The sequence below is a fragment of the Cupressus sempervirens genome, chromosome 2 (assembly GCF_028749045.1).
Source record: "Cupressus sempervirens isolate cs-2001-9-10 chromosome 2, ASM2874904v1, whole genome shotgun sequence".
In the NCBI taxonomy this organism is placed as follows: Eukaryota; Viridiplantae; Streptophyta; class Pinopsida; order Cupressales; family Cupressaceae; genus Cupressus; species Cupressus sempervirens.
Genome location: NC_143119.1, coordinates 261391432 through 261535610, shown reverse-complemented (window position 1 = coordinate 261535610; position 144179 = coordinate 261391432). Strand labels below are relative to the sequence as shown.

General features: G+C 34.2%; 1 pseudogene; it reads left to right on the top strand.

The window, feature by feature from the left end:
* Nucleotides 1–41029: 41029 nt before the first annotated feature.
* On the top strand, nucleotides 41030–104191 carry LOC149572053 (clathrin heavy chain 2-like; annotated as a pseudogene).
* The last annotated feature ends 39988 nt before the right edge of the window (nucleotides 104192–144179 follow it).

The window sequence follows — 144179 nt, the reverse complement described above, 5'->3', positions numbered from 1 at the left end:
TCTCCTTGATATATTTTGATTGGGTCACAAATATGCCATGCTTCAGTTGATGTACTTGCAATGCAACAAAGAATTTGATATCTCCAAAAGTTGATATCTCAAACTCATGTTTCATTTGATCAGCAAAATCTTTGCAAAGGGCATCTTTTCCTCCAAATATTATGTCATCAACAATGATTTCAAATATTAGAATATCTTTAACTTTTTCTACCTTGATATATAGGTTGTTGTTGTCATATGTTCTCTCAAATCCAATCTTCACAAGATATGTGTGTAGTTTCTCATACCATGTTCTGGGTGTTTTCTTCAAACCATAGAGTGCTTTATGTAGTTTGCAAACCATATCCTTGTTGTTTTCATCAAAAAATCCCTCTGGTTGTTCTATGTAGACTTCTTCTTCTAGTATATCATTCAGAAAGGCAAATTTTACATTCATTTGGTAGAATTTGAAACCTTTGTAGGCAACATATGCAAGTAGTGTGCTCACTTCTTCCATCCTTGCAACAAGGGAAAATGTTTCCCCATAATCCAATCCTTCTTCTTGTGCATAACCTTTGCAAACTATTTTGGTCTTATTTCTTGTAATCTCACCATTCTCATCTAGCTTGTTCCTAAATACCCATTTGGTACCAATCACATTCTTATTAGTTTGTCTTGGGACTAAGGTCTAGGTTTTGTTCTTCTCTATCTGATCTATTTCTTCTTTCATAGCTTTATGCCAATTATCATCTTCCAGTGCATCTTTCACTATTTTGGGTTCAATCTTGCTCAACAAACATGATTCATTTCTTAGTCTATTCCTTGTCATTGGTCTAGCTTCTTTGTCACCAATGATTTTTTCTATAGGGCGATGCCTTCTCACATACTTGGATAACCTTGGTTCTATCCTTTTCTCCATGTTTGATCTTTCAGCTTCAAAGTCACTGTGCACATCTCTTTCTACTATTTCATCATCTCTTTCATGTGTATTGATTTCAAAATCAGAATCTGCATTATCTTCATTCTAAAACTTAGCTTTTGAATATAGCTTGACATTCACTGGCTATGATTCAGTTGATATTGAAATTTGTTGTTGATTCCCAACTTGATTGACAACTTCATCTTCATTAGTCATTCCTTCATAGAAATATACAAAGGATATGTACTCTTTTGGTTTCTTGATTTCATCAACCTAAGCTTCTACATACTCATCAAAATTTACATTTTCACTTTGCACAATCTTGTTAGTTTTAGCATTCAAAAATTTATATCCCTTACTTCTAGTGGAGTATCCAAGGAATATGCTTTCATCACTTTTTGCATCAAACTTGCGATTTCTAAAATATTTAAGAATATAGCATTTACAACCAAATACTTTGAAATGTTTTAAATTAGTTGAGTGACCATATCATAATCAAAAGGTGTTCGATTTGTACCTTTCTTTACTTAAACTCAATTCAAGGTGTAGACAACTATACTTACAACTTCTCTCTAGTACTTTAGAGAAACATTTTTCTCCATCATTAATATTCTGGGATAGTCTATCACTAATCTATTCCTTCTTTTTGCAATGCCATTCTATGGGGGAGTTCTAGGTGCTAATGTTTGTATTTTAATTCCTTTTTCATTGCAAAATGTCTCAAACTCTTTTGATGTGAATTCTCCTCCTCTATCTGAACTTAGGTACTTTAGACTCTTTCCTATTTCATTCTCAACCCTAGCCAAATACGACTTAAACATTTAAAATGCATTAGATTTTTGCTTTAAGAACATGGCAGTCATCATCCTAGAGTATTTATCCACAAAAAACATTATGTATATGCTTCCATGGTAGCTTTGCACTTGTATTGGGCTACATAAATTAGTATGCATTGACTCTAGTACTTCTTTGGAAGTGTAGGTTTTGCTTTTGAAAATTGACTTGGTCATCTTTCCTAGTTGACATTGTTTGTACATTATATTTTCAGGCTTTTTCAATTTTGACAAACCTCTAACTTTCTTCATTTTGCTGATGCTAATCAGATTATCAAAGTTGACATGACATAGCCTTTTGTGCCATAGCCACACATCATCAAATTTAACAACAAAACAGTATGCATCTTCCATATCTAAGTAAAACAAATTACTCCTAGTTTGTTCTCCTTTCCTTATCAGATTTCCATTAGTGTCATAGATTTTGACAGGTTTGTTTGTCATGTCCCCATATTTATAAGATTTAATGATAAATTAATTATTAATAATAATGATATAATTTTTCATTAAGTTAACATATTAATATGTCCTTATCTCCAAGAGATAGGATATCTATCACATCATTTGTAGATTATTATTCATTGACCTCCATTCTAATATTAAATGAGTTGATATTCAAAATCAATCAAGTCAACATTTCATTGATTAGAATGATTCTTCAATATTACATAATTATATCAAACATATTAATATCATGCCATTGTATATATGTACCTTAATACATATATATTGCCCTATTCTTATATCATACTTTAAGAGTGAATCCTATAATTGGATAAAATATAATAATAGTTCATACATTGTTATTGATTGTTCACAAAAGAAATAATATTGATAAATACTTATGATCTATTTATTTTACTTAATCATTTGTATTATTCATAGTAATAATATAAATTATTATTATTCATAATAATAAGATTAAGATATAAGAATAAATAAATGTTACAATTACATTATAAACAATGAAATAATAACATATCTAGATATTATCACATTTGAATATATATAATATTAATTGATTAATAAAATAATCAATATAATATTATATAAATGATACAAGAGTTAATATAAATGATAATACAATCAAATATGTTATAATAACATATAATATAAGTAAATATATATGATAACCATCATATTTAAATAACATATAAATGTATATATTTTAACATAAGTATGAATTAGTTAACACCTAAGGATGTAATCGTTGGCCAATACCGACCAACACGTATAAAGAAATCCAATCAAATGTTATAGGTGGATGGTGAATAAGGAAGAGAGGGAATTGATTACATCTTCGACAAATTACTGAAGCAATAACAATGAAGATGCATGGACCAAATATGGAGGAAAAAGAACATAATAGAAACTAATGGGACACCAATCAGCAATGGAGAAAGAACAGACTTAACAATGGCAAAATCTTGTCAATTGTGAAGATTACGTGGATGTTTCCACCACTACCAATAAAATCCACAAACACATACATACTCAAATAAAGAAATCAAAGCAAACAAGAGAGTTAAATAAATTGAATCATTACAAAAAGACTCTGGCAAGGAGTTGCATCAGTACCCAAACCATTTGACAATGTGGATAAGATAAAATAAGATTGGAGAAGTCCAAGGATGGGCATATCGCATAAATGAACAGTTGATTGATCGTGTACATATATGGATGCCAACATACTCAACGCTGAGATGTGAAAGAAACCCACCCATGCCGAGAAAGGAAATCTACATGCAAGGAGATGAGGCACCGAATAACAGAGGATTCATAGTGAAAGAGAAAGCCAAAAGAAATGAATGAACTAAAAAGGGTCATTACAAATGGTATCAGAGTGTTGGAATCCTGCCATCCTGTGAATCATTGGATTGAAGAGGAAAATGATTATTGCTAACATACTATAGGACAATTCAATTTTAGCTTTCTGTCACCAAATGCATTTGCCAAGAATTGTTCCCAATAATATCAAGCTTCAAACATATGATGAAAATGATCTAGATATAGTGAAGCTTCCATCAAACAAGAAATACAGCAAGTATTGAATCACAGTCAAAAGAATTAGTAAACATATTTTGTAGAAATAGAATGTATCTTATGATGTTGAGAGAATTGAAAGTAATTCATGAATACATATTGAAGGATATATTTTGGATAGTAGTTGTAAGTATCATGGTACAATAGATAAGTATGGCAATCTTTAGTCACAAGGCTCAATACTATTGATTAATCTATGCATAGGTAAAATGATTGACAAGTTTTGTTGTCATAAAAATGGAAAGTGTTCTAAACTAGTGATGGTATATAACTATTAAGTGAAATTCGCTAATTATGAGGAGATAATATGCTAATTTATATCCCACCAAATTTCCATGCCAAAGGACTATCGGTACTTATATTCATTGTGATCATAGTTTCAATATACTACTATATGAAGAACAAGTCTTAGTTCAAAAAAAAAAATGAAACAGCATGAATTACAACACTTAGAGATCAAAATGAAGTGAAAAAGCCAATTACATCTTGGACACAACTTCCATGAATATTTTAATTTTCAAGAGATGAATTTTAGTACTTTGTATAATCGATTGCGTTAGATTTTAGTTAGAGAGGAAAGGCAATTAAACAAAAAAACCTTACTAAGTACAGGGCATGGAATGCATCAAAAGGTGATTCATTCAAACACATAATGTTGGGTCAAAGCATGGGTGGACGCCTGGCTCCACCTCTCACCTCCCTTTGACACCATCTCTATCTAATCAGTCTACCTGGTCTTCTTTCTTCTCTCAGTTGTGCACTCCTGTCACTAGGAATAATTATATCTAGGAGAAACCTTTTCCTCGTAAAAAGAACCAAATATATTCTAAGGAAATAGATCTAATGTGCAGTAAGATATAAGTCTCAAAAAGTGTATTTTAGTTAATAGTCACACAGCATATTAAGTGGTAAACAAGCCAACCCTAATGCTTGTAAAGCATGTGAGTAGTTCAAGTTAAATCAAAAAACACACCATTCGATAAGGAAATGAGTCCACAAATTTAATATCAAGATATGGCTTGGGGGAAAGGGCAGACACACTAATGGGAAAAGGCCAAAGTAGATATGTTAAAAGAAACATTTAATGGGAATAGAAATTTATGAGGTAATGCCTCTTTATTACCATGACCCCACCATATTATGCAAGATGATGTAAGTCACCAATGAAGAAGGGTGATAATGACATAGGTCACATAACCAGTCACACTATGGAGTTGTTATAAATTGGAAATATGAAGTTACCCATCTACTTTTAAGGACATTCTATATATTTAAATATATATTTTATTCATCTTTAAAAGATAACATGGTATTTAAAATATTAACAATATCTCATATAATTTAAAATACCTTGATCAATGGTCATGTGTAAAAATTCACTAAATATTCTTAGGGAAGAATCATTAAGGATTCAACAATATTGCAAGTACTTCTATTTCTATGGGTTGGAGAAGGTGATGTTAGTCTTTCAATTAAGAGATATAAACCCAAATGATAAATTTGAAGAGGCTACCACATATTTAATATTTCCATCAACATAAGTTCATCTTTTATTTATTTTTAATTTTTAATTTTAAGATGAAATTATTGACATTCTTTTATTTTGGGATTCTCATCTGAGAATCAAATTCTTTTCAGGATTAAACTAGAGGAAGACCTTAAGTGGATATGAAGATTACTTCATACTCCTAAATCACCACTTCAACACATAAAGGTAATGAGGTAATGTATATATTTTTTGTATATTTTGTTATGAAATAATTGATAGTTTCTTTCTTATCACTGACACATTCATTATTATGAAGAATATTGAATAGTCTATCAATGATTCTAGTTACAATGAAATGAAACCAGAATATATGAAAAAATGAAATATAAATAAATACTTAATATGAAAAATGAAATGAAAAAAATATATGAAAAAAATGAAGAAGTAGTTGATTTTACACAAAAAAGACCATCCTAGTATTCTAATTACAATAGACAATGGAAAAAGAGAATAATATCAATAGATTGCTAAACCAAGGGAAATCAAATAGGTTTGAGAAAAAAAAAAAAGGTGTGGCATGAGCCATGAAAAATGTTGTCCCACCACTCAAGTGAAGTATTAAACACCATAGAAATATATGAAATGAGGTGCAACGACCTATCATAGTTTAGTGACTATTGGTTTTACACCTAACATTACAAAGAGTAAATACATGTCCATAGAGTAGTGTATATTCCAAAAAAGGAAGAATTTAACCAATTATGATAGAAGGGAAAGACATGTGATTAGATAGTATGTAGTGGTCTATTTCTCATCCACATTATGATCTCTTGAGATAGGGAGTTGGTGGAGGGAGAGGCGGAGTAAATTTGAGCACCTGAAAGATATCCTCTAGGGAACCGCTTGTAGCTTATTTCATGCGCCCTTTGCACCGTCAATCTACCATCTCAAGATGATCATAATAAGGAGAGAGAAATATTCCTATTCATTAGATTAACATTCATTTTCTCATCCACATTATGATCTCTTAAGATAGGGAGCTGGTGGAGGGAGAGGCAGAGTAAATTCGAGCACCTGACAAATATCCTCCAGGGAACCACTTGTAGCTTTTTTCACGTGCCCTCAATCTACCATCAATCCATCAATCTACCATCTCAAGATGATTAGGAGAGAGAAATATTCATGTGCCAAAAAACTATGTTCATTAGATTAATCTTCTCATCCACATTATGATATCCTAAGGCAGGGAGTGGGTGGAGGGAGAGGTACAGTAAATTCAAGCACATGATGGATATCCTCTAGGGAACTGCTTGTAGTTTGTTTCATGCACCCTTTACACCGTAAATCTACCATCTTATGATGATCGTAATAAGGAGAGAGAGAGAAATATTCTTTCTAAAGGATTATGTAAATAAGAAAATGGAACCCTACCACTTTCCTATGGAGTCTACAATCAAGAGAAAACACCCTATTGTAGTGCTAGTTAAGGGAGAGATAGTAATGGCTCCTTTTCACAAGAACCTTTCTAGCCAAACAAGCAATCCACTAAGTAGACCACCTCATGTGGATGCCTAACACCCAACACCAGGGCCAAGGGGGCCAAAGTTTCGCTCTTGGGCTTAGTATGGAACCAACTTGGATTAACTTATTATTATTATTTGAATTTGTTTGAAGCTTATATATATTTACATATATGTACTGATGCTTATTTTGTGGTTGTAGGGTTCATAAGCCTAATGAAGAAGTATACCCATTGCACATTATTAATTTTAGGATCCAATCAAGGTTATGTATGATGTGTCTACATCGTGTCTACTTCGTGTCTTCATCCATTAATGTGTATGCTTCGTGTTTTCTTTGTGTCTTCATACATTCATATGTATACTTTGCATTCAAATGCATACTACATGTGTGACTCTTTTATTGAATAGAATGAAGCACTCTTACAAGTAAAAATTTGAATGGGATCTAGTATTCAATTCCATTATATAAGGTGAAACAAATATGAAAATGTATATTGCTTGAGGACAAGCAAATTCGAGAGGGGTGGACTATCATGTCCCCATATTTATAAGATTTAATGATAAATTAATTATTAATAATAATGATATAATTTGTCATTAAGTTAACATATTAATATGTCCTTGTCTCCAAGAGAAAGGATATCTATCACATCATTTGTAGCTTATTATTCATCGACCTCCATTCTAATATTAAATGAGTTGATATTCAAAATCAAACAAGTCGACATTTCATTGATTATAATGATTCTTCAATATTATGTAATTATATCAAACATATTAATATCATGCCTTTGTATATATGTACCTTAATACATATGTATTACCCTATTCATATATCATACTTTAAGAGGGAATCCTATAATTGGATAAAATATAATAATAGTTCATACGTTGTTATCGATTATTCACAAAAGAAATAATATTGATAAATACTTATGATTTGTTTATTTTACTTAATCATTTGTATTATTCATAGTAATAATATAAATTATTATTATTCATAATAATAAGATTAAGATATAAGAATAAATAAATGTTACAATTACATTATAAAAAATGAAATAATAACATATCTAGATATTATCACATTTGAATATATATAATATTAATTGATTAATAAAATAATCAATATAATATTATATAAATGATACAAGAGTTAATATAAATGATAATACAATCAAATATGTTATAATAACATATAATATAAGTAAATATATATGATAACCATCATATTTAAATAACATATAAATATATAAATATATATATATATATATATATATATATTAGCATAACTATGAATTAGTTAACACCTAAGGATGTGACTGTTGGCCAATACCAACCAACACGTATAAAGAAATCCAATCAAATGTTATAGGTGGATGGCAAATAAGGAAGAGAGGGAATTGATTACATCTCTGACAAATTACTGAAGCAATAATAATGAAGATGCATGGACCAAATATGAAGGACAAAGAACATAATAGAAACTAACGGGACACCAATCAGTAATGGAGAAAGAACAGACTTAACAATGGAAAATCTTGTCTGTTGTGAAGATTGCGTGGATGTTTCCACCACTGCCAATCAAATCCAAAAAAAAAAAATTATCCTCTGGCAAGGAGTTGCGTCAGTACCCAAACCACCTTACAATGTGGATAAGATAAAATAAGATTGGAGAAGTCCAAGGATGGGCATATCACATAAATGAACAGTTGATTGATCATGTACATATATGGATGCCAACATACTCAATGCAGAGATGTGAAAGAAACCCACACACGCCAAGAAAGGAAGCCTACGTGCAAGGAGAGGAAGCACCAAATAATAGAGTAGTCATAGTCAAAGAGAAAACCAAAAAAATGAATGACCTAAAAAGGGTCATTACATTGTTTCTAAGTTCTACTTTGCAGCCTACATTGCCTAGCTATGAATTCAATCCTTTAACATAGTATGCATTGTCACATGAAATTTTCTCTATAAGTTTAATTGAACCTTTTCCTTTGATTAGATATGGAGCATCATTTCCCAGTCTAACACTATTTTCATCATATTGATTAAAGGTAATAAACTTAATTTGTCTCCTATCATGTGATGTGAGCATCCACTGTTTATGATCCATTTGTCATTCTTTTTCACACAGGTTACTAGTGTTGTTTCTTCATCTTCATCTAATTCATCCTTCATAGCTACATAGAATACCTCATCATCATTTTCATTAGAATCTTCTTCTTCAATAATGTAGCACTTTTTGCTTTTCTCTTTGTAATCTCTGCTATCATCTTCTCTTTTGTTCTTGTTCTTGTTGCCTTCTTTGTAGTTCTTTTTCTATGTGCATCTTGCAGCAATATGTCCTAACTCGTTGCAATTAAAACAAATGATAGGCAGCTTACCTTTGAATTTACTTTTGCCTCTATGAAATCTTCTAGCCAGTAGTGCTTCTAATTGTTTCAGATCTTCTTCATCTATGCTGTTGTCACTGGATGCATATTTTACCTCTTTCTTCTTCTTCTTCTTTGTTTTCACCTCCTCAATATCTTTCAATGATATCTTGGCCTTGAAAGTAGATTCAAGATTCTCAGGTCTATAGTTATCAAAGTTAGACAACTCAAATGTTGTGAGTCTTCCCACTATTCCTTCAAAAGTTAGATAGTTTCTTGGCACACACCTTAACTCTTGGATGGCTGAAACTCTAATAGCATAGATGGGGAGTAAAATCCTTAAGAATTTGTTATTGATAGTATCATCTTCTAAATGACCACCCAAAATTCTTATTGCACCTAGTACTTCTTTCATTCTAGAGTCATATTGAGTAGCATTCTCACCTTCCTCCATTTTCATGTCATCAAAATTTCCTCTATGGGTTTCTTTTTTTTCTTTTTGAACATTTTGATCTCCTCCATAGATATTAGCTAAGGCTTTCCACATCTTGAATGCTGAGTTACATCCCTTGATGTCATCAAATTCAACATAGTTGATGGCAGAGGCAATCTCTAGCATTGTCTAATTGTGCTCCTTCTTTTTCTTCTTATCTTTTGTAGTGGGTATAGCTGGATCAACATGTTCTACTTCAATTGAGGTTTGTGCATATCACTTATTGATCTAAGGTGTAGCTTAATTAAATTTTTCCATGCCGTGAAGTTATCTCTGTTGAGCTTGGGAACTTCTCTCTTGGACATCTTTGATCTTCCTACTTCTAGTACCTTTAAACTAAATCAGCAAGTGGCTCTGATACTAATTGTTAGAAACGCTTTAGAATAATTGAGAGGGGGTGTGAATCAATTATTTAAGGTCCAAATGTTCTAATAAAACTTTTTCACCAAGTAAAGTAAGCCCATTATACTATTCATGCATCCAAGCTTAAACTTTTTCACTTAGCAAGTTACTAAAAAATCAACATGTAGGAATAAGACATGAAAGATCAACACATAACACAGTGATTTACATGGAAACCCAATGTATGAAAAACCACCTGTAATATGCTACTCAATTCTCACTCTTTTGAAGTGATGCCCCGTGAAAGGCATGCCCTGTTAAAGGCTACAACACACTATTAAATGTAACTTGGTTAAAGGATTTAACCACCCTATTAGAAGTGGGCTTTGTTGTAGGACTTTAGAACATTCACTTGGAATGCCACCCTATTAGAGGATTTACAAATAGTTGTTAAACCACACTAAGTCCACAAGATTTTACCCTAACTGATACAATTGTTAAAGAGTAACAACAATGGCTTTAGACCTGATACAACTGACAACTTAACTTGCAGATTTTAGATCTCTGTTCAGCTCACAACATTGCTTGCCTTTCAGTCTCTGCTGCTCTAATAGCTTGTCATCCTTTCAAGCTTCATCTCCTTGAGTCTTCATGCTTGATGTACTAGTGCAATCTCTTATATGGCCACTTATTGAAGCAGAGTCTTGCTCTATTCTTCCTTCTCAATGCCTTCCCCTTGACACCCTTCAACAACTTGACAACTTGGCATCCCATCAACTCTAGCTTCTTGGCTTGTGACTCCTTACATAGAAGTCTACAAATATTTTTCCCTCTTGAATCTTCCTACTCATTCTTTTAGTTCGAATGGATTAGGTAGGATTCAATGAATCTAGCACTTTTCTTATTCCTTCTAAAATCATTATGAAGAATCCTTCTGAATTCACCCAAAATTAGTTTACCCAAAATTCTATGCCTTCAGCTCATCATCCTTATCCTCCATCTAGTTCACAAAATTCAAGGTAACAAACTTGTCAGCTTAGATCTAGTGAATCTTTGACTTTTCAAATAATGCAACAACTCGACACTATTGAAATTCTAGTGCTTGACACATATTGTGTTACTCGGCACCAACTACATTTTACTGATCCTTGGCACCTACTATGGACTCACTGAGCATCCACTAAGTTTTTTTGATGTTTGACACCTATTATTTACTTGGCTTCTTCTGTATAACTTGGCACACACTAGATTTTGCATTTTCTTGGCAGTGACTAAAAATTTTCTTTGCATCCACTATTGAACTTAGTCAAGCTTTGCAGACAACCTTGTTATAGCTTATTCTTCCAAGGTTTCCAACTATGGCCAACCTCTGTATTTTTAAATGCATTATCAATACACCATTTTACCATTGTCTTAATTGATCCTTGCACTTCATTAAAAAACCATAACTCAACCTTTCCCTTAGGTACTTTTGTTACATCTTGTTGATTAAAGCCTCTTCATCAATCAACTAAGTGATAGCACTTGGATCTTATAAGCAATTGTCATTCCAACAAATAGTAAGTTTAACATCAGTGACAAAACAATGATTGAAAAAATTCTTTATCAATAATCTCCCTCTTTTCAAACAATCTACCTTCTTCAATAGTGCTATTTTCAATCAGATTTCAAGTAGTTTCTTCTATAAGATCAAATAATTTTAGAACATCTTCTTATTTCAAATTCAACACCCAATTTGTGGTATTCATTTTCCTTATGGAAAATTATATTATTAGTTTCTTTATTTTTAAACTTAAACATAATTGAAGTTCCTCTAGAAGGGCTTCTAGTTCTACTAAATTATTTGTGATGATGCCCATAGGCTTAGCTCTTTTAGTGACCCATTTTCAAGAGTCCATATTAATTTTACATCCTATTCCTACTTTTTCAAGATTTCCCCTAGATGCTCCATCAAAATTCAATTTTGACTATCCTCTTAGCAAAGGTTCCCATTCCTGATTGTTCTTATTATATACTAGTGGTGGATTGAAAATTTTCTTCTAATTTCTTTTCATTTTTTCATCCCATTCTGTAAAGTATCATTCCTCTTTTTACTATTTTCCTTAAATGAGTATTCATGAATTCTTTAATGCATGCTTCTATTTTTTTTAGTAATGATGTTATATTCATTTCTAAATCACAAAAAATCCACCTATTCCTTTCTTTCCAGATGTCCCACATAAGTATGGATGGACTAATGTTCCAAAGTTTTTCATAAATTTTAGAAGAGCGTCCTTTAGGCCAACCAATCAAGTGACTCTCAAGGTTCCTAGGTAGAGGTGATATCCAACAAAGCTTTTTTTGGAGTCATTCTGAACATTCTTTTTCATATGAACATTGTAATAATAGGTGTTATATTGACTCACTTTCTTTTTTGCATAGGTAGCATCTCAAGGGTCCCTCAATTCTTGTTTTTCTAAGTCTATCTACTATTAAAATCATCTTTTGAAGTGTTTCCCAAAGGAAAATTCCTTCTTTTGATAGGCAAGCTAGGTCTTAGAAGAGTTTGAGGGGCATGTTAATAGCTTCCCATCTTTGTGACTATATTATTAGGCTGTATCAGTTTTTAGCACTATACCTTCCATCTTTGGAGACTCCCCAGATGAGTCTATCTCTCCTTTCCTTATGATTAACTTTTTATTGTCAAAGTATTTCGTCAAAAGTCTTCTTTTCTTTGGGATCCAATTCTATATTTTCCAATGATTTCCATACCCATATATCTCTCCCATTTTCCTTCCTGTCCTATTTATAATTGCTTACTTTAGTACCCCATAAATTTACTAATAAGTTGTTAACATTGTTTGGGATGCCTAAGCTATCTAGAGAGGGAAGACCATCCCATGAATCTTCCTAGAATAGCGCTTCTTCTCCTTTACCTATATCCCAAGTGATATATTTACTAATAAGATATTGACATTTTATTATGAAATTCCAACTTTCTGATCCTTTTGGTAAATCGTGCATTCTAAAAAGGGAAGTTGGATCTCCTTCATTTAAGTACTTTTTGTATAGAATTTTTTCCCACTTTTGTTCCTATTCTTGATATATTCACCATACCGGTTTTTCTCCTAGTGCTCCATTTTTCCAATTGAGGTTTTTTATACCTAAGTCCCTCTAACTCCTTGCATTTGCAAATGTTATCCCATTTTATTAGTGTCATTTTCTTATGCTCATCTGTATCATTCTAGAAAAAACATATAATTTTCCTTCTAGACTTTTATTAAATTTTTTTGAAAGCGAGAGGCATGACAATTGATATGTGGGAAGTGTTGAAAATACAACTTTAATTTTTGTAACTTTGTCTACTTTTGTTAGCCACTTTCATTTCCAATTTCCAGTTTTCTTGTCCATTATTTCTAGAATATTATTCCATCCTTTGTTGTGTCCTATACCTTTTTCTAATTCTATACCTAGATATTTGCATGGAAATGATCCTTTCTTATACCACATAAGGTTGCATATCTAGTTCTCTAGATCAGGCTTGGTATTAATAAATAAGATTTTAGACTTGTCTACATTTACCTTTTATCCAAATGCTTCCATATATTGATGAATGATTGTTTTAAAGTTTTGGGCTTCTTCCATGGAGCTATCTCTAGGGAGAATTGTATCATCAACAAATTGTTGGTGAGTTATATCCAGATTACCTTTAGTAATAGTAATGCTTTTAATTTTATCTTCTACCTGAGCACTTTTTATTGACCTCCCAAAAGCTTCTACCATAATAATGAATAGGAATGGTGACAAAGGATCTCCTTGTCTAATACCTCTTGAGATATCAAAATATCCTTCTGGGGTTCCATTTATGAGAAGTAAAATTTTGCGAGTTGATATACATTTGAAAATGATGTTGATCCAAAGGTGAGAAAACTTGAAGGCTTCTAATGTTTTACATAAGAATCTCCAATCCACCATATCATATGCTTTGTATATGTCCAATTTCATAAACATACTTGCCTCTTTATTCTTGGTTGTGGAATGTATTATTTCTTGAATTATGATTATACCATCTATAATGGATCTTTCAAGTATGAAGCCTATTTATTGCTCTAATTTAAGTTCGGGAAGTATCAATTTTAGGTATCAAGCTAAAGCTTTAGAGAGGATTTTATATATCATATTACAAAGAGCTATTGGTCTAAAATCCCCAAGAACTTTTGAATTAGCTTTTTTTTGTATTAGAGTTGTTGCATTGTCATTTTTCATGATGCTTAATGGCAAAAATCTTTTCAAACTCCTCTCTTGAAAAGTCAATCTTGGGTATCAACTCCAAGGTTCTGGGAAATCTTTTGACCTACTAGAATATGCTTAGTTGAAGATTAAAAAAATGTGTTCACAAGGAGGCCTTTGATAGTTCATTTGATTTCAGATGAGATGTAGAATCTGTTCACTACTTCAAAATTAAACATGCAAGAAAGAACTATGTTTTTGTATTTTTTATATTTTCCAATGCATACAATCTAACAATGCAACTAATATGAATTCCTCATTTAAAAAGGGGTTATTAAAGAAAATAACAAGTCTTTAAAGAAAATAACATGAAGGTAAAATCCTAATGGACATAAATTACAAAAACAACATGTTTGTGAGTTAAGCTTTCGAAGAAATCGATAGGTATACAATGAAAATAGGAACAGTGATTCCTTGATTCCATTGATGCAATCATCAATGGGAAACTTAATAATCATATCATGTTTCACTCTTCATCAAATCACAAGGCCATAAACTACACTCATACGAGATGAAGAGTTATGCAGGAACAATTTGGCGATTTCTTCTCAAGCTAGATACATCAACTGGAACTAAAAGATCGCACAACCATAAATAGAGAAAAAAATATTTTGGCTCAAATCAAAATTCCATGAACATAAATTCACAAAACAATGACACATTGAGGCAAGAATCACTACACTCCAAATGCTAGCACCAAAGGCATATATTATTGCAAAATAACGATGCCCCTGATTACATATTATGATGTTGTATTTATAAGATATCATCTCCTCAATTTGTGTTGAGAGTGACAAATATCTTCATGCAATAATATGATTTTAAATTAATAAAACAAAGAAATTATATACAAACTAACCATCTAACTAGTGCTTAGTAGGACTCCATCCATTTTATATTCATTAATTGGATGCATAAGGCTTTACATGTCATGAACAAAGAATTTATGACAGAAAAAGAATAAGAAAGTCTTCAGTCGATGTGGAAGTGTATGGAAGTGCCAAAAATATAAGTTGATCCTTCACTAGGCATCTATCAGAATTAAACTACTACCAAAATGCATTTTCAATTCATGGAAAGCTCTATTTTTTGCACTAGTAATTAATTGTCGGTGCACCTCGAAACAAGAACACTAGCACATCTACTCACCTCTAACTTCTTAAAAATCCTTTCAACACTTTGTAGCCAAAAAGTGTACCAATACACTAGTGCACCAGCTCACTAGGTGCCCACCAATGCACCTCGAATGTCAAAAATGAATTTTTTTTGCCAAGTGTCAAAACTAAAATTTTGGCTTATGAGTTTTTTTCCCCTTCATACCATAGGTATGTCTGGATGCTTTCCCTTGAATTTCTCAATAATCTCATTGATTTTTGTTGTATCTATTAAATCTAAGGAATCATACTTATCCTTGACCTTTTGTCTATAGTTTTCTACTTCAATATAGGTCTCAGCAAAATCCCCGAGTTTGGTATCCAACTCTAGCAAGGCTTCTTCTGTTCTAAACACTTGTCATATATCCTCATCACTAGAAGCTTCTTCAAAAATCTTCTTGAACTTATCTACCACTACCTCTACTAGCATTAATTTCTCTCATTCATCATCCTCAAAAATGTCGAGACATGCATCACTATAATGTTTCACTACCTGCAAAATCTGCTCTTGGGCTTGGTCCTTGAGTCGATGGATCTCTGCATGTAATGTTTCCATTACTTTATTACTATTTGCTATCTTTTCAGTCCAATCATCAATTAAATCTAATTCCTCTATTATATATACATCTATAAGCATTCTATAGCTCTACCCCTTTATGGCTTGTAGTACCTCTAAATCCTTACCCCATGTATGTACTTCATCCATGATATTGAAATCTTGCTTCAAAATTACTACCATTTTGTCTACACTTTCCTGCATGGTATGTAGTACCTTTAGATTTCCTTGGATGATAAGCACACCCTTTTCCTCAAAACTTTCCCACCACTGCTGACAAGCATTCAAAAATGGATCCAAATGCAATCCTCCCTTATCTCTTTTTTTGAGTGTTGTAGTTAAAGAATCTTTGGGGTGCTCAGGATCCAAGGGACCAACAAATTCAGCTAAATATCCTTTCAAGATTTCATTTTTCCTACAAAGTGTCATTAGTTCTACCCCTTCTTGCTCTAAAATTCTAAACATCTCCTTCATCTCCATCATAACCATTAGCTTGGTTGTATCCAATGTGGACTTCCCAAGCATAACCTCTCTGATCTGATAATCTTGTGGATCCAAATCTTCTACATCTACATTAGGAGGAGAAATAGCCACTTGTTCAAATAAATCTTAATTTTGGTCATTGTTGATGAATGTCAATCTCTAGCCTCTTTTGATGGGGACTCTGGTTTCCTCAGAACCTCAATCAACTCAATCGTTTCCTCTTCATTGATGTTGAATTGTGGCCTTTTACTTCTTGTCATTTCTTTGCACAACCACCTTGTGACTCATTCCATCAAAAGCCTACCTCTTAAGGATGATGGAGTTTGTTCTATCACTCTTTTTCCCTTATCATTCCTTTGCAGGGTTCTTTCCCTCTATGATGGATCTCCCTTTGTAGTTTTTGTTTCAGTGGAGCTCATTGTTCTTACCTTGATGTCTTGGGGAGGTTTTTGAGGATATTGAACCATTTTCCCTTCCCCAAACACTTCATCGATTGATATTTGTTATGGTTCTTCCTCCTACTCCTTTTGATTTTTTTCTTCTTTGGTACTTGGAGGCAATGGTGTAATAGAGCCTTTGTCTATAGTAGTGACTTGCAATGGGGATAGAGGAGGAATTTTAGGACCTTGTGATTCTGGGGGCATTTGAGTCCAATCTTCTTGTTAAGGCTCATTGGTTACCATATCCCTAATCTGGCCTCCCACTAATTCTGTCCCTATGGGCATGAAATCAAAATCTGTCATCTTAAATATGTCAATGCCCTCTACATCCTACTCATCAATATACTACTATATTTCATCCTTGGATGTAGTTGTCTGCAAAGGTTCTTTTGGGATTGGTGGTAGTGTAATAGTGGAACATCTTCTTCTTCCTTGTTTTGTGGCTCTAGATAGCTAGGTTCTTCTATTCAAAGGTATGTCATCCTCATCCCCCTCCTCTTCTTTCTCTTTAGGAATGGGTTATGGGATAGATGGGAAAGGCACTACCCTCATGATCACCCTTTGCCTTTTCTTGATAGGAATCTTAATCTTTTTTTCCCTTTTTAGGCATAAAAGGAGATACTTGTTCTGCTTGCCGAGGAGGGGAAAATTCTCAAATTTCAACCTCTATTTATACTTTTTTGGGTGCAACTGGTGGCACTTAAGGGTCTACCTAGACTTGCGAAGCTCTAGTATCTTCTGGCCCTTGCACATTTTCTTCTTGTTGATGTGGAGGTGCTAGGATTTCACCCTCTTTTGGTTCAACTCTTTCATGAGAACTCCTCTTTCTTTTTCCCTTTCCTTTTCTCTCCTAAGGATGATAGTATCCAACTCCTCTATCAAGTTGCTATACCATTTTGAGCCTAATGGGTGACTTTCATCCCTCTACCTTTGGCTAGGCATACTTGTGCATGGAAAATTATCATCTCAGGTATTGGATCAAGTTTAAATGGTTTCTTGATTCAATTCTATGTCATTTTGATGACATGGCTTTCTTGACAGATAATATCATCATTCTATTCCTTGTTAACCTCAACATTCATAATGGACTGTTCCCTAATTTTATCTTCATTGAACAAAGGTTCAAACAGCTCTCATGAGTCTTGGTACAATATTTGCAATGGAATCTTCATCTTTATCGCCTTTTCTACCAAATACAAAGTCATCCTACAATAATCCCTAATACAGGCATTTTAGTCATTTGTTGCATTCATCAAATGGTCTTCAATAGATTCCTCATGTGTGAATTCTTTTCCTACTAGATACTATACTCTCTTGATATTATCAAAGCAAGGTCATGGAGAATTGTACTCTTCTAAGGGATACTAGTCTCATTCACACTCAAAAGAAGGAATGTCCTATGACCAGATGCCATGTCCAACATAGTTTATGTTGTTTCCTAACTCTTTCATATGCACACTCAAGTTGTTGAGCAATCTCCAAAAGAAAAAGTTTGTCACTAAGATACCTTGGAAGCTTCTTTAGGTTGACCATGGTACTAGCTACCCTTAGATATGTGAATGTTCTGAAATGAATGTAATATGCCTTAAGTGCCATTATCTATGCCATTGCATCATCAGATAATCTGTTCAGATAATCTCCCCCTATGAATTAGATGATGTCAAATATGAAGGCATCATTAACAATTCAGTATTCCTTTCTCTACCCTAGGAGTCTCTTCTTCACCAATTGTGGATAGACAATATATCACCAAGCATTAGGATCTTGCATGCTACATCTTTTATATAGCCCTAGGTAGTCTTTAGCCCTTGCGGCTAATAAGTACACCAGGTAGGACATCATGAAGAAATTCATTTTTTCCTTTACCACCTCCAACTATTCACAAAAAGTTTCACTCAAAGTAGTGGCCCAGTGAACTGGCATCTTCCCCATCTTAATAGTCTTGATAAAATATACCATTAAGATATTTAGGTGTCTAGTTGCCGATAGACCCATTACTCTACTCAAAAGTATGATTGAGTATGCAATATCTTCCTTCATATATACCCTTGTGATGTCCACTTTACCAGTTGTCTTCCCTAAAGGAGTCTTCTCTATAAGATAAGAGGATTGGATGATCTTAGATGTCTCTTCTAACTATTATCTATACCATCTATTTGTTACCTAATAGGTTAACCTAATAAATTGATCCACCCTCAGGAGATGAAACACTTTCTCAATGTTGTTGGGTCATAGATAAAAAATGATCTCTCCTATAACACTCTTGACAAACCTCTCTTTAGGGAAAAAGTGTTGTGCAAGTGTCATAATGAGCTCTAAAGATTGCATTGACACTGGGTGTGATGCTAAGTTTACTAAACTCAAACAAATCAAAGCAGAAACCATTGCAGATCTCTTAGTGGTTTTGTTAAAAATCTTTAGGAATTCCCCCAAATTTGTGTGTCCTAACTCTGTATCTCTAAGTTTAGAGTAATCATCATGAAACCTTGATTTCACTAGAAGAACACCTTGGATCTTTAAGATGATGGGTTTTGGTGCCATTTTCTCACCCATGGATGCTGAAGAGGATGCCATTATATCTACAGAAAAAGACATCCATTAGTTTGAAGTTGGAGAAATATGAATTAATTAAGACCTAAAACTAACATGAAAAAAGTTCAAACAATTGCATGCTATGAAAATACCTAAAACCTATTTAACCCCTAGAATACCACAATTAGCACACCTGATAGGTGTGCCAGATGTGTATATTTCCAAAACAAAGTTCTAATTCTAAGGCCTACACTAGCACACACTAATACATTTGGCATCGATTTGCGATGGCTATGTGTCACAATTATGATAGAAATGTGTTGCCACTACGACAATAATAGACGTTGTTGTCTTCTACTTGCAAATTATGATGTCTATCCTCTACCATTGCAATTATGACACATATCCATCATTATGCAACCACTTTATTGTGACATCAACACCATCACAATTCTGGTGGCTGACATCGCAATTGCAATAGAAACCTTAGAAATTGTGATGGTAGTTGACCACTTTATTGTGACATCAACACCATCACAATTCTTGTGGCCAACGTCACAATTGAGATGTCTACTACTAGAATTGCGATAGCAGTTGCCATTAGCTACAGCAACCCCGTCACAATTCTTGTGGCAGATGTTGCAATTGCAATGGACACCCAAGAAATTGCGATGGTAGATTGCATCGTTGCTACAGAAACCCCATTGCAATTCTAGTGGTAGACGTTGCAATTGCGATGGATACAAAGTAAAACAAAAAAAAAATTCCTCGATTATATTCAATTGTCAATATCTATCCATATTGATCACCCCTGTCAATCAGTTGTCAATACAATTATTTTTCCATATGGGCAAGGATTGCTAGGCTAGATTGAATTGAGAAAGAAGGCACTAAAAAAAAATTACAAGAAGAGTTGGAGTGCAATATTGATAACATAAGACAAAAGGTGGAGTTATTTGTATGAGGAGAAATTGACCCAAGATAAGTGTATGAGGAGACAATCTTAATTTGTTGACCCAGAAAGTTGAAGTGAAGATGCAAGTTCTTCAAAAAAATGAAGATCATAACCTGAGTCTTGCTCAAGTTAATCACCAACTGGCATTGATCACAAAATGATGCTAGTTCATCAATAAGCCTCTAGAGCCCCTCCCGAGAAGAGGCCAGAAGGACCACATCATCTACAAATAGGAGAATGGAGATCATAACCCAATGCAAGTAGAAGCCATCCTTGGGGAGCGAAGCCTCATAGAGGGAGACCTTGAGCTCATCAATATAGATGCCCAATAATGTAGGGGAGAGAGTGCAGTCCTACTTTACCCTGATGGTGTTGTCAATCAGATCAAAAAATCCCTCCAGAGTCCTAAATCTACCAAACATTGTCTCATAGAGTCTCATAATCACTATCACTGGTATATCTAGAGTACCAATGTTTCTAAGTCTCTGAAAGAGAGCCCCCTAAGGATTTGAGTCAAAGCCCTTGCAAAAGTCTACAAAACAATAGTAGACTTTTGCAGTACAATGTTGAGCCTCCTCAATAGCTCGCAAGGTTAAAATGTGATCTATATTCTAATAATTTGCATGGAATCATGTATGTCCTCTAGCATGGTACTATCACTTGTCAAGTTGTTGAGTAAGAATAATGTTCATAACTTTGGCATAAAGCTTGGAAAAAGTATGCCCGATCATGATGGTCCTATAGCTATCGGGGTTTAATGCCAGCCCAAATTTGTGAATCAGGTAAATCATGTGCCTCGACCAAGAAGCATGGAAACCAATACACACCACCCTATTGAAGAGCACTGGGAGGATGGGACACATAATCAAAATACCAATCTTTAAAAACAATTCCTAAAAACTATCCTTGTCGATAGCTCTGCTACATCTCATAACTTTGACGACCTCATAAACTATAGATGGAGTGAAAAGATGGCAATGGGTGGAGGAGGTAAGATGAGTGGGTCGTTGACCATGGATATCATAGAGAGTAGAGGCATGGGAAACCTAGGAGTGCCAATCAAGGGTGGGAGGTAGGGGAGGATGGCAAAAGAAAAAAGTGTGCCAGAAGGATTTTGGGTTGTGGACAAGCATGTTGCAGATGGATCTGCACTGTTAAGCCACAAATAATCACTTCTTGTGATGAATAAGGTGATGATATCAAGAGCCCATCTGAGTGCACAAGGGGGAATGGGTAGAAAAAGATGCAAGGAGCGATGGAAAGACTTACACCCAATGTCAAACCAAAGATTAATAGGACATGATTTTTGACTAGCATAGCCAAGGGTGGAGGAGGTGTGGTGGGGTATGGAGAGGAGGGTGGACTCCCAGATACCATCAGTAACTAGTTCAATTAAGAATGAGGCCTAGGAGGGATTAGTAAAGCAATTTGAGGGGACTAGTACAAATAAAATTATACCACTTGTAAAGTTTAAACAAACAAACATATTAAGAAAAATAATTCTAAGTAGGACATGCTCTATTAAGATGCATCTAGTTTAGAAGCTTATTGATAGTGTAGGAATATGTACTATGTTTACCTTCTCCCTATAGGTTGAGAACTCCTTATAAAGGTCTAGGAAATCTCTCTAGTTCTTGGGACATGTTGAATTGTAGCTATGAAACTCATATTAACATCCTTAAATGAAGATATTTTTTCCTCAAAACAATGGCTTGTTCCGAACACATCCATACATGATTCATCTATTGTTCTTGGTAAGGTTCTTCTTACTTGAGTTTCTTGCTTCACTTTCACCTCAAGTTTAATCCTCTTTATTCCTACATGTGCTTCATTTTCTCCATCAACAATTGGATGTCACTAAAGCTTTTTATTTTCTCCATATTACTTGAGTTTCTTTCTTGAGCCTTTGATATCACTAATATATCCCAACTCAATCTCCACAAAGAAAACAATAACTTGTAAAGAAAAATTGAACAAAATATAAATGGGAAAATTGATTCTCTTTTGGACAAAGGTATGCTGCTATAATAGGAGTACAAGGCCACAAAGGACATAGAGTATAGTTCATCAAAATAGTGGACTTTGAAACTCTAAGACAATGAAGAATAGCTCATCACTTTTACAACTCTAAAACAATGAAGAATAATTGATCATTATGGTAATAATACATCAACATTACAACTCATAACAAAGAGAGTACAATTATGACTGTCAATGAAAATATGAAAAATATGTAGTGACCATGGAACCATCAACAAATAGTGGCATTGAACATCAAACTAAAATACATATGCAGTCATGTGCTATAGAAAAAATAATCTAACCATCGACACTGACGACATAGTAGAGATAAGGTCTGAAAATAATGGTCATGGCAAGCAAGTAGGCATGTTGTTTTACAAAGGCATAGGGGTACGAGTATGTGGTGATAAACCCAAACCAATGTTACTTGAGTCACAATGATCAATCTAAATATAAGTGTGATAAATATGTTAAGGAAATACTATAGCAGTAAGGTTATGAAATACAATGAAGTCATTGATGCATCAGTGATGATAGCACTAGGGCAGCATGCTATTGTAGTGGTAACATGCAGCTATAGGAGTTAATGCACTCATTGAGCACCCCCAAATCAAAATAAGTCATCAGCAATAAAAGAAACATTAATTTAATGAATATTATTGATATCTCATGAAAGGAAACTATGTTGTATAAAGCAACATGATAGTACAATGGAGGTGTTAGCACTAATTAATAATACCATTGGCAATTGCAAGAGATTATTGTTTGATGAACTATGTAAGTGCAATGCCTTGAATGACAGTCAACCATGTTTATAGTTAATATTGATGGTGATCAACAAAATCATATATTATGACAATGTCACCAAATATGCCATTAAAATAGAGATGACATAAAACCCCAAGATTTACTCACTAAAGAATTGTGCTAAGAATATATGAGCATTTACAAAAATGATTAACTCATTAATGTATCATGCTAAAAAAAAATGAGCCTTTACAGTACAAAAATAAACAAATAGAAATCCCAAAGCATTTTTTGTAGATTTCTTCAAAATGGAGATGCATAATGGTTTACTAAGTAATAGCACACAAATCAATTATGTCTTGGGGTAGATAACGTCTTCCAGAAGACAATCAATGATAAGAAGCAAGTAAGGTATTGTTATTAAAATGTGCAGGGATAGAAGGTGTTGATCAAACATTCTAAGATTAAAATGAACTTGCCTTGTGTTGATGACTAATGGCTAACATCTCCACTCAATCTAGCTTGTGTTGTCTAAGGCCTTGGGAAACTTGAAACAAAAGAATTTTTAGGTCCTTCACTGAAGCTTCATTTTGGAATTGGTGAACCTGCATAGACAAATATAAAAAAAAATTATAAGGTATCATGATGCCATCTCCTTATTACCAATAAGTTGTTTGAGTATGTTTTCCACCTATGAACTACTATTGTATACGAGAATCTTTCCTCATCTTTCATAAATTTTTTGATCATATAATATAAAGGGAGTGGTCCCCAAGAATAAGAAAGTAGTGATTAAAGAAAACACATAGTTATCAATAATGATAAGATTCTATAAGTCTCCAAAAAGTGAGTTAAAATCCAATTCACAATGATAAAAATTTCTACTTGACATAAAAGAACATGTCTATAAAACTATTACTTAGTCATAAATTTATTAAAGATTCATAATATAGAATACCAAAAATGGATTCACTCCAGATGCATTCTTCACAAAGTTAATAAGATCAAAAGAGAAAATATTATCTCTTAATAATATGATATTTCCACTGACATTCAGTGTCTTCAAATTTCAAACTCAACATTTATCGTTTGTAGTGTCAGTTTATTTTCAGCATGAATAAGACATTGAGACTAATATAAACTAAACTCAAGCAAGAATCAAGTCCAAAGGGATTGTGAGAACAAAATAATCTTCACTATATTCCAAAAAATAGTGTTCTAAAACAATTTAGGGTGCACCTCTAAGAGCAGGACCTAGATTCATATATCTATTATTGAATTCAGGAGACCAATTAACAATATTTGAAAACTTGATTAGCTATAAAAAGTTCTTGTTTGCTGGAGAAACTTGAAATATTTTCACCATTCTCCCTAAACAAAACCATCCAACACTACATAAGAAAATTCATAGTGTGCCACATTCATTTATGTTAGTTTTCTTTGTCCAGCACACAGTCCAGTACTAAGGGCTTATCAATCTAGCATTTCCTTATGCCAAAATGGAGTTAAAGCCTAAAAATATCTGAAATCCAATCATCTCACAACCTTAAAAATATCTCATCTAATCAAATTTAATGCCATAAAACATAAATATTTATTGAATTTTAGTTACATTCAATTCACCATAATACCCTGCAATAAATAAATTCCACACATAGGCTAATATGTAGTGAAAAAAGAGAAGTCGAGGGGGATAGAGAACTCCAATATTCAAGTCATTTACTACCCAATTAATTCAAATTATCTCCTACTTTAGATGATCATCACCTAATTCCTTCAGTCTGGGCCTCTCCTAACAAGGAATTTGTCATCTCATAAAGATAAATTGGATCAAGCTATCAATTCAATTGTTGCTTCTTATATGTGAAACCTAGCTTTTCACTCAATTAGCGTACAAATGTGGAAAACAGTATGCACTAAGACAATTATATTACAAAAATAAGGAGGAAGAAATATAGCTAGAAGTCACTCTCTCTTTCATGTTTGATTTGTTAACTCAGGACACTAACAAACATATCCCAATAAGAAAAAGAAAAGGAAAGTAGAAATAGCTTCAATCCCTTGGGTGAGCGACACAGAGAATGTAAGCATGTGCACCTATAGAGCACGTGCACCTATAGTGAGGTTTCATTTATCCTCTATTGGGAAATATGCACATATGAGTAAAGAAGGGACTGGAAATCCTATGTTCACTGATTGACCGCAAACATAGTTATAGAGATGGGCTTGTATTGTTCTTAGAGGTAACAGTGATCGTGTATTTGATATAATCCATGTGTGAATAAAAACCACAATACTTGCTAGATTCAACATCCTACCTTAGTTTTTTTTTGTTGCACCATGTTGGGAGCTTAGGAATAGAGCACAATATTGTTGAATAAAATGCCTTGTGAATTTCCAGCCAAGCCAAACTAGAGCAGGCGGCCACAGAAGTTGTTGGTGCCCACATTTACACTTTCCCCACTAACTCTATAGCACACATTTTGCCACATCAAAAATTATACTTTGTTCATTGCTAAAATTGGATTTTGACTTGGATGAGACAATTGAACCACCGCTTTGTTTTTTTGATCTAAACAGCATAATTTTTTATGGAGGATCCCCTAGATCGCCTATCAGCTAATAATTTGTGGAGTGGAAATCTTTAAATCAAGTATCCTTTCATGTACTCGACAATTGAAGAATAAAAATAGCTTAAGTTCAGCTTGTGGAAAATGAAATTTTTATTTAGTGGATATAGGCCTAAAAGAATTGCATTGGAGTTTGAAGAGCTTGGGATTAAAAAATTAGTACAACTGAAGAATAAAAATAGCTAAGTTGGGCTTGTGGAAAATGAAATTTTTAGTTAGTGGATATGCTTGAAGAAATTAGAATTTCTTAAGCTTTGGTGGAAAGAATTTCAGTGTGTTGTGTTTCTTCACTGAGAAAAATAATCTAAGCTTGTTAAATTTCTTCAAAGATCTTAATAAAATATTTTGAAGTAGGAACAATTAGTATACTATGTAGTGTAGGTAACATTGATGTGCCTAGAAGCCTTTTTTTTTTAGCATAAATAGATTTAACATAAACTATTAGTCTATTAATGAGGAATGTAGACCTGCTTGGACTTGTTACAATCCTAAAAACTAGAACCAATTATTTTTTCCTTTTGCTCACAAGGTTATAAAAACTACCATAACCAAATTCTATTGGGCAACATATATTGAAATTAATGAATTTTGGACATTGCTAATGCTACTTTAAAAAATATCATCAAAAACACAACTTTCATAATTAATCAAATATGTTGATGAGTGACAGTTGCCTTTGACTATTCGACAATGCTTTGTAGAAAAATCTTCATTTTAATCCTTCTTTTATGGATTGAAATTACATAGAAAAGCACATCTAAATATCTATCTCTTCTAGAAATAGGTTTTGAAAATATATTAAAATTTTATTTCAAATATGCAAAGGAACACTTTTTGTGCCATTGTTGTTTTCAAATTCCTGCCTAGACTAACAATCACAACATTAAGTACCCATTTCTCATTTAATCATGGATTGGGGTGATTCAAATTGGGGATAGTAGATCCAATGTTTAATTTCCACTATGAATGGGTTTCAAAGAAAATAATAATTGGTTGAAAAAATGTGCCAATGAACTATTAGGAAATATGAATTTTACTAGTGCAGATTTAGGATAGATAGTCGGTATTGTTGGCACAACTTTGTCATATGATATAAAAATTGAGTGATTCAAATTGTTTTATAAACTAGATTCATGGGAGAATATTCCTTGGAACCAAATTTTAAAGATTCAACAATTTGATCATCCAAAAATTGATTGTCCTGGCTCTATCACCACTCTCGCTCTGAGTTTCCTATATGACATCTACTCACTATTTTGACCATATCTTTAAAATTAATTTATCTTTCAATGTGGCCTTCTAATTCAATTGTGTGCACCATCCCTAATTCTTGAGTGGCAACAACCCTGTCCATATTAGAGACATCTTATAGAAAATTCATTGAAACTAAAACCCAGACATTCCTCCAGCCCCCTAAACATCTCTAAGAAAGTTAACATCATTTAAAAACATTTACTCTCTCCAGAAAAAGGAGAGCAAGGGACTACCCTAATAGATGATAACAAGGACCTCTAGGCACTTGACTTGTAGGAAAAATAAACATAACCAAGATGAGGGTACTCCATCAAGGCATTTCAGCAAAGGCGTTCAACACCACCAGTTAAAAGAAAAGATGAATGATGTTGGGGGAGGGCATATATTGTTGCAGTAATGTGGGGGTGACTCAAAATAATTTGACCATCATTGATCCTAAGAGGCAATGGTGCACACACCTCCCAAGAGCATGGGATCATCTTAAGAAACAACTCTATACATGAATCTAGGTCGAGAAATATGTCAGCTCTCTAAGGAAATAACTTCTCAAGCTAAAAGTTTCATGTCTACCTCCAGGTGCAGATTTGTGCTTGGCTTTTCTCTTGACTTCTAGGATCAACCAGTCATTAGCAAATAATCTGGGCAAGTGTGCTATTAGTAGGTCTGGTGTTTGGTTGAAGTCAACTGTCAAACTATTTTCAGCTTGATATGGTGTTATTTTTAGATTATCCCTTTCTTTCTTAATGAACCCTTGCATGATAGTGGCACAGAAGAAGGATAATTACTACAACAACTATTTTCTCATTCATGTTTGGAGTCTATCAGGTCAAATTCTCTACACATACAATTGATTAGTCATCATTCAATTCTCTGTCAAACAGATTTTCTTCAATGTCACCATCCACATCCATTGTTTGTAGTTTGTATAGACAATCACCCTAGATGTACATATTTCCTAGTTGTAATATGCAACAACAATAAACAAGTTATTGTACAAGAAAAAAAACAATAAAGAATTTCAATAGGCAATGTAGTTTGACAGTGCACACTTGAAACACCAATGTAGAAACCATATCTGATTACTTAGGTGTTGAAACACTGATCTAATATATAATAATAATGAGCAATAACCAAATATCAAAGAGCATATCTATGAAACTAATCTATTTCATTTTGATACTTCTCAAACAAAAATAACTTGGAAAGTGGTATATATAACACCATGGAAAACATGAATTCACTTGTACCATTTCATCATAGAAGCATGTACTGCATGACAATAAGTCATAACTAAGAGGCAGAAGCCAGTCATGCAATGGTGACAAATTGATTTTCAATTAGTAGCTATGAGAAGAAATCCAAAAAGGCATGAATTGGAGAGAAAACTCAAAAGCTTGATAGAAAGAACTTAAAACAATAGATCATTTCAAATCTCAGTACAACCTCAACGATGAACACAATTCAAGAACAAAACTTATTTATTGACCAAAAGAATACCTTAGAGATTCTCTTAGATTGAGATTCTTGTGTAGATTTACTATTATTTGAACCAGACATTGATGTCCAGGCATGGTTCAACATAACTTGAGTTTCTAAGCCTAACTTTCTAACCTCTAACAATGGAAGTTCAAATGTCGATCCCAAAAACTTAGTTGAATAATTGACCTGCAATAAAAGAAAGTGAGAAAAATTCATATACAAATTCTATTAAATGTTTGAAGACATGAGATTTCTACATTCCATCAGGTGAAAATTGAAAGAGCTTCTAGTAGTAACTATGTAGACATTTTTCAATCTAACTAAATCAAATTAAAACAAAAATTATGTTAAAACACCATACAATTAGAAGTTACAGACTACACAACATTTTTGTAGTAATAGAATTGTTGTCACTTAGGTTTGCACCCTTGTCCAAGGCCTATGTGCGAGGACAACCTAGTGAAACATGGAAATAACCTCCAAGCTGTGGGACTTGAATTGCAAGGTTGAGTCTCCGGAGAAGGCCGACTTCCTCTTACTATCAGGGCGCACCTATCTACTTCTTGGAGAGGAAAAGGGAGAAGAAGAGCACGAAGGAAAATCTACCTAGTCTAATCTAAGGAGGTGATGCACCAAAATAGAGTGTTCAGACTCATTTCTGCCCATATATGCACTACAAAACCAAGATAACATTCAAAAGACATACACACCCAGACTTATGTCAATCAACAACCACATACAGATTGGGAAACCAAACTGAACAACACAAGGAAAAGGATTTCACTTATATATTATCCAATAGGCCAAAAATAGATATAGTATGCAAGTCGTAGATCTCAACAATACACCAACGAGAGGCAAGATGGATGCACATACACATTGATGGCTGAAGGAGATGATACAGAATGTCATACAGCTCAGAGACAAAGGGAATTTTACACTGCAAACCTGCAAGCAGTAGCAGAGAAATCAGAAAAGGAGTCCCCCTAAGAAAAGATCACAAAATTGCCTTTATATTTTAGGCATAACTAAGGATTTTTGCCTTACATTTACTTCTCACCTACTGGCATTAACTTCTCACCTTGAAAATCCAATCAAAGATCTGGTGGCTTGAGTACCAAAATCTAATATTCCTCTGAGAAAGATCCTGGAGAAGACAAAATGGCACCAGAAAACATCCCCTGACATAGTAGATAGATCTATAATGGTGGTAGAATGTCCTTGCACTTTGCATTCACTTCTGAGTTAGTGACATTGATCACATGATCGAAATCTTGTGGCAAAAAACTTGATTCATTATTTTTGGCTCATGAATCTGCGAGGTCAAATCAAGTCAAATAGTTCCTTATGTGCCAACTAGGCCACATGGGCCAATGGTCTCTCTTTATTTTGCCACCTCCTCAAAGTCCCATGCGCTAACCATTCCTTATGTTGGATTGGGCGGTATGTCGCTGTTGATATCTCTAACCGCGGTGGTCACCAACCTGACTACGCCACCTTTCTACCACCCAGCCACAACATTAAAACTAACTGCCATGTTGAATATGATGATTGCACCGGTCGCTAACCATTAACCATCAACCCTGGTTTGCCAGCAAGACACGTGTCAGCAAGATGCTATGTCGCTATGGTAAAGATTGCACAACTTCACCATAGTGAGACAGCGCCTTCCGTTGATCTACCCTGATCTGACAATCGTGAAGACTCATCATGCCACTGTGCCATCCTTACCCTGGGCCCATCACATCTTCCAGCACCTCAATAATGCACCACACTCGAATGACACCTGGCATACTTTTGTGAGACCTGGCCCTGCTGATCCACATGGCGGATGGGCGTTATGTCGCTATGGTAAAGATCACACAACTTCACCATAGCGACATAGCGTCATCCATCGATCTAAATTGATCTAGTGGCTATGAGTGACCCAAACCCTTTACTGTGCTGGCTACATGAAAATATGGTCCCACTAGGACACGTGGTGCCTAGGTGCTATGTCGCTATTGATATCTCTTGAGCAGTTCCTCATAGTGCGATGTTGCCTATCATAGATCAATCTCAATTTGACGGTCAGAACCACCTCGTACTTTGTACATCCCCTAAAAATTACTGGGCCCATGAGCCACATATGCTCTGACTCATACACTTGGCACCTCCCCATTGGCCTTCGAAGCATCAACTTGGCAGACTCAAGACTTTGACCCCCGAGCAACCACGTGTCAACAAGGCACTATGTTGCTATGAGGAAATCAAGGCCAATTCCCCATAGCGCCATAGCATCCAACTGATGACATGTCTTCTGATTTGCACATGTCTTCCAATGATTCTCCACCATGGCACTGGACTCCACCAATTGGGTAGATGAGGTACAAAATGGGACCCAACCACTTGCCTGAAGCTCTTGCCGTTGATCTTTTTTGTTACCGCAAACCTTGCCACTGACACTAGGACTCACCGTAGAAACAACCTCCGACTGGCCAAGTGCTATGTTGCTATCAGAAAACTCATGGGTTTTTCGATGGCGACATGGCACCTTGCTGCCTTTTGAACTTTTTGGCCCATGAAAACTGACTGTTCGCTATAAAAGTTTCCTAGTGATGCAACCTGCCCGCCGAGAAACCTTTTTCGTCGGGCACTATGTTGCTATTGACTGTCAGATTGAGATTGATCTACGATAGGCGCCATCGCGCTATGAGGAACTGCTTGAGAGATATCAACAACAACATAGCACCTGGGCACCACGTGTCTTGATGGGACCATATTTTCATGTAGCCAGCACAGTAAAGGGTTTGGGTCGCTCGTAGCCACCAGATCGGTTCAGATTGACGGATGACGCTATGTTGCTATGGTGAAGTTGTGCGATCTTTACCATAGTGACATGACGCCCATCCACCATGTGGATCAGTAGGGCCAGGTCTCACCAAAGTATGCCAAGTGTCATTCGAGTGTGGTGTGTTGTTGAGGTGCCGCCAGATATAATGGGCCCAGGGTAAGGACGATAGAGTGGCATGACGAGTCTTCACAATCGTCAGATCAGGGTAGATCAAAGGAAGGCGTTGTCTCGCTATGATGAAGTTGTGCAATCTTTACCATAGCGACATAGCATCTTGCTGACACATGTCTCGCTGGTAGACCAGGGTTGATAGTTAATGGCCGGCTGCCGGTGCAATCATCGCAGTCAACATGGAAGTTAGTTTTAATGTTGCAGCTAGGTGGTAGAAAGGTGGCACAGTCAGGTTGGTGACCACCACGGTTAGAGATATCAACAGCGACATAGCACCCAGTCCAACATAAGGAATGGTCAGCACGTGGGACTTTGAGGAGGTGGCAAAATAAAGAGAGACGATTGACTCGCATGGCCTAGTTGGCACATAAGGAACTGTTTGACTTGCTTTGACCTCATGGATTCCTGAGCCAGAAACAATGAATCAAGTTTTTTGCCGTGAGATTTCGATCCTATGATCAATGCCACTGACTCAGAAGTGAATACAAAGTACAAGGAAATTCTACCATCATTACAAATCTATCTACTATGTTAAGGGATGTTTGCTGGCACCATTCTATCTTCTCCAGGCTCTTTCTCAGAGGAATATCAGATTTTGGTACTCAAGCCAATAGATCTTTGATTGGATTTTTAGGGTGAGAAGTTAATGCTAGTAGGTGAGAAGTGAATGTAATGCAAAAATCCTCAGTTATGCCTGAACTATAAAGGAAATTTTGTGATCTTTTCTTAGGGGGAATCCTCTGATTTCTCTGCTACTACTTGCAGGTCTGCAGTGTAAAATTCCCTTTGTCTCTGAGTTGTATGACATTCTGTATCATCTCCTTCAGCCATCAATGTGTATGTGCATCCATCTTGCCTCTCGTTGGTGTATTGTTGAGATCTGCGACTTGCATACTGTATCTATTTTTGGCCTATTGGATAATATATAAGTGAAATCCTTTTCCTTGTGTTATTCAGTTTGGTTTCCCAACCTGTATGTGGTTGTTGATTGACATAAGTTTGGGTGTGTATGTCTTTTGAATGTTATCTTGGTTTTGTAGTGTATATATGGGTAGAAATGAGTCTGAACACTCTATTTTGGTGCATCACCTCCTTAGATTAGACTAGGTAGATTTGCCTTAATGCTCTTCTTCTCCCTTTTCCTCTCCAAGAAGTAGATAGGTGCACCCTGATAGTAAGAGGAAGCCTGCCTTCTCCGAAGACTCAACCTCATAGTTCAAGTCCCACAGCTTGGAGGTTGTTTCCATGTTTTACTAGGTTGTCCTCACACATAGGCCTTGGACAAGGGTGCAAACCTAAGTGACAACAAGAATCTTGACAAAAACATAAACCATATCTAATACAATGCAATTACATACCTGGGTCTTCCCAGACAACTAAGTGGTTGGTCATGACTAAAAATCTGAAGTACATGATCAAACATTGTTGGATAGAAAGGCTTCCTAGATTCAAGCCATCCAATCTCATGTTCAATTTTTTCCAGGAATGAATCCCCAGGTTTCTCCTCTTAAAACTCGTCCAAGAATTGAACAAATGCCTCAAGTGTCAGATAGCCAACCTATTGGGGGAAACTAAAGCTTTCAAGGTGAAACCAATCATGTTTGTTGAAAAACATTTTAGCACTTCACAAATAGTAAGGACACAATTTCTACTCAATATAAATATCATAGAAAATACTATCATATGCTTACTAGGTTTTATGAGCAATAGAAAATCCTCATTTCTACTAAGCATGCCCGAGTGACAAACCTGTACTAGACCAGTAATGATCTCTAGGATATTAGTAGATCACTACAAATTACTCACTTGAAGGTAGATGCTTGTCTCAAATTGGCTCCTTAGAGCATATTCATTAAAAATTGAAGCCAAGGAAGCGATTGTTACCTACAATGTTTCCAAATAGATAAGGATGGTATCGTAAGAAATTAGAGTTATGATAAAATAATAATCTTCCAGATGTTTATGCAAGCTAAAAGGTAGTTAGATAAAATAATTAGTTGTCTTAGAAAATCCTGGAGTGAAAACAAATAACTATATTATTTTGGATTTTTTTAAATTAGAATACTAACGATATTTGTATCATACTTAGAAAGGGAAATTAAACTATAAAAATTATAAAATTCTACAGCTTCTATATACAATTGGTATGAAAATCTTACTCTATGGCTATGTTGTTTTCATGTAGTGAGGAAATTGTACTATAAATTTTAAGAACTTGTACACATGCATCAATCATAAGTTGATTGTATGATAATGCAGGGTAGACATGCAAAAGTTTTCTCAAGTGTCATCACAAGTATCTGTAATCTCATTGCCTTTCTATCATTGCATGAGATCCAATGAAACATAGGGACTCATTGTTTCCCTAAGATAATTGTATCATTGGTGATAACACAGTCCCAAGATAGTGTTGAGATCCAAGGATGCAATAAAAATGCCACAAGTTTAGAACTTCATGATAGTTCAAAGTATGAAGCCTTAGATGCATAGGACAATAGTCTAAACATAGGACAAAATAGAAAAATATTATGTATCTTATTGAGCTTCACTTTGTTTCGAGAATAGTTTAATATTCTTTACTAAATAGGGCCAACCACATGAAGGTGGAAGCTCATTTGGCCCCACTCCCCTCCCCCTAACATCACTCTACATTCCCCATTAACATCTAACATTCATTCATTCTTTCAACCATTAATAAAATGTAACATTCAATCAATATCACATGATAACATTCAATAACACATTAGATTCATTAACATGCAACATTCTCAATATTCTGCATTAACACATAATTCATGAACATTCAATAGCACATAATTAAATTCATTAAGACATAAAATTCAGTCATTATCAATTAAGGTATGTAGATGACAATCATTTCTTTTTTTTTTCTTTCTCTTTCTTTTTTCTATGTAAGCTCTAAGAGGAGCATCAATGTCATCATCAATTCCCCCCTCATCAGTTGTTTTGTTCTCTCTTTTATTGATGATCTCAAATTCCTATGCTGTTGCAAAGGGGGGTCCTCTGCAATAACAAATAAAATAGTAAAATTAAAAATAATTTATTATAATTGTTACAAGTATTTAATTATTTTAAATAACATAATTGTGGCATTGTTTACCTAATCTGACCACATCATTTTGTCTAGACTCAATGTCAACACGCTCATGAACATTGACCCCTTGATCCTCTACATTTTCTATACAAAATGTTACATTAATCCAAATACCAATTGCAATTACATTAAAAAAAAATAATAGCAAATGTATACCTCCACCGCTAGGATGCACATCATGTGAACCTTCAGCATCCACAGATTGTGTAGAAGGATTGTTAGGCTGCATTCCAACATCCTATGCATTGTTATCATTGCTTTCTTAAAACATATATACTCACTTTATATTGGAACTTAACATCAAATAGACTAATTGGTAAAGTATTCAGTTTGAAATAAATTTCATTTAGCTTATTTACCTGTGGCTTAGATGCATCATTATTAGAACCTTCCACACTAATTTCAGCTCGTAGCCATTCAGCCACGGCTCTATAGCCTTGTTGGAAGCCAATTCTCTTATCCTCTTCTGTGAGGCATCTCTTGAACTCTGAGCCCTGCATTTTTGTGTGTTATGGTGAATTTTACTTGCATTGTTTCATCAACCAATGGAGGGTAGTTAAAATATCAAAAGGAAATGGTAAATAGTTAGCAGGGTTTCCAACCCTTGTTACACCTTATTTTGGTCATGCTAGATTTGTTCTAAATTGTCTTTGGTGTTTGGGAGTCCTAGAGGATCCAATTGCACTCTTGGTTGGGTGTGTAGAATAAAGGTCAAGTGCTATAATTTTCCCTATGACTGGTAACAACAAGCTTTCCATAGAACTGATTTGTTTTGGGTTGTGTTGATGTTTGTTTTGGTTTCCATTTATGTTAGAGGGTTGGAGTTGTCCAAAACACTTGGTGTCAAGGTTGGGTGTATGAGGCCTTGAATGGTACAAGGGAGAAGTAACTAGTATGCAGCCTTATGTGATGAGTTGGGTCCACAAATTAAAGGAGCAGTTGTAATAGCAGATTAGTTCCTTGTTTGAAGGTTAATCAAGCATTGAATATTCTTGTGGAGAATAGAGGATTGGGGTGATAACTTGAATTGCTTAGTTGTTCCAAGATGCTAGGAGTTTGTTGTGCTTCCAAAGCATGTTACTCTGCATCATATATTGGTGTGGAGGAACACTGAGATCCAAGTCGAGGATCAGGAGCATAGACAAGCTAGTCTATCCTAGCATTTCCCATCACATTATGTAAAAAATTTGATACAATTTTTCATTTACTAATACTTACAACTCTTGCTTGAAGTTTCAAAAAACCACCAGACCGAGCTTGTGTGTCTCGTGCTTTTCTAGTCTTGCCTCTATTGCCTTTGATGTGTCAAACAATTTATGAAAAGTTTGAAATATATTAGATAGTATAAATAAAGAGGTTAATTAGTGTATGAGGTAGTGTTCCTGTGCATTGAAAAGAGTTGGAGGTAGACACTTTTTCATTTCACATAGTAAATGAGGAATTCTTCTCTTCCAATAGTTTATATCTTCTTTATGGATTTCTTTAGATGACAACCACCTACATTAAGAGATTCAAGTCACAAAAAATATATAGATATGAGACTTTACAAAATAATATACAATAGATTACATAGCAAGAAAAACTAATCGCGAATATAAAAAATATATACAACAAATTGAACAGATATTACTGCTTACCTCATGTATTTTCCAAGATCGTATATCACTTGTTTGATGTTATTGTTGAAGTGCTCTGAGAGAGATAGAGGAAACATGTACTACAATAATTATAAACCAATCATTTCATTTTTTTCTAACATAACATAACGAACAATACACATAGTTTATGAATATATTGTAAATATAGAAGAACATAACTTACCTTGATGAAAGTATGCCAATCATGAATTTTGAGCCTTGGCCCAAATTCACTTTTTTTTTATATGAGATTGCTTATGTTCGCAAAAAATCCTGTGGGAAATCAAATTTTTTTTATGACTTCTTTATGGCATCACTTTGCTGCTCCGTTAATAACCAAGGAAGGGCACTTATATTAATATGATCTCTGTTGCTATTTGTGTGAATGAAATTCTTCAATGCATGATTGGATTCATGAATATCATTACAAATTTTGAAAAAAATTTCTTTGTCACACCTTCCATCCAATATTTTCCACAATGTCTCTATTATATTCTTTCCAATATGCATAGTATCAAACAAATGCACAATTTGTAAGTGCTCATAGTAGGGAAACCTACTAAATTGTCTGGGATAGCTTTTTAGTCCCTTTGGAAGGTTGTCAATATTGCCTTAATGACCTTCACGATCATAAATTACACAATTAATAAACAAAAATCACAATAGAAATATATAAATTACAAACATAAACCATTAGGTGGAATGATATTACCTCGACGATTAATTCTATTATATTCCAACTTCCATAGGCGAGGTGTTATTCTTCATGGCTTTAATGTAGTCTCTTCTTTCACATTGAAAATATGTTTTTACGTACTCCAATACTTATGATTCCTATGGAGCAAGTGTCTACACTCATCAAACGCCTGCTTTCCTAAACTTTTTGAATGACGAGATTTCATCTTTGGACCACAAACTGGACATGCAAATTTTCCCTTTGTTTGAAGACCTACAAGATAATGATATAATTGGATTATTAAATATGTTTATTTTTATAATTAGAATTATCATGTGCAACTTGAATTCACTATAACATACCACAAAAATGTGTTAGCCCTGGGGCATCATGTATTGTCCATGCAAGTATTGCATGGAATTGAAATTGTCTTTGTCCTATTGGTCTAGACACGTCATACATAGTGACACCATTCCATAACTCCACCAACTCGTCGATAAGAGGCTCAATATATACATTCATATCTTTTACTTGATATTTACCTACTAGAATGAACAGTAACATTACATAATTATTGTGATCGTTTTACTGCAAGATTTGTAAGTACATGTAAATTAATAACTATCAAATGATAAGATACCTGGAACAATCGTTGTCAACATAATGTGCTCCCTTTTTATCAACATCCATAGAGGAATGTTATTATTGATAAAAAAAAATAGGCCACACCGAGTAAACAGATCTCATCTCTCCAAATGGATTGACACCGTCCGCTACCAATGAAAGCGTGAGATTACGAGGTTCTTCTTTGAAGTGTTGCCACTTTTCCTCTATGTGCATAAATATCAAACCATCCATAGGGATTTGAATAATGTCATCTTGACTTCTATTGTGTGCATGATAATCCATAAATTGAGCCAAGCTACTACACCTGAATAATTGTCGCATTCATGGAATGACGGGGATGTAACGAAGAACCTTTTGAGGCACCTCTTTTGTTAGTTGATCTATTTGATATCTACTCGTATGACATACAGGGCATTGTGTTGAAAATTCATGTTCTTTATAATATATAATATGATCATTGGGACAAGCATGTATTGCTTCATACTCCATTCCAATATCTTTCATAAGAGCAGATAATTCTTGATATGAGCGAGGTAGAATATTTGATGGTGGTAACAGAAACTCGCCTATCAATCTACAATAAAAAATTAAGTTGTTAATATAAATAATATTAGTGGTACATTATTCACCCTTTGTTAACTATAAAGACATATATGACATACCTTAACATACATGACATTGTTATGTTGGATAAGCCATTCATAACCTTCAAGTTCAACAACAACAATACAATAGAGAGAAGAGTTTTTTGGGAGTCTTTGTATAGGGGCTTGTATGCCTTCTCAAGTAGAGGTACATCAAGGCTATCATCATCATCATGATTAGATATGCTTGGACTAAATGTGTCATGGATCAATGTATTTATACCATCATCTTCAATTTTTTTTCTGGCGCATGATCGTCATCTTCCATGGGATCATTATCTTCACCTTGGATATTCGCACCTCCATGTTTCTCCACTTCGAAAACCATATTCTTCGGATTGTTGTGGTTCATATCATGTACTTCCCTGGGGAGATGAACCTATATAAAATTGATTAACATAAATAAACCATGATAATCAACTCATCATCAAGTGATTTCATATGTATATAAATTGTTAAAATGATATAATGAACAACTTACTAGTGGATGATAGTCATGCCCCCTTCAATGTGACCATTCTCCCTACAATGTCTCTTAACTATTTTGATTAGCAGTCTTCTACGGTTTAAGCCCTTACAAATTTTGAAAGGACAATAACATTTTCCATCACCTTTTCTTTTCAAGTTAGACCACAATCTAGCGATTGTCTCCCTATTTTGTTCTTCACTTATATTATCTGACATGATCATTCTTCACAAGAAGCAAAAATTGAGCTATAAAAACTTTGGTCTACAACTTTCACAAACTAAGCAAAACTGTCAAAAGTACACAAATCTTCTTAGACCTAGCCAAATACTTTAATATTTTAAAAATAATTTCTTTGACTTTATTCCTAAGACATTTAACCCAATCACCTTTTATAACATTCAGTCAATTGCTCTAGGAAAATTTGTGGATAAGATTATTTGTAAAACTTTGACCAACTGCTTGAAGGTCTTATTTCAAGAGACTTTACAAAATTAAGCCACTAAAAGAAATTTCAAAACATATAAGCTAAAAGTCTAGTTAAAATATACAATTTTCATACCTGAGCGTGTGGCTATAACTCATGCAATGACCTTCTTGCTTAGCTATAGAAGCTCTCCAACAATCAAATTATACAAGCTACAAGGCCTAACAACAAATTCAAAATATATAAGCGACAAGGCAAGACATATTACATGACATGGCAAAAGGAACAAAATTTACAAGCTTTAGCAAGACATATTAAACGACATCATAGTGCTAGAGAGATCACAATTATATGAGTCAAACATAGTCATGAAAAAGCACATCAATTAGTTATTATATGCAATTAAAAGATATATAGTTAGATAGGGACATCCATAGGGCATATTGACCCTTGAAAAAATAGTTGCTTGACACATCTTAAGTTGCTTTATCTTATGCATTATCTTTATAGACTTATACAAGAACCAAGTATACCTAGTACACAATCAACATGGAAAATTAATATCAACCATTTTGTAAGACTAATTAATTCCAATGTTGATTCAGACATTGTGTGTTGTATTAGACCTTCATTACCCATTCACACTTGGACCATAAATCTCTCCATTCCCAAATAATCTTGGGAAAAATTGCCTCATTCCCCTTGATTGTTAATGTTTTTCCCAGAAGTAAGGATAAACAGCAACAAAGAACACAAAAAATGTACAAAAGACACAAGACATTTATTCTGGGAGAATACTCCAGCTTGAAGGGAAAGACCCAACCACACTAGGAAAATATATCTTTTATTGATATAAAAATGTTCAAGTACAATGCTTTCATATTGATACATTATCTCAACACACAAAGCAATCACATATGTATAATTGAGGGACTCTTTATATCACAACCAATGTTCTCTTCAATTTCCAAATACAAGTCTCTTCATATTTCCAAATGTATGACACATGTCACTTCATATAATATTATCTCAAATATCCAACTATAAACAGAATCCATAGATATTATCTCAATTTCAATACATAGAGAAAAATCAGAGATAAAGATTTCTATCACAGCTAAAATCTTTAACATTGCTAATGCCAAAGTTCATTGCAAGAAAAAACAAGTGTGTGATACAGTTTTTTAAAGGTCAGGTGCATTAATGAGTACAAAAAAATCACATAAAAAAAGCCAAGAGATTGCAATAAATTGGGAGGAAGAAGAAACCAATGAATGTGTACAACTTTATTTGTGAGCATTTACAATAGGTTGCTAGGAGTAACTTAAACCTCACCATTCGTCTCTATTGGGATTATGCAAATGCCTATTAATTTCAACAATACCTCTTAATTTCCACTAGCAATAATATTCTTCCTTATGGAGAAATTTGGTTTGTTCTAAATCAATGTGGCATTTTGTATTGAAATAATGCTTAAAAGTGCATATTAGTTAATGTATTCATGTGTAATGTCAGCATTATGTTCTTTATTCCTGAGAGCAATAAAGTGGATAGTTTCTCCAATATTAAGGGAACCATATGAACAATCAATTCTATAGACAGCTAAATTGAAAATTCACAAGTGGTTCTCTCTAGACTCTAATCCTGCATAGCAAAGATCACATTCCTAATAATCTAGTGAATTAGGCATTATATTGATGCTTTTTCTTAGTCCAATTCTCTAAACCATACATTGTGACTATCAGGGATAAGTTATTATTATTATATAATCTTGTGATGATGTCTGTTAAATCATAGGAAAAATTGAAAGACTTATACTACATTGACTACTACTATTGTATATGCAAGAATCTAATTCTCCTTTGCAATTAGAGATTACCTCTAGTGGGGCAAACCATCAAGGTTTTAATATGATGGCTCACCTTCCTGATCAAACACAACCTGCTATTGCACCTCCATTTGTTATTCCCATGCAACCATCTCGTACAGATACCCCAATCGAACATTTTCAAGAATATTCCCATGGGATTCTAGTAGTTAAACAGTTTGTACCTCAAACCCTTAATAGTATAGAATCTAATATTCAAGGTTCTCCAATTCGAGAAGAAGGTGAAGTTCCTAAATTAGAACTGGATCCCAATACAAGAAGGCAACTTTTGATACAATTGCAACATGGCCAAGATAATGGGAAACATAATTCATCTCATCCTCCTATACCTATTAGACCATTGCAAATTTCAGTACCTCCAAATCAAGTGCCTGGTGGTTAGCTTCGAGCAGAAGAAGAGATGAGTCCCAAGCAACGTACAAGGCCAACTCAAGGACTAACTGTTTAGTCTGATTCTCTTTCTTTAGAAAAACAAATTCAACAACCTTCTTTCAATCATGGTGTGGAGAATTCTCCTACAATTGATAGGTGTCTAGGTGAGGCTAAAAGGAAACTTTCTGAGGAGGTGGGCATTTTAATTGTTGCTACATTCATGTATTGACTAGTATGTATTTGCAATTTATCTAAAAGTGAATTTGTTTGTAAGGGGCTTTCTTATTAAAATTTCCTTTCTCGCAGGGAATTTTTGGAGATGACAGAGTAAAAAGTAATCATATGGTTCCAGATTCATTTTCCCATTTAGGTATTTATTTTTTAGGAAAGATTTTAATATTTTCCCAAATATAGAAAAATTCTTCTTCTAATAACTATCATTTTGATTGCTATTATTTAGTAACTTTATTCTTTACATTTATATTTTTATTCCTGTGTATCCATGCATGTATATTGGATGTGAAGCATGTCGCTAATTTTGACATCCTCTAATAACTTGGCTCAACCTTTAAATTAATATTTTTGAGAGCTTGGTAACATAACTACTCTTAAGAAGAAAAGTATCTGTGTTGATCAAGCAGTGCAAGAATATGCATGCCCTCTTTAATAGAGATCTCTGGTTTGAGTTTGGATTGGGTTAAGGTTGTACAACATGGTGAACAATAGATAAATGAAATATCCTCTTGTGGACTCCTGCAGAGGGGGTCTCTCCCCCAAATTGGTGTTTCACGAGGCACTGACCATAAAAAGCTACACAAAATCAATTGGTGCCAAACTTGACATAAATTAGGTGTCAGAAATAGAAAAAATGTCAGATGAAATGTGAAGCAAAAATTCAGTAGAATTGCGAGTTTTGAAAAAATTATCTATTATTTTTAGAGAGAGATTTGACAAGCTTAAGTTAATGTATATGCAATTATAATCCAAATTCTAGTTCTAACTTGTATATGGAAATGCTGGTTGATTTTTTAAACTAAAGGTCTTATTTTGATTGAGCTAATCAGAAGATGAGGAATCTTCCATGAACAAATTGCCAACTAATAGCAATCCAGGAGGAGGTAACATACTCAATTTTTCAAATGTTCTGGGAGTTTTACAAGAAATTGCAATGAAACGTGGAACAAAGGTATTCAGCTGGGATTTGTCACACTATCATTTTCTTTGTATCATGATTGTCTTTGTATCTTGTTAGCTGCTAGATTTCTGATTAGCTATTTCTTAGGTGGAATTTAATTCTCTTTTGAATAAGGCAATGGAGCTCCAATTTACTTTGCAGGTTAGTTTTCTAGGTTGCTGGCCTTTATAGAAGGAAAATAGTGCATAATAAATGAATTGGTTCTAATTACAATCCCATGGAAGTTATATTAAGTTTAATTTAAAGATAATGTGTTCAATACTGCAAATTGATTAAATTTGTGCTGACATTATTTATATTTGTTACAACAATTCTTATTGAGTTTAGGTCTTGTTTAGTGGAGAAAAAGTAGGAGTAGGTATAGGTAGAACAGAGAAGGAAGCACAACACTGAGCATTTGAGGAAGCTCTTAGATACATGGCAAGTAAGTAGCAAAGTTTCAAAGCATCTGAAGAAAGAAGCACACACTGAACATCTGGAGATGCAAGTCAATGTAGTTTGGAAATTTTGGAAATCTTTTCTCTATATATTAACAATATTCATAGCATGTGCTGAATGGTTCTTGTAAACTCAATCCAAGCTTCTAAAGAATAAGGGATAGCCACATTATTTTATTTTAGATTTGGTAATTTAGCAAGCAGCTGTCAAAATTGCAAGGTGATTGTCTCCTATAATGTTGCTAAATTATATACCTTATGTAATAATATTTCAAAAAAAAAATAGTATTGTTATCTACAAGTAATCTACATCCTGATCAAGGATTAGTTTTCAGATCGAGTGCAACCTTTCCTAATAATAAGGAATAGCCACATATTTCATTTTAGATTTGGTAAATAAACAAGGATCTGTTGCAATTGTCAAGCTACAGGCCTTAACATATTCTATTTTTTGGTTAAAAAATTCATACCTTATAACTTTTAAAATTTAAAATAGTATTCTTATCTGAAATGCAATCCATATTGTGATCACGTTTCAGTTTTCACATCTAGTTGAAGCTTTTCCAGGAAAAGGAATAGCTTTATTATCTCATTCTAGATTTGTTAAATAAATAAGGATAAAATAGCATTCTTGTCTAGAGAAGCAATTTATATTTTGATCATGGGTCAGTTTTCATATTTTTTTATGCAAGAGGTTACTCAAAGCTCTCAACTTGGCTACATAGACTTAAATTTAAATTTATTTGTATATTATTCTTTGGTGGTCATTTTCCTAGTATTGGTGCTTGAAACCCTATCACAAAGTGATATATTTGTCTTTATCAGGTTCGATCAATGTCTTTCAGCAAAATATTTTGTTCTCTCTTTCTGGTCAATATTTGTGTGGTGAAGCTTTTGACATGGATTTAAATCAACTAAAAAAATATGTCAAATTCTCTTACAGACTTGAAGCAACCTTAGAATTAATCTATTGTTTGAGATAGTGCTTGACTAACTGGTCAGAGGACAATAGTACAAGGAAAATCATAATAAATGAAGCTTTCCTCATAAAAGTGAAAATTCTTTTGTATGACTTGTGACAAGGGAAGTGTGGACAAAAGATAAGGAAAGTGAAATGCAAAAGCTATTAAATTTAAAACAAGATGATGATCACCTCCAATTGAATAAAAAGTATCATTAGACATGATGAATGGATAATGATAATGATAATGATAATATGTAAATCTTTGAAATTTATTTTGCTGATTTTTTCAATGACAGACATGCCATGGGCTCACAATTATGATCCAAAACAAGAGCATTTACAGCTTATGGATACTAAAAACTTTAATATTGATCCTTGCACTATTGTGTATCCTATAGAGAGTTTAAAGGCTAATGTACCATTGGAAGTCCCACTATAAGGAATTGAAACAACTAATGAATAGGATGTTGGGAAAATGGAAGAAAGAATATAACTAATGAAAGATGGAAGTGTTGAGTACAATATAGAGAAGCACTTGGTGGTTGCTTCACTAATAGAACCAATAAAAGGAATTGAAACTATTAATGAACAAGATAGTAGGGATATGTAAGAAAAAATCAAACAAATGAAGGCTGATAGTATTCAGGACAATACAGAGAAGCATGTGGCAGTTGTTTCTCATGTGAATGTTGTCACGACAAAAGGTAAAAATTGTGATGAAGTGATGCATGTCATTAAGACCCCAAATGAGGATGTTGTATTGGCTTTCAATGATGAGAACTCCAAGTTAGATGGTGAACAAGGAAATGGTCATGAGGATTCACTTGAAACTTCTAGTCTTTTGCTAGAGAAGGCTAATAATGAAAGTATTATGGTGAAGGATGATATATTGGCCACAAAGAAAATTATTCTAACTTTATCTGAAGGTGATAGCAAGCCAAAGAAACTTGTTCAAGATAAATAATCAGATGATCCATTTTTGTATAAAAGCAAAGAATCATCAAATCTAATGGAAGTTGATAGTATATATGATAAATTCATAGAAGGATGTTTTAGGTGTTACCGCAAATAATTTTGTACAAGTCTAATAATATCTAGCTCAAGATTGATCTCATTCACATCTTTGATTACATGCTCTCCACACCACTCTCTCTTCTAGTATTCAATAGAATCGAGTGATTCAAAACCAAAAGGAAGTATATTTATGTCGTAAGGGTTTCATAGACTTTCATGGCTTTCCACTCTGTTTGCTTCTTTAGCGGCTCCATTGCTCCCCTTCACTAGCAAAACCAAAGTAGTCTAAAAATGGCCTCACCTCAAAACCAAAGCCACCTCACCTGAAAATTACCCTTGCCTCCATCCATCGACATTGCTTCTGGTAGCATCAACATTGCCTCAAACTTGCCCTTGGTTCATGTTGTACAACAAATGAGCAACATTTTCCTTTTTTTTTTCTTATATCTCGTTAGCATTGTAATTACGACATCATCGAGCTATAATTGAAAAAAAAAGGAAGCCAAAAACATATTACATTTGCTTTCCGTTGCAAATTGATGTCATAAATTGACCCCTAATGTATTAGTGACACCAAATTAGGTGCACTAGTGCACACCTTAATGTTTCAAGACCCCTCTTTTTTGAGTTCCTTTTAAAGTTTTAAATGTATTTGGAGAATTGGTGTGAATCAGTGCACCCAGGAAGGTTTGCTAATGTGCACCATCCTTGTCATGGTTTGTGCCTTCTTTGTTTTGAACTTTACATATGGGTGTGCACTAGCAGACTAGTTTAGGTGCACTAGTGTGCACCTAGCCCTTGTTTTTTTATGTTTTTAAGGATTTTTTACTATTTTTTTTTAAAGATTTTTAACTTTTTGAAAAAGGAGAAGTGTGGAGCAGCACACTGGATCAAGTGTGCTACTATGCACCTCACACTTGGGTTTTGAAAGTTAGAGCGAAAGGAGCTAGAAGAGTGTACTTTGGATAGTGTAGAGCTATGACATGAGGTGCAGTCAAAGACTTGTAAAGATGGCATGATGAAGGATGTGAAGAAAAGAAGACAAATGAAGGTAGCTAGCGAGTTTTGTGGGGAGGTTGGGATTTTATCAACCTTGACCCTTTGGGGAGCTACACAACTACTTAAAACAAGACTTTTCCTCACTTTGGTGCATTAGTGCACCTGAATAGGTGCATTGGTGCACCCATTTTTCTACAAAAAAGGGCCTCCAATCTAAAAATGTCTAAATTAAAAAAATAGAACTACTTGGAGGATACTCAAATGCAAACTAAGGGAGGAGGAGAGCCTCTCCAAATGGCTCAAATTCTAGACTTAGGAATCCAAAAAGACAAAAACAAAGTAGGAGGTCCCCATTTCCATTTAGGATATGGGGCATGCATTGTGGGACCACAAAAAATGGCCCTGACAAAAGGAAGAAATGATAAAGGCATTTCTTCATCAACAAACATTCTTTCAACATGTGTTGCACACCAACTAAATCTTGAACATTCCAAGCAAATTTTGAATGACTTCATAGTCAAAACTTTAGGATCCAAAACCTCTAAGATTAGTGTGTGTTTAGTGTATTCATTTCCTTCTACATCTCAGGATGGAATCTATTGAAAGCTTTTAACAACTCAAAAATAATCTTCCACCCTATCCAGCTCATTTGTTAAGAATATTCACAAAAGTTGTTTATCGATCATTTGTCTGACCAGATGAGAGAAACAGTTCTGAGGTCTCTTGGCAGGTTTCCACTTTTCATTTGAATTTCTTGTAAAATCTTTTGAATATTTGCTCCATGTAGTTCATAATGTCACCATTTGATTCCTGGATGAACTAATGTTTTAATATTAGATAGCTCATTTTGTATCTATTTGTCATATTACCCCTTTTAGATATTTTAGAATCCTTCGATCTTAACACCATTCTTTAGTTTTCTTTTCTTTTTCATTTTTTATTTTCTTTTGTATCTTGACTATGCTTAGACTGTGTAGCTAGGACATTGGTGTCATTTCTTAGATTCTATCCTCTTGTGAACATCCCTTGCATTCCTCTTTTAAAACTTTTTAAGAAACTCTCATGCCAAACAATGATCTTAGCAATGCTTCAAGAAGACCCCTCTTGTTTGAACCAATTGGGGTTTGGACCACCCCTTGTTGCTTTCAACCTTGGTTTGACAACACTTGAGATGATTGATCTTTAAATTTACAAAGTGTTGAGAAATTTGTCGATCTAGAATCCTGAACTCAAGACTAAAAGTCCCCCTATTACTACAAGTAACATCTTTCCCTTAGTTGGTATAAGACACAATCATCCAAATGTTTTGACAAAGAAATACCTCTTCTTAAAATCAAAACCAAAAGTGTAGTTAGTAAGGTATCTCGATATAAAATCTCAAGTGCACCTTCCCCCCTGGACTGACACAATGTTGAAAGAAAACACACAACTGAAAGCAAACACATTTGTAGAAATAAAAGCTAACTAATTTTTTTTTTTTTTTTTTTTTTTTTTTGGGGGGGGGGGGGGGGGGGGTGTGGGTGGGGGGGTCTTCTAGGCTTCAAATTAATGTTTTATAAATTTCCTATTTATTGGCAACTAAACTAATTCCCCCTATAAAGAACTGAGCCTAAAATTATTTTCTCTGAGAATCTTTGCAACCTAATAAGGACCAACCCACAAGCATTGAGACTTAGTGTGGCTCCCCAACTTTTCTTTCGCCTTATACCAAAGTAGAACAAGGTTAGAAATTCTAAAGGATTTTATCATGGCCCTCTTGTCAAACCATCACTTCACAATAGCTTGGTGCTTATCCATGTGCTCCAATGAAGCCATTTGTTTCTCGCCCATCTCTATAAGATTCATCAAACTAATTTGTACTTAGTCAGCATCTTCAGTGTATCCACTTAAGAATTTCAAAATTGGAATCTTGAGGTTAACTGGGAACATTGGCTCTCGTCCATAGACAAAAAAATATAGATAAATCCCCAAAGCATTCTTAGCCCTCACTCAGTCTGTCCATAAAGCATATTTGAGCTATGTATGCCAATCTTTAGGATTCTCCTTCAATAACCATCTCATTACTATGATCAAGTTCTTATTTGTAGATTTAGCTACCCTATTCCCTTATGGGTAATAATTAGAAGAGAACTTGATGATATCCTGATTTTAAAATTCCCATTGGGTCAAGAATACTGATGCAAAAGCAATCCCCTTATCACACACAAGGAAAATGGCATTCTGAATCTAGTAACAATGTGTTCCTCCAAGAAGTCTTTTACTACATTAGTAGTGCAATTTCTAAAAGTTTCTACTTTTTTTCATCGCATACAATAATCATGGCTATGAGAATAAAAGTGTGTCTAGTTGACAATGGTGGATTGACAGGACCTATGAAATCCAACCCCGACTTTGTGAAGGGGTGCACCTTGTACACTGGTTGTAATGGAATTACTGGGTGTCTTTCTCTATTGGCACTAGTTTGAAAAATATGATAGGAAAATACATGCTCAAAAGTGTCTTTGAATATTGTGGGCCAAAAATTACCTAATCTTAAAATCATATGAGTAGTTGCTTCTACCAAACCATGTTTGGTACCATACTTTTCATGGAATTGTTCCAAAACTTCCTTTACTTCCTCACGTCCTAAGCACTTCAGATAGATTCCTTTGTAGTTCCTTTTGTACAACTTTTTATCATGTAGCATGTAGGAATCACATTTCATTTTGAGTCCCCTACATTGTGAACTATTCATCCAACTAGGGCATTGGTTTTGCAAAAGGTAGTCAAAAATATCCTGATACCAAACATCTATTACTACACCTTGGCCAATATCAACTTGAGATACTATCATTTTCTTCAGGTTGTTCACATTAATTTCAGTGTCGAACATGAATTCCTTTTCATCCTCAACTTGGTTATTAGCTATCACTTTTTATAATCCTTGACCTTTGACCAACCACATGGGTTGAATTTCTAAATCAAATTCTTGAAGTATTGCCATCCATTTTCCTTGTCTTTCATCAAATTCATTTTTCATCAATAATGTTTTTACTGTTGGATCAGGTATGATCACATACACCTTACTTCTTAGTATGTAATGATAGAATTTCTTTACTACCTTTATCAAAGAAAAAGATTGTTTGTCGAGCTTGGAATAGTTCAACTTGGCATTTCTTAGGAGACAACTCATAAAAGTAATAGGTCTTTCATCTTCCTTTTCCTTCATTTGTGTTAGGATTCCAATGCACAAATTCTTTGAATAAAAAGAATATATCTTGAAAGGTACCTCATAGTCAAGACTTACTAGTACTGGGGCCATGGAAATGGCCACTTTGATATCCTTAATTGATTTTTTAATTTCTAGAACCCATTCTGTCTTAGCTCCCTTTTTGAGTAAATCATTGACGAGACAAACTATTTCTACAGATCTACTTATGAATTTTTGTAAAAAAATTATCTTCCTGAAGAGAGACTTGAGTTCCTTCTAGTCGTGGGGAGGTGATAACTTTAGAATGGCCTCAACTCTATTAGGATCAATGGAGATCCTGGCTTCAAAAAAGATATGATCTAGGAGCTTTCCTTTAGTGACTCTGAATGAACATTTCTTGGGATTGAGGGATATGCCATATTTAAAACATCTATTGAATACCCACCTTAAATAAGAAATGTGAGTGCTTTGATCCTTTGAAAAGATAGTCAAGTCATCCATGTAGATAATTAAAAGCTTCATCCATGGCTCACTGAAATGTCGCACCTACATTAATTAGTCCAAAAGGAATTCTTCTATAGGAAAAAGTTCCCCATTTAGTTGTAAAAGCCATCTTTAGTCGATCTTCTTCATCGACCATCAGTTGATCATATCATGAATATCCATCTAAGAAAGATGTCATCTTTCAACCATTCACAATTTGTAGAACCTCATCTAGTGAGGGTAAAGGAAAATTGTCCTTTTGAGATGCCAGGTTCAAGTTACAAAAATCAACACAAAGATGAATCTCTCTAGTCTTCTTCCATACAAGAACAGAATTGGCCATCCATGTGGAATGATGAATGGGGAAGATGATCTTAGCATCCAGTAACTTCTTAAGTTCTTGCATTATAATCAAATGTTCAATGATAGGATTAACAAGTGTTTGTCTCTATCAAAAAGGCTTGGCATCTAGTTTCAAGGGGATATCATGGGTTATAATCTCAGGGTCATACATATTTAGCTCTTTGTAGCTCCAAGTAATAGCATCTTTATACTCAGTAAGTATTTTGAGCATATCTTCCCTTTCTTGTGCATTGCATGCTTTCCCTATATGAACCATTCTTAGATCTTCACCAGTCCCTAAGTTGTATGCATTACACTCCTCGATCCCCTTTTCTTGGGTCATTCTTTAATTAAGCATTGATTCTTCATGATCAAATATGTACTCTAACTCAACCATTCCCTTAGGAGTAGTGTTGGTTTTCAAGTTTAGGATACCATCTTTTTCTTTGAGTTCATTATCCTTAGGTTTGTCATCTAGAGTGTCATCAATTTCTTTCCCTTTAAAGTGGCCATTGCACATGATAAACTCAAGTATGTGTTGATCATCTTGAAAGACTTGAAATTTTTTAATATTGTCTAGAATAGATGGAGTAGCAACCAACTCTACTAAAAGCCTTTTCAAGTTCATTGATTTGACTAGTTGTAATGCACTTGCTGAAATAGCAAGAGAATCTACTACCATGTTTTTTCTCCTTGGAATGGACCTTATGTTTATAGCTTTGAAATCATCCATTAAATCCCATACTCTTTTCTTGTAAGAAAGTAACCTTTTATCATTGCAAGAGTATAGTGATTTCACTTGTCATATGACCAACTAAGAGTCTCCCTCGATTATGAGACTTGTAATTCCTTTCTCTAGTGTAAAGAGAAGTCCTTGGATCAATACTTCATATTCTACAACATTGTTAGTACAGATAAACTACAATCGATATGCTATGTAGAAAGACTTGTTTTCTGGGTTGACCAATTCAATACCTGTGCTGGCCCCTAATTTACATTTGGAACCATTGAAGTACAGTGTCCAAATTGGATCTTCCTTGGGGTTTTTTAACTTTGTGCTTGTTCATCCTTAGTTTCTCTTTTACTTGAGCTTGGAATGAATATTTCTTGGGGACCCATTGCAACTTCTTGTCAGGTGGACTTGACAATTCTCCTTTATAACTTCTTGATAGAGGGAGTCTATGGTTTTCTTGTTTTTCTTGAATTTCCCCTATTAGTTATTTGATTTCATCAAAATTAGGTTTAGGATGAATGACTACGGAAGTCCACCCTTGACCTCCCATGTACCATTTCCTCCTTTGAACTTTGATTATTCCAAGGGGAGGAGAAGATAAACCTCCACCATCTAAAGAGGTATCACTATATGATAAGTTTAGATCTTCAATTTCCTCTTCAATCTTTTCCATAGATCCATATGAGTTTATATGACTTTGACTTTCCACGGGTCCATTTTTTGGAATTTTATTATCCTTGTCTTACATGATGTGTATTAACACCTTTGTGACTACTTCTTGACATGATGAGCATTCAAATTTAGAGTGACTAACTTTATGCAATAAGAAAAATCTTGGAAGAAGTAGGATATAAGGGTTAGCTTCTTGTCCCAAGAATTGTAAATTAGCCACCATAATATCTATGAATTGTGTTACGATCTCATTCGTTGGGATCGATATCTTGAGTTCTTTATCTGGATCACTTGATATGTTGGTGGGAATCGTATCAAACACCATCACATTGTAGGATCCCAAATCTGCTTATAGGAATGCCACCTCATTTGGAGCATTGTATTTTGTAATCATTTTTTTAAATTTGGGTTCTACATCTATCTTGATTGGATTGTTCAATCCCTTCCATGGTAACCATAATTGAGTGAAAGCCATAGAAAACCATCCTCTTAGGAATTTCATCCATTCTCTACTTAGGAGTAACCCTTATGTCTCTAGAATATCAACCACATGTATATCAATGACATCTTGAATTTGGGGATCGACTGTCAATTGTATTTGAACATCTTTCAATATGTCAATGACTTTCACTTCCATTTTGTTCAACTATATCACTATCTGATTGGAAGGTTGAGAACTAATCCCTAACCTTTGCACTATTGATAGTGGCATGAAATTACATGAGGCTCTTGAATCAATCAAGCAATTGTGAAGATTCTTCACATATATTCTAATGCTGAGCAAAAATGGGGGCACCTCCACATTGTCTTTAAACCTATTGAGATACTGTCTTTTGAGGGATAGTGTTCATATTATGGAGAGTCTTCATATGATCCAGATTCTTCATGAGCGGTTCTTGTTGTTGTGGATAATTTTACAACATGTCAAACATGGAAATATTGGCCTTAGTTCATTTCATGTCCTCTACCACACTATACTTTTAAGTAGACAAAGTAGTATTTTTTAATATTGTTGGCACATTTGCTTGGTTTTGATTTTGTTGTCCTCTGTATGGTGGCATAATTGGTGCTAGATTATTACTTGCTCTCAGATTAGGAGGAGTTGTATGTAGTGTTGGGGGAATTCCATCTGTTAGAGGTTCCTTTATGCTTCTCAAGTTGTACGTAGTCTAATTGTCATTGTGAAAGGAAAACATCTCTTCATGCTGAAGATTAGGTTCTTGGCTAAATGGGAACAAGAATTCTTTGTTGACTGGTTGTTCTACCTGTGTACTTTGTGTAGAATCATAGGATTCTAATAATATAGCATTAAATTGCACAAGGGGAACATTGTTGTTTACCTATGAATTTTGAGTCATTTATTGCTTTCCATCATAATATGAACCATCATTGTTAGATGTATTTTGACCATCATCATATTGATTGATATCTATGTACTGAAAATTATTGTTGTTATTGTCTACAGGAATGCTTCCATTATTCAAATGGGTATTCCACTTTTGGTTCTATCATTAGAAGCCATTATTGTGATTAGGTTGATTAAAGTTGTTTCCTCCATTATTATTTCATGTATTTTTGTTCCCATTGTTGTTGTTCTCACTAAAGTTCTTGCTATAATTTTGACCATAATTATTGTTGTTAAGACCAATGTTGTTACTTCAAAAAAAATTATTTTGTCCCTGTGACAACACTAGACAAGTCAGGTCATTGTTCATTTGTGACATAGTCTTTTTCATTTGACCAAATTCTAAAACAAAGCTATTATCTTCTTCAACGAGCACTATTTCCTTTTACTCAAAGAAGGTAGCTTTTGGAGGTTCATAGCTTTTGCAGAGTAGGTGCCTATTCTAATGGAACTAGATTCATAGGTATAAATTGATGAGGCATCATGGGTATTCCAATAGGGTATGTTGGCATGGTTGTGATCACTTAAGCTGGAAGCATTAATCATCCTCCATTAGGATTAGCTTGCTTAGTGAAGGTAATCACTTCTACGAAAACTTTATCCAATGTGTTAATATTTTTTGTTGGAAGTCTTCTCAGAAAAATAGTAGTAAGATGGTCCATAGCATTCAGATAAATCTGAGTAGCATCTTCAATTGGTATAGTGTATGGCACTTCTAGCTTGCGATATGCCATGTGAAAGCAATGGTTGAAGCAAGAAACTATCTTAGTTGTGTCCCTTTTGATTGATATGAATTGTTGATGTATCATGGCTGGGTTGATAAAAGTTTTGAATAGTTCTAGGAATGATTTTTTGAAAGTATCCCAATCTCCAATACATCCAGGTGGCAAATTAGCAATTAAAGGCAATTTCCCCCAAATAGTAAGGGAATAAACAAAGAACCACATCCTCATTAGCAATCTATTTTTGGTTGCAAATTTCTTTGAATACTTTGATGTGATCTTTGGTAGTTTGTGTTTCTCCATAAATGAACCTTGGGAAAAACTTCTTAGGATTCTTGGGAAGGTCATGGAGTGCACATCTCAAGTTCATTAGTGAATCTACAATGTTTGTTAAAAAGGCCATTGGGGGATTTGGTAGACCTAAAGGTGGCTGTTGTGGAGGTGGAACTATTAGAATATTTGATGGTCCACTAGGTGGTTTAAGTGGAAGGCAAGTAGAAGAAGATGATGAAAGGTCAAATGGAAGTGGTTGAATTCGAGGTATTCCTTTATCACTGTGTGGTTTGCAAAAATGGGTAAGCTCAAGAAACTCGTGTGATTTGGTGAAGATCTTAAAGCCCACTGAAATAGAGATTTTGGATCAAAACCATCCACTTTTTATAAACTCTAGAAAAAGTGCGTCTCTACAGAAACACACTTTCCCACAAAATAAGGTGCACCATAGAATTTAGTGCAGCAGTGCATCAGCTCACTAGTGCACCTGAATTTCTCAAAAAACTCAATTTTTTTTTTAAACTTGCAAAAAGTACATAATTTAAAAACTTTGGTAGATTTTTCTTCTATTTTGAAAATCAAAATCAAGCCCTCCTTCTAGTGCCACTTCTATTAAGCTATCATTTTGCACGATGCTTAACGACAAGAACCCTTTCAAACTCCTCTCTTGAAAAGTTAATCTTGGGGATCAACTCCACGATTCTGAGCAATTTTGCAACCTACTAGAATCTTCTAAGTTGAAGAAAAAGAAAATTTTTCATGAGGAGGCTTTTTATAGTTTGTTTGATTTTGGATGAGATGTAGAATCTGTTTGCTGCTTCAAAATAAAACATGCAAGAAAGAACTATGTTTTTTGTATTTTTTATGTTTTCCAATGCATGCAATCTAACAATGCAACTAATATAAATTCCTAATTTAAAAAGTGGTTAGTAAAGAAAATAACAATTACTTTAAAGAAAATAATGTGAAGGTAAAATCCTAATCGACATAAGCTATGGAAACAACACATCTATGAGTTAATCTTTCAAAAAAGTCAGTAGGTAACCAATGAAAATAGGAGTAGTGCTTGCTTGATTCCACTAATGCAATCGTCAATGGGAAACTTAATAATCATGTGATATTTCACTTTTTGTCAAATTGCAAGGCCACAGAATATGCTCTCATGTGAGACAAAGAGTTATATAGGAACAATTTGATGATTTCCTCTCGAGCTAGATACATCAACAAAATTCGTCAAACCATAGCAAACATTGGAATTAAAAGATTGAACAACCAGAAACAAAGCAATAAAATTTTGGCTCAATCAAAACTCCATGAACATAAATTCACAAAACAATGACACATTTAGGCAAGAATCACTACACTACAAATGCAAGCACCAAAAGCATATATTATTGCAAAATAACAATGGCTCTGATTACATATTACAATGTTGTACTTATAAGAAATCATCTCCTTAATTTGTGTTGAAAGTGAGAGATATCTTCATGCAATAATATGCTTTTAAATCAATAAAACAAACTAATTATATACAAACTAACCATCTAACTAGTGCTTAGTAGGACTCCATCCATTTTATATTTATTAATTGGATGCATGAACCTTTACATGTCATGAACAAAGAATTTATGCAAGAAAAAAAAAAGAAAGCCTTCAGTTGATGTGGAAGTGTCTAGAAGTGTCAAAAATAGAAGTTGATCCTTCACTAAGTGTTTTTCAAAGTTAAACTACTACCAAAATGTATTTTAGATTCATGGAAAGCTCTATTTTTAGCACTAGCAGTTAACTATCGGGGCACCTCTAGAAAAATGCACCTAAGAAGAAGTGCACTAGTGCACCTGCTCACCTTTGAATTCTTCAAAAATCCTACCAAGATTTTGTACCCAAAAATCCCACCAGTGCACTAGCTCACTAGCTCACCAGTACACCTCAAAGGTAAAAAATGCAAAAATTTCACCAAGTGTGAAAACTGAAATTCTGGCTTCTGGGTTTTGTTCCTCTTCATACTAGAGCTGTGTTTGGATGCTTGCCCTTGAATTTCTCAATAATCTTGGTAATTTTTTCTACATTTGGTAAATCTAGCGCATCATACTTATCCTTGACCTTTTTTCTATAATTGTCTACTTCAATACGGGTCTCAACAAAATCACTAAGTTTGGTATCCAACTCTTGTAAGGCTTCTTCTATTTGAAATGCTTACTAGATATCCTCATCACTAGAAGCTTCTTCAAAAATATTCCTAAACTTCTATATCACTAACTCTACTAGCATTAATTTATCCTATTCATCATCCTAAAGAATGTCAAGACATGCATCACTATAATGTTTCTCTACCTACAAAATCTGCTCTTGGGCTTTGTCCTTGAGCTGATGGATCTCCGCATGTAATTTTTCCACTACTTTATTACTATCTGAAATCTTTTCAATCCAATCATAAATCAAATCTAATTCCTCTATTGTATATACATCTACAAGAATTCTATACCTTTTCCCCTTTATGGCCTATAGTACTTGTAAATCCTTACCACATGCATGTACTTCATCCATGATACTGAAATCTTGCTTCAAAATTGTTACCATTTTATCTACATTTTCCTACATAGCATGTAGTAGCTTCCACCAATGCTGATAGGCATTCAAAAATGGATCCAAATGCACTCCTCCCTTATCTCTTCTTTCGAGTGCTATAGTTAAAGAATCTTCAAGGTGCTCAAGATCTAAGGGACCAACAACTTTGGCTAAATATCCTTTCAGGATCTCATTTTTCCTATGAAATGTCATTAGTTCTACCCCTTCTTGCTCCAAATTTCTAAACACCTCTTTCATCCCCATCGTAACCATCAACTTGGCTCTATCTAATGTGGGCTTCCCAAGCATAACCTCCTTGATTTGATAATCTTGTGGGCCCAAATCTTGTACATCTACATTAGGTGGAGGAATAGCCACTTGTGCAAATAAATCTTGATTTTGGTCACTGTTGATGAATATCAATGCTTTGGCCTCTTTTGATGGGGACTCTAGTTTCCTTAGAACCTCAATCAACTCAATCATACCCTCTTCATCAGCATTGAAATGTGGCCTTTTACTTCTTATCATTTCTTTGCATGATGAGCTTGGGACTCATTCCATTGAAGGCATGCCTCTCGAGGATGATGGAGTTTGTTCTACCAGCCCTTTTCCCTTATCACTCCTTTGTAGGGTTCTTTCCATTTGTGATGGTTCTCCCTCTATAGTTTTTTTTTTTAGTGGAGCTCATTGTTCTTACCTCAGTATCCTGGGGAGCTTGTTGAGGATATTGAACCATTTTTCCTTTCCCAAACACTTCATCGATTGATATTTGTCATAGTTCTTCCTCCTACTCCTTTTGAATTTTTTCTTCTTTAGTACTTGGATGTAGAGGAGTAGTAGAGCCTTTGTCTATAGTAGTGACATGCAATAGGGATAGAGGAGGAAGTTCAAGACCTTGTGATTCCTGGGTGTATTTGAGTCCAATCTTCTTGTTGAGGCTCATTGGTCGACGTATCCCTAATTTGGCCTCCCACTAATTCTATCCCTATGAGAATGAAATCAAAATCTTAAATCTTAAATATGTCAGTGCCCTCTACATCCTACTCATCAATTCACTACTACATTTCATCCTCAAATGTAGTTGTCTATAGAGGTTCTTCTAGGATTGATTGTTGTGTAATAGTGGAACTTCTTCTTCTTACTTGTTCCATGCCTCTAGATAGCTAGGTTCTTATATTTGAAGGCATGTCATACTCATCCTCCTCCTCTTCTTTCTCTTTAGGAATGGTTTCCAGGATAGATAGGAAAGGCACTACCCTCCTGATCACCCTTTGCCTATTCTTGATAGGACTCTTAATATTTTTTCCCTTTTTACGCGCAAAAGGGGATACTTGTTATACCTATCAAGGAGGGGATACTTCTTGAATTTCAACCTCTATTTCTACTTGGCTAGGTGTAGCTAGTGGCACCTAAGGGTCTACCTAGACTTGTGAAGCTCTAGTCTCTTCTAACCCTTGCACATTTTATTCTTGTTATTGCAGAGGTGTCGAGATTTCACCCTCTTTTGGTTTAGCTTTTTGAGGGGAACTCCTCTTTATTTTGCCATTTCCTTTTCTCTCATGAGGGTGATAGTATCCAACTGATCTATCAAGTTGGTATACCATTTTAGGCCTAATGGGTGACTGAGTTGCAAAGGTAGGGATGGTGACTTTCTTCCCTCTACCTTTGGCTGGGTCTGCTTGTGCATGGAAAATTATGATCTTAGGTATTGGATCAAGTTTAAATGGTTTCTTGATCCAATCCTATTTCATTTTGATGATGTTCCTCACCCAATGGTTAATATCATCATTCTCTTCCCTGTCAACCTTAGCATTCATAATGGGTTGTTCCCCAATTTTATCTTCATTGAACAAAGGGTCAAGCAACTCTCCTGAGTCTTGATATAATATCTATACTGGAATCTTCATCTTTAAGGCCTTTTATACCAAGTACAAAGTCATCCTACAATAAACCTTGATATGGACATCGTAATCATTTGGTGCATTCATCCAATGGTCTTCAATAGCTTCTTCATTTGTGAATTATTTTGCTACTAGATATTGCACTCTCCTAATATTATCAAAACATGGTTGTGAAGAATTGTACTCTTCTAAGGGATACTGATCCCATTCACACTCAAAAGAAGGAATTTCCTACTTCCACTTCACTTGAAAAGGTTCTATAATCAAAGGCCATGTACAACACAGTTTACGCTATTTCCTAACTCTGTCATATGCAGACTCAAGTTGTCGAGCAATCTCCAAAAGAACAAGTCTGTCACTAGGATACCTTGGAAGCTTCTTCATGTTGACTATGGTACAAGCTACACTTACATATGTGAATGTTCTATAATGAATGTAATATGCCTTGATTGTCATTATCTATGCCACTACATCATTAGATAATCTCTTCACACAATCCCCCTTTATGAATCAAATGATGGAAAATATGAAGGCATCATTAACAATTATGTATTCCTTGCTTTGCCTCGAGAGTATCTTCTTCACCAATCATGGATAGAAAATATATGGCCAAGCATTAGGATCCTACACATTGCCTCTTTTGTATAGCCCTAGGTAGTCTATCATCCTTGTAGCTAATAAGTACACCAAGTAGGATGTCATGTATAACTTTCTTTTGTCCTTTACCACCTCCAATTGTTCACACAAATTTTCACTTAAAGTACTGGCCTAGTCAATTGGAATCTTTTCCATCTTTATATTCTTGATAAAATGTACTATGAAGATATTTAGGTGTATGGCTGTTGGTAGACCGCTTACTCTATTGAAAAGTATGATTGAATACCCAATATCTTCCTTCATATATCCCTTTGTCATGTCCACTTAATCGGTTGTCTTCCCCAAAGGAGTCTTCTCTATGAGATAAGAGGATTGGATGATCTCATATGCCTCTTCTAAGTGTCCTCTCTACCATCTCTTTGTTGCCTCATAGGTTGACTTGATAAATTGATCCACCCTTGGGAGATGGAACACTTTCTCAATGTTGTTAGGTCATATATCGAGAATGATCTCTCTTGTAACACTCTTGAAAACCATCTCTTCAGGGAAAAAGTGTTGTGCAAGTGTCATAACGAGCTCTAAAGATTTCATTGACACTAAGTGAGATATTGCATTCACTAAACCAAAATGAATCAAAGTGGAAACCATAGTAGATCTCTTAGTGGGTTTGTTACAAATCTTTAGGAATTCCCCCAAATCTGTGTGTCCTAACTCTGTATCTCTGATTTCAGAGTAATCATCATGAAACCTTTATTTCACTTGAGGAATTCCTTGGAACTTGAAGATGACGGGTTTTGGTGCCATTTTATTTCCCATGGATACTGAAGAGGATGCCATTATATTTGCAAAAAGAGACATCCATTAATTTGGAGTTCGAGAAAAAATGAATTAACTACGACCTAAAACTAACATGAAAAAAGTTCAAACAATTAGATGATCTAAAAATACCTAAAACCTATTTAACCCCTAGAAAACAACAATTAGCACACCTGGGACACTTGATAGGTGCGCTAGATGTACATATTTCCATTACAAAGGTCTAATTCTAAGGTGCACACTAGCACACCAAATTAGGTGCATTAATGCACACCTTAATGTTTCAAGACCCCTCTTTTTTGAGTTTTTTTTTTTAAGTTTTCAATGTATTTGGGGAATTGGTGTGCGTCAATGAACCTGGGGAGGTGTGTTCATGTGCACCATCCTTATCATGGTTTGTGCCTTCTTTGTTTCAAACTTTGCATATGGGTGCACACTAGCACACCAATTTATGTGTGCTAGTGTGTACCTAGCCCTTATTTGTTATGTTTTAAAGGTTTTTTCATTGTTTTCTTTTAAAGGTTTTGGATGTTTTGCAAAAGGAGAGGTGTAGAGCAATGGACCAGATCAGGTGCACTACTATGCACCTCGCACTTGGGTTTTGAATGTTAGAGCGGAAGGAGCCGAAAGAGTGCACCTTGGATAGTGTAGAGCTATGACATAGGGTGTAGTCAAAGACTTATGAAGATAGTGCAATGGAGGATGTGAAGAAAAGGAAATAAATGAAGGTAGGTGGGGAGTTTTACAGGGAGGTTGGGGTTTTATAGACCCCAACCCTTTGAGGAGCTGCATAGCTACTTAAAATAAGACTTTTCCTCACTTTGGCACATCAGCATGCCTAAATAGGTGTGTTGGTGCACCCATTGTTTGCAAAAAAGGGCCTCCAATTTAAAAATGTCTAAATTTTGAATAATAGTACTTGGGGGAGACTCAAATGCAAACTAAGGGAGGAGGATAGCCTCTCTAAAAGGCTCAGATCTCAAACTTAGGAATCCAAAAAGCCAAAAACAAAGTAGGGGGTCCCCATTTTTAGGATATGGGACATGCATTGTGGGACCACAACAAGAGTTAAGAAATTATGATTGATCATAGTTAATAATGATCCACCATTTCTAGAGGCTTCTATAGCTTTCCATAGATCTAGCCCATTAATATCCCAACATTTTTTATAAAAGAAGGCATGGAAGCCATCTAGCCCTAGTGATTTATCAAGATTAAGGCTAAAGTGTGCAAAGTTGACCTCTTCTACAGTTAGAAGTTTGTTAAGTAATTTATTATCTTCTATAGAAAAAAATTCCAGGATAGATTCTAACATCTTATCTTGTGTATTCCTACTAGAGTAGTCAAAGTTGTTTAGTATGTTTTTGTGTCATGCCTTAAATTTTAATGGAAGATCGCAACCAATTTTTTTAAAAAGATATGTTAACATTTTTTTTTTGTTCAATGGCTTGGTGTACACTATGAAAGGGTTTACACTTCTATTAGGTTGTGGTTATACTTGACTACTACTCTGTATAACTAAATGTGTAAGTTGCATTCTAGGATTATAGTTTACGATGAAGGTTCAAAAATTGCTTGACTATTCTGAATTTTTTGATTGGATAAGAGGATACATTATCCATACTTAAAATTGGAGATGTTTAAGTTCGCTAATGGATCAAAATTGCTCCACTCAGAGTTTAGATTACAAGCCCTTATTCTTTTGCACACAAATCAAGACACTCTGATGTGCAGGTGTGATTCAAATTATGTTAACATAGCAGTGATAGCACTAAGGATTACAATGAGAAGATGAATTATTAATCAATTTATGTCCATTAGTATTAGGGTTATCATTATTTTAATTATTATTATTTTTACTATTATTGGTTGACTAATATTATAAATATATCTTAAGTACACCTATACCTTCTATTCTTATTCTACATCTTTCATTTAAATGCTAACATTATTATTAATTAATTTTAAAACAAAGCTACTATACTCAAGATTATTGTATATTAATAACCAAATCAAATTACCATCTAATCCCATACCTCCTTACACCAAACTCAGATTGTCATCAATTATGGCTAATAACATTAGCAATGACCAGGCAATTATTTATCAACATATGTAAAATTGAGTGCCCTACTTGTTTATCCTATCTATGCTACTCTCACCCAAAATAATCACTAAATAATATTATATATATATATATATATATATATATATATATATATATATATATATATATATATATATATATATATATATATATATATATATATATATATATATATATATATATATATATATATATATATATATATATATCTACCCATTACATCTCCAAATATCTATAACCCCTTTATGCTATAGTCAAATATCTTAAAATGAATAACATATTAATATTACCATTGAATTATTTAAATAACTGCAACTAGCTTATATATCAATATTCACTATAAGCATCATTGACAAATTCATGTGTCAAAATAAATTCAAAGAAAATAAACCTAATATTTAAATCCTCCTATGAATACATATATAATTACTTTTTAAAACACCTCTAAACTTTCTATGTCCTACTCTCATCTAACTCTACCTTATAATAATTACATCCTATACTTTTTCTAACTATGCTAGTCTTAACCTTACATATGCTTCCCCTCCTAATCTTCCATCACATCCCTAGTCACATAAGCTAGGTGTCCTTGCAAGGTTGATTTAATGCAAGTGTCATATCATACAATCAAATGTCATTTACCCCTTTTTTTCCCTTTCTAGGTGACTTGAACATGGAAAAGTTTTATCAGCTCACATCACATATTAAATATAATTCCCTCCTACCTTGTTGTCACCTAGGAGTGAGTGGAGGTAGGTGGGATGAAAATGGGAGAGTGTGCATGCTCTCCAAGGCACCCTCCACAATAAATCCCATCCTTTAATTTCTTTATTCCAAGGAGAGTGGTCGCTGTCCAAGGAAAGGAAGTTTCAAACATTTTGAGTAGCATTTAATCAATCAAGTACTCCTCTTACATGGCCCAATATGAAGGCGCGTAGGAAGGATTGCAGTCTTGTTATTTAATGTTCTTTTTTATTATTTTATTTTTAAGTTTTGTTCATTGACCTAGGAAGATGGTGCCTTGAATTCCATAGGGGTGTCTCAAGGTCAATAGTTACATTTAATATAGCATTATTATATTATTATTAGATTTGTTTCTCTATCTAATTGTGATTTGACATATATATCTTATAGACCCATGCTTGTTTAAATTTATCTCTAGCTAGGAGGGTCTATTATATTAGAGTCCTAGGTATGTTCCTATTCATTAAAATATTGCTCTGTATTGGGAGGATGATATTTATTTTCCTTTCCATATAAATTCTAGAGGGATAAAATGAGTTCTTTCAACAAGTTCTTTCTTATGTTCTATGCATTTTATATCTTTTATATGATTTTCTTCTCCTTTAGTATAGGACATCTATTATAGATTATTGCGAAGATGTATTAGGAGTTATTAGATTTGTTATTACAATTTAAACTAATGAGCTTATTGGATCATTTAAACAGATAGCTCGTTACCAACCTGAATGATTCAATTCTATGAGTAATGGGAATTAGTAAATCATTTGCTTAGGAGCTAATATTGTATTCACCTATAAGGATCCAATTCAAATATGCATGCACATTAATTATTCAATAGAATTGAAATAACATTATCATTCCAATACCATTACATGATCTAATACTTCTAGTTATTTCTATTCTTCCATGATAATTAGAATCAATCTTGCAATCTAAATAGAAATGAAGAAGCATATTGACTTAAAGCACCAAGATAACTTAGCTCCTCACACACAATACATGTTTCCATCGATGATTCTTCCTTTACATAAAAAGGTGGTGAGATCTCTTTAGTATGCTAATACAATGGAAATACTACTCACTAACTTCAATGTTCCTCCCAATCTTCTTGACAATGAGAAGCAATAAAATTACTCTTGCAATACATTTAACACACACAAGAGGATGGAGTTTTACTCATAGCTTTAACTCAAATACAACAAGAATATTTTCATCTCCTATGCACATGGAAAATATTAAGAGCTCAAAGTTGTCAAGAACATCTAAGAAGGACCTGTAGATGAGAGATAAAAATAATGAACCATGGAGGCTCACCTCCCAACCTAGGCCTCAAGGAGACCACCCCCATGCTAGGGGAAACAAGGCTCAACCGAGATACATCCAAACATCATCACAACAACATGAACTAACAAGATCACACATTTTGCAACACATTTAAAACCACAACCATGGTTTGCACAATTATTCACAAATGGAATCATAAATATTAGGTGAAGGTGGGCTTTCAATTAAGAGACTTGTCATAACATACCGAATCTATAACAAAAAATTTCATGCCCTTTCGGGGCTTTCACAAAACAAAAAATTTCATGCCCTTTCGGGGCTTTCAAAAACACCCTTCAATCATACTACCATCAACTAAAGCATCCTTGTATTTCCATACTTCATCAAACTTCTTACCACACCATCATTCTCCTTATTGTCCACAACAAGTTATGAATGAATATGGCATACAATGGAGCCCATACTCTAAGGTTCTCAACTATATTTCAAGCCCAACTAACCCATTCACCCAAGGCTTTCTCTTCCCTCCCAAGGGTGAGTGAAGCCTCCACACCCATGAACAAATTTCAACATCCAAACAAAACAAGAAACCCCAAGAGAATTCATGAAATGATATACACCACCACACCACCACAACACAAAGATTTCAATGACAATGCAAAATTCCATATCACACACATAGATCCTAAAAAAATGCTCTTACAATTTCCAACTTCAACTTCATGAGATGAAGAAAACATGGCATGAAGCACTAACCTTCTTCCAAGCTATAGTTATCAAATGGTTCTCAAGATCATTCCTTCCTTGTCTTCCAAGCTTCCTCTTCCAAAACCTACCTGTCTCTACCATTAGAGAGTGGGTGAATAATCACCAAGGTTGGCACAAGCTCCCTATAAAAACCTCCACTTTCATCCTCACCTACCCCTCTTACTTTCTTGCATCTTTCCACCAATAAGAACTTAACCAAGTGGTTTAATGAGGGAAGAAGTCATGTGATAGTATGATTTTCGAATTGGCTTGGAAATGACTATTTTTAAGGGTCCCCTAGATCCCCTAGACCCACTTATGATTATATTTAAACCCCTAACCCATACTACTACCATGTGGGTAACTTATTTTCACAAAATTAACACTTGGAAATCACTTTAGGCTCTCTAAAGTTCCTATCAAATTATAACTTGAATTTCCATCATGAAGGTGACTCTTTCTAACACTCTCCAAGGTGGGTTAATTGATTTTATAATGAGGATTAGGCTTAGGTTAACTGACTTCATGCCAAAGAATCCTGTTTGACATGTCATTTACACATAGATAATACAAGTGTCAAATGACACACACACACATAAACACACTTTACAAATCACTATGACATGTCTCTACTTAATCATGCTCTCTAACTATAACACTCATGCACATTCACATTATGAAATAAACACAATACAATGAGGTTTTCAATCTTCCAAAGATTCACCTTGGCTTTACCATGTTCACATAAGATTGAACCTTGTTTCCCCCAATTATCTCCATGGTTCAACTTTCCTACACACTCAACTTAAACATTAGTAGCCTGATAAAATAATATACAAATACATACAGATAAGTGCAGAATAAATCCAATGTCTCATAATTCACGTTAACACATAAATTTAACTTCATCTAATCATTCTTGTTCTAAATACTATAAAAAGAAGCATTGAAATGTCATATTCATTTAACTTTCATCTAAGTACATATATAATTAACTTTCATTTGATTCATATTCAAAACATTGTAATATCAACATATGGGTATCAACATTTATCTTTCTTATCATCATGAATTTACCGTTCTAAGTACTATCACCATTCTTATAATCATTAAACAATTAAAACATATGAAATGGATTTTAGTATATATGTCTTAAGTGAAAATCACTAATATTCAAACTTGTTAACTAGTATCCTTACAATGAAGTTAAACATTTCAACATTCCTAGCAATATCCCTTTATCACATTATGAGGGGTTTGTGATTAAGTTTCTAGGGTTAATTCCTCAAACTAGTAGAATGTTTCCATAATTGTGTCATCATACTTTAAACCCAATTTTTGAATGTAATCATATGTCTTGTTATCATTTTGACCTGCATTCATTGTTATCTCTTAGAGGAGAAAATGTTAATTCATCTTCCTTACTTTGGCTAGCAAATAGTTCTGCAAATCCTTTGATCGAATCCCTAGATTGAACATATAGAGTTTCATTTCCAGCTGAACTTAGTTGCTCCATATAAAGTTATTTAATGGTTATTACACTTATCATAATCAAAGTCTTCTTACTCTCTAATAGGATCTCATAAATAATTATTAGTAAGAAAAATGTCCATCATACTCTAATTGACTCCTAATCACATTCATTCTATGAAATCTCAATTAGGGTACTAGTGCGGGTCTTAAATTTTGAAATAATTTGCAAATACTTTTGTGATATTTGTTCGGTTTTCGATGATGTCTCCTTCTCTATCCTTGATCTTCATGATTTTTTTCTAGTTCTTTTTTTTTAAAAATGCTATTATGGAAAATTTTTGTATTATGGTCCCCTTCTGCTAACCATGTTTCTCTTGATTTTTCTCTCTAGAGGATCTCTTCTTTTACTAGTATTTCCTCCTATTAAGTAAGTAGTTCTTTTTGTTGTAAGTATTTCTCAATGTACACTCCCTTTTTTATAAGTTCATTATTTAGTATTTTTAGGTTTTCTTCATCATTTAATTTTTCTTTAAACATATTATTAAAAAGTGTATTGTTTGATTTTCGAATATTTTCTTTGATCATTTTTATCTTAGACATAAAACAATACATTTTTTATCCTTTGAAGTTTCCTTGTGACCAGCATAGTTTAATGTGTTCCATGAAGTTGTTGTCTAGAAACCACATTTTTCACATTTAAAGGGGTTGAATTAAGGGTCTTTTGGGTTCAGTTAATTCAATTCTTACCAGATAATGGTATGATCCTACTATTGGTAAGATTTTCGACTAGAGTACCATGTTTATATCTCTTAATTCCCCTTTGAAGAAAAATCTATCCAACTTTTCTACCATGTAGGTGAGATTTTTCTTCTATTATTCCATGTATGAGTTCCATTGTTGGTAGGTATATCTAATAAGTTATTTTTCTCTATCCACCTCTTGAAGTCAATAGTAACTTATGAGATATGTTGCATGCTCCTGTACTTTTCATCCAAATTTAAAATAACATTAAAGTCCCCACCTATAAGTATATATCCTTATGATAGTCTCTAATGAATATGCTTATTTCTTCCCATAAGTGATTTTTATCTGTAGTCTGTGTTGACCAATATATATTTATTAGGATAATTTAGAGATTGTTCTTGATACTCTTTATTTTAAATCCCATCCAATTATGATTTGAGGTTATCAAATCTAGGGTTATCTTCCTCAAGTTCCATATCATGCCTATCCCTCCTGATACTCCTCTTGATTCTTATAGGGTTATACTCCAACTTCCCAGTTTCCTTCCTAATTTAATTCCTTCTTCCTTATTAATTTTTATTTCTTTTATTAGTATGGTTTCAAATTCAAATAGAGATATTTTTTACTTTAGTAATCATTTTTTGCTAGGATCATTTAGGCCCCTCGAATTCCAAGTTGTTACCCTCATACTATCATGGGAAGGCTCTTCCCTTTCCCTTCTTTTAGAACTTGAACAATCTTTTTTTTGTTCTTTAGCCTAGCCATCTACCTCTCTTAGTTCTTTAAGTTATTTCCTCACTCATTTTGACTTTTTCTTACCACATTTCAAAGTCTTGATGCCATTTTGATTTATTGAAATTCCCAAGTGTTCTAGATTCTCCTGAGCATTATTGATGCTTGTTGTATAGTTTTCCCCTTCCTCATTTTCTTTTTCTCCTTCTACTTCATTGATTATCTATTTTTCTAGATGAATCCGATTCTCATTTTGTTTTGTGTTTTCTCTAATCTATGTTCACTCTTCATCTACTTTTCTGTTTACATTCATCTATTCTAGATCAATCAGAATTCCATGTTCTTCCCAATTCTCCCTTATTCATTTGTCATTATGTTCTACTTATTCTTGGTAAGTGCTTTGACCTTTAGTATTTAGAGTTCTTAAAATAGTATCTTCTTTTGTTGGAAGAGGAAATACTTCACTAAATTTAGGTTCTTCTACATCCTGTATTTCATTGTTGGTTTGTATTTCAAAAGGATCTAATCCATTGGCTAGGGTTTCCTAGAATTTATAGCTCCATTTTTTGGCCCTTTTTCATATAGTGATATTACTCCATTATGTTGATGATGTTGGTGGAACCAATCCTTCTATATTTTTTTCTTCATTATCTACTACATTTGATTCATAATTATTGTTTTTTTTTTCCTCTAAGACTGATATTTTTCTAGATATTCCCTTATTTAAGTTTAGAGTATTCTCATCCAGTCTTTGATGTTCCTCTATGAAGAAAATCAATGAATTTTCTATATCTTAAATAGCTTTTATACTTTTCCTCTCCTATTCAAGGGCCTCTGTATGTTTTCTCTAAACTACCCTATTATCTTTCTCTTGATTCTGAACCTTTTCTAACTTCTGCTTTTCCTTTTCTTTGCTCTTTTTTAGAACTGTCTTCTGATCCTTTGTTATTTCTAATATAGACTTTTCTTTGGTTGACTTTTCCTTAGCCCCCTTTTTTTAAGGATATCAATTTGATCAATGGCATCATTAATTGTGAGAGTAATTTCCTCATTAAGATGTTTAATGCTGATAATATTCTCCTCTAGTTTCATCACTTCTATTTCTGATTTCTCTGAATCTTCTTTTAAACTTGCAACTTTTTCACTTAGTGAGTCGAGTAGCTTGACTCCTTTCCTATATCTTTGATGTGTAATCTGATTAATGTTTTCTCCCTCTAGTTTTTTAAATTTCTTTTCAATACTCCTGAGTATGCTTTGTATGATCTCTAGTTCTATTATCTTACCTTCTTCAAATTCCTTGTTTGTTGTTAAAATAAGAACATCTATTTTGTTCTGCAGCCTGATCCCTCCTCTATAACTGTCCTGTTCCTTTTTAACCAACTCTAGATGTTGATCTTCTATGTTAGTATCCAAAATGATTTCTTCAAAATCTAAATTATTTCAAACCACCCTTATCCCTTATTTTATATAATTTATATGTTTGATTTGCCCTTGGTATATGGTAAAGTTGATTTTATACAATGATCTATTTGTTATAATTTTAATTTGTTTTTTATCGTAGGTTTTTGGTTTTAAGTTAATTAAGAGTTTTATTGTTGTGGATTTGGAATGACGAGGTTCATAACCCTTAATTCCTCCTAGTAACTCTCCAATTTGGATGAAGATATTGATGTCAAATAATTCAATTAAGATGTTATTCAATGATCTATCCATATTAGGAGATTAAGGGAACTTACTGCAATTTCATTAAAGTTGGATTTCCATTTTAGAAAGTTTAGACCATATCCATTTATGAATTTGAGAGAATTTTTAAGCCAAATAAACATAAAACTTAAATCTATGCAATGTAGAAAAACTAAAGAATCTGAAAGGAAAGATATACTTACCTGAATAGAGGCCATAATTTAAAACCATTTCACCATTTTAGACCATTCTGATTTTGGCCTTGTCCATATAGTGTACACACCCTTTTCTTCACAATTAGACCAATTGTCTTCATTGGTCTTATTGATGATGATGATTGTAGTACTGACCTTTTATTTTTTTTTTAGTTTCATGTGTGAGTATATTAGATCTATACCTAGCATAGGACAATGAAATTTTCCAAATTGAAATAGAGGTTGAGAAGGTGACATCAATTTGTTCAAAGGGATAATTTTTGATGATTACTTTGATGGGATGCTAGGGTTAGGGTTAATAGGGATGCTATTAGCTTCTAAAATTTTCAAAGGTTTAGGATGGGTTTGAGAGACTGGGTAATTTAGTGTCTTCCTATCCTTAGAGTCATTGCTTAATTTTGTGTTGTTTATTCAGTCCATGGATGATTTGATTGTTGAGATATACTTTGATTGTGTATTCCTTATGTTGGCCTAGTTTTTCATGTGTTAAAATTTTAGAAAAGAAATTAATGAAAAAATCTAGTTTCCTTTAGAAATTAGGGTTGTGTGCCTTTGAATCATTATTTTCCCTAGAAAAATCCCTAATTGTGTGACATCGTTCTAATGTTTGTTTTTTCCCTAAATCCTTGAGCTAGGTTTACATGGTTTACATTTTAGAGAAATGTGCAAGAATTTCCTAAAGATCTTTTAAAAACACTTTTTATATTTTTTTCTTGTGTGCCCTTTTTGAATTTCGTTGCATTGCTTTACCTTACCCTAAGTCTTAGTTTACATTTTAACCCAAGCATTATTTTAATCTTATGCAAGTTACCTTCTATACATGAAAAATGACCAAGTCATGGTAACCCTTGATCTTCCTTAAAATCAAGGGTCATTGTTATGTCACTAAGAATAGATGAGCATGTTTTAACTACAACAACATAGTAACTAAGTGGCATCAGTCCATGGGACCCAGTGAATGGTAAGGTTTTAGAATAGAATCATCATTATAGATTAGGTGAGAGATCAACGAATTTCGTTATGTCACTAATGAAAGTTTCTTGTTCTTTAATCATAGTGATATAACGACATGGAGACATGTGGTAGAGTGGGACCAGCCTTGTAGGAAATTGCCCAACTTTTCAGGCATAAATGTGGTTCCATCTGTCAAGTTCTCATTTTCAATAATTGAAAGTATAGTGGAGAAGAGGTACTTTATCAGAGTCGTCCAATCATTTCAAGATCAATAAGCATCATTATGTTACTAGTAAAAGTTGTAGATGTTTCAATTATAGTGATATATAAACAAGGAGACATGTAGCATGGTGGGATATTTTCCTTTGCAACTAGTATGGCTGTCAAAATAGATGATAGATTTCCTATTTTTAGTCAGTGATCAACAAGGTATGCAAATATTTGTTCCACCATTGATCTCAAAGACTATCCATGACTGTTGCTTTGTCGTTATGAAAAGTTGCAAGGTTAATAATTATAGCAACATAGCAAGGAGTTGAAACATGGAAAGTGGTAAGGCCAACCCATACAAAGGAGTTGCCAAGGGTTTTCAGTCAACATATTGCTCTAGCTATCATTTTCTTATTCACCACAGGAAAAGAAAAGACAAGTTCTATGTTTTAATTATAACCATTAGATCTTCAAAAGATCAATGGTTGTCACTATATCACTAATAAAACTTGCACAATAGATTCTCATGGTGAGATAGTGACAAAAAAGAATGTTTCCCAATGGGTCGACCATAATATGTAACATGGTTCTCATTATTCATTGTAGGATTGAAAATTCTTCGAGTTTTTGTCATTATGTCGCTAGCCAAAGTTGTAAAGCTTTTACTTATATTGATATAACAAAAATGTGACATGTAGCATGGTGGCCCACTTTCAAAGGTCTTTGAAATATCATCCTTGATCCTTAGATGCATGAAAGATTAAAGTTTTTTGTTATGTCTCTAATAGAAATTGCTCAATCTTTATCCATAGTGACATAACGAAATATCGACATGTGTCCTATGGCATATATGAATGATAAAAAAATTGCTAGTGAGGTGGAAAAAGATATATGTGTCAAGTTTCAATTGGGTTGAATGCCAAGTTAGAAGGTTGAAGCTGAGTTAGATTGTGTTTTATTTCCAGATCATTGGATTTTTTTATATCAATGACCAATTTTCAAATTCAAAAGGGAATGCCACTTTGTTTCTTCTTTGCAACCCATTTATGGGAATTAAAAGCTTCTTAGTGCACTTATACAAGGAATGTAATGAAGAAGATCAAGAATTTTATTTTATAAATGGATTTTTTTAAATTTGGAAGCCTAGCACTTGTCAAAAATCTGTTATTTTTCCTTGTTGAGCCATGAATTTTTCTATGTCAACAACCCATTGAAACATTCAGAGAAGAAGTCAAAAGACCAAGTAAGTTTTTTCTCTTCATATAAATAAGAATTCTAGTATTTTCTTATTGTTGTTCAATATGCCTCCAAAGAAGGGTTTTTCTAGGAAAGTTGAATATGTCAGTAGAAATATTCATGATTATTTTCTAGAACAATTAAAAGAATCTACCAATGAGGCTACCCGGATAAAGAAGTTAGTCCCTATAAACCCTAGGTTGTGAATTGTAGATGGTTTATATTAAAAAGGGAATTGGACTTAGGATGCAATGACCTCTAAAAATGGATTACAATTATTATAAAAAAGGTTTTCAAAGAGAAAGCTATTTTCCCCCCATGGAAATATTTGGAATTTTGACCTAAGCAAATTAGTAGTTCCCAAAGTCTTCATGGATTCAGACCTCCTCACTGTTGTATCCTAAAATTATGATCTAGTAGCTAGTATGGTGAGAGGGATAAATGGAGAATGCTTGGTCAACATTACTACTCAAGAAATACAAGGAGTCTTTGGAATGGATCCTACAACACATTTTCATGAGGTTATGGAATTTTAGGGTTTGGAAAAGGAATATTTGTCCTGCAACCTTTAGATTAGATCAGGTAGGGAGTACTAAGAGGGCATTTGAACACAATTGGAAACCTAACCTTTATCATAGCTTCAACCAAAGAGCTTTTTAAGGAATAGATTTTTGATTCTTGAGCTATAGATATATATACATGACTTTGTGTAAGGTTTTCGATGAAGATGAACAAGAATCTATGCCAATAAAGTTCATGTATATGACGGTGTAGATTTCTTCCTTTGGAGTGGATATTATCTTTGATTTTGCATCTTTTCTAGCTGGAAAAATTCATTTAGGTTTGATTGGAATTGCACAAGGAAAGATTGAGAAGACATTTGGTTTTTACTCTTTGTTGATGCACATGTTTCTGTATAAGGGGGGTCACATATTTTGAGAAAGAAATGGTGCTAACAAGAGAACATGATGGAGAATCTCTACTAGTCCAATTATGGAGTGCAGACATGACTTGGGATGTAGAGGAGGCTAGTTTTGTAAGATTTGATAGATATTTTGCATCTAGATTGAGGATCCTATTATTGAAAGATAATCCTAGGATACCCAAGGAATTGTTATATTTCATGAGGCCTATGGATAGCCCCAATAATTTAAAAGTTTCCCACAATTGGATGGATAGTATACCATATCTAGTGTCAACAATTTTCAAAGTGTATGGATTCCAAGGAAATCTACATGTGCTTGCCTACCAAGTACCTCTTAAGGTAGGGCTAGCTGAGATGTTGTGGCAAATAGGTGGTTTGGAAGAGGTAAAATTGACTGGTAGGTCAAGGGCCTCTATTTTCCCATCTTACATTATGGCTCATCAATTCATAATTATAAAGTGTGGCTGGTTATCTTTGTACAAAGTTTTAAACCCATACAATATGGTAGCATCCCATGCTATATTTAATGATAATAAGGGATTTTTTGAAATATTTAGAAAGAGAACCAAGAAAAGTGCTTGCAAGAATCAATTCTATTTCCCTAATGATGTAATTAAGAATGAATTTTCTCTCCAAGAACAAAAAATTAAGAAAGAAAAATGGAGAGTTTATTGTAGGGTTTTGGAATTTATAACTTATTTTGAGAGGGATTATAGTCCATTAAAAGATGTCAGGACATCACCAAATAAGATGAATAAATTGATGATCACCTTCTAAGAGATCATAGAAGCAATGAATATAAAGAAGGCCCTTCATATTAATAGATGATGAAGTGGTAAAGTTTTACTCTTGCAGTAGCATCAGGACAATTGGTCATTGAAAAGAAACCTTTTTATAGCATAATCAGAACCAAAGAGCATAAAACTAACAAATGAAAGAAAGTTGTTGGATCAACCAACATTACTTTAACAAGAGGACCTCAATTAGAAGAAATACCTAAAGAGTCAAGGCCTAAAAGGTAGAAAAAAGAAGAGAGGCAAGTTGGACAAGCATAAGATTACATTCCATCTCAAGCTCCCTTGCATTTATGAGAGGAACAACTTACTAGAGAAAAAATTGAACAACTAGGATCCCAAGGGGGAGTGTTTATTACTGCTACAATATTAGAGGAAGGAAATCCATAGGAACCTCCTATGCCTAGCCTTGAATTGACTATTGCTAATTACAAAGGGAAGGAATTAGATCCTGTAGTAGAATAGGCTAGTCATGAATTTTTGTTAGATGAAAACTTTGTCAAATCAAGGGCTTTCTACCAATTTTCTTGGAGAACTAACATTGAGAACCTTTAAGAAAGATGTAGCATGAAGAAATCTTAGCAGCCAAAAAATGAAGATGTAGTCATACAAGATGAAGTAAAAGATGAAATGATGGAAGAATTCAAAAGTTTGTCTCTTGAAGAAGGAAGAAGATTGAACAAAATATCTAAAGTTCTAATTTTTTCAAATTGGGATATTGTAGATGCCATAGTTTTTAACACTAACATGAAGAAGTTTAATGGTGATGAGAAAATGAAAAAAGGAATTAGAGGTCCCAATTTTATTAAAGATCATGTTGCTCTAGTAATCTGGTCTCTAAAAAGAGGATCTAGAGATAGCTTTTCTCAATCTAATGATACTAGAATAGTGGGAAATTTGATTATTAAGAGGGTAGAAGATACTCCAAATGATGAAGTAGTAGAATTCAATGTCGAAAAAACTACCCTCACATTAGCCATTACTAGGAAGGAGAAAAGACAAAAACTGGAATTGGAAGAAAAATATGAATAGGTTTTGGATGCTTACAAGGAAGTATAAAAGACAATTGAGCTTGAAAATAAAATGATAGGAGATAAATGACAATTTAGCAAACCCAAGATTACCTATCCTCCTCATCCTCTAGTAGCATCTTTCAACACAATCCCCCCTATCTCTCTCCCTCTCCCTCTCCCTCTCCCTCTCCCTCTCCCTCTCCCTCTCCTACTGCCTACTATCTCTCTCTCTCTCTCTCTCAAGTTATCTCTCTCCCTCTCTACTCTCTCTCTCTCTCCCATCCTGTACGAGCTCTCTCTGCCACCACCTACTCATTCTCACACTCTCTCCCATCCCCTACTCTATCTCTCCAACACACACACTCCCATCCCCCCTATCTCTCCCTCTCCCACTCCCTCTCCCACTGCCTACTTTCTCTCCATCATCCCCTTCTCTCTCTCTCTCCTCTTCCATCCCCTACTCTCTCACACTCTCTCCCATCCCCTACTCTGTCTCTTTTACACACACACTCCCTTCCCCCCCTCTCTCTCCCTCTCCCACTCCCTCTCCTACTACCTAATTTCTCTCCCCCATCCCCTACTCTCCCCCCCTCTCCCATCCCCTACTCTCTCACACTCTCACAATCTCTCCCATACCCTACTTTGTCTCTCTTACACACACACACTCCCATCCCCCCTCTCTCTTTCCCTCTCCCACCTACTTTCTCTCCCCCATTTTTGTACTCTCTCTCTGCCACCCCCTACTCTCACACTCTCTCCCATCCCCTACTCTCTCTCTTTCATAAACACACACACTGTTATCCCCCCAGTCTTCTTCTCTCCCATCCCTTACTCTCTACATCTATCACACACACTCCCATCCCCCTTATCTCTCTCCCTCTCCCTCTCCCTCTCTCTCTCCCACTCCCTCTCCTACCACCTACTATCTCTCTCTCAAGTTCTCTCTCTTCTTCTCTACTCTCTCTCTCTCTCCCATCCCTTACTCTCACACTCTCTCTCTCCCATCCCCTACTCTCTCTCTCTCTCCCATCCCATATGAGCTCTCTCTGGCACCACCTACTCTCTATCACACTCTCTCCCATCCCCTACTCTCTCTTTCTCTCGCCCGCATCTCGTATGAGCTCTCTCTACCACCTCCTACTCTCTCTCAAACTCTCACACTCTCTCCATCCCCTACTCTATCTCTCTTATAAATAAATAAACATTCCCATTCCCCCCCCCCCTCTCTCTCTCTCTCATAGTCCCTCTCCCACTACCTACTCTCTCCCATCCCCTACTTTATCTCTCTTATACACTTCCATTCCACCTCTCTCTCCCTCCCACTCCCTCTCCCACCACCTACTTTCTCTCCCCCATCATCATACTCTCTCTTTGCCATGCCTTACTCTCTCACACACTCTCTCCCATCCCCTACTCTCTCTCTCTTTCACAGAAACACACACTCTTATCCCCCCACTCTCTTCTCTCCCATCCCCTACTCTCTCTCTTTCACAAAAACACACACTCTTATCCCCCCACTCTCTTCTCTCCCATCCCCTACTCTCTACATCTTTCACACACACTCCCATCCCCCTATCTCTCTCCCTCTCCCTCTCCCACTCCCTCTCCTACTACTCTCTCTCTCTCTCTCTCTCTCTCTCTCTCTCTCTCTCTCTCTCTCTCTCTCTCTCTCTCGTTCTCTCTCTCCCTCTCTAATTTCTCTCTCTCTCCCATCATTTACGAGCTCTCTCTACCACAAACTACTCACTCTCATACTCTCTCCAATTCCCTACTCTATCTCTCTTACACACACACTCCCATCCCCCCTCTCTCTCCCTCTCCCACTCCCTCTCCCACCACCTACTTTCTCTCCCCCATCCCCTACTCTCTCTCTCCTCTTCCATCCCCTACTCTATCTCTCTTACACACACACACTCCTATCTCCCCTCTCTCTCCCTCTCCCACTCCCTCTCCCACTGCCTACTTTCTCTCCCCCATCCCCTACTCTCTCTCTCCTCTCCCATCCCCTATTCTCTCACACTCTCACAACCTCTCCCATCCCCTACTCTATCTCTCTTACACACACACTCCCATCCCCCCTCTCACTTTCCCTCTCCCACCTACTTTCTCTCCCCCATTGTTGTACTCTCTCTCTACCACCCCCTACTCTCACACTCTCTTCCATTCCATACTCTCTCTCTTTCATAGACACACACACTATTATCCCCCCACTCTTCTTCTCTCCCATCCCTTACTCTCTACATCTATCACACACACTCTCATCCCCCTCATCTCTCTCCCTCTCCCTCTCCCTCTCTCTCTCTCTCTCCCTCTCCCACTCCCTCTCATACCACCTACTATCTCTCTCTCAAGTTCCCTCTCTTCCTCTCTACTCTCTCTCTCTCTCTCTCTCTCTCTCTCTCTCTCTCTCTCTCTCTCTCTCTCCCATCCCTTACTCTCACTCTCTCTCCCATCCCCTACTCTCTCTCATGCTCTTCCATCTCGTAATCTCACACACACACACTCTCTCTCTCTCTCTCTCCCATCCCATATGAGCTCTCTTTGCCACCACCTACTCTCTGTCACACTCTCACACTCTCTCCCATCTCCTACTCTCTCTCTCTCTCACCCCCATCCCGTATGAGCTCTCTTTGAAACCTCCTACTCTCTCTCAAACTCTCACACTCTCTCCCATCCCCTACTCTATCTCTCTTATAAATAAATACACATTCCCATTCCCCCCCTCTCTCTCTTGTAGTCCCTCTCCCACTACCTACTCTCTCCCATCCCCTACTCTATCTCTCTTACACACTTCCATTCCACCTCTCTCTCCCTCCCACTCCCTCTCCCACCGCCTACTATCTCTCTCTCTCTCTCTCTCTCTCTCTCTCTCTCTCTCTCTCTCTCTCTCTCTCTCTCTCTCTCTCTCTCTCTCTCTCTCCCTCTCTCTCCCATCCCTCTACCATTGCCTACTCTCTCTATCTCTCTCTCCCCTCTCTCATTCCCTACTCTCTCTCTTTCACACACACACACACACACCCATCCCCTCTCTCTCCTCTCCCATCCCCTAATTTTTCTCTCACTCGGTCTCCCTCTCCCACTCCCTCTCCCACCACCTACTCACTCTCACTTTCAATCTCACTCTCTCTCTCCCCCTCTCTACTCTCTCTCTCTCTCTGCTACCCCCTACTCTCTCTTACATTTTCACACTCTCTCTTATCCCCTACTCTCTCTCTCTCTTTCTCTCTTACACACATTTCTATCCCCCCTCTCTCTCCCTCTCTCACTCCCTCTCCCATCGCCTACTCTCTCTTCAATTCCCTACTCTCTCTTGAGCTACTCTATCTTCCCTCTCTCCCATTCCATACTCTCTCTTTCACACACATGCACTCCCATTCTCCTCTCTCTTGCTCTTCCTCTCCACTCTGTCTCCCACTGCCTACTCCCTCTCCCCCATTCTGTACTCTCAATCTCTCTCTCCCAACCTGTACTCTCTCTCACACTTCCTCTCTCTCCCATCCCCTACTATTAATCTCTCTCCCCCATCCTACACTCTCTCTTTTTTTCCCCTACTCTCTCTCTTACACCTACTCTCTCACATCCTGTACTCTCTTTTCCACTCCTACTCTCTCACACTTCCTCTCTCTACCCTATCCTGTACTCTCTCTTTGCCACCCCTATACTCTCTCGCATCCTATACTCTCTCTACCACCCCTACTCTCTAACACATCCTGTACTCTCTCTACCACGCCTAATCTCTCTTGCATCCTAAACTCTCTCTGCCACCCCTACTCTCTCACACTTCCTCTCTCTCCCATCCTATACTCTCTTTGCCACCTTTACTCTTTCTCACTTTCTCTCTCCCATCTTGTACTCTCTCCCCTCTCCCATCCCCTACTTTCTCTCTATCTTTCTCACACACACACACATAGCTATTCACATGCCCCTTCCCCACCTAGTTCTATTTTGTAATTTAGGTGTTGATAGTGTGTATGCACTATAGCGCACATGCGCTACTTAACGTAAACCTAAATAGCGTGTGTGCACTATAGGGTGCACACGCTATAGAAAGCTTTGCATCAAACCCAAGCCTAAGGCTTGGGTTTTCCTTGGAGATCCAACCCATAGGTTTGGAGTTTATAAATAGGTCTGAGACATGTTTTCCAACAAACATACCAAAAATGATTGCTTTTTCTTGTGTGCTCTGTTCAAGATTCTTCTTGGTTAGGTATCGTTAAGATCAGGATACATAGCATTATAGGTCTCTGTGTTAGCTATCTAACCATATGATTTATTTTTAATTTGAACTATTTCAAACCTTTCATCTATAATTTATTTTGAATGTATGTTCATTTTTTGTCAAAAACCACCATGTACTAATTGGGCTATAGATTTTAGCTCGTTCATCGAATTTTGCAACAACTTAGTTTTTTAGAAACTAGACTCCATTGTACACACTTTGAAAAAAAAAAAGTTTTGATTTTAGGTTAGTTTTCAATTATTTCTAGGGGGAGCACAAAGATATTTCACATTTTTGGGATGTGTCTAGTTAAAAAATTCATTAAAAAAAATACACATTATAAAATTACCCGAAAAATCTAGGATAAACTACATAATGTTAAGTAAATTTTGACCAGAGTGATTAAAGAATTTTAATAAAAAAGTTAAAATTTTATGGGGGCCACACTTTGTACTGTGTTATTTTTTTTTGGAATAAACAGTACCACTTTTTGTGGCCCCCTTTTTTGAGGACCTAAAACTAAACCATTTTGAAAAAAAATTTAGTAGTTTAGAAACTAGATTCAAAGGACTACAACTTTTGGTTTTTTCATATCTTAAAATTTTGAGTGTAACTATCTTCAAATTCTTGTTGAAGTTCAAAATTTGTAGATTTTAGAAAAAAGGCACGTCCACTTATACCCACCTTTTGGCACCACAACTTGGTGCACTTACCCCATCTTCTTCCTCAAATCTAAAATATACAAATATGTCATCCAAGAACAAAATTACAAAATAGTCAAGGTAAGAACATAATACTCCATTCATCAAGCACATGAATACTGATGGAGAATTCATCAAACCAAAAGGAACCACAGTGTATATCATAGTGTCCATAACGAGTGTGGAAGACTATCATGTGTATATCAACATCCTAAATGCATAGCTGATGGTACCCTAACTTTAAATCTATCTTAGAGAACACTTTGGCTCCATTGATCTGGTCAAATAAGTCATCAATCCTTGATAAAAGATACCTATTCTTAATTGTTACCTTGTTATACTATATGTAGTCAATGCACACGCATAACAATTCATTCTTCTTCTTCATGAAGAGTACTAGTGTTCCCCATAGAGAAACACTAAGTCTAATACAACCTTTAGAAAAAAGGTCCTCTCTTAGTAGGCACAATTCACTCAAATCCTAAGTGGTCATCCGATAAGAGATCTAGATATGGGCTCTTCTCCTAGAATGAGGTCAATGCTAAAATCAATGTCTCTCTTAGGTGGCATACCTAGAATCTCAGTAGGAAAGACATCAACATATTCCTATAGGATAGGGTGATCTAGGGTCTTCCTTTCAGGGTCTTCCTCCTCAAGTTTACACACAATAATGGCAAACACTTGACAACCCTTACAGATGCTCTACTTCAGCTACATAGAAGAGATCATCTGGAGGGATATGTGTCTCTAGATACCTACAATCTCAGAGTTCTTACCCTAGTCATCCTTACACTAAATAGTCTTCCTTTTGCAATCAACAATAGCTCTATGTGAGCCTAGTTAGTTCATTCCCAACACTATGTCATACGAACCGAGGGGAATAACTTCAAGGTCTACTAAAGTAATAAATCCTTCTAGGTTCAACTCGTATTATCACACTAGAGAGTTTGTGGGTATTATTGCACTAGAGAGTCTGTGGGTATCCTAAAGCTAGTTCCACCAGCCAACCTATGCCTTTCTTAACCACCTCAAACTCACATTTTACAACTATAGAAGGTGATATGAAGGAATTTGTAGCACTTCAATCGAATGAGATGGAAAGGGGTATACCTTTGATCTCTCCTATAGTCTCAACTATGGTACCCTGTGATGTACCACTACAAAAACTCTATGTGATCTCCCATCATCACTAATTGTAGGCTCAGATGTTGTTGGCCTTGGTCTTGAATACTAAGAAGTATGTTGTAGGTAGTTGGCTGCAATATGCCCAAACTGTCCACATGAGAAACACCATGTACCACTACTAGAACCTCTCCTTACTAGACATGCACTAGATTTCTGATGAGTATCTATGTTGGCAAAGGAGTGGTTTCTTCGTGCAAGCCAGCTATACTGATTGTGCCTATTGCACTAAGAATTTTGGAAGTTCCAAGAATTGGAACCACTACCACCGCTCTATGTTGGAGGATAAGATCTCTTATTCTATTGTTGTTGTTACTGACCCTAGTTGCCTTTTTAGTAAAAAGGCTTCATATTACCAAATGTTCCCTAGTTTTGTGTAGCCTTGGACCCTTATGGTGCATGTCCACTAGCAAGTTGAAATGTCCCTTTTCTGATTTTTCATGATATTTTCAACCTCTAATCAGATCTTTAAAATCAAACAGCTAATATCCCAAAGATCCACCAAATTCCTCAAGAAACCCCAAATCGGGTATGTTGAAAATAGTGCTAAAAGCTTCACAACTTCACAAATTATTAATGAATCTGAAAATGGAAATTTTTATAGAACTTTCAGCAGCATAACAGCCTACAAATTGACATTTCCAGATCCGTATAGCCTTTACACAACAGCTCAAAAATGTAGGACCAAAACTATGCTCATCGGGCTCCCGAAATAGCACAAAATATGCCCGGAAACACCACAAGAACACTAATAATCTATCTCAGAAGTTTAATCACGTCCCAATATATATATTCAGCTCTATTTTAACAGCTTAAATTCTAAAATACAGCAGCAACCAAAACTGATATGAAATACTCAACCGGAAACACCAAACTCTTACAAAAATACACCCGGAAACTCACAAATCTGCACTGTTCAGCACAAAGGCAAACTCTGTATGAGCATGCACATGGAATGGCTTCAAACTCCCGTCCTTAGCCTTCCTAGAAACCTGCAAACTCCTGTTCTTGGGTCTCCCTGGAAACCTGCAAACTCCCGTTCTTGGGTCTCCTTCTCCACAGGTTTGGCAGCCTCTGAAGAATAACAAAGAATGAGCGAAAATCAAGTCTAGAATGAGCCCAAAATGCCTCCAAACCCCTTAAAAGAGGGCATAAATGTAACTCACATCCAAGAGAGGTTAATGAAACTTATTTTAATAATAATTTTCATTTATTAGTCCAACGGTTTCCAAAGATTAACCCCCTTTTTCCGAAACTTCACTTTCTTGGGCCCGCCTGCCTTAGCAAAGATTTTCTTTTTAAATTATTTGAAAATGGGACATGACAAGTCCTCCCCTCCCAATCATTGCTTGTCCTCAAGCAATGGCTGAACAATAAACCAATCAATCCACCTGGATCCCAAATGTAGTCATGAACTATACTACTAACAATTAACACAGGCTCCTGTAATATCCTCTGCAATATGACCAAGAGGAATCCATAATCAAATTGACAATTATAGCTCAACCAAACTCCGAAATCACCACTACCACAATCAAAAACCCATGAGGCACAAACTCTTAGAACATCAGAACCCAAGTAAAGTGGACAAATCAAACTACCAACACAGTAAATACCATCAACGCATCCCACTGGCCTATATGGAATGTACAATCCAACTCTGCAATAATGGTGAACCCTCTCGAATGAAACTGTACCAAGTATGGAGAATCCACACACTGTACAACTCCTGTAGTCAACACAACTCTGCAAATCATCGGCTACTATCTCATAACCATAACTCCCATACACTGATGATGGTGAAAAGACATTACAAGATAAAGAGTAGGAAATGGAATCCAAACCAAATTTGTCTACCATCAACTCCTTAGCACAAGGATCAAATGCTAACTGATGTACATACCCTGAAATATAATGTTGATAAAAAAACCCAACCTCAGTCAACAGCTCACCATGAAGAAGTGATACAACCCACTGTGACTGATCACCAACTAAGTCAAGAGATGTCATAGCCAAAGGAGTAGAATCAATAACAACACCTGCTAAAGCATCACTCCAAAATTCCTGCTCTAAGTCATGTATTATCAACCTATCAATTGCAGGACCTATCACCATGTCATGCCCATCACAACTCTCATCCCGAGGCATCAAACTATCCCATAACTGATGATAAGCACTAGGAACCAAAGTACATCTCTGTATCATCATCTCATCAACATGGTCATCAAAGGTAGATAGATGAGCATACCTCATAGTGTAATACCGATAGAATGCACCAATCTCAGTCAGTGGCTCAGACTGCAATCCAGATGTAACTAACTGCAATCGATCATTAACCAAGTTGGAACTGACTACTACCTCTAAAGACATTACGAAGGGAGTAGTATTACTAGTAGGAACCATGCCAACTATCAGCTCACCAACGTCACACATGGTCTTTGATACAACATCTCTAGTCTTCGTGCCATTAGTACTAGAGGTCACCACCATGTCAGGCACACCACAAAAATCTGCTACAGCACCCAACTCAATTGAACCTGACTCTAGCGGGAATGAACCTGATATGCCAATGTTAGTATCAAGGATGGATGCATCCCCATCTCCACTGTCTCTAACAATCTCGGCCATGGACATCCTCGGATCACCAAACACCATAGCTTGTGACTCTATAGAATTAGGTAAAGACTGTAGTTGCTCTAACTCCATGGTCACCTTAGCCAAATGAAACTGTGACTCCTTGAGAGCCAACTGTGTACTCTCAAGAGTCTCAGAAGTCACCTCAAGCTGCTCAGTAAGCTCACTCACCTCATCTTCCTTGGCCAACAATGCATCATATGCTGTACTGCCCCACTCCATAAGATAATCTCTGTCGGCTACCAACTGCATATAATTTTGTCTCAAAATCCGAATAGCCTCCCATAAAGAGTGGATCTCTGTCAAGGAAAGATAACTTCCTCCCTGCTCATCACTAGTAGGAGAACCCCATCCATAAACTGCTAACAACTGACGAGCAGCATCGAAATGTTGGCAAGTGATAGCAATGTCTTGGTCACTAACTCTCAACTGATTAGACACATGATGGCACTGGTTTGACTGTCTCCTACAAACCTCCTCTGATGCACTGTCTGAAGGAGTGTCCTCAAAGTTACTAGTCTCTAGAGTATTACCATCCATATCCTGTGAATCAAATCTAAAGCTCATATCAGCATACAGAGTATCAAAAACATTAGCATTGCTGTCCAACTCCTCTATACCCAAGGGAACTAAGTCTTCAAAACTGCCCACTTCATCCTTCTGGATGTCATCAATGCCAACATGATCCTGGGACTCATCTATACACACTGCCAAATATGAAATATCATCAACACATTCCAGCAAGTATGGCCGACTGGATATATGAACAAAGCCCAACATTGGTGTATAAAAACTAATACCAACATCAGACAAGATACTGGCACAAGGAAAGACAACATCGTGTAATCTGCTAATCAAATCCATGATAGCACCCAAACAAACACTGCTACCAAAAAGTGTTAAAGATCTCCAATCAACTGAATCCCAAATGCCAATATAACAATCTCGAGTCCATATCCGTAAACTAGAATCAACTGGTAACTCAAGCAAACTCCTCACCTGAGTAATATGACCAATACCAACTAACTCCACATACCTATCATGATGAGATAATGAAGTCACACTACTATCTTTGTTCACCTTCAGCTGGCTGGACAAATCATGTGAAGTACTACCAGCCTCAACCTCATGTGATGAAGCATCTAACTGTGTCTGGTACTCTTTCTCAGCAAAGTCATGAATGCTCAATGTCTGCTCATCTCTATCAGGTATCTCACCATCCTGCACAACAACATCCTCATAATCATCATCTGAACCCACTACACTGTAGTCACTGCCTGTTGTAACTATACCATCCTGAATACCTGTGGCATCACCCTTTGACGACCTGTAAACAATTGTCTTAATTTGAGTATCAAGTTGACCGTTACTATCAATCTGTGTAATATCCTTTCCCACCACCTCCTGTGGCAGAGTAGAATCTGAGACCTCTACCTGGCTATCAGCTAGTTTCTCAAACTCCTCATGCAAGTTCTTGGGAATTGTGTCATCTGTCCTGTGAGAAAATCTGCCAAATAGAAATCCAGTCAACTTATCCACCTTAGCTGGGTCAGATAACATGTCATTTATACGGTGGTGCTCAACCAACTGTTTAGACATGTCATGGCTTATTTTCATAAGTTTATCTCGAATGTCTAAATAACCATCCTTTCTATTATTTTGACTCTGGCTATCAATTGTCCAAGATTGTTCCCTCTGAGACTCTGTACTATACCTGTCCATTCTGGATAAAGTAGAGTGTAACCCCAATAGGATATAACTTCTTCAAACACCAAGAACTAACATGCAAATGATTATAAGTAGCATGCAACCATAGATTTGGACATGCAACTGATTAGAAGCAACATGCAACCACCAAATTATGACATGCAAGATCTAGGTAGTTGTCAAAACTGAAATGCAAACTTCTACAACCACCAAATTCACCAAGAACTAACATGAAAATGATTATAAGTAGCATGAAACTATAGATTTGGACATGCAACTGATTAGAAGCATGCAACCACCAAATTATGACATGCAAGATCTGGGTAGTTGTCAAAACTGATATGCAAGATCTGGGTACTTGTCAAAACTGAAATGCAAACTTCTACAACCACCAAATTCACCAAGAACTAACATGAAAATGATTAGAAGTAGCATGCAACCATAAATTTTGACATGCAACTGATTAGAAGCAACATGCAATCATAAATTATGACATGCAAGATTTGGGTAGTTCTCAAAGCTGAAATGCAAGATCTGGGTAGTTGTCAAAACTGACCTGCAACTTCTACAAACCCTCAGGCTGGCAAGATCATGGCTCTGATACCACTGAAATGTCCCTTTTCTGATTTTTCATGATATTTTCAACCTCTAATCAGATCTTTAAAATCAAACAGCTAATATCCCAAAGATCCACCAAATTCCTCAAGAAACCCCAAATCGGGTATGTTGAAAATAGTGCTAAAAGCTTCACAACTTCACAAATTATTAATGAATCTGAAAATGGAAATTTTTATAGAACTTTCAGCAGCATAACAGCCTACAAATTGACATTTCCAGATCCGTATAGCCTTTACACAACAGCTCAAAAATGTAGGACCAAAACTATGCTCATCGGGCTCCCGAAATAGCACAAAATATGCCCGGAAACACCACAAGAACACTAATAATCTATATCAGAAGTTTAATCACGTCCCAATATATATATTCAGCTCTATTTTAACAGCTTAAAGTCTAAAATACAGCAGCAACCAAAACTGATATGAAATACTCAACCGGAAACACCAAACTCTTACAAAAATACACCCGGAAACTCACAAATCTGCACTGTTCAGCACAAAGGCAAACTCTGTATGAGCATGCACATGGAATGGCTTCAAACTCACGTCCTTAGCCTTCCTAGAAACCTGCAAACTCCCGTTCTTGGGTCTCCCTGGAAACCTGCAAACTCCCGTTCTTGGGTCTCCTTCTCCACAGGTTTGGCAGCCTCTGAAGAATAACAAAGAATGAGCGAAAATCAAGTCTAGAATGAGCCCAAAATGCCTCCAAACCCCTTAAAAGAGGGCATAAATGTAACTCACGTCCAAGAGAGGTTAATGAAACTTATTTTAATAATAATTTTCATTTATTAGTCCAACGGTTTCCAAAGATTAACCCCCTTTTTCCGAAACTTCACTTTCTTGGGCCCGCCTGCCTTAGCAAAGATTTTCTTTTTAAATTATTTGAAAATGGGACATGACACAAGTGCCCCCACAAAACCACCATGTCTCAAAGTAACATTCTACTCCATAAGAATAGCCTAATGAACCACATCCTTAAGGGTCTTAGGTTGGAAAACCTTCACACCCCCACTGAAATGGTTGTTCAAAAATTGAATGAAGTGTTGTACCAGTGGTGGTGAACTATCATTGATTCCTACATATGGCATCAGCTTATAAAACTTTCTCTCAGACTCCACTACAATAATGGTAAATTACCTCAGATTATGAAACTCATCTACCCTCCGCTTGTGCTTGAACTATGACCTTTCATAGTAGATCTAGTCTTGGACACCATCCTCCTACAATACCCAAGAAAGAATAACAAAATGCCAAAAAAATAAATGAGGACATACTACTATAAAACATAATCATAATAAACATGTTTAGAAATCCAAGTCAAGAGTTATTCAAGTTTTCTTTCTTCTATATTCAAGTATTCGAGTCTAAGTTTCAAGGTTTTTAGGTTGTAATAGATATATATAGTTTTTTAAGTTTTATTTAAGTTAACTAATTATCATCTAGTGGCGTTCCAATATAACGAAAGCTCAGGCAATGTAGAAACTTAGGCTCTGATACCAAATGCAACCTCCTACTAGGGAACCCAAAAGAGGTTAACCTATTATGTCACTAAGTTTGGTAAACATTTTTTTTAAGATCAGAAACAAAAAGAGATAACATAGTGGAAGCTATAATTCACATACATACATGAGCAATACATAACAATTACATCTCTTAAGGGTTCCATGATGATGAATCACATACATGAATTTTATTAAGATTATATCTGATACATAACAAAGTCTACATCATAGGATAACCATAAGTAAAAAATCATTTATGAAATAAAATAGAAGTACATAAGATGCCACATAGCATAAGAAAATTGCATAATCATCCTTTATATAAGTCACAAGGTATGAAATGCTAAAAGAATATACATCAAGATAAGATACCACATCTCATAGGATCTCAAATAATCAAAGTGGACTAAATTAGAATATGACCATAGAACAAAATCACAAGATCAAAAGGATGAAACAACTGCACAAGTACATCCAACAATGACATCCACTTGTTGGATGTTAATGGTATAAGAAACACTACCAACTGATGTTGTGGAACCTAAATGGGCCACTCCCACCATGTTGAGGAGATGATCAAAAGTTCCAAATGGATAACAATTCAAAAGTCATAACAAGAATCTAGGTCAAGGAATTGCAATAGAAATCTATCTCAAAGGTACCAAGTACAAAAGTAATTTCTAATCCAAGAGGCAACAAAGAAATGTAGGAAATCTACTATGGTAGTGGGAAAGTGTCATCACATGAGCCACATAAAAAGGTTACCTTGACAACCTCTCTAGACTTTGACCCCTAGTAACTCTATGTAGCATAAGTATCCTTTCTTACAAACAAGATATACTAACAAGGCAAGGTCACACCTGAGAATCCTCTCTACTACCATCCTAGCCTATACTATCACTCAAGGCATGGATGAGGTAATATACTAACTCTTGTTAATTTATTTTAACACATTTAATGAAATGTTATCACTTATTAATATAACCTACAATGGGTTACCCAAGCAACCTCTTTAGGGATTTGGCCTCCATTGCAAGCCAATTCCCAACACACATAAAGATAACTTGCCCAGTGCTCATAACATAGAATTTCATATATAAAAAATGACCACAACAATCTTATACAAGCAACTAGAAATCACAATAAATAGTGATCAATACCTCAAAGTTTAAATCACAATAATCACAACATCACAATACAATTTCACAAACAAATCACTTCCCAAGCCTTTAGTAAACATAAATATCTAGTCAAAACTAGGTTTACCCCAAACCCCAACATGGAATAAAACATAACATCTCTTTAAGTAATTAAACAAGTGTAGATATTTAACCATTCCAATTTTCTATAGTAATACTCTTAAGTTTCAATTTTGAGTAACACTGGAGTTTTTTTATTACTAAGGTTCTTAGTTGATAAAATTCTCCATTTTAGTTTGATCAAAAGAAAGTTTCATTTTCCTAGTAACCATGTATTATCCTTTTAATTTTATGATCAAATACCTATTAGAAGAAAGTCCTTTTTTAATAAAGAAAAATCACAAAGAAAAGGAACCATCATATTTAATTATATTAAATATCGATCATATTCAATTGCTAATTTTAATTAGCATTTAAACAATAATCAAAAATCATATATTATTAAATTAAATTTAACTAATGTTAATTAAAGTAATTTAATATTTATTTATTTTTATTTTATTTATTATTATTATTATTATTATTTTATAATATTTCTTTATGTTATTTTATAAATATTATTCTTTAATAATATTTACTTGTTATAAAAAAAATTATGTTTGAATATTAAAAATGCCAATCGATAATATAAAAAAAAAATTGCCCCCAATTAAGGAGTGGATGGCCTTGGGAGTCATGTTGCTTTGGCAGCTCACGCTGCCTTAGCAGCATCTACCACCTTGGCAATATTCACTGCCATTCTAGTTAGGGGGGGTTCAACCCCTCCTATTTTCTTATATATTTTTTAAAATACACAAAAAAAGGCCCTCAACAAATTTTATATATTATTTTTAAATGTAATTTTGTATAGCCTTGGAATTAAAAAATAAAATAAAAGAAGATTGCCCAATCTATCTAAATTAAATTTCAAAACAACCTAGGTTATGTTTTATTTTTAAATAATGATTTCTATCATAGGGGTTTCGATTCACTTTCCTTTACAAACTTTTTATTGTAATGAAGATCAATAATTTCAAATACAAGGGTTTCATTCTAAAATATGATTAGCAAAACAAAATCCATAAATAGGCATGAAGAAGATAGAGGTAATTTGAAAGGATTTACTATGATAATCTCAATAGAATTCCTGCCTCGATTTGATGCTAAACCTGATGAATGCTTGAAAATTGAAAAAATTCTAATCTCTCGAAATCCTTTTCGAAAAGTGCTCCTCCAAACCTATGTGTAGAGAAATGAACTCTAATCTCCTAATAAAGAATTTCTCAGCCTAGGGTTTTGGTTTTATGAACACGCAGAAGTATTTCTTTTATTATTTAATTTTTTAAAATTCTTTGCAGATACTTTATCCTTTTTAAATTTGAATAAAGTTTATTTAAAATATTCTCAATTTGTTTTTTTATTAAATAATAAGATGTATTTAGAAAGTATATTTATTAATTTAACTAATAATAATATTTAGAGTTCATTATTAAAATGAAACTTCTAAATTAATTATTATTAAATAAAATAAATATAATTACCCCAAATTTAAACTTTTAATTAGATCTTTAAATTCATTTCCTCTATTTAATTAATTAAATATAATTAAAAATTAATTTTCTTTATAAAAATTTCATTAAATTAAATCTTAACTGCTAAAGGATTAAAAGCTAAAACTTTCAATACATGAAGAATTCCATAACTACCCTTTAAACAAATTAACATTAATTAATTTCTAAATTTACATAAGTTGCCTATACAAAAAGCCCTAAGCTAAATTCCGGAGCCTAGAAGACCAATATATTAGATTTTGAAATCCTACAAGCAAATTAACCCTTTGTTCTTAATTTATTTGATCTACTTACCTTCTGTTAGAGAATAAGGATTGGTATTTATTAATTCATGTTTAGAGATTTAGATTTACTGAGATCAGTTCTTTTTAATTTAAGATCTAGATTATATTCTTTTAATATTTTAGTGTTGTGAATAAAGAGATAAAATGAGAGGTTAATTTTTAATATCCAATGATTATAATCTTATAATGATCATGCCCCACCATCTATAGACTAATGTTACCTACCATTATAGCGAATCAATGTCTAAAAAATGTTAAAAAATAGTGCAATAAAAATAGGTGAAAGTATCGATCATAGATAAGAGGAGAACAAAAACAAAACCATAAACATGGAAGGGGGGAAAGAGTCAAGCCCAGGTCAAAAAAAGATAGTACATTTTTAATATTCGATAAGATCTATACATTAGTATTTGTAAGTATAAGATATAAACTAAACAATAGGGAAGCATCGACATAACTAAGGTAAAGACCATAACACCAAGTTGTGAGCTATCAAAAACATCAAAAATGATAATTGAATGCAAACCATAGGAAATAGAGAAGGGCACCCAATTAGCCACAAAAATAAAACCTCTATCAGAAAATAATGGACTAATCCTCCTCTACTTTCTTCTAGCATACCATGATGATATCTACAGCTTTATCTAGGTCATCTACCATAGATCCTAGAGGAAACATAAATGTTAATTGCACTCTTTGCGCTAGATTTTAACATATTGGGCAAAATGAACTCTAGATTGTCAAGATCATCAAAAGGCACTCCAGGTTCAATGTAGGCCTCAAACAACTAAGGGAAATGAACTAACTAGTCCTTACTTTGATCTTCTATGATTCTCCTCTAGTGTAGCAGAAAATTGATGCTTGCCTCCATTTTTGGCCAAACCGAGTAGAATTGGATGTTATCCTAAATGTATAGTGACTCTCTCCTAGCCACAATGACTAACCTAAGACTGCTCATGGGATGAGCCATATAAACTTCTGGTAGTGAAATTTTAATCTTCGGATCAATACTAAGGACAACATTCTCCAAACCTTCTAACCTTGTGGGGTCAAAATGTTATGATAGAGCTGAATGATCTCTCCACAGCCTATATTTTCCCTAGCTAGACATCCTATGAAGGAGCCAATAAAAGTGCTATTAGTTTTCCATGTAAAATCATAGTTGAAGGCATTCTCTCCTATAGCCCAGCTAACGACAAACTTAGACAGATAATCAATTGGGTTTAAAATCCTATTCCATCTCTTAGGCTTAATAGACCCCCAAAATGTCATGGTTCTAACCTCCAACAAATAAAATAATGATATTGTTGATTCCATTGTTACATAGAAAGGGAGCTAAGATTATGAAAAAGACATCGAGGTGGTAGTGCCTAAGAAAGCTAAATACATAGACTTCAAGGGCTAAGGAATGACCTAGAAGGAAAAATAAAGGGGGAAGGCTAAAAATGATGCCTAAGAAATAATCATGACCCACTAGTAGAATTTTAGCAAATAAATGACTATGTGACTAAACATTTTAGTCATAAGACTAAAAAATTTAGTCACATGAACAAAAGTGATCAAATTCTAGTAACGCTTTTCAATTTATAAGTGATTAAATAAATGACTAATTTGGTCATCAAGTAAAATCACAAGGTTAGACAAAGATAAGTGACTAAATAAATGATCAAATAAATAACTAAGCAATTGATTATTAATAATTAGTCACCCAAATAAATGAGTAAATGAATGATCGATGATTTTTTTTATCATATTAATACATTCTTTAACTTTTTTATAAATTTGATTGCTCATCGATGGATTTTTTATCCTATCCATGCATCATTGTCAACTAACTTCCTCAAATGTCCTCTCAACTAATATTAAACTAGAAAATGAACTCAAAATCATCCCAATCTACACTCAAACTCTTCAAAATCTATGTTTGAATTCCTCAAAATTTACTTATATATTATAAAATTTAGGTGAGAGTTGTTTAATCATAATAGAAAATTTCATCTTACTACAAAAAAATGGTACATTTCTATCATTAAATAATATTTATCAATATTAATTTAAAATGTATAAGGTAACATAAGTGTTTTGACATGGGGCTTGATTATTATCCTTGTAAGATTTTTCTTTCTAAGATTATAGAATAAACACAATTTGTGTCAATTTTTAAAAAATTTCTCCTTTTTTTTTCCAAATAAGAGCTTTATATTAGGGTGTAGAATCTATCAAAATATAATGGAAGGAAATTTTATTATATTTTTAAACATTTGTCTCTCATAAAATCATCCTAGTAGAAATGAATCTTAATTATCTTCTTCCTAAGATTTTCCTTTCAAGGATCATAAAATGTGCATAATTTGTCTAAAATATGTTGTATTTTCCTTCATTCTACCAAAATAAGTTTTTCACAATAAGGTATTTAATATATTTTCTAAGGCTTATACTTGTAAAGACAACAACTAGGTCAGTCATTGTATTTTCCATGATTTATACTACAAAATAAATGCAATACAATACCAAAACACTTAAAAGACACTAATAAAGTTATAATTCTCAAGCATGTGTTCAATTTGTTTTCATAAAATGAGAACATACAAAATTCTATTTCTTTTGCTAATTTTATATGAAGAACATAATTGTTAACTAGAAAAATATTTAAGTTTTAATTATGATGTGGTTTTTTTTATAGAATTGTTAATTAAATGTTATAATAAACATCTAATTAATGTGAATAACAATAAGGTCATAGATATTTTAAAGTTAAGAGACAAAAGATTTTGATTTTAAATAAATTTAATTTTTAAATAATATAACATTATATTTATTATTATAACTTATATCTTATAATATTAATTATAAAAGATAGGAAAAAGCCTACAACACAATGGTAAATTGTGAGCCTCTTATCTAAGAGGTCTTGGGTTGGAGTCTACTTGAGCTTCATCAATAAGAATAATTAATCACAACACATAATAATAATAATTAATCTTGACTTTGGCATCTTACCCATTTTTTTAAAAAATTAAAAATATACTTATATAATAATTAATAAGTCACATATTTTATATATAAGAAATTAAATTATATAAATAAATATTAAAAGAACTTTTGAAACTCAAATAACACTTAACTACTTATACATCAAACATATTTATTCAATTTTTTGCATCATAAAATGGCTCAAAGAAATGTTATTTCCTAGACTACAATGATTTTGGCATATGTGTAGTACAAACACCCTAGCAACACTTTGGAATTTCTTCATCAAATGAAATTAGATGGCGTACCTCCTAATTGAGTTATGATGTTCAGTTCTATACAGACATCAATCGTGTCATATTTAGAAGGTATCAAGGCTCTAGACCTTGGATCAATGTGGTAAGAGGTAAGAACAACTAATTTTATATGTTAATTAGTGTAGTTAGAGAGATATGCTAATATTTAATAGTTAATAGAAAGTTCATTAGTAATAATGTTCTTTTTTATAAGGTACAATATCAATTCAACTTATAAAAATGTAAGTAAAAACTCATAACCTTATAAAGTGGATTTCATTTCATAAACACATGTGGATCTCATAAATGCAAATAAATACAAAGGAACATGCAAAATCAAACAAAATAAATTGATCTTCAAGAAAAGCTTGTGACAAATGTTTAGGCAACTAAATTAGAGAACTATGTTATGCAAAGACTCAAATGCTTAAAGAAGCAACTTTATGCTAATTCTAATTAGTACATTATTCAACTTTCAACTGACAACATCTTGACCTAGTGTATGTGACCTAATTAACCTCAGAAAATTGAAGTTGGGGGGGTTGATAAGTTTCTCTTGCTAAAGCATGAAGTGATCTATAGCCTCTAACATATGTGGTCCCCTGAACCTACATCCAAGATGTTTCTTGAAATTGTGTGGCCAAAAGATTTTATTATTATTATATATTATATTACTCTTTTATTTTTAATTATATAATATATTTTTTAATTAAACAATAAATTATTATTATATATATTAATTAATTGATGATATTAATTTTGTCATTAGAGTTACATATAAAATAAGTTTATAATTAAAACTTTAGTATTATATCAATCATCTATTTTAAATCTTATTAAAACATGTTTCCTATATGAAATGTTCTCTTTAAAGTGTGTAGCTAGAAGAATCAATTTTTATTAAATATTGTATTACTCTTTTATTTCTAAATAAATTATATATTTTTAATTATAATAAATTTTTAATGAAATAATAAATTATTATTATATAAATTTATTTATTTATGACATTAAATTTATCATTAGAATTACATGTAAAATAAACTTATTATTCAAACCTTAGTATTATATCAACTGTCTATTTTAAATCTTAAGACATATGATATAATACTAAAGTTTGAATAATAAGCTTATTTTACATGTAAAATATGAATAAAAAATATATATTTAATTAATATGAGATGATTACTCTGATCAATGGTTGGGCATATCTAAGAGAGACAGACGACCATTAAAGACATCCTAGCCACCCATTGATTCCTTGAAAAGTCGAAAAGGGTTTTCCAGTTTCAGTGGTTTGAAGAGTGGGGTTTATGGAGACAATCATAGAGGGTTCCATGTGTTCGTAGATCATCAGTGGCTGCTCTGCATCCGCACAACAACCCAAAATCTTTACCAAGTTCTCGTTATTCACCTATGATATGACTCTCACCTCATTCTATACTTGTTCATTTCTTTTTCTATTGCCCAATTTTACTGCCTTAACTGTTGTATCTTTCCACTATAACTAGACGCGCGAATTACTTGTTTGACAGATTGCCTAAAAGAATTTTACTGTCATAGAATGCAATTATTTTAGGATATACAAAAAAATTAAAGGCAAAAAAATTAGAAACATAATGTAAAGCTGGACTCGACAACCTTTTCTGATATCATCCTCGCCCATTTCAAAATGGGAGATTTTGAATAGGGAATGGGAATCCATCAATGAATAATGAATATTGGGGTTTTATCAAATTTTGTTGCAACTACGTAAAATGTGGAAGTATTGAGACGGCGTGTGAACTATTTGACAAAATTCCTGAAAGATATTTCATCTAATGGAATCGAATGATTGAAGGATTTAAAACCTTTAAATAAAATTCAATTGGTAAGCCTAAGGCCAGATTCTACAACTTTTATCGGCATCCCCCTGCCTATGCCAGAAAGGGATTTGCAGAGGCCACTGGGTTACCACTTTTTTATTTCAAAAAAGGATGACACTTGCTAAGTGATAATCGCGGAAGTGTTGCAAGTTGGATGTCACATTACAAGATGTGGTGGTCTGTCCTTGCAATTAGTTTTTCATAGAGCACCTCGTGTATGGAAAAGCAGCGCAATATAATTTCATAGACCTGAACAGACCTTAACCGAGGATAAGATGATGCGGAGAGGCCTTAAAAACATGGAATCACAATAGCCTTGGAAGCTTTTGGCCTCCAAAATTAGGTACCCATTTCACATATTGATAGAAACTACAAAACCACAATTTTTTTATAAAGTGTGCAGGAGAACCTTGTTATTAAAGTGCAATAAAAAAAAATGATTGAAATAAAGGGCTAGATAAGAGGTTATTATAAAAGTTTCCCTCCAAAGCGTGGCCTCCTCCAATTATTTTCCAAATGAAACTCTTGGTTTAATCTTGTATTCTGAAGGAGACGCAAAATTTGGATTTAAGTTGATTTGAAAAAGAATGTTCTTGACCCCAAAACCATGTTCCAACTCATCAGGAATCCAAAAGGCATAAGTTAATGTCTAGCCAATCCCAAAATATGTGAAGTTGTAGTTCAAATACAATTTACACCCTCTGCGCAATCAGCCAGCAAAATCAACAACGAAATCAATCCTAGAAAAATTACAAGGCCCAGGGAATTTTTTAAATTTTTGTTTCCACTAGATTCACATGCTAAAGATGGATGTGGGTAGTGGAAAGAAGCACTAACCACTCTAGGTGCAAGTTTTCCACTTAATTCTACACATTTTATGAAATTAGACAAACAAAGAATGTGAAGGAGTCTAAAGATGCATAACACTTTGTAGGTCAATCCACGAAAAATGAGTCTATTTCAATCTGCTGCACCAAAATTAGATCTCAGACCAATCTTTGTATATCAAATGACACGCTTCAAAAACAATTTCAGCACCACTACCAAGATCATACTCAAACTTTGAAATTTTTTCTAGTTCAATATGATACACAAAAGTCTCAAACCAAATGCAAAGGTGAAGCGTGTGAATTTACAAAGTGGTAGGAGACCAGAGGTTGTGAGGCATGGGACTTTTGGTGCTCAGAATAAAGTGGAACTAACACAACAGAGTTGGTGTTTGAGGTGCAAGGGAGATTTGGAAGATTTCCATGATTTCCAAAATTGCTACATGAGCCTATGATTTCCACAAACAAATTCTAAAAATGATTTTAGGCTTGCCCAATCACCCCTTGATTTTTTATTTACTTTGAAAGCCACCCATTTTTTTGCCCAATCAGCTGGTGATTTATGAATTCACATGATGTATTTACCGAATCTCTTCATGATTTCCAAAATTTCCACACGAGCCTATAATATCCACAAACCAATTTCAGAAAATGATTTTAGGCTAGCTCCTAGTCACCCCTATATTTCTGTTTTGCTCTGAAAACCATCCAATTTTTTGAAAAGAGGTTAAGTATGGGTTGACCATGTTCTAATTGAACATTAAATGAAAGACCAATCATTAATTAATGACAATCAATGTCTAATTAGACAAGTTGAATTACTTGATGATTTGCAAGAGTATGATGTAAAGGGCAGTCTTCTAATTTGATGCATGTAGAGAGTTTGAGGTGCAGGGAAGATTCGGAAGATTGGTGTTCAGAGTGTGAAGGGCACATGATTTGGGGAGCTAGGAGATATGTAAGCCTAAATTCATATGAGATATGTAAGCCTGCATTGTAGAACAACTTCCTTTTGTTTAGGTTCCTGAATTTTTTTTTACACTAGTTTCAAATACAGAATGACCAACATCAACACCTTTACAGACCCTAATCCATAAGCCTTATTTTCTAAATAAGCGGGGTTTTCTTCATAATTAAAGCGCAACCTAAATTGTTTCATAAATTTGAATAAAAAATAAAACAATTATATTAGAAATAATTGCTTTTACTAGCAACATAGATATTAATCTTACAAACATAAGATCTTTCCCTTTAAGTTAAATTTTCCTTATTTTACAATGAACTAAAAATCTTATTAATCCCCATAAATCCTTACATTCCCATGAAGGACTTAAGATGTCCACCCACACACTGAATTTGTCACAATAGTACAATGAATATTCTGCTCATGAGAGAGATTTTGGAAAATGAAGTTAAGAACGCTGCCCCCCCCTCCCAATGAAAGTAGCTCCTCTGCCAACGTTGAACCCATGGAGACAAGATATGATCCATTGCTTTCTAACAATCTTTCTCCCGTTAGGAAGAAAAATCTACTGGAGATGGGAGAAGCTAATCTCATTATCTGGAAGATGTAGTAACCCAAATCCAAATTGCGTATGCCTTTGGGAATTGCTCAAATGTTGTTGTCTCCACTATAAATGGTAATTCCACAAATCAATAAGGTACATGCCCAATTAATGTAAAAGGTGACAAATCAAAACTCTGCAAAAGATAAACACGATCCATGAGTGATGAAGATATGAATCTCAAGTAGCTGTGTCGGGAAGAATAATGTCTTACCGCATTGAATCGATGGGGGCTATGCATGAGCCAATGCCAATCTGGTCAAGAACAACAAAAGGTAAGGATAATTGATATGGGGCCTCAATGTGAGGAGGAACACAAAGATAGACCTATGAACCATCGAAATATATACTCAAGCTCCTCCATAATACCATTATCAAAGGTTATGAAATCTATATATGTAAGGGAAGAAGACAATCTACTGTAGGATCCTCTAGGAATGGAGAGATATGAGTATCCCTATACATCTCCCACAGTTCGGTCTAAAGTGTGTAAGGACACACAAGGTCCAGTATAGCACACCATTTTATTTAGTTCCCAAAGTTGTTGATTAAGGTATCACTCCATACCAGGATGTCTTGCCACCATAGAGGGCTTTGAAGAAATCTCGGATTCCTTTACAGAAGCCAGAGAAGTTGGGGTGGAAGAACTTTTCATTACCAAGATGTTTTTAGATATTACGACCGAAAAAACCTTATGCATAGGAGTAGATTTCTAGATGGTTCTGTATGTGTGGTTGTCAGCTTCGTGACATTCATTTGTGCATTTCACGATAGTAGGCCACTAGTGGCTAAAATAAAAAATCAAACCACCTCCAAAGAATTATTCTACTTCTTCCAATATGCCATCCTGAAAACATTAGGGATGATTTAAGAAAGCTAGGTTGTTTAATTTTTTAACCCCTCCCTCATCTTGTCTAGACAACCCTTATTATTGTCCTAATAATCTTTTACTTAAATACTTCTGATCTTGAACAGCCTGTATCTAACCAATAATTTTGAGCTTTATAAAGGTCATCACAAATATAAATCTTATTAGAATGATTTCCACTATCCTTGATGTCGCAAATGATTCAAATATCTATTTGATAGTGTCTGCCCTACGTAAAGGAAAAATTACCCCTCTCAAGCATAAAAGCGTGATACAATTTGTTTTCATTCATTTCACTAGTTGATCTAACCAAAATTGGGATACTATCAAAGTAGTTGTGGTGAATGGACTTTCTCTGAAGGCCCAAACAATATGGGCAAGTTTGGAATGTCTCTCTATTCTACATCGCTTATTTTAACATCAGAGTAATAGAATTGTGATATTGCTATCAGGATTTAATTGTGTAGTTTTTGAGTCAAACTTAATGACCCATATACAGCTCAAATGCGAAAAGCCAAATGTACAACCTCTCATTCCATTTCTAGCTTCTGTTTTGCTTTAGTTGTAGCCTTTGCTTCAGCTTGCATTCTAGCCATTTCAACAACTTTTTCTTCTTCCCAAAGCCTTTCTTTCTCTATAAAGTATAAAACATCAAAGCAATAAACATAATACCTACCAAAAAACAATAGCTAAAACAATAAGTAGACTATAGAGTCACTATGGCAACAACAACAAAATTGAATCATCAAATTGAATATCCAAGCTAGGAATGATGATGCCTTCTACTATCATCTCACTCCAATTGCAATCTTAATTCCAACATTTCAAATATGTGATCTCCCAAGAGGGTAATCAATCATCTTATAATGTGAATCTTGATCAACACCAAGCTAAAAACAACACTACAAACTCAAGTCTTGAACCTTCTCCCATATCCCATGCTTCATTTTCACTAAGTGTGATGCTACAACCAAGAGATGTTCCATAATATAGCTCAAAAAGTGAATTGTTGTATGTAATATGAACACCCATATCAAAGAATGGGTTGTTAACAACACCACAAATTGGTTCTTCCAATCTTATTCATGCAGGAATAATGAACTGTCATTATGATGCATGTTGAAATTAGAATTAGTTTGATAACTTAGAACAATGTCTCCATGGTTGTCCCAAATCTCCTCTTCCTCTTTCTTATAGTCATCAACAATAAGTTGAGGACCCAAGTCAACAAGGTCACTAGGCCCCTACTCAAAATCAACACGATGCAACAATTTTTCACAATTTTGTTCATCATCATCAACCGTTTCAAAAAAAACTTCCTTAATGCATAACTTCTTAAATGAAGTTAGAGAAGCACTACAGTAAAAAAAAATTCATCCCAATATAGATCCTAATTATATTGAGATGCCAAAATGCTTGCATGCCAAGTGCTTAACGACCAATTGCATTGTTTAGAGAAAATGTGTTCACTGTGCTCTTTGAGAGTGGTTGTCTCTATAATGGGATCTCTCTCAAGTCAAGTAGAATAAAACCATCTTTGCCACTCATCTCCAAAGGCCCTGTTTGGACATCCAACCATAATCCATCTAGACCAACATTAATTGAAACATCTCAAATTGACCCTAGGGTTGTTGTTTTATCTTTTCCTTCATAGACAAACTAAGAAAAGGCAGATGCACATCCTAAGGCTCTACCATATGCTCCTCATGGAGTAAGGCAACGTCTCCATCCAAATTCTCTTCTATGGACTCTATTTTTTCCACCTAATTTTTTTGATGCAGTCATTTTGCTCATCTTCTCTTGTATTTGGTTACTTATGTTTGTGATTTTTTAAAAATATTTAAAAAATTCCATTTAATGTTTGGATTCTTCATTGAATTAGTAATTCTTGCATAATTTTGACACAATCATTTTCTCAATACCAATGCAAATTCTTGAAAAATAATTGATGTGATTTATTTTATTCATTCATAGCATGGTACATGTCTTAGAAGCAATAATATCACAACAAAGTGAAAATGCAATACCATCATCTAAATTAGTTATATTTCAATTATTACATTAGTTAAATACCTCTTATTTGTAGCCCCAAACAATAAAATAGGTCTAATTTAAAGGAAGACTTTACCCAAGACAATCAACAATGATGATTTAACAATCTTTATGGCCTTCAAAGTTTTTTTTTCTTATCTTTGCCACCAAGATTTCCTAGAGGAGGTATCTGAATAGTAGGTGTATTTAAGTTACTATCATTAATCAACATTCTAATCACATTCAATATGATAGGAAAGGAAGTGAAGATGTACACGTACATAATGCATCAGGGAAAATCATCATTGATACAAATAATAACCTAGATCACTTCCTCACTACAAAGCACTACTATGATTCTTGAGAGGTGGATAGATACTATGAAATAAGGGATCTGAATCTAGCTGTTGTTGCATACAGACAAAGATAATGTGATGAAGAGGTTATTAATGTTACCAATAAAAAATCTCTATTTAAGCTCCAAGCAAGGTATATTTTTAAGGACTTTGAGCTTTTTTTATATACATGTAGCATATTTAAAACTAATTAACATGCTTCCTAACCAACGAGCATGATAGATTTTTGTTTAGATATATTGTTGAGAGGATGCAGCCTGAACTCTAGGAAAAAGTTCTTAACCCAAAAAATCCATTTTGGAGGTAAATTATTGATCAAGTTGTATTGACTGCTTTACTTGAAAGAAAAAATCTAGATCAAGTGTCTACAATAGTGAAAGCATTTATGAGTGTTGATCTACCACATGAGTTGATTGAAATTCTAGAGAAGATTGTTCTACAAAATTACTTTTTCAATGGAAATCCTAATATGCAAAATCTTCTCATTTTGACAACCATTAAGGCTGATAAGTCTCTTGTAATGGATTACATTAATAGGCTAGACAACTTTGATGGCCCTATAGTCAAGGAAATTACTATTGGAGTAGAGTTGTATGAGGAGGACTTTTCCATCTTTAAGAAGTTTAATCTAAATGTACAAGTTGTCAGTGGTTTCTTAGACAACATTCGAAGCATTGAGCAGGCTGTGGAGTTTGCATCACATATTGAGGAGGATGCAATCTAGAGTCAAGTTGTGAAGGCACAACTCGGGGATAGAATGGTCAATGATGCTATTGAATCATTCATTCATGGTGATGATGCTACAGAGTTCCTTGATGTGACAAGGGCAGTCAAGATAGCTAGTGTGTACCATGACCTAGTTAAATATTTGCTAATGGTAAGGAAAAATATTAAAGAACTGAAAGTTGAAAGTGATCTTATTTATGCATATGCTAAGATTGACAGACTTGGTGAAATTGAAGAATTTATCTTGACACCAAATGTGGCTAATCTTCAAAGTGTGGGAGATCATCTATTTGATGAAACTCTATATGAGGTTGCTAAGATAATTTTTACTTTCATTTCCAATTGCACAAAACTTGACAACACTCTTGTCAATCTTGGTCAACTCCAAGGAGTAGTTGATACTTGTCGAAAGACAAATAATTCAAAGACATGGAAGGAAGTGTGTATTTCATGTGTTGATGATGAGGAGTTTAGATTGGCTCAAATTTTTGGTTTGAATATCATTACACAGGTAATTGGTTTGTTAACAGAAGCTCTTTTCTATGTGGTTTATTCATTGTAAACAAGCATTATGACATAAAGAGAGAATATTTTGGATATTAATGGTTTTATTCTAAATCATATTTTTCCTTTAATCATAATTTGGGAAAGTTAATTAGTAGTGTTTATTTGTAATTGTGAAGTTGAAAGATTGATGTTGTTGGTGTTTGGACATTTATTTTACTTTAGTTGGATGACTTAGAAGATATTAGTGATTAGTATCAAAACATGGGTGGCTTTGATGAACTTATATCTCTGCTGGAAAGTGGCATGGGGTTGGAGCATGCACATATGGGTATCTTTATGGAGATGGGCATCCTTTATGCTTGATATCACCTAGACAAGCTTATGGAACATATCAAATTATTTTCAACACGACTCAATATACCCAGGCTTTTCTATGTTTGTGATGAATAGTAGCATTGGAAGGAACTTACATATTTATTTATTCAAGATGATGAATATGACAATGTTGCTACTACTATCATGGACCATTCTCTAGAACCATGGGATCATATGCAATTCAAAGATATTGTAGTTAAAGTGGCCAATGTTTAATTGTACTTCAAGGCTATCCACTTTTATTTGCAAGAACACACGAATCTTATTAATGACCTCTTAAATGTACCTACCCTTAGGGTAAATCACACATGAGTGGTTGACATCATGCATAAGGTATGCCTCTCCACTCTTTTTAACTGTTGTTGTTTCTTAGGATTACTAAGATACCTTTTAGTTAGATATTAAGTTTTGTGAGATGTCTCTCTCAGTAGCTATTTGGTTTGAAGTAATTTCACATGAATTTATTTTGTTCTATTGTTTTTGTTATGCAGGCTAGACATCTCCATCTTGTGAAGCTATACATGGTTGTGGCACAAAGTAACAATGTAGGTGATGTTCATGAGGATTTGAATGAGATTTATGTAGAAGAGGAAGATTATTATAGGCTTTGACAATCTATAGATATACATGACAACTTTGATCAGATAGTTCTGACTTTGTCAGAGTAACTTAGCATTTGAGTATTATTCTAATGAGCTTCACTTTCAATTAGGTTGAGAAACATGAACTTCTTGAATTTTGTTGTATTTCTACTTTCATTTACAAGAAAGTAGGAAGATGGAGGCAGTCTGTTGCACTGCCTAAAAAGGATAATATTTACAAGGATGCAATGGAATCTAATTCTCAATAAGGTGATCGTGAGCTTGTAGAGGAACTACTAGTGTATTTTTTAGAATAGGTATGTAATTGCTAAATCATATTTTCTTGTACTTTTTCATAGGTTAAGTTAGATTTTGAATTTTCTTGTTGAAGTGTGTCAAACTGAAATGAGGCTTACTTTTTCCTTTTGGAACTGTAGGGCAAGAAAGAATGTTTTGCTTCATGCTTGTTCATTTGCTATGACTTGATCAAAATAAATGATGCTTTAGAACTTGCCTGGATGAATGATGTAATCCATTGATGCAATTATAATTTTTAAATAACCAATCAAAGTAAAGAATTTTTTAAAATATGTTTATAAACTATAGTTTTAAATTTTCTATCTATTTATTTGATTTTTAAAAAAAATATCTCTTTTCTGATCAGCTTAGAGCAATGATAGTGAGTAAAATTAATTTTCTTCATAAAAAATTAAAATATTTTGTACACTCTACTTTTAATGGATTAATTATAGCTTATGTCATCTTTTCTAGAACCATGGATATTTAATTCATTTTTAGAACTATTTTAAACATAAAGATCAAATAGTAATAATATCAATGACATGACATATTGATTATTTTCTTTATTTAAAAGATAAAACTTAAATCTTAATATTTTTCAATATAGTTTTACTTTATTTTTAGTATTTTATATTATGATGTTCAATTTTCTATTTTACATTTTCAATTATTGATTATGAACTTGAATATTTATATAAATATTTAATGAAAATAATTTCATATAAATATATTAGATTAGATTTTATTTATAATTATTTATTTATTAAAGTTTATTTAAGAACGTTAAAAAAACTTTAAGAATTAAGCTTTTACAATCTAGAAAATCAAAGAAATTATAATAAAAATTTAGCAATTTTTACATTTGAAATTATATTTGTAAATTTTGGTCAATATAAAGATAAAAATATTTAAATATTTAGTTATGAAAATAGAATGATTATATAAAGAGTTCTTCCAAATCACTTTTGTTATTTATTAATTTCTAATATCTATACTTAAATATTGAATTTTATATAAATTTTAAACCTTCTTTCTTCCTCTCTCCCTCTATCTTCATAACTTGTGAATAAATAATCTCTTCATTTTTAATAATTAATAGTAAATGATTTGATAATATAATCATTAACTTTCTAATTTGTTTTCTTTTCATAGTTGATATTGAAAGGGTGCACAAAATAGAAGGCTTGAATTTTATATATTTTAGCATTCTATGTACTCATTATCAATGAATAATCTAATTAATCTCACATTGTATTCATACACAATAAATTTTGTAGATAAGAATGTTGAAGATGACTTTAAATTCACCTACAACTATTTATGAACTATGTGAATTGTCTATTTTTCTCTATTCTTGCATTATTTTCTTTGAACTTATTTATCCTTTATATTTCTTGTATTCTAAGGTGAATTTTGTGCTAATATACCAAAGCAACATTTTATCTGGAGTGAGATTTTCTATCTAATGGAAGTAAGATAGTTTTACATTGTTCAAACCATAGTAGGTCACTCACATCAAGATTCAACATAGACCATCTGATATAATTATCAATGCCATTGAAAAAAGATTTGAATTAAGATTCTAATTGCAACAAGACTTTGCATCCAATGCAAATGAGTTAGTTTTACATGGTTCAAACAATACCAAGTCTCCCACATCAAGATTCAACATAGATTGTATCATACAATTATCAATGCCATTGATTAAATGTAGTGTTATAATGTATGTTAAATTTTGGATAGCCAATAGCTTTTTAGCACCTAAAATTATTTCTAAAGTTACCTTTTGATATATTTTGAATGGGAACATTCTTAGAAAAATGAGTGAATTTATTTAGTTGTGGTGTAATTATCTATAACAATTGTAAAATTCTAAACTTATGTACCACCAAACATCATTCTACTTATTTACCACCAAACATCAATTCCCATCTCGTTCAACTTATTCATGGCCCTTTACTTATCCCCTGCTATCTTCAATTCTACTTCTAGTTTGTTTAAACTAAAAATTCAAATTGCAGGAACTATAGCACTTGCATCTATTGTTTCCTTTTATTATAGGTTTTTTTAAGAAATTTATCATAAACATATTATTTAGTTCTTTGTTATATTTATGAATTGGCACCATTTTCCCTAATACTAGGAATAACTTAATTATGGATCATTGATAAAAGCTTTCTTTTCATGTGCCATATTTTTATCAAATTCCTATTTTTATGTTGTTTATAGACTAAGGTTCAATAAATATCAACATTAGGTGTAATGAACACTTTTATCACCCACGTAAGCACAAGGAAGAGAAAATATTTGATCATTGGCACCTCCATATGTTAAAAAGTGAGTATTTCAATTGATTATGTTTCATAGATTTTAATAGATGTGATTTTTTAATGGGGTTTGATATTTTTATTTAATGCAAATGTCTATTTTCTTGATATAAATTGCATAATCATTTGTATCTTTTTTCTAAGAAGTTAGCACAACAAACAATACTTGTCTGTGGCCAAAGTGCTCCATATTATATTTTATAAGAGTATCACTACAATAATTTAGAGAAGTCTAAATTACATGAAATATAATTTTAAAATGCTTTAACAAAAGAATTTAAAATTGTTGAATTGTTATTGATAAAGATTGAGATTATAGTTTTCCATAATAATTAAAATTTGTGCTCTTTGAGAAGAGTATATCATGTTATAGTGACCATGATCATGGTAGGTCTAATGTTTGAAAGACAAATTTGTCAATTTTTTGCATTATTCTTTAAAAGGTACTAGCTTCAATGGAGAAACACCCACTTTATAAGTAGGAGGATGATGGTTCAATTCCATCGTGCCCTAATATGACTAAATTAATGATTGAATAAACTACCAATTAAGCTACCAAATATACTACCAAATATACTACCATATGTAATATCCAAAAAACTAACAAATATACTACCAAATAAACTACCAAATATAGTCTCATATATACTACCTGAAAAACTACCAAAATTACCATATAAACTAACAAGTAACAACAATAAATGAAAAAACTTAATAAAGCTCTCCTTACAAAAATTGGATGGAGATTGGCAGAAGGAAACACGGGTGGGGAAATATTATGAAAGCTAAATATTTGTCTAATACCTCCTTTTCGGTGGAACTTGTATAATAATGACCTCTTGAGTGGTTCAAAGATCTGGCAGGACATTATTAGAAATAGAGGACTGCTAAGAGAAGGATTGAGGTGGATTATGGGCAATGGCTTCAATATAAGGTTTTGGGAAGACAAGTGGATGAAGGGGAAACCGTTGGCTTTAAGTAAATATAGTGGTTTAAAGGAAATCCTTAAGGAGGACATAGGGGTTAGAGTGGGAGACTACATTGATTAGGGAGGAGATGGAAGAAGTTGTTGAAGGAGGATTATCCACGGGAGATAGGTATTCTCATAGAGGAATTGGAAGAACTAATAAAGGAATAGAGGATCCCAATGCTACCACAAGAAGACGTATTAGCTTGGGATTTAACTCTGACTGGGAACTTCACTGTCAAATCTGCTTATACCCTAATGTTCAGTAAGGAACTATGCCCAACTACGTGGAGTAAGGTATGGATCAGTAACCTTATACCTAAGATTAATTTCTTTTGGTGGATGGTTCAACATGGAAAAATCCTAACAATTGATAATTTGAAAAAAAGGGGATTCTACATAACAAACCGTTGCTTCCTTTTTGAACAAAAGGAAGAAAGTATTTGCCACCTTTTCATTGAATGTCAGTTTGCGGTTGACATCTAGACTAAGGTTTGGGAAAGATTGGGGGTGGTTTGGGTCATGAAAGATAACTTGGGACAGTTTGTGGATAACTAGGATTGCCCATTCCATCATCCAAGACTAATCCTCTTATGGAAGTTTATCCCACCATATGTATGCTGGCACATATGGAAAGAAAGGAATAACAGGATATTTAGGGGAGAAAATAGGACAGTTGAAGTGATTTTTGGAGTGATGAACAAACTGTTGAAGGAAAATATAAGAGTAGCTAAATACAAGATGCCAAAGAAGGAACCCAGAAGACTTGAAGGCATTGTGGCTGAGAATTGGGTTGTCAAGAGAACTTCTTCCTTTTTGATAGCTCTGCTAGGAGGAGGAGACAACAGACAATATGGAGACCACCCACCATCACATAGTATAAAGTGAATTTTGACGGAGCTGCAAAAGGAGGACAGGGAGCGGCTGTTGGTGTGCTGAGAGACAGGAATGGTGATGTTCTATTGGTTTATGCAGGCTAGGTGGGGATTGGTAGCAATAATGTGGCAGAAGCTATGGCATTATTATGGGGTCTACAATTCTCTAGGGAAAGAAACATTTTAGAGTTAACTATAGAAGGGGACTCCAAATTGGTGATCAATTGGGTAAAGGGGGAGGCAAAATTGGGATGGAAGATAAGAAATATCATCCTAGATATTAAAAATATATTGGAGGAAATGAGAATGGTCCGCTTGCAGCATATCTACCAGGAGGGTAATCAAGTGGTAGATGCTGCGGCTACCATGGGGTTTAATGTTAGGGCAATCACGTGCTGGGAAAATTTAGTTGATATCAACAAAAATCTAAGGATGATATTCAAGGAAAAAGGTGGTAGAATTCAAAATGATAATCACTAAATTTAAAAGTAAGGCCAATTTTGGCGAGATGGAGAACTTTGTCGCTAAATTTAACTTTAGCATTTTGGAAATAAGAGACAGACATGGCCGTATAAATGAAAAGTGGAGTAATTACGAATTAAGGAAATTGTCTTTTCACAATTATGGTAACTCGGGGCAAGCTTCGAATCACTTCCCAAATGTAAGTATGATAGATATTATGGATTGGAATGTCAGAAATCGACGGTGAGAGAAAATTAGGTTTTTTAATACCCATGAATCTCATAATAAAATGTTATGGGATTCTGGTGCTCATCATACGTAGGTCTATAATTTTGATCCCTATTCCCCCAAAGGATTAAAGCAAGAGAGCAGCCATAGAGAATTGGAAAGCGATAAATTTTTGATGCGTATTTATGAGGAAGAGAGATAGGATAGTCGTGAAATTAATATGGGAGGTGATCTGAATCGGTTGGAACCAACAAGACTTGAGAACTTCAAGGACATGATGGCGACCTGGTATCTCCTGAAGGAAGGGGATTTTTTGCCATATATGATGTCCATGGCTAGGCACGATGAAAATTGTACATTACAATTTGTGAATAATTGGGATGATAGGAAGGTCACAATCAACGAAATTACTTTTCAAGTCATAAAGGAGGTTATTGCCATGGCAACAGGACTCACAATGAATTGAAAAAAGTGGAAGAAAGTCACCAAAGTCTCTGATGAGAATAGCATGAAAAACTTCTTTGCAGAGAATGAGGAGCCAATTCGCTACAGAGGAGGGTTTAAAAGGGATAAGCCACCTAAGCCCTGGGATGATGTGTGTCTAGTCCTAATGAAGTATCTCACCCTAGAAGGAAGGTTTGGAGTGTGCTATTACTATCATTTTCCCTTGTTGAATCATTTTAGAAATAGGGATTTCATTTCCATTCCGTTTTTTCTTCTACATTCACTTGAGGATATGATTAAGGATATTAAGGGAAAATAAAGTAAAGGCCTAAACTTCACCATTATTCATCAGGGGTTAATTTTCCATCTGTATCAGTTTCACTTAGCTCTATCTCCCCCCAGAGAGGTTGTTGTGGAAAACCCCTGCCATAGTAGGATTTCCCCCCCGAGCTCCAACACAAGGACAAAAATTCATACTCCTAGGCCATCTCCTAGTAAGGATACTAAGAAAAAGGAAAAACTTGACATAGCCATAGAACAAAAGGGAAACAAGGAATTAAAAGTTGATAAGGTGGTAGAGGTTGTTGGAGAGGATTCTGGTGAAGATATTGGGGGAAAAGTAAGAAGAAAGTTTGGTAAGCTAGCTCAGTCCTAGGCTAGGGGTAAGCAGAAGTCAATTAGATACCCTATTGAGGAAGTTGAAGAAGATAGCTCTGACAATAACAGTGATAGAAGGGAGGAGGAAAGCATTTCCAACTCTAAAAAGGATGATGGTAATGAGGAGGGGGAAAAAAGTTTCAATTTTGGGAACATTTTGATGGATGAAACTCAAACTCAAGTGTCGGACGACAAAGAAAGGAATACTGAGATGACCCATGTTTCAACTAGCTTCTCACTTAAACCCATTACTTTTTGTGATGAGATGAGCAAAAGGATAATTCCCCTATTACCATTTCTTCCCCTATTAAGGAAAATTCAAAGATTTCTTCTAACCCATGGGTGTTGCAGGATAAACCAAAGGGACAGAAAATGAAGGAGGTTGCTGCTAAGAAGGTCAAGGAGCATAAAGAGAAGACGGTGATAGTGGAGGAGCATTATAGAAACCTGGAGGAAAGAGTCAAAGCTTTGGAGGAGGGGTTTTTCACCTTCTCCAAGTTTGGGCTTAAAGTTACTCATGTTGCTACGACTACCCTCCAATTGCTGGCATAGGAGGAGGAAGTTGGCTTGGACATGGAGGACAATAAATTACTCTTTAAGTTCCTTGCTGATGACTGGGCCCAAATTCTTCTTCATGCAAGAGGACAAGGAAGAAAAGAAATCTAAGTCTTTTTTTAATTTCTGTTCAGTTATGGGGTCCATGGATCCAAAGACTTTATATACTGTTATGATAATTATAGTTTTGTTGGTTATCAGCTGTAATTAAGATTTGGTTAGGCCTGGGTGCCTCGTTGGACTTTGGTTAGTTTCATGGGTTCCTTTTTGGTTCTAGCTCTCTAGTTTTAGGTTCTTGTCTCTGACTGCTAGTTCTCCTATTCTTTTTGTTTGTTTTTGTTACTGGTTGGTCATGTGTTGGTTACTAGCCTTTTGACTGTTAAGGGCTAACCCCCTTGCTTTTGGTCGCTTTTAATTTCAAAAACAACAATAAATGACTAAATCAATGACCTAATCAATGATTAAAATAGTTTAGTCATAAATTTGGTTTAGAGATAAATGTCTGGCAATAAACTACCATTGGTCATATGATCAAAATTAGTCACATATCTACAATTTTTAGTAGTTTATTTAGTATTTTATTTTATTTTTGTACTGGTGACCTGACAAGCTAATTTTTTTTTTTTTAAAGAATGATTATTGCTTCACTGGCTAAATAATATTTTAATACTCATAGTTAGGAAATCCTAACCTTTGGGATTTGCCTAAATAATTAGATGTGTTAGTTAGACAAAACCAAAAAGAGAAGGACCCTAAAGTCTAGGAAAAATAGAAAAGGACACCTAAAGAAATAAAACTAAGATATTATGTTGTTGATTGGAGGATAAACTCCTCTCCTTCAACTCCTCCATTTGCTAACATATCTACTTCAGTATTGCCTTCTCGATATATATGTTGAAATCTAGTTTCTTTGAACTAGTCAATTAAACTAAGAACATTTTTGAGTTTAGAGTTCATCATCCAATTCAGAGTTTGACATTTTCTAATGGAATTAATAATGATTTGCGAGTCTCCTTCTATAATTATTATTTTAATCCCCTTTTTAAAACTTAATTCTAGTCCTTCCCAAAGTGCTTCTAATTCTGCTATGTTGTTTAAAGAGATATCTAGAGGTTTGGCTTTTTTAATAATCCACTATCCAATTTTTGATCTTATAATACATCCTATTCCTACTTTCCCAATTTAGGAGCATCCTAGGCTTTCAGGAACATCCTAGGCTTTCTTGCAATCCTACATGCTAGAGCCAATTTTCTATTGCTGTCGAGCTTCTAGTGGATGCCAAGTTATTGTAGCTCCTAGTAGATGTCGAGTTACTATAGCTCCTAGTGGGTTTTGAGTTAATGTAGCTCCTCATGGATGCCAAGTTATTGTAGCTCCTAGTAAGTTCTAAGTTAGTATAGCTCCTAGTGGGTGTCGAGTTACTATAGCTCCTAGTGGATGTCGAGTTACTGTAGCAATCTTGTGTTGACTGAGTGTTCTTTTACATGTGCCAAGTTCTAGCATTGGTCTTGGTTTTGTTCATGTTGAGTTTTTTTGTGAGCCAACTTGTGGCATTTAATTTATATATGGATATTTAATTTGTGTTGTGGCCTACTTGTGGTTTAACATATACTTAATTTGTAATGGATTTAATTTAGTTTTTTATGCACTAGGTTGACTTGTGGCTTAGTTGGGTATAAGTAAAGGGTTTTGTGAAATCTTTAACATAGTTTGGAGAATTCATTTCAATTAGAGGAGTGGAGGGGATTGTGTAGATGGGGATTTTGAAGAGCTAGGGTTGCGGCTTGAGAATCAAAGGATTTCTTGGTAGACCTGAGGGTAAAAGTGTAGATTTTCTTGGTGTTCTTATCTAGTTGTGGATCTGGACTAGCTGGAATAATATTTGTAAGTGAATCTTGTTAAAATCTTGTTGAACTATTATTGTAATTGATGTTTTTATTTGGCCCTAACCCTGAAGGCCATACAATGACATATATTATATGTAATTAATTATATCTATGAATAAAGAGTTGTGGTTTGGTATTAGATCATGCATTATTGTTGTTGTTGTATATCCATTGTGTGGTTGTTTCTTGGGGATTTGGATATCTCCTTTGGAGATTCTCCTACCTTGCATTGCATCAGATGGTATTAGAGCAAGGTTTTTCATAAGTGTGTGGACAGATGCCAAAGTTGTGAGAGTTTACACAAGGACTTGTAGAGAAGGTTGATCTTGTGGCTGATTGATCTTTTAAATTGGTGGATCTGTTACTTAGGTTTTGCTAAAATTTTGGAAAATCCCTCCAAGAGGATTGGACCCTATGGAAATTGATGATCTTAGTGATGCTATGGAAGAAATGATCTCAAAGAAGATAAGAGTAGAGTTCAGATCTGAGATTGCATTGATAAAGAGTGACATGATTGTTGAAATTGTGAGTGCTTTAGGTGGTGTACCTAGGCATGTGGACACTGAAGGTAGTTATGAGGAAGTTGTTAAAGAATTTGAACTTACTGGATCTAGTGGTGAGGACAAAATGGATCATGTGGAGAGAGCTATTCAAACTAGGGATGGTCAGTTTACTAGACCTGGATCTCAATCAAAGTTGAAGCATAAGATGGTGGTTTCTAATTTCTCAAGTACTTTGACTCCTAAAGACATGATTGGTTGGATTGGTGAGTTGGAAGACTACTTTGAGCTTGATGATTTTGAGGATCCACTTAGAGTGAGGTTGACACAAACTAAGTTGAGAGGACATACTGCTCTTTGGTGGAAAGAATTGCAAAGAGATAGAAAAGAGGAAGGTGGAATGAAGATCACTAAATGGAGGTTTATGGTGACTAAGTTGAAGGCTAAGTTCATTCCTATTGATTATGAACTTGAGTTGTTTAAAAGATTGGAGAATTTGAAACATAAAGATATGTCTATGAAAGCTTATACTGAGGAGTGATACAAGTTGACTATTTGGTCTTGTCATAGAGACTTGTCCAAGAAAAAGGTAGCTCAGTACGTAACCAGTTTGAGATTCAATATTTAGGATTATGTTGGTGTGTTGAATATTTTTTCAATTGAGGATGCTTATCAGTATGCTCTTAAGGAAAAAGATAAGTTGAAAAGGAAAAGTCAAGGTTATGCTAGAGGGAAGGCGTAGCCAAAAAACTTGACAAATGCTAAATCGAGTGTTGAAGGTGAACCAAAACTTGTTGATCAGAAAAGGAGGATAGGTGGAGGTGGGTTTAGAGGTAATTATCTTAGATGTGGGAAAGAAGGGCATAGATATTTTGAATGTCAAATTGGTAAGATAATTGCTATTATGAATGAGGTTGTAGTTCAAGACAGTCATCCTAAGAAAGCAGAAAGTTTGTTGGTTTGGCGAGTACTAGTTGGTGAGAGGACATCTGATTCTTGTTAGAGGATTAGTTTGTTTAGGACTTGTTGTAAATTTGGTGGTAAAGTCTGCAAGGTGATTTCCATTGGTGGTAGTATTGATAAATTTTTTACTAAGGAGATGGTTGAGAAACTTGGTTTGAAGAAAAAGAGACACCCTTATCCTTATAGGATTGGCTAGTTACAAGGTGAGCATGCTTTGTTAGTGAGGGAGCAGTGCCTTGTTGATTTCCAAATTTTGCAATATAAGGATCAAGTGTTGTGTGATATTGTGGACATGAATAGTTGTCATGTGTTACTTGGTAGACCTTGGTAGTATGATTTTAGGGTTGTGCATGATTGTGTTTACTGCTGAGAAAGATGGTAGGAATTTTTTCTTGATTCCTTTTCAGAATGAAGAGTTTGGTAGGAGGAACCTGAGTATTGGCAGCTGAGTTGAGTTGGCAGATTTTGAGAAGGTTGGAGATCAGTGTTGAAAGAAGACCTATAGCACACCTAAGATGGATGTGAAGAAGCAAAAGAAGAAGAAGGGACATAGTGTAAAAGTTAAATATTTGGAGGATATGTATGTGAAGAACTAGTTTGAGATTTATGTGTTGAATCCTAGAGGATTCTCTTCTAGTTACTAGAACATCTTTTCAAACATAGAGTCTCTAATACAAGAGCATCCTAGGCTTTATTGCAATCCTACATATTGGAGCCAGGTGCCAATGGTTTCCAATCTTTTGTTATTATTGAGCTCCTAGTGGATGTCGAGTTACTATAGCTCCTAGTAGGTGCTGAGTTACTATAGCTCCTAGTGGGTGCTGAGATACTATAGCTTCTAGTGGATGCTAAGTTACTATAGCAATTTGTGTTGATCAAGTGTTCCTATATGTGTTGAGTGCCACTATTGGTTTTGGTTTTGTTCATGCCAAGTTGTTTGTGAACTGACTTTTGGCATTTAATTTGTGTTGAAGCTAACTTACGACTCAACATATATTTAATGTAAGGGATTTAATTTAGTTTTTTATGCACTAGGCCAACATTTGGCTTAGTTGGGTATAAGTAAAGGGTTTTGTGGAGTCTTTAACATAGCTTGGAGAATTCATTTCATTCAGAGGAGTGAAGGGATTGTGTAGATGTGAATTTTGAAGAGCGAGGATTGTGGCTTGAGAACTAGTCGATTGCTTGGTAGACCTGAGGGTATAAGTGTGGATTTTCTTGGTTTTCCTATCTAGTTGTGGATATGGACTAGTTGGAATTAAGTTTGTAAGTGGATCTTGTTGGATCTTATAGAACTATTATTTTAATTGATGTGTGTATTCAAATGGCCTTAACCTAGAAGGCCTTATAGTTAGGAATATTGCATGTAATTAGTTATATATATACATATATATATATATATATATATATATATATATATATATATATATATATATATATATATGTATATATATATATATATATATATGTATATATATATATATATATATGTATATATATATATATATATATATATAGCCTTCCTTCCTTGAGGTCCAGATCAAGTATATGTGAAGGGATTTTGTAGATGTGAATTTTGAAGAGTGAGGATTGTGGCTTGAGAACTAGTCGATTGCTTGGTAGACCTGAGGGTATAAGTGTGGATTTTCTTGGTTTTCCTATCTAGTTGTGGATATGGACTAGTTGGAATTAAGTTTGTAAGTGGATCTTGTTGGATCTTATAGAAATATGGACCAATAAAGTATGATTATAATAACAATATGAAATTGAATTGATATACATACAGACTAGGAGTTCTTGAATATAAAAGCCTCTAGTCTGACTAGGAGTCATCACAATGATAAGTCTCACAACTAAGCACATGTCCACTAAAAGTGGACTATCCTGCATTGAGCACAAAAGTTAGTGCAATGATGAGAGGATAAGCTTAACATGGATGTGTCACATAAAATTTTTTTGTAGACACCATGTTCTTAATTAGAGTGGAAACAACTATGTTGTCTACATGACAACTTAGTTGATAATGCAAATTCCTGTGTTGTCAACAAGACAACTCATATGATTATGCATACTCCTAGGTGTCTAATCTAATAAATAATAAAATAATAAACTAACCTAAGTAAACTTATGTAAAGTGTAATAATAATAAATTATTTATACTAATGCTCCTCCTTAAGTACAACTTAGGGGAATGCACTTAAGCTTATGAAAGCTATAATGAAAATGCATGATGGGTCCTAGCTACTAGGCCATGTTAGGTACCTATGTAAAAATGCAATGCAATCTCTCTAAAAATGAAGAAAGAGGGAAAAACTCATGGGAAAAACTCTCCCCCAAAAAGACAGATGAAAAGACAAGAGGCATGGATGGATGGAATAATTAAGACCCCCCCCATTACAACATACATCATATATATATGATAGAGAAGTATGAGAAGGAGAAAACCCTCGAAGAGGAAAAGGTCCCCCTAATAAGAGAAAAGAAGAAGAAGAAGAAAGGACACAAGGTAGTTCCCCCCACAAATGTAGAATGTCAATCAGTAATAGCTGCTCCAAGATGAATGTAGAAGTTGATCCATGATTATTGAATGATGTTCCTCCCTTTAGGAAGAAAAAATGTCATAGGTACATATGAGATGCTTCCCCAATGTGTAAAAAGAATCCCAAAGATGAATGGTGTCTATGAAACCTACTCAACTATCCCTATGACAATACTAACAGTCCCCCCTTCCAATACTACTAAAAAGAACAAGTTTAGATGTACCAAGGATTTATGTAGAACATATCCCAAAGAACCAACTATCTCCTTGAATGACAAGGAGACCTCCTATAGCTATTGTACATAAGGATCCACTATCATATTAACCTCGTACGAATGATCATGTAGAGAATGGACAAGAGGGTCAAAGTGTACCCTTGCAAAAACTGAAGGAGGATCTTCTTCATCAAAGAAAAGATGTATATTATCAAGAATGTTTCCTAAATTTTCTATGTACAACTCCAAAAAAAAACCTAAAATATCTTCTATGTAGTCATCCCTTGATTCTGGAATTGGAAGACAAGGTGTGCCCAACTCTACTAAATTGCATGGAAATATTACTATAGCAATGTATGCATGTGGAATGTGTTGATGATGTGACCTTGTTCTGCATCTATGAATAGGATCCCCCATATCTGAACCTATTGAATCACTATCACTATTGCCACTATCAATTTCTACAATGTATGGAGTATGGAGAGGATTAGAGGATAAGCTAGGAGAACTTTCCTCAAAGTGAACATTCCTCTCTATAAATATCTCATGAGTCTCACGATCCACAAGTCTATATGCCTTACCAGTTTTTCATATCCAATGAAACTACAAGACCTTGGTGGTGGTCCCTTGCATTCCCTTGAAGATATATTTTCCCATGCTCAACAACCAAAAGCTATGAAGTGTTTCACAGTTGGTTTTTTTCTACACCATGCCTCAAAAGGTGTCATTCCATCTAAGACATTATGAGGAGATCTATTAAGGATGTAATTGGCACTGCTTATAGCTTCGAATTCAAGTGATGGATCAAGAGACCTAGCTTGATTCATGCAACTTGCCATTGACTTAAGAGTTCTAATCCTCATTGCTGTAACACTTGTCTTTTGTGGACTAAATGCTACTAGATTATGAAGATCAATACCCTCAAGTTCACAAAATTCTCAAGTCTTGAGTTCACATATCTAATTTCATTTTCCATATGAGGAACCTTGATGGATTTACTCGATTTCTTCTCAAAATGACTATTGAAGGCTAGAAACTTATTGAACACTTTATTCTTGTGATTAAGAAAGTAGACCCATGTGTAGCATCAAAAGTTATCAATGAAAGTGAGGACATAGCAACCCTTGCTAATTGATGTCACTGAAAAAGGGCTTGCTAGAGCTATGTGAATCAACTCAAGAACAACTAATGCTCTCAAAGGCTTCACTTTGTCAAACTTCTCTTCTGATGCATATTCATTGAAAAGTTGAGCATTCACTTGTAAAAAAGTTGATTGTAGGTAGACCTTTGACCATATTTTTTGAGCTAAATTGATGAAGATAGCAAAAGGAAAGATGACCATAACACTCATGCCATAATTTAACTTGTGGTTGTGAATGTGTCAACAAGGCATGTGAAGGAGACTTGGGTACAAAGTGGGAAAAAGAATAAAGCCTTATGTCATGATTGACTTTACCCAATGAAACCAATGAATCATCTTTAAGATTTTGCACAATTACTAAATTAGGAAGGAACTCAACTTTAGTGCCACCTCCATAGTGAGTGATTTGGTAAATTGAAAGGAGATTTGTGCTAAGGCTAGGAACATATAGACCATCTTTGAACTCTTCATTTTCCATCTCAACTTGTCCTTTCTCTTTAACTTCCACTTGTGTATCATTCCCTAGAAAGATGTGAGATACCTTAGACTGCTTCAATGAAGAAAAGTGTCCTTTTGAAGAACCCATATGATATGTGGCACCTGAGTCAAAATCCATTCCCCTAAAGAACTTGAACTTTCCATAAATGCTTTCCCTTTTTCCTTTGAATTGGAGGGTTTTGAATCCTTGGAAGAATTTGGCACATTGATTTTTTTCTATGTCCTAAGTAAGTTTTCCAACTCATCTATTCTCTTAGTCTTGCAATGATGCTCATCATGATTTGGTTTCTTGCAATATGTACAAAATAGTTTATCCTTCTTGTTGTTGTTTCCCTTCTTGTTGGAAGAAGAATTGCCTTGATGTGAGGAGGAAGGTTGTTGTGTCTCTGACAATGATTTTTGCTTCCACTGCTTTTTCTTGCTATTGGTCAAACATTTTTCACCTTGATTTGACTGGTTCTCATTACTAGCCACCAATGTTGTAGACTTGGATGGATTAAGAATTCCAATATCTATTAACTTGGATTGTTCCAACATCAACATTTCTTCAGATGCATCAAATGTAGGCTCAGTGAAGGCACTTCCCATGGTCAACCTATGAGTGTTGTAACTCAAAACAAAAGATGCATACTCTAAAAGTATCCTCTTTAAGATGTGATGAATCAATCTATCATCCTTCATTTGATTACCACAATCTTTAAGTAGTTCTCTCAATTCATTGGCTTTATTAACATAGTCTTGAATTATGTCAAAATTCTTAGGATCCAAGAGAAATAGATCATCCTCAATTTGGAATCCATTTTCCTCATCCACCTTACCATATAACCCTTCAAGTTTTTCCCAAGAACCCTTGACATCCTTAAACTAGGAAATGTGAAAGAAGAGATCTCTATGAACACAACTCCTAATAATTAATAAAGCTTGGTTGTCTTTCACTTGAAAATCAACTTGTGTAGCAACATTAGTGGGTTTTACAATTGTACCATCAACATATAGATTTAAACCTTTTTCCCTTAGTCTACTCCATAAAATATCATTCCATGTAGTATAATTATGTGAAGTTAGAAGTTGAGTTTTTGGTGAACCAATGATACAAATAATTAATAGAGCACAACAGAGAAACAAAGACACAAGAACACAAGACACAACCCCCTATTCACTCAATCAAAGAATGCCACCACTCCCCCCCCCCAAACAAAAGTGATGCTTGTGGCACTTTATATATAGTGCATTTACAATAGGCCACTTGTCAAAATGGACCAAAGTGGGCTTCTAATTTTGATATTTATAACCTCCTTTTGTAGTTCAAATCTAGTACTAAGCACTGTAGCTTAGATGTACAACAATTTTGAAGTTTTATCACAGCAATATAATGTAAAAAATGACCTATTTTTGAAAGTGGTATTTCTGTCCACACAAGCCTATAATTTTCTTATAGATATGGAAAGTAGATGAAAAATTATTCATTTAAAAAAAAATGGAACCTAAAAATGTGTCGAGATGAGCCCAAACTAAGCCTTTGAAGTTGCAAAAATTGGATTTGTGATTTGCAGAAAAATTCAGGAACAAAGATCTCAAATATCCTACACCAATGATCATGAAATTCTATCCCAAAACAAAAAAAAAATTCTCAAAAAAAGGAGTTTGTATGAAGGAGATATTATTGTTTGAAAATCACCTTTGCAATTATTTTTCCTAAATCACCATTGGCACAGCTCCAAAAATCAAATGAGTCTAAATTTCACCTCAAATATCCAATTTTTCTGAACCAAAAGTTAATTTAGGGGTTTTTTGACCTTTTGAATATAATGCCAATATCTAATTTGCACTAGCAAGCTCCAATATTGTCCTGCAAAAAATCTCTCCTACTAACCTAATGGCCAAAATATATTTGAAAAAATAATCTAGAAAATAATGCAGAGAAATTGTAGAGAAAATAAAAATATGAAATTAAATTGAAAAGATCTGAAAATGATCATACCAAATTTGCAAATTGGGCCTTACGGTTCTAGTTTGCAAAAAAAATTTGTCTCAATTTTGACTATGACCTAGGGTAGGAAAAATTATAGTCAAAATTTACTGAATCAATGCTCTAGACACAATGGCAATGTTGGATTTGGCTCTAGACACTCCCAATGATTGCAATATTCTGGATTTGAATTGAGATTGTCTAAGAGGTGAGGTAAAAATGGTCTCCAATGGCTATGAAATGATGCTCCCTGAGCTCTGACAACATGTAATAATTTTCCTTAGGGAAAAATCACCCAAGATTAAGAAGCTCAAGCACTAGCACCATATGGACAAATAAAGTATGATCAAAATAATAATTTATGAAATTGAATTGATGTACATACACACTAGGAGTGCTTGAATATAAAGGCCTCTAGACTAAATAGGAGTCAGCACAATGATAAGTCTCAAAACGAAACACATGTCCACTAAGAGTGGATTATCCTCCATTGAGCACAAAAGTTAGTGTGATGATGAGAGGATAATATTAACATGGGTGTGTCATATAAAATTATGTTGTAGACACCATGTACTTAATTATAGTGTGAACAACAGTGTTGTCTACATGACAACTCAGTTGATTATATAAACTCCTATGTTATAGACACCATGTGATAAAATGAGATGCTAACTCATGTGTTATCAACAAGACAATTCATATGAGTACGCATACTCCTAGGTGTCTAATCAAATAAATAATTAAATAAGGAATTAAATTAAGTAAACTTAAGTAAAGTGTAATAATAATTAATTTTTATACTAACAATATGCTAACTTGATTTTGTAACATTCATGTTTGAAAGCTCCCCATATAATTTTGACTTTCGGATCTGTATGATTCACCTACTGCTAGTTGAGGATGTTTTCAAAATTATCTTTATCTATAGATGTGATGTCTACATTCTCCAAAGTTTTCCATACCTAAATATCTTCCTCGTTTACCTTTTTGGCATATTTGTAATCTGAAACTTTTGAACCCCATAAATTAATGATCACATTCTTGACATTATCAACAATGTTAGTATTAGTCATAGGGAGTTTTCCATCCCAAGAATATTCCCAGAAGAGAGTGTCATCACCTCTTCTAAGGTCTTAGATGGCATATTTTCTAATCATTGACTAACATCTTACTATGAAATTCCATGTTTCTAATCCTGTTGGTGGAATCCTAATTCTGAATAATGATGTTGGATCATCTGCATTTAAGTATTTATTATACAAGATTTTAGCCCATTTTCCTTCCCTCTCTAGGTACATTCTCCATAATAGCTTTTCTCACAATGCCTCATTTTTCTAGCCAAAGTTCTTAACACCTAATCCCCCTTGATACTTAGGATGGCATATCCTCTCCCACTTTATTAATGCTGATTTCATTTCTTGTTCTATTCTAGTCCAAACTAAATTTTTGAGCTTTCCTTCCAATTTTCTGTCAACATTCTTAGGGAAAGGGAGGTAAGACAATTGGTAAGTAAGAATTGCAGAAAGTATGGATTTAATTTTAATTGCTCTACCCTCTTTTGTTAACCACTTTCTTTTCTATGTATTTGTTTGTTTGTCAATTCTATCTAAGATATTATTATATCCTTTGTTCTTCCTTGATCTTTTTTTCTAAATGAATCCCAAGATACTTGTAACTGAAAGTGTGTTTCTTATATCCCATCATGTTACATATATATTCTTCCATTTCTCTTGTTTTATTAAGAAAGAAAAGTTTTGATTTTCCACATTTAATTTTTTTCTTGAGGCTAATATATAGTCTAGAATGATTTGTTTGAAAGTTTTTACTTCTTCCTTAGTGCTAACTCTAGGGAGCATAGTATCATTAGAAAATCATTGATGAGTTATGTCAGCGATATTATCCACCATCTTGATTCCTCTAATTTTACCAACTTCTTGAACCTTTTTTATTGATCTCCCAAAGGCTTCAGCCCTAATTATGAAAAGGAAGGGAAAAATTAGATCACCTTGATGAATATCTCTTGATATGCTAAAATATCCTTCTAAGATTCCATTGATTAAAAGAAAAATCTTAGGCATTGAGATGCAATTAAATAATACATTGATCTATTGGTGTGAGAATCCAAAATCTTCTAGAGGTTTACATAAGAATCTCTAGTCAACTACATCATATGTTTTTTGAATATCTAGTTTCATAAACATACATAATTTTTTGTTTTTGACTACTTAGTGGATGGTTACCTAAATAATTGACATCCCTTCCAGAATGGATCTTCTTGGAATAAAGCTAATTTTTTCTTCTAAGATAATTTTTGGGAGAATAGTCTTAGTTCAATTTGCTAATGCTTTTGAGTATATTTTATATGTAGTATTACGTAGAGAGATAGGTCTAAATTTGCATGGTGAATCTGATACTTATTTTTTGGAAATTAAAGTAAGAAAAGTGTGATTAATTTTAGTTAGTATTCATCCTCCATTTCTAGATGCCTCAAATGCCTTCCATAGTTCTTTCCCTAGGATATCCCAACATTTTTGGAAAAAGAAGGCCTAAAACCCATCTAGCCCTAGAGATTTATTCGAGTTGTGATTAAAGAGGGCCATCTTAATTTCTTCTATGGAGAAAGGTTTATTAATTTACGCATTATCAGCTTTTGTGAGCACTTTGGGGACTACCCTTAGCACCTTTTCCTAAGTAGTTTGATTAGAGACATCAAAATTGTTGAGTATGTTTTTATAATAATTTATGAATATTTGTGCTATTTTTGAAGGTTTATTTTTGATATTTCCATCCCTATCTTTAATTTTAGTTATTGTATTAATTGTTTTGTTATGGATAGTGCTATTATGGAAAACAATTAGTGTTTCTATCTTATTCTGCTAGCCATTTTACCCTTGATTTTTGCCTCCAAAATATATCCGCTTTTGCTAATGGTTGTTCATGTATAGGTAATAGTTCTTTTTCTTTAAATAAATTTTCATTGTCATATCATTTTCAATTACTTCTTCATTTAAGTTTTTAAGTTCATCTTCAATTCCCAATTTTACTTCAAAAATTTTGGTGAAGTGAGTTTGATTCTATTTCAATACTTTTTCTTGGATCATTTTCGGTTTTGAAACAAAACAATACATTTTTTATCCTATAAAATTACCCTCTTGCCACCATTGTTTGATGCATTCCATGAATTTTTTATCTAGGAACCACATTTTTTTGCATTTAAAAGGGTTCCTGGTTGATTTTTTAGGATCTACAAATTCTATTCCAATAAGATTATGATCGAAACCCATTGTTGGTTGAATAGTTGCTAAAATTATTAAATCTAGCTTCATTAAGTCTCCTTTAAAGAAAAACATGAGTATTTTTTCTACTGTGTAACTGAAGTCTTTCCTTCTATTATTCCTATTGGAATTACATGTAGGAAAGGTAAACTTCTAAGAAGGGTGGTGGGGGGTAGTGCAGGTGAATCAGAAGTTCAAAATTTGACAACTAAAACTTTCACCATTTCATTAGATGAATATAATATTTGAACTATAAATAACATATAAAGTAAATACATCCAAACATGTAAATGCACATACTTCACACCTGATATGATTACCTAGAAACCCTCCAAATGAGAAGGTAAAACTGGGGTGGGGATGACACCCACAATTCTTCACTACTACAACAATAAAGTGTCACTAATTAAGGTTACAAAGTGTTGACCATGATACATGATCTACCCTATGAAAGGCCTTCCCTGTTAAAGGCTTAGAAGGAGTATTAAGTCCCACCTTGTTGGAGGATTTCAACACCTTGTTAGAAGTATGCCTAGCTAAAGGAATTTAGAAAATTCACTTGGAATGTCACCCTATTAAAGGATTTACAATAGTCTATTAGGACAACTTTGCCTAGGAGATTTAACTAAAATCACCTGTTAGGATGTTTTAGCATAGATCTTGTGATTAGCTCTAGTAGCCTAATTAAAGATCAAATCTTTATAGTGTTCTTCTTGATCCTCTCTAATCTTCTCAAACTAATTTTGCAATTCGCTCTCTATATCTTCTAAGTCTCCATGAACACTCTACTTTTCATATGCAAACTTCACTATTCTCCTCCTTCAATTCCTTACATGCTTTCTATGAAGTTTTGAGTTTCATCCTCCATAAGAAGACTAGAAGACTTAGGGTTAGGTATGAATTTATGGCTGAGATTCATCCTTTTTGTCACTTAATCCTTCCCTTTTTCTAATTGGTTGCATGTAAAACATTGGGAATCTACATACAGATTCATCCTTATCTTTAAAAGATCATATTCTATCCTTTTGTCAGCTAAAAAATGGTTTACATAGTCATTTGTGCAATCACAAACAAATATGTCAAATCTATATTGCTCGACACTTGAAGTTACTAATGCTCAGCGCATACTGTATTTCTATTTCTGACTCGACGCCTACACTACTCAACATCTACTGTTTGCTTAGCATTTGAACAACTCGACATATATTGTCTTCTTAACACTTGAGTAACTCGACACTCATTTCAACTTGACACAATCTTGTATTTACATATCATACTTAGCATGCATTACTTGTTTGACATGATCTAAGTAAATGACATAAGTGTGTTCACACTCAATTGTCAAAATCAATTTGAGATCAACAATCTCCCCCTTTGACATGAGTGTCAAAAATATTTAACTTTACATATTCTATCTAACCTTCTCAAGTATAATATATTCACAACTTGTCTTATATAAAAAACTTCAAAATTTTTAAAATTTTGTAATAGACTATATACCTTAAAATTTATAACTCCACCTGAGTTAATGTGCTTGATCTATCTAAAAAAATTCATTCTCCATTCTGAGTAGATTTGTCTCTTGCTAATACTCTTTGTCTTCAATGTGTTGATATTCTTTATCTAATATGCTCTATTGTTCTTTATTCTCTCTGTTCTATTTGCCCCCCCTTTGATTTATTTCCCCTTTTTCATTCACTTGTATCTCCTTATTATTCTTTTATCATCTCCCCCTTGCTTAATTTATCTCCCCCTTTTTGACACTTATATCAAAGGGTCTATACACTGATTGTGTATTTGTCCAAAAAATTTTGGTGGACTTCCATTATGATTTTCAGAGTAGATCCTGATTGTCACATGCAACATCTATTGACTTTATTTGGATAGCTATCTTTGCTACAAGGTGAACTGATCCATCTGATGTAGAAAGATTAGGATCTTTCTTCAAAAAAGTTTCTACATATGCTAGTTCTTTATGAAGTAGCTCCTTATGAGTGGTAAGGGAGGCTTGGATGTTAGTCAACTTGGCTCTTATATTAGCCTCTTCTATTGTTAACACAACTAGTTGACTCTATGATTGAAGTAATGAATGAAAGTGCTTCTCACTCTAAGCTGGGTTCTGAGGTAGTTGCATACCTAACATTTTTAAATTTCTCTCTAGACCTAGAATTCTATGGCTTGTTTCTTGTGTGAATAGTGTGGGATCACATAGTTTAGTGTACAATGAGAATATGTTCTCAAGCACCTTCTTCACTTTCTCAAATTCTTATAGCCAATTCAACTTGTTGTAGTGCTATGTTACTAGATATCTTTTCATTCACTTTTCCTTGAAATTTCCTTTCAGACCATTCCAATAGTTTTGCATTGTTGTCCTAGTCTTCATTGTTCACCTGTTCCACAATTTTTGCTAACTGTTCCAATAGTGACTTAGATTCTTTAGGTGTTTGCAAGCTAAATGCATCTAAGAAGATGTCTTTGATTTTTTGTAATGCTTGCCTCTATCTATACTCCTCATTGAGTATTTCTTCTTTTCCAAGGCTTGTTGCATTATGCCTATCTACTCTAATGTTATGGCTATATAATCATATTTAGGTATTACTATTTCTTCATCTAGAGTTACATCTCCATAGTGAATTACCTTAGCAACCTTGGAAGAACTTGAGCCTAGTATTGATATCTACAATGGTATAGCTTCAGTGCTTGGCTCTTGAAGAACTTGTGTAGTAGTGCCAGATGTTGGTAATGTTACCAAAGCATGAGTGGCTTCTTGCTCCTTCTCCTTTGATATGTCCTTAATTTCTTTAGATTTTCTTCCATTAATCACAATGATCTATCTTGCACCTTGTATTTGTGTTGTTGGTACAAAAGTGTCTTTCTATCCTATTTGCTTTATTGTAGTTTCTTCTTCTGTTATAGTCTATTGATGTTTAACCAAATCAACTTTATCAGTTGTGTCAACCTTAATTGATGTATCTATTAATATTTGTGTTAGTATTTAATTACTAGTAGCTAAAGGGGTGATATAAGGTGCTTCTTGTGTGTTCACCTTATCCCTTGTATTGTTAGCTACTACCTTTTGAAGTTCACCAACACTGAACAATAATAGATTTTCACATAATTTGTCTTGTAGTTTGGATTGGTCAAGAATCTTCTTGAGATCTTCTATAGTTAAGGGGTTGATGTTCTAGGCTGAACTATCAAGAACATGCTTTATAGTTATAGTGTCTACAAGCATGCTTGTGTCATGTGGAGGTGATCATGCTTGGCATTTTTCCTGCTACTCTTTAGTTGTAGCCATCTCATCTAACTACTTTTGTGTCTCCTGTACAATAGTATCATCTTTTTCATTTACTATTTCATCTTCCTTGTCCTCCTCTTCATCTCCATTGTTGCTTCCCTCAAAGGGATCCTCTTCTCCTTCTTAAACTATTGTTAAACCATATATTAATTTCCACATTTGAGTTGATTTCTTCACAACAACTTCAATATTGTTCTAAAGTATGCTAAATGCCCTATATTTAGGTGCAAAACTACTACCATACTTCTTATTTGCCCTAATAATTTTCCCTTTCATTATTTTTGGCATCACTTGGGCTAGTGTTGATTCCCTTATTTGTTTCTCCAAGTTCAAGCAGTAATGCCACTTATTTTCTACAATTCTATACAACTCCTTTGGAATTGTATTGTCTAATTCAAGTGGAGTGTTCTTGAACTTAGACATCATTGTATAAACTGACTCTTCTACTTGGTTCTACTCTTCTCTACCAAGCTTTTCAAAGTTAATACTTCTTAATCTTGTTAAGTCTGCATTATTCTTAACATTATCATAGATATTCTCAAGATCTGATTTAGGTCCATGATTTAGGTCATTTGTTTCTTATTGTGCAATTTATTTTCTCCACTATTTATTCTACACTGGGCCCTTCTATTCAATAGCCTTTATTTTCTCTTTGGTTTTCTCTTTGGCCTTTTGAGTAGTAGCCCTTGTACTTGCCCTAGTTGTTGGTGCTATTGGCTTTACTAGGTGGGCTTGACAGTCTTCTTTGCTTTTGGTTTAGCCACAAGTTGTGCCTTGGCTTTTCTCTTCTTAGGTGTTAATTGTGTTGGTGTCTCTTTGATTTTCTCTTCCTTGGTACCTTCTTCTTCTTGGTCCTCACTCATGCCTTGGGTTAAAGCTAAAGGTTCTTGTGCTTGTACCTCTTCTTCCTCTTCATCATCTCCTGCACTTTCTCCAAATTTTGCCTTCAATTTCCTCACTAATTTGTCATTTTTCTTTAGTGCGGAGGTTGTGTTCAACTCCATTTCAAATTTATATTTCATTACATCATAGTTACCAAATATTTTTGTTGTTTTATCAATCTCCTCTGATAGGAGTGTAGTAGTGGCAACTGAGGTTTCATCAACATTGATCTCATAGACCAGGGGTCTTAACCATCTAACCCTAGGCACTGCTACTTGAATGTATATGTAATCAATATTCACAAGAAAACATATTTCATTGTAGTGTTGTTCTACTAAGGAGACATGTATCCTCAACTTTTTCTTCATAGACTTCTTGAAGTCTTCAAAATAGCTTGTCATAACTGACTCAAAGTTCTCTACCATTTGTTCAATATACTCATTAATTTGGACAACCACTAATCTATTTGTCTTCTATCCAAATTTGCCAAAATATGGGAATTCATTTTGTACATAGAAGAATATGCACACAAGTATTAATCCGAATTTACATTGTGCACATTTTGTCTTTCTAATGACACCTAGGTTCTCATTTATCTGTTGTAATTGAAGTTCTACAAGATCATAAGCATGATCTTTCTTGACAATTTTGTAACCAACATTGACTACTATGTAGGGTACACTATTTAACTTGCTTGACTGATAGAAATTGTGGGAAATAACCCTTATTGAAAATTCAAGCAAACGATCTATAATGGTATCTATGGTCATTCCATGTTTGTTCCATTTAGCACCTATATTTTTATCAATTACCTCTTTGGAGTCGCTTCGTAGGGTCTTTGGATGATCTAGGGTTGGATAACTAGTCACCCTATGAACAATTCTTTTTGAAATCTTCATAGGTCCACCCTCTAACCATAGACATTCATCATGAATTCTACTCAAAACTATTTTTATCGATTCAATTTTGAAAAATGTGGGAAAATCTAGGGCACGGGTAAAACCCTTTCTCTCCATAATCTTAAATTCTTCCTTCAAGACTCCATTTTCACACAATTTATCATATGCTTGTCATTTCTCCATGTCACATATGCTTCCTACTTTGTAGTTGTAACATTTTCTCACATCTTGTACCATTATGACTTTAGGTAGAATCATGGATAATGTGCCTGATGGATCTTGTTTATAGGAAACATTTGGGATGGCCTTGAAATTGGGTTTTTTGACCTCATTACTAACTAATCAAACCTCAAAAGTTTCTTTCTCTTTTGCATTCTTCAAACTAGAGGCCATTTAGTCAAATTAGGGTTTATCAAATTTAAACTACACAACTCAACTTGTGAAGAATACCTTTAAAATTTGATGAACTATTGCTTGATTGTCACTAGAATTCTTGCAAATGCTTCAAACTAGTTTGTGAATTGCTTCTTCACTTTGCTCATTCTTACTTTTGAATTTGTAATGATGAAAAATAGATGAAAATTGACTTTATACCATTCAAAATATCACATACATTTCTTGGTTCTTGTATAGCTATAAACACGACATCAGTTTCTTTCACTCAGCAGCTACTAAGGACTTAGCTCTAACCATCTTTGATTAGTAGCTAGGCATTAATTAGTATTTCACTTAGCTTACACAGAAGACTTTTCATTCTTTGAAACACCATAAAAACTTGTAGATTTAACCTTGAATTTTCCACAACTTCTTGCATCTTAATTTATACTAATGTAACCATTACAACGCTAATTTCTTTTGGAACTAATGTATAATGCAACAAATTTTTAAGTATCAATCCCACATACCTCTTGTTTTCTCAATCTGATGAAGTGTAACCAGTTGACCCATTGGGTGAAGTGATCTCTTCTCCATTTGATGTATTCATGTCTTATTCATCTCATTCCTAATGTGTTCAACATCTGCCTTGTCTTTACCTTTATCAAATTAAAAACTTGATGCCTTGGACCTAGTTTGACAATGCTTGTTGATGTGACCAATCTTGTGATAGTTGAAAAATGTGGTTTAACTCAACCATTTCTTGTAGTTACCACTAAAGTGAGTCCTAATGTAGTTTTCAGGTACATGTCCATATTCCTCACAATAGTGACAACTATATCCTATATTGTAATCCCAATTATAGGAGTTTTCATAGCTTTTTACCTTTGTTGGCTTCTTGATGGACTTGGGATCTGCATTCAAAGACAATATGTCCATACTTCTGACAATTGTAGTAGTGCCCTTCAAATTTTGCTGCATGCATGGTTCTAGTTCTACATTCATGTGCCTAATGAACTTGTTTGTTTCACTTGTAGCAATGAGTCATGTTCTTGGGCTTAGCATTTTGATTTGCATTCTTACTCCTGCACACATTAGTTGTATGTCCTTTCTTACAACAACTATTACAATTACGTTTAGAGTTCTTACCTTTATTGTTCCTTTACTCAGTAGCTTTGGATGATTCTCCTTCTTCAGTGCTTGTGTAGGTCAATCCTGATGTATCTCTATTGGATCTAGGGGATTTTAGTAGTTTCTCAAAGTACTTGATGGCTTCATTTGGCTTGTTAAATTTTTTAGTTAATTCCTTTTCTCTTTTCAAGTCATTCTACAGTTGTTCATTCTACAACTTTAAAGTGGTTATTTTAATGTCCTTGACATTCAATTGATGATGAGCATTCATCATTTGGCTTAAGGTATCGAATTGAATGTTAGAGATCCTGGATAGCTTTCTTGAATTTTCTTCCAATCTATTTGCCAAAATTCTTTTATCTTCTTCAATCATGGCCTTGTCTTCTATAGGTTTCTTCTATTGTTTAGTCACCTCACATAGTAGTATAGCTTGTGATTCTTGCTTCAACTTGAGATTTCAAACCTCTTCAACTTGTGCTCTATTGTTTTCCATTAGATCTACAATTTTTGCATCTAATTCACTAGAGTTACCATCTATAAATAGCTTTGTGGTGTCAATCTCTTTATATTGTTTGCCATGTTTTGCTATAGCAATCTCTTTCCTTCTCTTCAAGGAACTCTTCAAAGCATCTTTGGCTTCATTTAGTCGATGTAGTATGACATATATCTCAATCTCCTAGTTCTCAATGGTCTTTTCCTCCTTGTTGACTTCCATTTCAAGATCTTTCCTCTAAACTGCAAAGCTTCTTCTTCTCAAAACTTGGCTTTGATACCAATTGTTGGAATTACAAGTAGGAAAGGTAAACTTCTGAGAAGGGGTGGGGGGTGTGAATTAGAAGTTCAAAATTTAATAACTAAAACTTTCACCATTTCATTAGATGCATATAATGTATGAACTATAAATAACATGAAAAGTAAATGCATCCAAACATGTAAACACAAACACACACATGCACGCATGCGCACGTGCACACACACACACATGTGCGTGCACGCACACACACACACACACACACACACACACACACACACACACACACACACACACACACACACACACACACACACACACACACACACACACATGCACACACACATGCACACACATGCGCATGTACACGCACGCACACACACACACAAACACATATTTGACACCTAATATGATTATCTAGAAACCCTCCAAATGTGAAGGTAAAACTAGGGTGGGGATGACACCCAAATTCTTCAATACTGTAGCAATAAAGTTGCACCAATTAAGTTTACAGAGTACTAACCATGATACATAATCTACCCTGTTAAAGGCTTACAAGGACTATTAAGTTCCACCTTGTTAGAGGATTTCAACACCCTGTTAGAAGTCTTCCTAGCTCAAGGACTTCAAAATATTTACTTGGAATCTCACCCTATTAAAGGATTTACAATAGCTTGTTAAGACTACTCTGCCTAGGAGATTTAACTAGAATCACCTATTAGGATGTTTTAGCATAGATCTTGTGATTAGCTCTAGTAGCCTAATTAAATATCAAATCCTTATAGTTTTCTTCCTGATCCTCTCTAATCTGGTATGTCAATGTTGTATCCTCGATCCTTGTTCTTCTCAAACTAATTTTGTAATTTTCTCTCTATATCTTCTAAGTGTCCATGAATGCTCTACTTTTCATATTCAAACTTTAATATTTTCCTCCTTCAATTCCTTAAACATTGTCTATGAAGTTTTCTGTTTCATCCTCATTAAGAAGACGAGAAGACTTAGGGTTAGGTATGAATCTATGATTGAGATTCATCCTTTTTGTCACTTAATCCTTCCCTTTTCTGATTGGTTGCATGCAATTGCATAGGTAATCTACATTTAGATTCATCCTTATCTTCAAAAAATCATATTTTTTCCTTTGGTTAGCTAAAAAATGGTTTGCATAGTTTTTTGTGCAATCACAAACAAATATGTCAAATTTTTATTGCTCCCTTCTTGAAGTTACTGATGCTTGACACATATTGTAATTCTATTTCTGACTTAGCACCTACACTAATCAACATCTACTATTTTCTTGGCACTTGAATCACTCGACATATATTGTCTACTCGGCACTTGATTCACTCAGCACATGAGTGGCTCAACAATCATTGCAACTCAACACAGTCTTGTATTTAGATATCATACTCAACATACATTACTAGTTCAACATGATCTTTTTAAATGACTTAAGTGTGTTGACACTCAATTGTCAAAACCAATCTGAGATCAATAGTTCCAAGTAAATGTTTCATTGCTGGTAGGGAGTTCTAATATTTTATTATCCCATACCTATTTCTTAAATTCCATAGTTTCTTTAGTAATAACTTGCATTCCTCCATATTTTTCATCGAGGTTTAGAATAACATTAACAATCTCCTCCAATGACAATATTTTCATTAGGGTATTTATCCATAAATATGTTTATTTTGTCCCATAATTTTTTCATATCTTTTGTTTGTGTAGGTCAATATATCTTGATTAATATTATTTGTAGGTTATGTCTATAACTGAATACTCTGCTCCATATCTAGTTATTGTTGGATTCTAATGTTTTAATGTCTACTTTTCATAGATTTTAGATGACTCCTAGTCTACCTAAAGCCTTATTAGATTCTCTGATTTATGTTTTCCATCTACCCAATCTCTTTCCCAATATATCTCCTTCTTTATTTATTTTTGTTTCTTGTATTAGTATTATATTTTATTCAAATAAAATGAGATTTAATTTTAGCAACCATTGCTTGCTAGGAGCATGCACACCCCTATCATTCCATGTTGTTCAATCCTCATTGATTATTGGGAAGGCTCTTCCCCTTCCCTACATTTAGGACTTGAAATATCTTTTTTTGATCCTTTTCTTGTCCATCTACCTCTCTTAATCCTTTTAGTGATTTTCTACCTTTCTTATTGTTTTGTTTACCACATTTTAGAGTTTCGTAGCCCTCTTAATTTATAGAGATGCACAGATTATCCATTAAGTGTTGATTGTTGTGTGAATTTATTTTTTCTTCCTTATCTTCACCCTCATCTATTAGCTCTTTAGAAATCTATGTCCACTATTTTCTATTTCTATCTTTTTCTCCTCATATGTCAATATATTCTCTAGTTCTAATGCTTCTATTTATGCTCCTACTTGTAAAGGACTTAAATATTCCTTTGTGCCACTTTTTTCTTTTCTTTTTCCTTCTCCAAAGATATCATTTCCATTTGTCAATGTCTTCAAAAATTTGTAACTATTTTTTTTTGACTTTTTAAGATTGTTATGTTGCTCCATTAAGTTAATGAAGCTATTGGGATTGAGCTTCCTTGCTCGTAATGATACCTAATCTCCTCTATTCCTATTTTTTCTTGATTTCTTACTTTTTTCCTATTGTTTTGATTAGTTATTTGGTCTTGATTGTTTCTTGCTATACTTTGTTCTAGTGATATATCTCCTTTTACAATTGGGTTGTCTTTATTAACTATCTCCTGGTTATGGTTTTCCTCTATTCTAATTTCTCCTATTACTCCTTCTCTAATATTTTCCCTTGATTTTCCCCCCTTTAGTTCAGTGCTAAGAAATTATTTCTTTTTCCCTTCCTTCTAACCTTGTTGTTCCTAGTTCACATTGGCAATGTCATTTTGTACTCCTATCATTATTTGATCTTCAATATCATTTTGTACTAATATGATTTCATGGGTTATTATTCTTAACTCTTGTAACCTCATCTTAGTGTCTTCCAATTTCCTATTCTAGCTTTGACACACCTTTCATTCTTTGAGTTTTCTCAATTTTAACTGGCTCTCATGGTTGTCTTCTATTCTCTTTTCTATTTCCCCCATTCTTTCTAGTTCTCTTTATTCTATTCTTTGGCCTTCTGATGCTCTTTTTTTTTTTTCTTCTTCTCTGACACCCAATTCACCTTTTTGGCACTTTTCCTTCCCATCCTCTTTTTTCCTAACTTTCGTCTGCTTTATTTTCCTTCTGATCTATTGATACCTTGGTTCTTTCCTTCCTTTGATTATTGTTGATGCTACTGAGTGCCTCTTTTATGTTTGATATTTTGTAATTTTTAAAGATTTTTTTTGATAATTCCTTTGATTTATCCTTCAAATTTTGTAAAATCTAGTTTATATATGGATTTGTTTGCTATTAACTTTTTGTGTTAAGTTCATTCTGACCTAGCTCTATTTCTATTAAATATTTAATATTGTTGGATTGGTTAAGTTGTGATTCAATTCCTATTAAAAATTCCTAGAGATATATCAATTTTGATTAGAGTTTGGAGATGTTTAAGTTCTGGTGGAAAATTTCTACATTCAAACTAGTTGGGTGCTTGATTTATCTTTTTCATCACTCCAATTGGGTTCCCACACTAGAAATTTAATAGAGTATCATTTATAAAAGAAGTCAAAATTGAAAATAATTTATTTCTTATTTCCTTATTTTTATAGTGAACATATAATGAAAATTTGGAAAAGGTACAAATACTTACCTATTTCTTGCAAATCTTTTCTAATGTTCTTACTAGGTTTGGGCAAAACTTACTTGGTCCACTCCAATGTCCGAATACTCCTAGCTCTAAGCATTCCATCCGTTTTAATTCTACATGCCAATCACTTATGATTACTTTATTAGAGTAAAGTTTATGATTAGCTAGGGTTCCTATAGAAGAAGGAGCTACACTTTCAGCTATGCCCTTCCTTCCATTTGTTCTTTCATGCAGGGAATATAGACTTTTGAGTTAAGAGATATGATTGTGGGATTCCTAAGGCCAACTTTTGGTATATAGGTCTCTTGTCTAGGGCCTAAAAGAATTATATTTTCATCTAATATTTTTATAGGTTATTGTATCCTTAAAATCCTATCATCATTGAACTTTATTTTGGGTACTTTTTGTTCCTTGATCCTTGATGATTTCTTTCAATGTAATGTTTTTCTTAAAAATACCTCTTGTCATTTGATCATCCCATCTACCTCTAAATTATTTGAGGTTGTTTCTATCTTTTTTTGGAGTGTAGATCCCCTCTTGATCCTCCTTATTTCTACTCCTTTCATTTTGATTATTTCTCTACATCTAGCTTCATGAAGCTTGACTATAGTGTTGACCACAACCGTCTTCTTATCTTTACATTCTTCCATTTTAGTTGACAAGAAAATGATTTTTTATTGATAACAAGGCATGAAAGCTCCTACTGGCCATTTCATCTAGAGTATAGGTGATTTGGAGGGTTTTGAATGAATAGTTTTTCCCTATTAGGGAAGTGGCTGTTTACTTGATAAATGTTCTCAAGTTTGATCGGATAAACAATATTCTTAACTACTTTTTTCATAGTTGCTTCTTTTTTTTCTTGTACTAGTTTTTGTGCCATTTTTTTAATAGAAATATTTTTCTAGCAATAAATATTATTTTTATATATTTTTTATCAGTAAATGATCAAATCCTAGATTAATTATTATTATTTGTTCAAATTAATTATTATATGTTAAGCCAAGGTAGATTTGAACCCAAGACCTCCCACATGAGAGGCTCGCAAGTTAATATTGCATTGTAGGCTTTTTCCTACTATATTATGTTTATTTTGAATTTCAATTATTAGTTTAATTAAACATACATTGTATGTTCATTTCATAAACTCTCTCTTTGATGCTTTAGGGAAAATAGTAAATGACGAAAAGCCAATATGAAAAGTATGCATCCCACTAATCATTGTGTTAACTTTTTATTCAAAAAATTAAAAAGTAGATTTTAATTTATCCAATTAAAGTTAGATTGAAATGAAGAAACTTGTCGTAATTTCTAATAATGTCACTTCATAATTGAATAAAGTATAAACTTTTGAGAGAAATTGAATGAAACAATTTATATCCTCTTAATATTGATGTTAAAAATCTAACCTTAAAAGAATTAATTCATTATTATTATTTTTAAAAATTATGTTGGCCCAGTGACAAACACTCTTTAAAATCACAAATTTTTCATACAAAACAACTTTTCAAACACAAATCAATTATGTTTTTAATTTTAAATTATATACTTTACAAATATAAGGTAAATTTTAATGCTCACTAGTTTGCATCATTTTTAAATTCTTAACATTTTTGTAGTAATAGACTTTTAAATAGTGGTTTTTTTTTTTTGGGTAGAATATTCATTCTAGTGTCAAGGTTAGCTAATAAGTGAGAAATAGTATTGTGTGACCATCCTAGAGTTTGGAAGGAGATATTACATCATTTTTTCGTTCCCTATATTTGTTGAAGGTTTTTTTGCATGTGTTCTTATCTATTCTAGTCAAGGGAGTGGTATTTCAGATACCCATATTCAATGTGTTCGCAATGTAGCATCTATGCTTTGTGCATCATTATTTATGTGATTTTGTACCTCCTTGTTGATTTTTTCCCTTAACTATGGTGATTGTATATTTTTTGAAGGATTATAAAGACTTCATTTTTTAAAGGAAAAATTGGTTCCTTTATTTCTAGAATTTTCTCTATGGCTCCTTTGGTTCTTAACTCAATAGCTTTAGAGTTTTAATTATAGTTAGTGACACTTTCCCTTGTTTGTTTATGGTTTATGTTTCTTGTATGACAAGTTGTGGCTAAATTTTGTGAATTTTTTTACTTGGGTTCCTTTTCTCATGGAGTGAGTGATGGACGTGAGCTATTTTGGTATTTTTGGAAGGGATTTTCTTGCTCTCCATTATCTTTTATTAAAGTTTAAACTATATTTTTTTTTACAAGGGACCCAAAACCCCAAAAAAATTACATAAAGATTGAAACAATAAAGTGTCAAAGAATAACTATGCCTCAAAGACTTGGTGCACCCTATTGGACTAACTACCAACATTGCCCTTCAGGATTTGTTGCATGGCTTAACCACCTCCTATGTTCTATAAGTCTAGTGGTTGTATCGAGCATTTACAGGTTGATCTTTTGGTGCAACAAAAATGCTAGCTTGTAACACACACATAGAAAAAACCAACAAATAAAAACTAAAACTAGTAACCAAAACAAAAATGAAACAAAGAAAGCAACTAGAGGGATGAGGAAATACAAACCAAAGCCTAGATTAGCTCCAAATCCTTCTCCTTCATCTGTTGCTAAATCAATTCAATTCTATCTCCCACCTCTCCTATCTTGTTCTTTTCAAGAATAAGGCTTCCCTTCTACTTCCACTTCATGTTGGCATGCATATATATTCCAAGGCCACTAGATTTTCTTGCTGAATCTAGATCCCCAAGCTTCAATACAAGCATCAAACCAACATCTTGTTAATGTTACCCATGAGTCTATTCTTGCTTTCCATGGGAGCTTACATTTTTCCTTGGAAATTGGTTAAAACACATTTAATCACTTTGTCCATTCATTATATTTTCTTGTTCATCTCCTCGACCAAAATATCATTATTCTTCTTCACCTCATCCTTCTCCTTCAAAATTATTTCAGTCTCCCTACTCTAAAGCTCTTCAAATCTAGCCTTAAGTTCTTTGTATTTTAAATTAAGGGTCTTGAAAATATTTAAGGACCATTTTTCAAGCCTAAAGTTGTGCACAGAGAAAGTTTTCGTAGTTTGAAACACCCCAAATGAAAAATCAACACTAACACCCCTAAAGTACTTATAAAAAATTTTGACATTGATTTCCTCAAGATCAATATTATTTAGCATAGAATTGTACATTTCTCTATTCTCCTCAACCTTAACCCCTTTCTCCTTCTTCTTTTCAATTTGACTAAAACACTCCATCAATTTATGAACCAAGGAGTATGGTGACAACTGGATCTATAATGATAATTCATCATAATCCACTACTTTAATGGCCTTCTTCTCCTCTTATTTGATATTATTATCCTAATTACAAGGTTTTTCTACTTCACTATTCATAGTATGGGTAATAAATTCCTTTTTCATAGAGCAAGGGGAATGGGAAGAAGAAGGGATAACTATTGGTCTATAAAACCTTTCCATGGACCCATAAGAATTCTCACTTTCCCTGAGTTATTTTTTTCCCATATGCTATTTCCCTTGATCACCTACAACATCCTTTTGCTCCTCATAGTCACTCTCCCCTTTTTAATCTATAGCAAGATTAGTTTAATTAACTAGCCATTGCTTCCTCCTTTTAAAATCGAGGGTGAAAGCATCAATCTCAGTAGGTATTATTTTGCCTCTTCCTTTGTTTCTTTTTGAGCCCCCAATTTTAGTCTTCTTCTCTAGAACACATAATAGAGTAAAGTCATAGATATTCTTGTTGATATAGCTACAAATAAACCTCATAAGCCTCTCCTAAAAAATTGGCCTATTAGGTTTCTCTCTGAAAGCTTTAATTCTTTAGTGAGAGAATAGAGGAGGTAGAAAGGAAAGAAAAATTGTTTTTATAGATAAAGTGATTGAGTAAGAGAAAATGATAAGTACTATCCCTATCATACCACTCCTTAAGGGTCACATTCTCCATTATTTCAACCAAATATTTTTCAATCAAAGTTTCATTCATGTAACAAGATGCGCCCTACCCTTCTCCTTAACTAAATTCCCATCCTCCTTTTTACATAAAATGTTAATAGAAAAATCAAAGATTTTTTTTTTTAAATCATGGCATAGGTGCCAACCTTTAGGGCTTAAACCTATAATGTCAAATATGATATACACACTAAGCTACAACTTTCTTCCTCTCAAATTCACCACACGAGCATCCCAACCCTTAATAAAAAGATTCATGATATCCATCTTAGTATGTTTCATTCTTTCCATATAGGGGACTATCCCTCCATTTTCTAGTTCCTCCCAAACCTCCTTCTCTTTTTTCTATTCATCACATGTTCTAGGCTCTCATCTTTTTAAGTTTCCTCCCCATTTCCTAGTTGTAAAAAAAAAGATTCTTTGCCTTGGCCTACAATATATGTCAACAACAATTAGAATTTTAAAAGAAGCTTGAACCCACAAAATGTGAATAGCACTCATTAACTTATTGTTATAACTCATCATAGTATTGTAATCATTAACTTTTGTTTCCCAAAGCTCTTCCTTCATGAATGATAAGATTTGAAATTACCACAACTTTACTTATTGTGTTGTCATGACTAATTAATGAATAATGATTATGGTACATTTCAGCTCATTATTCCATGATGTGGTGACCTTCTTACCAATTTTCATGTTTTCCAACACATTAGTAACATAGTTGGCTTTACGATATAAAGGATAAATTTAAACTTTTCCAACCTTAACCACTAAACATTTTGCCTCTATAAAATATTATCAATGGACCAGGAATGCTTTGTGATATTTTATATATAGTTTATGATATTGTGAAATCACCTTTGATCTAGACCCCATTTGCATTTTATTCTAATGCAACCTCAAAACTCTAAAGGATACTCATTACTTCAACAAAATGATTAGTTTAGGTTCCAAGAGGAATAGCAATGGCATTAAAAAAATTTCTCCTAATCATCTGTAATGATCAGCCAACACCCTAAAAGACAAGGGTTTCCCATAGCTATGCCATCAAATTCACTTTAATCCAATCTCAAGGATGGAAATCTCACCTGGTATTTTTTTCTTATATTTATTAATGGTTTTGATCTCATCCCTTCAGCTAATATCTCATGCTGGTTCAAAATCGAGCTTATTGTTAACCATGGTCTTATAGTTATTAACTATATTCATCTTAATTATTTTCACTAGAGTAGGGGAAGCCATATATGTATCCCTAAGAACCCCTTTTTTTTTCCTTCTAGAGATTCCAACTGACAAGAGGAAAAACTAGCAACCACTAGTTTTTCTCAATATCATCTTGAATCACATGCCACATCAACCACATAGCCTTAAGAATTAATGGAATAATCCAATAAAGGTTACATTTATAGAAGATGGGCATCCATGTTTTCAATGAATAGAAAAAATAAAGGAAGATATGGTCCATTGGCTCAACCTGTTCTTCACATATTAGGAAAAAAACATATCTCTTTTGCTCATGTTGTCCAATGGCAAGATCTTATTTTCAAGAGTTAGCTACATAAATATATTTATCTTTTGGGTGATAAATATGTTCCACACTGACACCCATATAGGAGGGGTGATGGGGAGAGTTATTGGTGAGAAGGATCTAAAGCACCAAAGAAATTGACTAACTAATAGAAGTGTGACCAACTCAGATGAATGAATATTATATTTACCTCCTGATCATGATTGAGTTGAGGAAAAATTGTAGATGGGCCAAAAATGGGTTAATCAAAACAAGATCCACCCATGAAAAATTTCTCTAATAATCCCAAACCTTAACCTCAAACACTATAACACATCTATCCTTAAAATGCTCAAAGGTCATGATCGAAGAGATAGGGCTCTCTCACACCCAACAATTAGACCAAAAATTAACACTACTAACATTCCTTATTTTCAACCTAGATTTTGAGAATTTATGTATCTTTAACCTATTGAAAGCCCTTCAAGAAATAACACCCATTCAACTTAACATTAGAAGGGATAAAGAAAAGTAGGTTAGGGTATTTTTTAGATATTTATTTTTGATAATCCTATTCTAACCTTTTCTATCTACCAGAATATTCAATATTTTCTTCTCTAGGAGGGAAACATTGACAATTTTAAGAGATTTTTATCCAAGACACCCACATTTCTTTGGTTTACAAATCATTTCCCAAGACACCAATGCCATTGTCTTTTTGTCCTCCATTTCTTTCTAGAAGAAGATTCTCCAAGTCTTTTCAGAAGCCCACAAGATCTTTCCAAGAATCTTGACAAGACTAAGGGCATAGATTGGTAGCTTTTGTAACATCGACTCGATCAGTTGATCTTTTTCTACTTGACGAAGGAGAGAACCTTTCTATCTAGCTATTTTCCTTTGAAATTTCATGAACAAGGATGTCAAAAAGGAATTAGGAGGCTTAAGACCAAGAGGAATATCGAAATAGGTCTTCAAGAGACTACATCTAATAATCCAAAATGTTTACAATTTTAAGTTTCCTTGGAAATGGTGTGTTGATAAAGAAGAGAGAGATTTTCTAATAATTAATCAACTAACTAGAAGGCTTGGGATAGAGTTAGAGATGATATTTAGATACCTTAGCTTCCAAGATCAAATATTCTCCAATCAAAATTGTGTCATCAATAAACTACTCATATAAAAAAACCAAGTTCTCAAAATAATGTTCAAACCTCTTGATCATGCAATTCATGACCTTGAACTCTAACCATGCCCAAGAGTTTAAAACATTTTAGCAAAGAGAACCTAAGAGATAGGGTCTCCTTTTCTTATCCCTCTAGAAGACTTGAAGAAGATGGAAGAGGTACCATTAATGATGAGAAAATCTAAAGATCTATTGATAAGATGGTAATCTAACTATATGAATTGATGATCAAAACCCAAGAATGTAAAGACTTTAAGCAATAAGACCTAGTTAACATGGTCATGGATTTTGATAGGTCCAACTTCAAAAGGAAAAGTTAAGAGCGAGCAATAGAAATTGATGGACTTTAATAATAGAATTAAGGATATTTTTACTAGGAAAAAACCCATTATATTAAAGAGAGATAATAGAGGTGAAGAAGAAAATAAACCTTGGAGTCAAAAGTTTACAAAATACTTTATAATTAGAATTACATAGAATATTTTTTCTAAAATCATTCACCGAATCAGCCACAACTTTCTTAGGAATGATAATAATGGAAGGTGGAATTAACCTCTTTAATTAATTGCCTTGATCCATAGAATTCCTTCATAGCATCAAAAATATCAACAGCCACCATCTCCCAAAAATATTGAAAGAAAGAACATAAGGAACTCATCTAGGCTTGAAGATTCTATCCTTCAAAAGAAAAAATAGCTCTATTAATTTTCTTATTAGAAGGAATGGCAACCAACATTCTATTTACTTCAAAATCCAATGGGGGAGAAATATAATTAAGGATCTTTGGTTGAACCTCACCAGATAAGGCATAATCTTTTGACAACAAAGATGAGAAAAAGCCCACAAGTTTCTCTATGATATCATGACTAGAGGTCCTAACTTTTTTCGATCTTTTTATGTTGATGAACGTGTTGCTTAATAATTTTCTTTATTGTAAGAGGTTTATGAGTTCCTTCTAAAGCCTTTATGTTTTTTTGAGTCTATGGCCTCTTTCCTTGACTAAGACTACCTTAGCAAAGTGTTATTAGATTATTTTTTGTGTTCTTAAATCCTTATATACTTAGAGAATGTAAGTTGAGTGGAGGTCCCAATCCCTTTCCCTACAATTTTTAGCTCCATTCAAAATATTTATCTTTAGTAGGGCTTGCTCCTTCTACAATTTAGCCATCTCACTTCTGGTGAATTCTTTGCTTTCTACCTGTCATCTACATACCACTTTGCATAATCCTATAAATTAGAAATTTGTACGTTTCCTGAAATAAATTAATGTAATCCTTTTCCATCTTTTAGATTCCTTGATCTTTAAAAAAATTATGATTATAACAACAATAACAATATTAAAATAATGATAACTATGTTTAAGCCTTACAAGTAAATTGCTTTGCAACTTCCCACCTCTGCTTGAATCCCTTGGGGGCATTGACCACCCCCCCCCCCCGTGGGCCCCCCTGAATGCCCTCTTTTGCTCGATCTGGCATAGGCTTGTCTAGACCTTGTTCTAGTCCTCTTTGCTAAAACCCTATATGCCTAGGAGGGATTGAGTCCTTGTCAGGATCCCAATCCTATTGAGTTGATCCCCAATGATTTGACTTGTATGGTTCCCCTCCCTTTGAGGGTTGCCATGGAATAGGTGGGTCTCACATGTTTTTCTTCCCTAAAACAAAACTGGTTGGAGGTTATTTTTGAATAGAAGACCCATGTGGAGTTTTGGGAGAAACCTAAGAAGGTTTTAGGTGTAGCAAGGCTGAAAATACCACTCTCAGATTTTATGGTTGACTCAATTTTCTATGGACTCTCCTTGAGCATAGTTGGAAAATTTGTTTCTTTCCAACCTAATGTTGACATGGTTAGGAAATGGTGCTCTTCTAGATGGAGGCTATCTAGATTGGTGACTATCTTGGAAATGGTAGGCTCCCTCTTCCTGTTGAGGTTCACATTCGAAACAAACTGGAACACTATCTTGCCTGACTCTTGGCACTATGGTAAACATCTATTGATGCTTGTTAGATTGAAACCTAGATTTTTCCCCAACCTTGACCTATTAATATTGGCACCTATTTGGGTCATATTATCAAGGCTCCATTATAAATTATGGGATGAGAGAGTGTTCAGGTAGATTGGAGACTCTTTTGGGCACTTTATCAAGGTTGAGTTAACTACCAGTTCAAAGACCAAACTGGGTTTTGCAAGCTTATGTGTGAATGTGGAGATGAATAAACCCTTTCTAACCATTGTGGCTCTAAAATCAAAATGGGGCATTTGGTTAGAATTGATTCTATATGAGAATGTTGCAGCCTTATGCCAAAACAAAAAATATGTTTGGCCACTTGGATGTAGACTGTAGGTGTAGTGAGAAGATTAAAGAAAAATTCTCCTCACCTAGAGTTTTTGTAGTAGAATGCTCGAAGACTATAGAAACAAAGGACTAGGTCAACATGGTTTATCCAAAGAACATTGAGACGGTGGCTGCTCATTCTTAAAGAAAGAATGAGGGACCTATAGAGAAGAATGAACCAACTAAATGGGGATGGAGTGGGCCCCTAAGAAGAGGGAAAATACTAACCTAGAAGAGAGGGAGATTGCTAGCAGTACCTTGATAACAAAGGCAAATGTTTTTCTTGAACTAGAGGAAGGGGAGATTTCTCTAATACAGATCAAGATGGTCACATAACAAGTGGGGAGAATAGAGAATAGTTTTTTGAACCTCCTAAATGAGGGTAGGAGCTTCCAATCCAATGAACCCTAAAACATATCCTTGACGAAGGGGAATGACTCACCTTTTATGGAAGGTACCCTAGTGGTATCCCTCCTAGGTATTGTTGAAGCTCATTTCCCCACCCAAATTGGAGCCAATAGACAAGAAATTGAGGCTTGATGGACCATCCCCATGTTGTCTTGGTCTTTACATATTACAATTCTATAAATTTGTAGTAAAAAATCTAGTTGTTATGGAATAATTACTGATTCTATGTTTTCTGATTGGTTATACCCTAGAAAAATCCATAATATTTGTTTTACCCTAATATCATTTGTGCGCTAGGTTTTCCATAAAAATTTGGGTAAATGTGGTCCACATTTTCAAAAAAATGACCATAGGAAATTATAAGGTCCTAAAAACCTTTGAAAATCCATTTATTATATGCGTTCACATAGACTTTTTTAAATATTTCATGAAAATCATTTTAAACCTAGAAGATAGCTCCTTTTCAAACTAAGGTGTTCCTAAGGTTAGCCCACCTACTATTTTGTTCTAAGTCCTTAACCCAAGGAGAGTCATTCTTGTGATTGTCAATCAGAGGTAGATCGACGATCATCAGTTTCTCACTTTCCAAAGATGCTTGAAAGTTAACTAATGTGAGAAAGAGACGAATTGAGACCTATTCATGAATTGAGACATCTTTAGAGCTATTGATTAGATTTAGATTGATGCTCATTGTATTCTTTCCTTAAAAAAATGTGCAAAGGATAGCCAAAGTGAGAATACAAGCAGATGATGCGTGGACATGTTGGGACCTGATGAGGTGTTTCCACATGAGTGC